We start from the raw sequence: 138,207 nt of genomic DNA on the forward strand, positions 1-138,207 counted from the left end.
GTGCAGGCATGAACACAGAGAGGAAGAAAGGGACTCCAAGAGGCAAAGGGGAAGGAAAAGGGAATGCCCGCCAGGCAGGGGCAACCGTGTAGGCAAAGATCCAGAAGCAAGAAACGAGGTCAGGTGTGGGAAACAGCCAGTGGCCAGTCTAGCTGAGCAGGAATGATCTGGGCTGCAGCCGGGTTAATTTTGCCCTATAGGAAATACAAACACGCCAAGTTTCTGGTATCAGGGAAGTGAGGGAGTCGGGCCTGTGTTCCAGGTGTGCTAATTTGGCAGCTGTTTGGAGGGTAGGTGATTGAGACACTGGGAGGGGAGAGACCAATTAGGAAGGCCAGAACAAGGGTCCTGTGAATGGGGGAGACAAGTGGGGTATGTGGTGGAGCTCTGTTCAATGAGACCTGGCAACTGGATGGCCGTGCGTAAGGGGAGGGAGGAGCCAAGAATGACTTTGAGTTTGTGTATCTAAGTACCCGGGAGCAGGAAAGAAACAAGGAAGTCAGGAGGAGAACATAATGAGTGCCTCTGGGGACACAGTGAGTTGGAGATAAATGACCATAGAACATCCAGGAAGAAGAGCCAATGGGCATTTGGCCACGTGAGACTGGAGCTCAGGGGAGAGACGTGGGCTGGATACATAGATTAAAGGGATAACTTAACCCACAGAAGCTGTGAAATCAAGAGAAGGCAAATTGAGAGAGAAGAAGACAGGAGCTACCATGACTACAGAACAGGACGGGGATGATGAACCAGCAAAGGAGAGTGAGCTAGAGCCATCACAGAGATAGGAGAATCAGAAAAGCACAGTTACCACAAAATTCCAGGGAGCAGAGTGCATCCGCAAGAGCAGGGAAGAGTCAAGTGTCAAAAGCATCAAAAAAACCTTTAAAAGAAAAGAAAAATTAAGTGATGGAAGTGGACAAGCAAGGAGGAATGGAATGATTAGAGATCACAATAAGCAAGGCAGATGAGGAGGAGCACAAAAGGTTGGGGTCTGCGAAGAACTGTGGAGTTCTGGACAATGGAGATGGAAGAATCATGGATGAGCTCGGGGAATGGCCATCCCTCTGAGTTTAGCTAACATATAATATGATGACAATAATAACATAGAGTGAATGTGCAGGTCTTGGGAGCTGAGGAAGATGATGAACTGGGAGGCCAGGATGGGACAGCGAGACTCAGCATGGGCAGAAACTGGCCAAGAAAGCTAAGGGAAATGGGACTTTTTGTCGGTGTTTTAGGTGGTTTTGGGGAATTGTTTCGTTTTAGTTACATTTAAGAGAAAGAAATCCAGAAAGGGGTAGCAGGATTGATGTCTGCAGTGAATGAGACTGATGGTAACTAAGGGAGGACTGATCAGTTTTTTTGTTGTGCTTTTGTAATTTCTGCCAAGGTGAATGACCCGAGAACAGGAAACAAGAGAAGAGAAATCAATGATAGGGAGTAGTTAGCAGAGATGAGTAAGGAGACAAGAAAAGATGGCTTAGCTGCCCTGGATGAGGTCAAGCCTCTCGGGCTCAGGCGAGCACCATCCCAGAGGCTGGTCAGACAATGACATTGGAGAGATCGAGGAGGACAGGAGAGGAGCCCTAAGACGAGCGATGGGCACATATCAAGAAAGGGAAGAGGATATGTCTGCACACTCCAGGCCACTGAGCTGGCAAAAATATGGAGTGGATTATTAAAGAAAGGGTGACTATGAAGAGGGGAAGCAACGATCCCAGAGTGGGCATGGCTTCATCAAGAACAGGCCACATCACACTAACCTTCTTCCCCTTTTTCACAGGGTTATTAGCCTGGTGGGCCAGGGGAAATGTTCTACAGGTTTTATCGAAACAATCCATGAAAGCATCTCATACTGTTCTTATGGAAAAGACCTGAAGATGTGGGCTAGACGATAATACAATCAGACAGAGTCAGAACTGGTTGGACGGTCAGCTTTGAAGAAGAGTTATATTAAATGTCTGACGTCAACCTGGAAGGAGGCTTTCAGTGGACAGCCCTAGGAATCTACACGTGCCTGGGGCTGTTTAACATTTTTGTCAATGAGCACAGATAATACGCTCATCAAACTTGTAGAAGATACAAAGCCTGAGGGACAGTTAACACATTCGATGACAATCAGGATTCAAAAGAGATCCTGACATGCTAGAACACTGGCTAATCTAGTAGATTAATCTAATGAAATGGAATTTAATAGGGATAAATGTAAATTCTTACACTTTGGTTCAAAAGATGGACTTTACAAATACAAGATGGGGAGAGGAGACAGACAACAATTCATTTGAAAAGGATCTGAAAGTCTCATAAACTGCAAACTCAATGAAAACCAGCCCAAGCACTATGGCAGCCAAAAAAATCATGTGACACTGGACAGCAGAAAGGCAGGAGGCCCAGGTTCTAGGAAGAGGGAGGCCATCATCTCATTGTACTCTTGCCCAGGTCAGACTATCTCTGGAGCCCTGGATGCAGCTCTGGGCACCACATTTTATTTTATTTTATTATTTTTATTGATTTATTTTGATTTAATCAACAATCACTTCCATAACCTTTTGAGTTTTAAATTTTTCTCCCCCTCCCTCCCCAAGATGACACGCAATCTGATATAGGTTATACATATACATTCCTATTAAACATATTTTCACATTAGTGATGTTGTAAAGAAGAATTAGAACCAACAGGAGGAACCACCAGAAAAAGAAAACAAAACAGAAGAAAAAATAGCAAATAGTATGCTTCAATCAGCATTCAAACTCCATAGTTCTTTCTTTGGATGTGGATAGCGTTTTCCATCATAATACCTTTGGAGATGTCTTAGATCCTTGCATTGCTGAGAAGGGCTAAGTCTGTCAAAGTTAGTCATCATACTATGTGGCTGTTACCGTGTACAACGTTCTCCTGATTCTGCTCACTTCACTTAACATCAGACCATACAAGTCTTTCCAGGTTTTTCTGAAGTCTACCTGCTCATCATTTCTTATAGCACAATAGTATTCCATTAAATTCATATACCACAACTTGCTCAGCCCAAATGAGGGCATCCCCTCAATTTCTAATTCTTTGCCACCACAAAAAGAGCTGCCATAAATATTTTTGTACATGTGGGTCCTTCTCCCATTTGTACGATCCCTTTGGGATACAGCCCTAGAAGTGCTGTCTGGGTCAAGGGGTATGCACATTTTTATATGGGCACCACATTTTAGAAGAGACACTGATGAGTCAGAGACATCAAAAGGAGAGCAGCTGGGACCGTGAAAGGGCTTGAGATCCATGGCATTTAAGCTGAAGGACAGGACTGAGGGCATTCAGCTAAGGGAAGACTCGGGCTCACAGGAGTTGCATCCAAACATGTAAAGGTCTGTCAAGTGGAAGAGGGATTTAACCTTGTTCAATTTTGCCCCACAGGGCAAAGCAGGAGCAAAGAGAGGAAGCTGCCAAGAGTCAGATTTAGGCCTTTGTTGTTCATTCAAGCCCGACTCTTCCTGACCCCATTTGGGGTTTTCTTGGCAGAGATACTGGAGTGGTTTGCCCTTTCCTTCTCCAGCTCATTTTACAGATGAGGAAACCGAGACAAACAGGGTTAAGTGACTTGCCCAGGGTCACACCCCTAGTCAGTGTTTCAGGTCTTCCTGATTCCAAGCCCCATGCTCTATCCACACTGCCACCTAGCTGCCTAATGTCAGGAAAAACTTCCTAAAAATTATACTCATCTAAAAGTGGAATGGGCTCCCTTATTTGAGGGCTTAGGAAGATGCTAGATGATCATTCGGGGGTGATGTTGTAAAGGTGATTCTTTATGACAGATGGGTTGGACCAGATGGCTGTTGAGAGCCTTTCCAACTTTAAATTCTGAGAGCAGACCAACCTACTCATTTTATAGATGAGGAAACTGAGGCCATGAGGCTGACACAGAGAGCCTGAGAATCCAGGGATCCTGAGTCTTATCCAATTGCCTTTCCGAATAAACTCATGGCTAACTGATCACTAGATTGACGGTGCCGAGCTAATGTTCTGAGCCCTGACTGCTCTTCAGCAGAGCTCACAGGTAAAGACACATCTGATGGGCTTAACAAGGTCAAAACCTCCTTGGGGGAGAGACATTTATGTGCCTCCTCCAGAGTACCTAGAACAGGGTTGGCCCACCTCTGACACAGAGGGGCCAACTAAAAAAAAAAAAAAACTGCTAAACTGAATTTAGTTAAGGACTTACAAGGAAACAACAGTGAAGTTACTTCAGTCCTTGGGTATGGTTATCAAAGCAAAGATGAGGCACAAGCTTAGTTACTGGGGAAACTTCTTATATGTAAAATCAATTTTTAACATTCTTTTTTAAAATTTTGAGTTCCAAATTCTCTTCTTCCCTCCCCCTCCCTGAGATGGTAAGCAATTTGATATAGGTTATATATGTGCAGTCATGCAAAACATATTTACATTAGCCACGTTGTGAAAGAAAACACACACAAAAAAGAAAGTAAAAAAAAAAACAAAACAGGCTCCAATCTGCATTCAGATTCCATCAATTCTTTCTCTAGAGGTGGATAGCATTTTTCATCTTAAGTCCTTGGGAATTATTTTGGATCATCGTATTGCTAAGAATAGCTAAGTCATTTACAGTTGATCATCTTACAACATTGCTGTTACTGTGCACATCAGGGGTGGGGAACCTACGGCCCTGAGACCACGTGTGGCCCTCCAAGTCCTCAAGTGCAGCCCTTTGACTGAATCCAAACTTCACAGAACAAATCCCCTTAATAAAAAGATTTGTTCTGTAAAACTTGAACTCAGTCAAAAGACTGCACCCAAGGACCTAGAAGGCCACGTGTGGCCTCGAGGCCGCAGGTTCTCAACCCCTGGTGTATGCTGTTCTAGTTTTGCTCATTTCATTTTGCATCAGTTCATTTAAGTCTTCGCAGGTTTTTCTGAAAGCACTCTGCCAGGATTTTTCTGACCTTCATTATCAGAAAATCAAAACCATTCTCCCACCTCCCTCCTTCAGACCTTGTTCCAATATCTTGACATCTGATTTCAATATCTTGATATCCAACACTATCATCTTTGAAATTCAATTGTCTGATCACATCCACCTATCCTTCCTCTTCTCCATCCACAACCATTCATGTTTTCACCTGATGTTTAATAATATATGAGCCAAACATATTCTTCCAACCTCAATCCATCTTCCCTACTCTGACAGCACTTGCCCCCACTCATGAGGCATCATGGGGATGGGATAGCAGTGGTGGAGGAGGAGCAGGTACTCACCGTGTGGTCATGACAATCACCAGAACTCTCTGCTCCCAGACCATGAGCCAAAAGTCATGGTAGGTGTTCTCCAAGGGACCTAAAGTGATAGAAGAGGAGACGGTATGTGATACAAGAAAACATTTCTTGGGGCAGGTAGGTGGCACAGTGGATAGAGCACTGGCCCTGAAGTCAGGAAGACCTGAGTTCAAATCCGATCTCAGACACATAACACTCACTAGCTGTGTGACCCTGGGCAAGTCACTTAACCCCAATTGCCTAACCAAAAAAATAAATAGATAAATAAATAAGAAAACATTTCTTTCCTTCTCTCCTCTTTCTTCTTCCATGCCCTAACTAACTATGGGATCTATATTAGCCTTCTGCTCTTTGGTCACCAGGTTCTTCTTCCTGAAGAATTCATCCATGGTTATAGTTCCAATGATCACTCCTATGATGATTTACCAATCCACTTGGCCGGTCCTTCCCTCTCAGCTAAGCCCCAGTCCCACATAACCATCCTGGATGACTTAGCATCATCTCAAACTCAAAAACAGAACTAATTCTTCTCCCTGCCTCTCTTCCTTCCCTGTCCCTCCCACGCAGACAGCCCTCTCCAGATCTTCATGACAATCTCCTGACCACCTCCCCAGACAGAAATGTTGATTCTTTCTCCTCCCTTTCATCTTTCCTTCCCTCCAATAGCCAGGCAGTTAACAAATCCTGTCAACTTCTTTGAAAAGAAGTTTCTCTCCTTCCCTTTACATATCCTCTACTACCAATCTAATTCAGGTTCTCTTCTCATCTGCCTCCTGGTTGACCTCTGATTGCAGTCTCTCTCCAATCCACCCCACACACCACCCAGAAGTAGCAGTGGCAGTGGAAAGAGAAATGGATTTATCGTTAGAGAACCTGGGTTCAAATCCAACTTCTGCCAAGTCCTCCTTGTGGGAACACCTTTCTGGGCCTCAGTTTCTACATCTATAAAAGAAGTGGGGGGAGAGGGGTGGCAGACCCGATGCCCTCTGAGGTCCCTTCTAGCTCCAAATCTATGTTTCAAGGATAAATGGTTATAATGTTCCTAAAGCAATGCACCTGTCCTGCCATTTTCTTGCTAAAAATCATGACTGGCTCTCTCTGTTCTGTGTCAAATCTGCTCTCTTCTGCCTGGCTTTACAGGCCCTCCATCATGTAATCTGAGCCCACCCATCTTATTTCCCCAGACTCCCTGAGATGTACACTGCGCTTACGTTGGGCTGATTCCTCAGTGTCGCACAAATATGCTGTCCTCAGACTCAATCTCCCCCTCATCTTTGCTTAGATCTTTTCCCCTACGTTGAATGTCTTCCCTTCTTCCCTCTACCTGTACATCTCCAGGCCACATTTTCTTCTTGCCTATCAGCCTGCTCAAGAAGCCAGTCCATACAGAGATTCTCTGCATCCAAGAAAACGATGTGATGTCTTCTTTTGAAGGCCACACATCTGTTTATAACACTACTGTTGTTGTCACCCAATGACCCACAGATGACCAACTCAACTCTGTGACATTAGCACCTGATTCATGGTCCTTACGGCTCTTCCTCTGTGCCCTCTTGTCATCCTCAGGGCCCTTCAATACTTATGTTGATGCCCCTCTGACAACCTGACCCCACAATAATTTCCTCCATGTTCAATTCCAATGACCATCTTCTGTCTCTTCACTTTAGTCACAACACACTAGAAAGGCCATACCTTACATCTTAATCTCTGCTTTCTATCTGCAGTTTCAGGAATAAGATGCCCCTCTTAGGATAAGCTGATCATTATAAACCCCATCACCATGCTGCTGACTCAGCCTTGGATACTCAACACCTTCCCACCTCCCCCAGCCTCCTCTCCCCTCTGATTGGAGGGCTGGAGGGTAGAGCACTCAAGTTCTCCCAAAGCTTTCCTTTGTAGAGGGCTGGACTCTAGTTGACCACCCTCTTTCCATCTGTAGCTGTTTGGTTTCAACGTCACAGAACAAGATGGTGTTCCTCTGGTGTCCCCCATCCCCCTTTCCATCTTCCCCCTATTAGACTGTAAACTCCTGACAGCAAGGACAGTCTTTCTTTTTATTATTTATACCCCAATGTTTAGTATAGTGACTGGTACACATTAGGCACTTAATAAATGCTTAGTGAATTGAATTCTCATTAGGCACTTAATAAATGCTTAGTGAATTGAACATGCTATTTTCTGACCAAACCACCTGTCCTTCCACTTCTCTCCCCTGCCATCCACATTTTCACCCTCTATGTAATAATACATGACCTAGACTTCTCACAATCTCAGTCCATTTCTCCTACTCAGTTATCACGTGCCTCCACACCCACATTGGACACCAAGGCTGCCACTTTATTAGTGTTTCACCAACGACTACCCTGTAAGTCCTTGCCTCCTCATCCTTGACCCCTGAACTGTCCCCATCCACTGTTCCCAACCTGGGAAGCCTTGTCCTCAGTTCTGGGTGAGCCTTGTCATATAATTTCAATGCCTACTAAGCATCACAAGACACAGCAAAGCAACAGAACTCATTCTACCTGCCACAAACTTATGATTACTTAACCTCGGAGCTGACCCTTCACTGCTAACCATGCTCTTCTACCCTTATCAACCTCCTCATCTCACGTCTCACAGCAACTGCCCTAAATCTAAACTGCGGACCTCATTGAAAGGGGAATAGTTAGAGGAAGTAATTTAATGGAGAGGAGTTGGTCTTGAATGGATACTTTCATCAAGAGTACACCAGCATTAAAATTACTATTTTTCTATTGGCAAAAAATAATAATGATAGTAACAATAACCTAAACTTGAACTTGTATTTGTTTTACTTTGCTATGTAATTTATGGATTAATCTGTACATTGTCCCTAATGGATCCTAGCCAAAACACAGAGCGTAAGGATTGTTTTCTCCCACACTCTCTACCTGTGCCCCCTTTGTTTCCTTATCTTTTCCCCTGACCCCTTAATGTCACAGGTGTCCCCAAGGGTCTGCCATTAGCCATCTTGTCACATTTCTCTAAAATTCCTCCCTTGGCAATCTCTTTCACTCTCATGGCTTCAACTATCACTTTTTGAAAATTAATTTACTTTTTTAAAAATTCTGAACTTAACACACCAAAAACACGGGCATTTCTCCAATGCCAAATAAGGCATAAAAAGAGGACTGTATAAAATCATGAATCTCTTTCTATTCCATTATCACTTACTTCATTTTAAGTATATAATAAATTTCTCATGTTAGCTTTCAAATTCAGCTATCAGCATTATGCAAATGACTTTCAAATCAATATATTTAGTCCTGACATCTCTAATTACCTTCAGCAATATATCCAAAATTGAGTTTATTACCCTTAGACCAGCTTCTCTTCTGATTCTCTTAGGTATATCTGTCTGTGACAATGCCCCTCAATTTGTTTCCCATGTTCGAAGTTTTAGCATTAGCTTTACCCCTTCCCTCCCTCTCACCTCTCCTGTTCATTCCACCTTTGTATTTGTTTGTTGTTGTTTTTTTTTTTAATTTGGCTAGGCAATGGGGTTAAGTGACTTGCCCAGGGTCACACAGCTAGTAAGTGTTATGTGTCTGAGGCCGTATTTGAACTCAGCTCCTCCTGAATTGAGGACCAGTGCTCTATCCACTGTACCACCTAGCTGCCCCCATTCCACCTTTGTAACATGCACTCATCCCTCACATGTTGCCACCACTTCAGTCCAGGCTTCCATTACTAGCCACCTGAACTACTGAAATATCCTTACTTGGGCCATCCAATGACTTCCTAATCACTAAAGTTAATGGCCTTTTTTGCCCACCTGACTTTTCTGTAGCTTCTGTCACTGATGACCACCCTCTCTAACTGTATACTTTATTGGCCTTTGGCATCAGAGAAACTTCTCCTACAGAATCAAAGAGAAGTACATAGCACTAAGTCTTAAGGTGTGTTACAAGACATTAAGAAATAATATTGTTACAGTGTCCTGGTCTCACTTTAATTGAAGAGCTAGATAGTCCCTCTAGAATAGAAGACTTAAGCTAGGTTGGAGCCATATCCTGGAGGGCCTTCAATGCTAGGATATGGAGTTTTTCCCTTTCCCTCATAGTCAATAGGGAGCCATGGGACGTATCCAGGCAGAGAAGTCAGTTGATCAGTCTAAAGCATCAGAAAGATTTCCTGGGCAACTGAGTTAAAGATGAGTTGAAGAAGAAAAGGAACTAGAGTGAAGAAAACCAGTTAGAATGCAATTATAATAGAAGCAATGAGCACCTTAATTAAGATGGTATCATTCAGAGTAGAAAGAAGGAAAGGAATGCAATAGACAATAGAGAGGCAAAGTCAATGGAACAAGGCATATTCGAAGTAGGTGAAATAAAGGAAAGAGGTTAAAAGAGTTAAAGATGATGAGACAGAGATGTGGGGCTAGACAAGGTATAATTAGATAAATACAAAACAGGGTGAATGGTCGTACTCAGATATCAGTCACTAACGATCCCATGTGAACTCAAAAGGAGCTCACCAGGGAAGTGCTCCAGGGACTTGTGTTTGGTCCTATGGCGTTTAATATTTTTATCAATGACATCAATGGACTCAGAGAGAGACTTTGTGGCTGGGGGGACATAGAAAGGCCATGATGGCTCTCTTCCAGTATCTGAATGGCACTGATGGATAAGAAAAATTGATTAGACTTGTTTTGTTTGGCTCCGGGACATAACTAGGAGTAATGGGTAGAAGGCAAAAGAGGTCAATTTAGCTTTGACATCAGGAAAAACGTCCTAAGACAAGACCAACTCAAACATAAGACAAGTCACCTCAGGAGAGGGTGGGCTCCCCTCATTGAAGATCTTCAAGTGAAAGCTAAGTGACCACTTTGGGGCTAAAGAGAATTCTTTCTGGGTAGGAGTCAGAGGTCTCTTCCAACTCTGAAATTCTGTGATTGCTGTGACTCCAAGACCTCAAAGCGGGGTGACAACAGTATAATGCCATCAACAGGAAAAAAAAGTGGGGGGGGATCTAGAGATGAGGAGTTCTGTTTTGGACATACTAAGTTTGAAACATTGGCAAAGCATACACCAGCACAGAACTAAATCTCAGGTGAGGGAGGTTAGTGGTAGAGAAAAAAAGTCATCCACAAAGAGGGAGCAAAAGAAGCCATAGCACTAGATATATATCTAAAGAACAAGGCTGGAGCTCTGGGAATACCCACACTAAAGGTGGGGGGAAAAGAGCACAAGACATCAAAGAAGACCAGGAAGGAGGGTTAAGGCAGACAAGAGTACAATCAGTCATGGAAACCAGAGAAGAGAACCTCAAGAAGCATGGGGTGGTCAATGGTATCAAACGCAGCACAAAATTCAGGAAGGAGCAAGCCTAAAAACAAGATGGTGGCTTTGGCAATTAGAAGGCTCCAAAATCATGGAGCTAGGGCTGGAGTTGGATATTGGTAGAGATCTAGTCCAACCCCCTCAGTCTAGAGATGAAGAAACTGAGGCCTAGAGAGGTGATGTAACAAAGAGACATACAGCAGCAAAGCCAGGATTTTCTGACTCGAATCCCAATAACCAGATGATCCTGTTTATGTCTTGTTTGTACACAGTTGTGTGTATGTTGTCTCCTCCATTAGAGCATGGGCTCTTTGAGGGCAAGAACTCTTTCTTGCCTTTCTTTGTTTCCCCGCACTTAGCCTGGTGTCTGGAACACAGCAGGCGCTTAATAAATGCTTGCTGACCCGACTCTACACGGCTTCAGTTAGTGACATTGGGGAGAACAGTTTCAGTAGGGGCAGAAAAGAGATTTTTAAGGGGATGAATGTGTGTGGTGAAAAAGTGGAGGGAGTAAATGGAGACTACTTGGGTTTTGTTTTTTTTTTAGAAGTTTAGTAGTGAAAAAGAGGAGAAAAACAGGGCAATGACTTGAAGTGGAAAGAGGATTAGGGAAAGGTATGGTTTGGTGTTATTTTGAACACCTGGACCTGAGCAGGTTTATAAACAGAGGGGAAAGAGCCAGGAGGGAGAGAGAAATTGAAGATGAAAGAAAAGGAGGGATGATTAATGTAGCCCTACCACAGGAGATACCTGAAGGGTGAGATTGAGGTGAGAAGATTTGCTTTGGAAAGGAGGAAGAAGATACATTCCTCTGAGAAAGGAGGAGAGGAGAGGACATAAAAGTAATTAAAAGTAATTAAGGAGGGAGTCACTGATATTGTTAATGGAATATACTACAGACCACCTGTACAGAAAGAGGAAATAGATGAGGAACTCAGAAATGGATGGCAAGCCTGGCACAGAACCATGAAAGCCCATGATGGGGGCCTCCAATTTTCAGGATATCTGCTGAAACTCTGCCCCCCCCCCCAAAAAAGAGCAGCTAATACTTTATTGACATACTTCTATGACAGTTTTATCTTTCAAAAAGTAGAAGATTCAACAAAGGAAAATTTTATTCTAAGCCTGATTCTCACCAACAGTGAATACCAAAGTTAGAATTGCAGTGAAGGTATTAAGAACCTTGGGAAGAAAGTGACCATGCCATCTTAGAATTTGTGATGGAGTAGAGGGAAAGTCCAGAATGGTTTGACATAAACCCTAAATTATGGGAGGGCAGATTTCAAAAGTTGCAGAGAAAGGATAGATTGGATCCCATGAGCTAAAAATCTAGAGGCAAAGTCAACTTATAAGAGGCAGAAAGTTCTCATAAAAAAGAACCATAAGGGGGCAGCTAGGTGGAACAGTGGGTAGAGCACCGGCCCTGGAGTCAGGAGGACCTGAGTTCAAATCTGGACTGAGACACGGACACTTACTGGGGTGTGACCCTGGGCAAGTCACTTAATCCCATTACCTAACAAAAAACCAAACCAAACTAAACAAAACAAAGAACTTAAAGGCATGAAAAAGAACTGCAGTGAGTCAAAGCAATGGCATCGAACTCAAACATAAAGGAGGCCACTCAACCAAACTTAAGGATCCAGGGAGGGTCACATATTGACTTAAAAAAAAAAACCAATAACACAAATTAACATTATCTATATCTTATCACATTTTCATTTTTTAAAAAATATTTCCCAATTACATTTTAATCTGACTCAGTTGCACTAGTCCTGGCAAGGGACCAATGTGGCTGTACAGGGAACTTAGGAGCTGAGATTTTTAAAATGACAAGTATGGAAGATAGAACCAAGTACAAAGAAGAGAAGAATGGTATGATCTTATAAGATTTGGGTCAGTGCTAAAGCTCCAAATAAACTGAGGCCGGCAAAGAAAGTTACAGACTTTAAAAAGAAACGATTGTCATTGTTTTGTTTTGTTTTGTTTTTTAAGCTCTACGAGAGAAGAGAGGAGGCCCAAAGAAGGCTCTCATGTTTGGGGCAGACTGGATAATAACTGAAGGAAAGAAGGCAGAGCTGCTCAGCTCTTGGGCTGCCCTTTTCTCTGCTGAGGAAAACTATCTTTGGACTGGAAAACAGAACAAAAATGGCGATAGGGAGAGATGATAACCAGTGTGAATAAGGTGACAGTGAGAGCACCTGCTACCCCAGAGCAATTCAAATCACCAGGCTTGGGGAATTACATCCTAGGATGCTAAAATAAAAGCTGGGATTGTTTCATTCTTGGTTTCCATACCTCCCTGTACCCAGCACAGTGCCTGGCTGCCCATATATGTGAGCACTTGATAAAATTTGAATGACTGACTGCTAAGTCAGTAATCTTTATAAAGTTGAGGATAACCAGAAGATTAGAAAAGGGCAAATGGCCTGATTTTTTTTTAAGGAAGACAATGTAGGCAGCAAACTCTAGGCCAGGGAGCCTGCCTCCAATTCCTGACAAAATTCTAGAAGCTGATGATTAAAGAGGTTAGCAAACACCACCTCGAAAAGGAAGTGCCTTCCTGAGGGACTGCTCATACAGAAGTGTCCGCACGATGACTCACATCCCACAAACAAAAACATGAAAAAACGGCTGATGGGCCAGAACCACCTATCTTGGCCCCAGAAGAGAAGATGAAGCCAATTCCCCAATCTCTCCCCTCGCCCCCGGACCTCTCCTCCATAGAGGCAGGGTGCTACAGGCCCTGCCTGTGGCTTACAACCAAAGGGAGCTCTGCTTTGCTGGTTTTCTTTGTGACAAAGGAGGATTCGGTGATGGGGAGCCCAGAGGATGTCAGACGGTGCAATATGACAGTGTATAACCATGTCAAGCCAGCCCTTTTTTTCCTCTTCAATAGGGTGAGTAGCATGGTGGATGAGGGCACGCTGAAGACAGTTTACTGAGATTTTCCCTGAGGTGACAGAGTATCTTGTCCTACTCTTGTGAAAGAGATGGTGATGTCAGGCTGGAGGGCTCACCCCAGAGGACAGTCATTAAGGTGTGGGCCTGATTTGCAAGGAGGCCCACCCTCAGCCCCAGGGATCTCAGCGTCACTCATCAATGCATTTGCTTTGACACAAAGTTGGGAGGAATAGTTAACACCCTACATGAAGTTAGAATCCAAAAAGATGTTGGTGAAATTGGACAAATACAGCAAATTGAGTAAGCCAATCACAGCCCTCATTTATGTTTATGTGCTTAGTTATAGTTATACTCATATGCTTGATGGTGTGCTCACACCTTATCTCTCTCACATGTTCCTCACAACCCTGGGAGGCAGGTGCTATCAAGCCCATTTTAGGGAGTGAGAAGCTGAGGGTCCAAGGGGTTAAGATGAAGTCACAGATGTCAGGATTTGAACACTGACCCTCCTAACTGAAAGTCGGGAGCTCTCAGGAGACTGAAGCTAAAAATGTAATGGGTAAAAACGTGGAGTTTCACATTGAGGTTGTAAAAGCTGATTTCAAAAGTACAAGATGGGGGCAATGTGATCAGGAGGCAGCTTGCAGGAAAAGCTCCTTCACAAAATGTAGATGACACCAGAGCCCATCACGAGGGTGGCCCTGCAGCCGTGGACCACATCAAGGTAAGCAGCATGTCCAGGAGAGGGGGAGGCTCACCATCCCAGCGAGGACAACTGGGCTCAGGGCACAGAGCTGCCTTTGGGAAGGACCCCGAAAAGGAAAAGGCAGGGAGGGTCTCAAGTTCATTCCATTCACCTCAGACACAGCGATGTTCCTATCCTCCAGCATCCCAAGGGGTACTGTACTTGGACTTGAGACCAGGAAAAACTTGCTAACGGTGAAAAGCCGTCCAAAAGACAGCTTGGGAGAAAGCTCCTTTCACAGTACGCCTTCAAGCAAAGGCTGCCTGAATGTCTTTGGAGATGTTCTTGGTCAGACCAGAGCTGGACTGGCTGGTGTCCAAGGTCCTTTCCTGCTCAGATTCAGAGCAGAAGAGAGACCTCTGTCTTCTCAGGAATGCAGGTGATGTTAGGGTTAGAGTAAATCGGAATTAGAGAGGTGGAGTCTTCTGGTGAGAAAGAGGAGGAAAGGGAAAGGAACTGGGGAGCGGAGGGGACCGCAAACGATCGTGCTGGCAGATCCTCCCACCTTCATGACTAGCCTCTGTCTCCTCTACATAATCTCCAACTCTATCACGGGTGATGACCTCGAAAATCCCACCCTCTTGGTCCCTCAAACTCAGCTCTCAGGACTTCAATCTCTCGTCTACCTAAACAACCCATCGGGATAATTCTACCCTTGGACGTTACCGTCTCTCCAAACTGTTTCATCTACAATCCTGAACTCTGGAATTCCCCTGACCACAAACATCCGGTCCTCCTACGTCCTCATTCTAAAACCTCTGGTCCCGCCATCCTTCCTTGTGTTTTCCCAGAATCCTTGCTGCAGATTCTCCCCTCCCAATCTCAAGCCAGTCATTAGCTTTGTCCACATACAGTTAACTCTCGAATCTTTCAGCCCACTTTTTCATGCCTTGCTAATAACTGCCACCCTTGGATAACTCCTACCACCTGCCTTCTCTGCTTCTCTGCTTGCGTTACTGAACATGACTGGAACAAAACTCTGAGCTTATTCACTGGGTCCACCACAAGTCCATGGGTCCTCAGAGATGCACGTGGCAATTTTTTCACTCATTCTAATCAGCTCCCTGTTGAGCCATCTTCAGTCGTCCTGAACTATATCTGGCCACTGGACCCAGATGGCTCCATAAGCGAAGGTGAGGCTGGTGACTCTGTACAGCCCTCCCTCACTTAAATCCAATTTACTTGCATGTCACAGCATCACCTTCCTGACATCGAGGTCCTCTTCAAGAATGAAGAGCAAACAACAACAACAACAAACTCCCTGTTATGCTGCTTGCAACAACCAGATTGACAACTAGAATCACAGACTTGGAACTGGAAGGGGCTTAGAGGTCACTGAGTTTAACCCCCTCATTATATAAATAAGGAAACTGAGGCCAAGAGAGTATAAAGTGACTTGTTCAGCATCACAAAGCTATCAAGGGTCAGAAGCAGGAGTCAAACCCGTCTTCCTGACTCCAAGCCCAGTGCTCCATACTTTGTGGTTCAGAATCTGAATTCCATTTAATTCAATTCAATCCAGTAAGCATTTATTAAGTTCCTGTTGTGTCAGGTGCTATGCTCATTTCACCAGTGTGGGGGAACTTCTGGGGCAGAAATTCCCTTTCCTGAGGTGGATCAGGAGCTTAGTCTGGGACCCAGAAGAGGAGAGTTCAGGGCTGAAGGCCCTGAGAGGTCACACAGAGCCAGTACACTGGGAGGGGCAGGGCTGGAACGCCCACCCTCCTGTCTACAAAGGCAGCCCTCCATCCACCATGCCACGCCGAGGGACTGTTCAGATGTCTGAGGTCCGAGGCAGCAGGAAAGTAGGTTCTACTTTTCCATGGCAAGTCGCCTTCTCCAGTTCCACCAGAGAACTCTCAACAGAGGCCCAACTCTGGACTGTTAAGTCCTCTCTTGAGGGGACTATGTCAATAGAGCAGTACTTGGGCCTGCACACAGTGGGTCCCATAGACACCACTGAGCATCCGGGCAGGGGTTCTTGGCCTCGATGATGACACAGACTCCTCTGGCAGTCTAGTGAAGTCAACATCACCAACAAATCCATTAAACGCTTAGGCAGTGAAGGAAACAGAAGAGTCTATGTATGTGCGTATACACACTACACATACACGCGTCTACGTATGTGTATGCATATATGTGCACACATCTTATATGTGTGTGCATGCACATTTATGCATGCGTGACACACGCATGCATATATGTTTACTGCATGTATGTGCACACAAGGGTGTAATTAGGTTTCTGCGCTGGAGAAACTTACAATTTGGTGGATCAGAAGGAGCTGAAGGATAGGTGTCTGTACCAAGAGTGAACATTCAAAGTCACATGCTTTTTCTACAGAGCTTCTTCTAAGGGTTTGGCCCAGGTTCAATGGGCCAGTACCTTACAGATCCCTCCCTAGAGTGAACAGTTCATGATGACATGTTTGCCACTCACTTTGTCTCTGACATTAGTCCGTTAGAGAAATCAAATGCCAAAACTGTTCATGAGAAAAGTATAGATGAATACTGATTTAATTTGCTTTTTAGGGATTATTAAAAGAATCATACCAAAATTTGGTCACTTAATCTCTGCTAATGTTGAGGCTTTCTCTCAGAATATTTTTAAACGTGTCAATTAAAGCACACAGGATTACAAAGGCGACCAATTATATTTAGTCTGTTGTCTTCCCCCACTGGACTGTAAGCTTCTTGAGGGCAGGGACTGTCTAGCACAGTGCCTGGCACATAGCAGGAGCTTAATAAATGTTTTACTGACAGACACATATGATTATCAAGAATATTTTTAAAACAAGCTCACAGTCCTCAAGTTAAGAAGCCCGGCTCTAGACGGAAACAGGATTCCACATCGAGACACTAGTGCTATCAACTGTCACTGTCCGAGACGTGCCGGTCCTATTACTGGACGGAGACTGAGAGGGTGTCCGAGTTCTCCAGGATCACTGTGCTCCTCTCTGGCTTGGACACAGGAGCAGAGCCAAAATGAAGGAGATCAGTCAGGTTCCAGGCCTCATCTCTGATCTCCCACGGCCATCCCTGCCTCCACGACAGAGAGCACTGAGCCTGCCCTGCAGAATTCGGATGCACTGCCCTCCAACTTGCAATGCAAACCTAAGACTTCCAGGGGCGGTGCTTTACTTCCAGGTTAATCTAGCATGCCCAAGTACCAGCTTCCTAATTTGACAAAGCACAGAAATCGCCACTCCCTGTCCTTCCTGCCTTCCCCTCTGAATATTCCCGACCCTACAAAGAAGCCATAACCTTGATCTCCCACCACGGCTTATGCACAGCTGCCTCCTTCCTTGGAGTGGCAGCTATGGATGGCGTAAAGCAGGTGGCTGTCCAAGAAATCATAGAGAGCTCCCAAAGCTGACTGAAAGCCAGGCATACATTACAGATCACAGCTTACCTTGTGTGCCGATATAAGCGTTCTTCTGCTTATATCCATCCATGAAACTGGCATTGATGTAGTCTGTCTGGAAAAGAAAGAATGAAAAAGAAAGAAAGCTCACTCATTCTTGCTGTGGTGGAGAAAGAAACAGACTGAACAAACACAGGGCAGGCCCAATTCGTAGAATGGGAGAAGCTCAAGGCTGGGCCTCAGGTGCATCTAGTCTGAGCTCGCATGGAATGAACTAAGTCATCTCCTCCACGTAACCCTGTCACTCCCTGAATCCTCTCTTCACTAAAAGGGGGGCCAACTTAAAGCTGCCCAACCCTAGTGACTGATTTCGTGGCTCTACCTCTCTTCCAGGATCTAGGGTCTACTGAGTCTGAGCAAGGGCAATAGTAGGCCCTCCATCTTAATATTCACAAATACAGAATGGGCACATGGCAAAGAACGCCCATCCACCAAGAGACACATCCAACCGTGCCAAATGTACAAAATATCAAAACCGGGAAAAAGAAGGGAAAGGAGGAGCAGGAAGAAACTGAACCAGGGACTTCGAGCGTATTCAGCCACCAAAAAAGAAAGTGCAGTGAGCAAAGGAGAGAGTCTAAGACGCTCATCTCTGCCCATCGCCAGGCAAAATCCTAAGCTGATTCTAAAACCCAGACAAAAGCCAAGGGGTGCTACCCAAGGTCCTTCTACCACGTGTGTTTCTGATGAAGCCCACTTATCCCAACATTGTCGTCCTTACTTCTACACAATTCCTGACTATGTCCTCTCATACCGTTTACTCCAAAAGGGGAGGGTCCCTAAGGCCACAATGCTTAGGGACTTTGTATCCACCAGTCATGGAGGGCAGAAAGAGGAAGAGGATGGAGAAGGATGGCATTACTACGTAAGTACCATTTCAGTAATTCTAAACCAGGAAAAACCTGGCTTCTGCTGCATGCTGTGGAGTTTAGGCTCCTCCCCCCTCCCCTGTCCCTACAATACATTCAAGGGCCACCGCCCTCTAGGGATGGCAAAATGACCAGCTACGGTCATCGGTACCCTCCTCATCAACCCAATGATTACTCAGAGACTAGGCAGCTAGTCACCGCCTTGTCAGAAGAGCCTGCTAATCTAGCCAAAGAGTCCCTATTCATCCCACTCCCCTCAGGACACACCCTCCCTCAACCCAAGAAAGTCTTGAGCTGTCCAAATAATTCTTTTTTTTCTTTTTGGCAATTGAGGTTGAGTGACTTGCCTAGGGTCACACAGCTAGTAAGTGTCAAGTGTTTGGTCTGAGGCCGGATTTAAACTCAGGTTCTCCTGACTTCGGGGCCGGCACTCTATCCACTGGGCCACCTAGCTGCCCCTGAGCTGTCCAAATTCTGCCTGGCCTCTGACCCACCACGTGGAGAAGGGAGACCATAAACCTACCACACTACAGCCAGGACAACAAAAAGGAGGGCAGATGTATGCATCACCTCTGCCTCAGCTACCCTCCCTAACACACACACCCATTCTCCTCCCATGGACAGCCTATCCATTACACCAGCACCAGCCTGGCATTCTTGAAGTATACATCTCTTCGGGGCACAAACGAATAGTCAGGTTGACAATCAGGTCAGCCAGCAAAGAGGGGAGCCACGCGAGCACACAGCCGTCAGCTCCACTGTGTACACAAGATTGAAGAAATAATCTAGAAGTTTTCATATTGCAAGAAGAGACTCCACTTAGCAACCCTGACTTTTATATTATGCCTCTGATCTAAGCAGGCCATGTGTGGAATCTGGTGCCCTTGCGTTCTTTGATAGCTGAGAGCCCCTGGAAATCGGAAATGTTAACTGAGGAAGATTTTAGAATTGGTGTACAACAGGACACAGACAAGAGTCAAATATTCCACCTAACACTGGCCAGACCTGACAGAAACTTTGACTAACAGACTGAGATTCTAGGAGCAAAACTTGGGGGTCAGAGGGCAAGACTTCATGGGACAGAGTGAAACTACACCCTCTGCTCATATTCCCTGCAATCAGAAGGACCAAATTCAGGAAACAATCTTCAGGTAAATAGCCAGAGGATAAGAGAAGGGCAAAGAGGCAGAGCGTTGAACAAATCTAGAGAAGGCAGAGACAAGCTCCAGAGCTCCCCGCTGATGGCACTGGACGGCAGGCAGGTGGCTCGCTCAGCAAAGCTTCACATGCTCGGGCTGCTCTGAGTCACCAACTCCAGAGGAGCTGCACATTTCAAATCACAGCTCTGAATCACAGACACGGAATCAGCTCAATGCCATCCTCTGGAGATGAAGGTGATGTTAGTGGCCTACTTCTTTTCTGAGAAAAGTGACGAATTTGGACCAGGCGAAGCATGCTCTCATCCAGTCCGTCTGGTGAAGAAGGGCACCCATTTACAAGTCAGATGGACGGAGATGGGGGAAACATTTGCGGCTATGGCACAGAGCGCATCAGTCCACACCGATGAGCTCATGTAATTACCACCCCGCATTCTGGCTGTCCTCTAAGCTCTATTCTTCCTTTCTGGGAATCTTCAGCTTCCTTCAGAGAAGCAAAGTGTAAGAGGGGACAAGAGCGCTGGACTTGGAGAACAGAAAACCTAAGTTCTAATTCTGCCTCAGACATTTACTAACCATGTGACTGCAGGCTCATTCCCTTACCCTCTTATCAGCCTCAGGGTCCTCATCTGTAAAATGGGGACAATAATAGCGCTTGTTGCTTACTAGCTGTGTGACCTGGGCAAGTCACTTAACCCCGAGGCCTAGCCAAAATAAATAAATAAATAATGGCACCTGTCGCACAGGGGCAGGGTGAGGATCAAATGAGATTACATATGTATTTCTTGTTGTTCGGTCAGTCTGTCATGTCCACCTGACCTTGTGGATTGTGTCCATGGGGTTTTCTTGGCAAGGATATTGGAGCGGTCTGACATTTTCTCCTCCAGTGTGTCCCCATTTTACAGATGGAGAAGTTAAGGCAAATAGGGGTTGAATGACTTGCCCAGGGTAACACAGCTAGCAAATGTCTACGGCCAGATTCGAACTCAGGACTCCCTGACTCCAGGGCTGGCACTCTATCCACTATGCCTCCTAGCCACCCTCAACATATGTACAGCACTTTGCAAACCTTACAATGTTATAGAAACACTAGCTATGATTATTATTAACTGTGATGAGGCCTTTCCTATACCCTACCCCACCCTCGATTGTTGGGGCTCACTGAGCGTGGCCCCTCGTGACTGGACATCTCTGGATCCAGCTGAGGGGGAACCCGTGAATCCCCTGATTCGGTGTCCAAACTCACATGACCTGAAGTTAGAATTAAAAGAACACATGCTCAAGGGAGCACTGACAGGGACATGGCTATCTTCATTTTACAGACCATTTTGTATTGGTTTCACCTCAGCAGAGCAGAAGCTCCCTGAGGGCAGGACATGTTATTTCTGTCTTTGTATTCCTGACATTGAGAGCAGCCTGGCTCAAAGAAGATGAACTCTGTGCTAACCCAATCAGTCACAAGCGCTGCAGAGTAAAAGGGGAATTTAGAGAACCATGAGCAGTCATTTATACAGTACCTACTGTGTGCCAGGCACTACGCTAAACGTTTTACCAATATCCTCTTATTTGATCCTCACAACAGCCCTCAGAGGGAGGTGCTATTATGATCTCCACTTTACAGATGAGGAAATGAAGGGAGGCAGAGGTTAAATAAAGTTAGACTGGAACGTGGGACCCAGCACTCTCTCCACTGGATCCCTTTGCTGCTGTCCAAGCTGGAAGGGTTATTTAAGATTTATGATTCAATCCACTTGTTGTTTGTCCTTCATTTCCAAGAGGACCGATGATATCAGCGGGGAGCTGTTTTGACTTGAGCATGAATTGGACTTAAGCGAGGCAGTGTTGTACAAAGTCATCAGTTTCATTCTTTCTTCCAGGGTCATTAAAATCCAGCGGCACAACAAAAGTCAGGATGACAGCGATGGGCTGGGATTCAGCGGATGACCTTGGCGCCTTCGATGTCCAACCAAGCTCCAAGCACTTCACAAAAGAACAAAAGTTCTCATCTGCCCATTCTACTATGGGAAGTCTTCACATGATTGGGGTGGACTCTCCCATCAGCTACCCTCAGCCTGGTTTAGCCCATCTGCTGAACATTTTATCAGGGTGTGGCCGCTGTGCACGCTACCGCTCCTTGGAGCCACAGGTGAGAGCTGAGTGAAGGTAGACGCCAAAGGTGGACGAGCAGCCCTGAAAAGGGCTCGGCAAGCCCTCACACCAGAGGTGCTGGGCCTCCTGAACACCCCCGTACCCTTTTTTTGATTATCTGATAGATGAAGCAGATGATGTCGAGAGAAGGAAACACTTGCTAATGGTCAAATGTTTAAGAGCACAGTCCAGCCTAGAACCCAGGCTTTCCAATTAAGTGCTCTCTGACTATGCTTCACTTTGGAGTTACGTAGTCTTTGCCCCATCGTTTCTGAAAGCTAAGCCTTTATATGTTGTTTACCTGGGTGATACCACTCCCTTTGGTCAACTTCACTCGGGTTTGGTCCAGGCACGGCACGTCGCCATATCGGTTTTTCTCCAAGTTACCTGGTGACCTGGAGGAGAATAGACAAACAAAAGCCAAAGTAAGGGGACTCAAAGACTATAAAAAGCCACCTGTCAACAAACATTTCTTACTAACACAATCTCAAAGAGAATTCAGGTTCTTAGTCATTTAGAATTTACTCCCCCACCTATTTCCAGAAGGAATTTTAGGGAGTTTACAAAATTAAACAAACATGAAATGAGATAATTAAAGACAAAAACAGAAAACCAGTTGAAAGGACCAAATAAAAAGATGTTACCAGGTGCTTCTTACAACCGTACACAAGCCCCAGGCAAGAGTAAAGCCCTGCTGTCTATCCCATAAGCTCCAATGATTGAAAGGTTCCACCTTGTAAGAAAACCCCTGGATCCCTTCATGTGGGACAGAGATTGAAGGCTGTAAAGAGTCTGTGTTCATGTAGCTCAAAAGTGAGGGTCATGTGAGTGCCTCCCTAATAAAGGAGGCATGGAGGAATGTTGATAAAATATTGGATGAGTTGTCTAGATGTGGATTCAGCTAATACCAAGCAATACTGCCTCCTGGCATCTTCCTGACCAAGGAAAAAGACAAGGCAGAGGGACCTTTTAACAGAGGACAACTGCAGAGTCACCCCGCATAGGTAGAGCTCTCTGTGTCAGCAAAGGCCACGTCCTTTCCTATCAGCAAGCATGCCGCTCTCAGTCATGGGAGAGCCCCTGACAAAGAACTAGGAGCAGGTGCACATTTGGGCCTGACAGGGGCTGCTCCTGTGACAAGGAGCAGCACCTTGGTAGTGATTTCTGGGAGGCCTGGCCATCGCCCACTCACATGGAACAGTGGAAGGTGCCAACAGGGTTCTCTCGGCGAATGTCCTCGTACTCTTCGTAAATCCCCCTCTTCTGCCGGTGGCTGAAGTGTTCCAGCAGCTCCAAGATGGTCATGGCATGGGGGCCCGGGATGTGCACTGAGTCGCTCTCCTCAGAGGGAGTGAGGGACAATAAGATAATTTCATCCAGAGGGTCCAGGTGGCCGTTCACTTGAGGCAGAAACTGGAAGTTCCAGCTGGTGAGGTCCAACTTTATATATCCCCCCAGGCTTTCAGGAAGGCACTCCCGGGGCAAATGCTGGGTCAGCTCACTTGTCCTCATTATCTGAATCTGGATGGGCAGAAGCATGAGTAAGTAAGATAGACAGACAAATAAGGAATAAAGGAAGAATTCTACTCACAAGGGAACTGGGAAACAAAACGAGATTTACCTAAAATACAGGGAACACTAGAAAAGGAAACAGGGTGGGAGTCATCTATCCTGGGCTAAAACCCTGTGATATTTCCAGCCATGAGATCTGGCATGTTCATCACTTGTGCAATGTTGGGATAGGAGGGCAGCATTTCACCTCTTAAAGAAAGTCCTAAAAAGGGTCCCTCATCTCCCCAGTTTGCCCAGGCTGCCCATAACAGTGCCCGCCTATCAGCTGCACACAATGTGCAATAGTATATTTAGCATTTTTAAGTTAAGAAGCGTTTTGATTCATCGATCAGTTCTCTATAGGTGAGTGTCACAGGCACTATTATCCTCATTTTAGAGGCAAGTTGGCTGCCCAGGGTTGTATGCAGTTAGGAAGTACTGGGGTCATTTCTGTCTCCTTTAAAAAAAAAGTAGCCTTTGAGGGGCAAGGTGATGCAGAAGGAACACTGGACTGAGAAGCAGAAGGCTTCAGTTTATTTCTGAGCTCTGCCAGCGCCCTCCTATACAACTTTGGTCTTGACCCAATTTTTTTCCTTGTATTTCAGTATGATGGGCTATAAAATTGGAAGCGAATACTGCTCCTGCTTGTCCCTCGTCTAGTACACCACGTCAAAAGTGAAGGAGGCCAGGTCTCAAAAGCCTTCTGAATCCCTCTCTGAGTTGCTGGGTCTCAAAGCACTCTGAGGGAAACCTCTGCTCACTAATTCTGGTACACTTGATCATCTCCTAAGGCATCAGCCCACCTCTGTGCAGACCTGAAGCTTAAAAGTAGGATTACTGGACCTGGAGAGAAACATATTAAATGGCTACCAGAGACAGAAAATAGAGTTTCCTGTTTCCATGATCATTTCTCTTCATTTAAATAATTTTCATTAGATTTGGCTCGACACTCAAGGAGTGCAGATCAGGGAATGAAAAGTTGGGGCAAGTGACCTGCCCTAGGTCACCCTCTCATCCCCACCAGACTTTTCTTTCCTTAGTTTCCAGTTGAAGGGGCTCCACCCTCCCACAAGGGTTCAGTGAGCCCTCCTTACCCTTTCACGGACTTTGTCCTTCAGCAGGATACTGATGATGGAATAGGGCACTCGGAACCACATGGGCGCCCCTACGATCAACACCTTCTTCAATCGAGCTGGGAAGGCTCCCTATGGGCGGCACACACATGAAGCATTTGGAAATGCAAATCACTACAATGAACAGGTAGAATGAAGCTCTGAACAATTTAAGGCCAGGATTCGGGCTTCTAGCTCCACTCTGGCTTCTTACCAGTAGTAATCAAGAAAGCAAACAAACAAGCATTTATTAAGCATCTACTGTGTGATGGACACTGTACTAGGCACTGGGGATGCAAAGATAAAGTGAAACAGGCACTGTGCTCAAAGAGCTCACTTTCTCAAAGGACATCAAGATACACTCAAAACACTTGTGAAGCAGATGCAACGTGACCTTAGAGAAGAAGGCACTACCAGCTGGAGGGATCCCAAGAGGCTGAGGTCAAGCAGTACGGAGAGCAGCCAATACAAAGGTGGACCATGGATAGAGGAGGCGCTAGTATAAGGAAGCCGGAAAGGCAGGAGGTGGCCAGATTGTGAAGCCAAACAGAGCATTTTATATTTTATCCTAAAGGCAACAGGGAACCACTAGTTGATTTGGGACCTAGAAAAAAACAACAACAGCAGTTTTGTGCAGGATGGATTGGAACATGGAGAGAGACTTGAGGCCAGCTGGGAGGCTAGGGCACTAGAACAGGTAAGAAACAATGAAGTCACGATCTAGACTGTGGCCATTTAAGGTGTGAGAAAGGGTCAGCTGCAGAGGACAAGAAAGCATTCGGCACAGACTGGATATATGAGGTTTGTGAGAGGGAGGAGCTGAGGAAGACACTGAGGGGCCAGACGTGGGTGCCTGGAAGGAGGCGGATGCCCTCCACAGTAATAGGGACGATCAGAAGGAAGGCAGGTGTGTGAGGAAAAGAGGATGAATTCTGACTTGGACATTACTGAGTCTGAGATGCAAACAGAAGTCACCTGTAGAGAGATAATAACTGAGGCCAGGGAGCTGATGAGGCTACCAAGGGAGGGAGCACAGCGAGAAAAGAGGAGAGGACTTAGGACAGAGCTTTGGGGGGGCTCCCACAGTCAGTGGGTGGGAGAAGTTTACAGCTTAAGTTTCACTAGTACTAAAGAGAAGGTACCTGCAAGGGAATTAGAAATTGTAAATTGGTTTATTTTAAAGAGGTAATTGTACATTCCTAGTGCCTAGTTTCCTAGGTTCTAGGAATAGGGAAAAAAAAAGAATTCGAGGGTTCTTAATGTTTCTAGGTAGTTTACTGATCAACACTGGTTCTGATGTTCTTCACCAGCAGTTAGCCAGCCTACAACATGAACAAGTTTGTGCCTTAGAAGATTTCTCTGCTCATCAACTGTCTCTTTATTCCTATTATAGTAGGGTTAAAATTAGATTTAGAGCCAGTGTGGCTGACACTGGACACTAAATTTTAAAACATTTTTCCCCTTAAAAACTGAAAGAAAAAAAAACCTTCATAATGTTAGACTTTTCATATAATGAACATAACAAGGAGCATCCACTTCAACAATTCAAAAAACATGTGCTAGGTTCTGCGGACACAAAAATGAAAAACTACATGCTCCCTGTCCGAGGGGACTTTACAATCAAACTGGAGGGTGGAGGGTGGTGGGAGGGGTTATTAAATAGACACAGATATGTATGCTAGAAGGCAAAGGAGAGGTCTAGAAGGAGGGCCACAGCAGCTGGAGGAAAGCGCCACCCCTGTCAGCTGGTGGGCAGTGCGAGGGTGGAAGGTCACAGAGGACATGGAAGCATTTTCCATAGGAGGGGATGTGGAAGAAGGGTGTGTGTGCAAAGACACAGGACGGAGTGGGGGGAAGAGAGTGGGCCAAGCTGGCGGGAATATGGAGCATGGGATAAAGGACAGCCTTGAGAAAAAGGCCTGAAACAGGGCCACAGAGATAGGCTGAAGAACACTTCTGGGTCTTGGTTCATGCCCCTCCTTTCCTTCTTTGCTTCGAATCCCTCCCCATCCTTTAAACCCAACTCAAATACCACTTTCTGTCTTAACCCCTGAATCATAAACAATTCTCCCTCTTCAGACTTCACCTGGCATTTGTTTTGCAGTTCTCTACCCCATTTACCATGTATGTTTCCTCTCCTCTCCACACCCTCCCCCATAATATATGCTTAAAAAGTATCTGGGGGTGTTAGTAGAGCCAGCCAGGAAAGGACTTTAAATACCAGACTAGGTGGTTTATATTTTTTCCTCTAGGTCAGTGGTCTCCAAAGTCCGCAGGTGGCATGATCCCGGGGTGTGTGATGCACCAACCAGAGGGTGGGAAGATGAAGCATATCCCACTCTCCTTGCGGCAGCCAAACCAGGGTCTTGTGTCCAACACCATTACACCTCTTCTTTACCCATTCTACAGCAGTGCCCCCTGTGCCCCTCCCACAGCATGCAGCCTTCCACGGCTGAGTGAATTCCCAATCTCTCATCTCCACCAGCCACTGGCCCTCCAACACCGTTATATCCTCCTAAGGACCTGAACAGGGGATCTATACGGCCCCTTCTTCTCTGCACCCATGCAGTCAACACCATAGTTCAGACCCTTATGAACTCTAGCCTACTCTATTGTAACAGCCTCTTAAGTGGCTGGGAATAAGCAGGGGCAGGAGGGCTTCAAAGGTAGAGTACATTGTTTAAATGACCGACAGAAGGGTCAAGAGCCTGGATGGAGAGAAACAAAGCCAGAACAAGAGTGATGGGATGGGAGAACAGGGAGAGATGGAGAGACCAGGGATTTTTAGAGACCAAAGAGCAGGAAGAAAGGCAGCTGGGCAGGGAACTGAAGAGAGGCAACTTCTAAAGCTCAGACACAATGCGGGAGCTGGAGGTCACAGTGCAGTGGTCACAAGTCCAGAAGAGGCTTAAAGGGAGGCCTCCTGATTGGGGTAACTAGTTATCTCGGTCTACATCAATCAAGCCACTGCAGGCTTGTTGTTGCTGTTACTTTTAACAAAACAAAGTGTTTGTTTCCAGTTTTTCAATACTTTAACCCTTCACATGAAGAAGTTATGATATGTAACTTCAGTATTCTTGATGAGCGAGTTTTTTCTTTCCCCCACAGCAAGAAATGTGGCTGAAAATCTCCCATCATTAAAATAAATGTGTCTTCTCCAACTGATAAATGGTCAAAGGATGTGAACTGGCAGTTTTTCGATGAAGAAATCAAAACTATATATAGCCAAAGGAAAGATACTCTAAATCATTATCGATTAGAGAAATGCAAATTAAATCAACTTTGAGATATCATCTTACACCTATCAGATTAGCTAAAATGATACATGCCCTTCAATTGGGGAATGGCTAAGAAAGTTGCGGTATATGATTGTGATGGAATACTGCTGTGATATAAGAAATATGCCAGTTGATTTTAGAAAAACATGAACCTCTGAAGGAAGATGCTATCCACCTCTAAAGAAGGAACTGACAAATAAAAATACATATAGTATGGTCTCACATATGTGTGTGTGTGTGTATATATATATATATATGTATGTGTGTGTGTGTATATGCATATATACATAGATCTATGTTGATATAGATATGTGTGTGTGTGTGTGTATATTTGTGTTTAATTGTAGCCTTCTCTAGGACAGAGTGCAGAGGGAGGGAGAAAAAAAATAAAAAGTGCACAGCAGAGAACAAAATAAAACTTAGAAGGAAGCACAGAAAAACAGGGTAGCTTTGAAAATAATGTATAGTATTTATGATATAGTTTTTTTTTAAATAAAGAGTCTGAAATGGAAATTTCTGTTTTTATATTGAATCCTCTCTTTATGTTCTGCTGTGTAGATGGAAATATTCTTTTTTCTCCTAGTTTTGTATTTAAGTTGAAAATGAATAAAAAAAATTTTTAAAAATAAGTATATCTAGCATAAAATAACTAGGAGTTAAACTACTACTCAGGCCCATAAATGCAACTACTCAATACTTTTTTTTTACATAAACACAAGAAGCCATAAATAGCTGGAGAAAGCTATTCATTGCTCTTGGTTTGATAATGCTAATACAACAAAAATTACAACAGTACTGAAATCAACATACAGACTCCATGCTGTACCAACTGAACTAACAAGGAGATGCTTTACAGAACTAGACAAGGTCACAAAATTCATCTGGAGAAACAAAAGAATCTCGAGGGAAGTGAAAAAAGTAAGAATGAAAGAACAGTGAGAATTACCAAATTTCAAATCGCACAATAAAACATTAACCACCAAAATAATCTGATATCAGTTAAAAAACAGAAAAACAGGATCATGGAACAGACTAAATAAACAAACCCCAGAAACAATGGAACATGGCAGCCCTCTGTTCAACAAAGCCAAGAAAGCAAACTACTGGGAGAAGGGTTCCCTAATCAACAAAAATCATTAGGAAAAACAGAAAGCAGTTTGAATCGCAAAAGAGTATGTGGCCTAAATACAAAGGTCAGATCATAAAAACATTAGAGAACACAAGGAAGAACTTTTCACAACCATGGCAAGAGAAAACTTCATAATCCAACAAGGGGCAGAAACAATCACAAAAGATGAGATCATTTTGAATGCATAAAATAAAAAAGCTTCGGCGTTAACAAAGTCCCAAGAGCTAGAATAGAAACTGTTGCTGGGGAGATGGAAAAAAAAAAACCTTTGCATCAAATGTGTCTGATATTAACATAAAAATGTAAGACCAAGAGTTATAGCCCAAAAGGATAAGGTCAAAGGAGACGAACAGTTTTCAAAAGGATGATTTAAAACTGTGAGCAACCTTATGGCACTAGCAAGAACAATGCAAAAATTTTTTAAAATTCTGAGCTTTTATCAGTCACCCAACAAACTGGCAAAGATGACAAAATAATAGAACGTCAGCGTTGGAGGGGCTATGGGAAAACTGGCACACTAATTCAATACTGGTGGAGCTGTAGCTTAGTCTAATTGTTGTGGAAAATATTTGGAATTAGGTGAGAAAAATGACTAAATTGTTGATACCCTTTGAGCCAGTAATCCCATAATTGGGAACATACGCTGAAAGGTCAGGGTTTGAAGGAAAGTCCCCATATAGACTAAAATATTCATAGGAAACTTTTTTTGTGGTAGGAAAGAACTAAAATTCAAATGGGAACCATCCATTCAAGAATGGCTGAAAAAGTGGGGCACTGGGTGTAACAGAATATTGTTGGGCAGTAAAATGACAAACATGAAAAATTCAAAGAAACATGGGAAGACTCGTAGAAATTGATCAGTATGAAGTGAGCAGAACCGGGAGAACCATATACACAAATGCTTACAATAATATAAATGTACATAACACTAAGAAGACTCTGAGTAATCTTAATGGCCAGTCTTCGTCCTGGAGAAGAAATAGAGAAATATGTCACCCTCTTCTTGGTAAAAAGGGGAAGAGGGATTACAAGTACAGAATCTTGCATACACGAGTGGTTCAACATGTTCACCACATGAGTTGGTTTTGTTCAACCTTTCTTGGTTTCAAAAGAGATTCAACGCAGAGAGCTGGAGAGGCTCCATATTTGGAAATGACAAGCCAATATGTGGAAAAGGCATCTTTTTCCAAAGAAAATAGCTTAGCACAGTGCCTGGCTCACAGGAGGTGTTAGATAAATGCTTGTTTCCTTTTCCTTCTTTCCTTCCATCATATCCTAGCAAGTTTCTCTTTGCATTTTCCAAAGACCTGTGGATAGTTTACCACATGTTTTCCTTGCCGTTATTTAGTTCCACTCCTCTTCCCTCAAAAATCAACTTCTCTTGGCATTATTACTTTGTATTACCTTAAACTCCCTTGAATCAGCTTCTACTATAGGTATAATATAATATAATATAGGTATACCCAAATATAATATAACACAGGTATAATAAAATATAATACAATATAATAGATACACCCAAAGAATTTTTCATTCTCAGGACCTCTTCAGCAGAGCCATTCAGGGAGTCTCTTACCTCCCCAGTCTATATACTGCATTTCTTTATGGCTACCATAACAAAAGTCTCACCTCAGAAAATATAATTACTTGCTCACTAAGGAGAAATTCAACTCTTTGCTAAGTCTGCTAGGTGGAAGGCCCTGAACTAGGGGTAGGAAAGGAAAGTCAGTTTGCCTGTTCCTCTAAAGCAAAAGGCTGCAAAACTATGCCTGGCTCTTTTAAAAGCTATTCGTGTAAGGAAAGTCATAGTCCATTGGGCTAGTTCTAAATGGCTCACTCTTAATAATGCTTAAATCTTGTTTCTGTGTAGTGGCAACTGTAATCATGAAGCTTATGTTATATTTTAGATAGAAAACTAGAAATCTGAGAGATTCACTATTAAAACTTGAAGTCTACCTTTGTTTAGAAATGCAAAGTTTTAGGTCCTTATCCTAAAGTTGAAAATCTCCCTATCTTTATCATATTATGTGTTAAAAATCACAGTAATTTAAATCAAACAGAAAACTGGAGCTAGGGATGTGTGAATAGCCTGTGCATGTAATTTTTTTTCTTTCCCAACAACAGAGGAACTCTGGTGTTAACAAGATATAAAGTTGAAGGTGAGAAAACCATATTTCAAAATATATGGCCTCAAATTCATGCATTTCAAGTAAATCTAGCCCAAATACTCAACTCTCCCGTGAAATCTTAGAAATCTTGACTCTTATAACATCTTAAAGGTATCTTTTGGGACAAGGGGACAGTCACCTTGCTCATCTCTTCACCTTCACCCATCTACTTTGTCATAAAAGTTGTTTAGGGAAGGGATATCCACCCCACTCCTTGGTAATCCATAACAAAATGGAGAAGACGAGAGCCCACCTGCATTCTTAAGAGTTCCTTACCTTCAGAAGGTTTAGGACTTTCTTGCCAAGGTCTAGCTCGAAGTTGTTATAATTGGAACCCCCCATGTCGTAGATAAACACTAGTCCATTCCTTTGAGTTTCAAAACTGAAAGCCAACAAACAAACAAACAAAACACTGTTTATACATGAGAAGATGGATGGGGCGAAGCAAAGACACACACAGAAATGTGTGTCCAAAGATGGATGACCAAAGAGAGGTCCTGAAGTAGAATGGGCTGCCCCACTCAGAACGTCCCCTTCACTCAGTCTTCCCAGGAGGGTTGGCTGGCCGTTTGTTAGGGGTGATATAGAAGGGATTCCTGTCCAGGTTCAGCTTGGATCAGACCAGAGTACGGGACAGATCTTGAACCAAAATGATCATTTTCTTAGAGAGGATCATCACCAAGATTTACCTTTGGAATGCACTGTAATTGTGAGCTCAAGTCTGCCCAACTGCCTCTGGAGATCACCAAATCATAGATCTAAAATGAGAAGTGACCTCAGAGGGTGCTCAGTCCTCACTCTGCAAATGAAGATAAGGAGGCCTAAGGAGCTAAAGTGCTTTGCCAAGGCTACATACACAGGAAGCATTAGAGAAGGGATCCTGACCCCGGTGCTCTTGTTCAGAGCCAACGCCCTTGTCACTCTATGTCCATCACAAGGCATTCAAGTAGTGCAACAAATAAAAAGTCAACCACGCTGGCAGTTGGAGATCCACCCTGGGGGACTTTTCATTTGTACGATGCATGGGAGGATCCTAATTCTAGTTACTAACTTTGAAACAGAAGGCTAGGTTTCTTCCTGATCACCTACATGGGTTTTCATCTTCTGATATCCAAATGGAAAGGGGGCAAATACACCAACTGTCTACAGACAGCACTCTAAAGTATATGAAGAAATGGAAGAGGCTTGTGAAAGGGACAGATATCAGCAGAAAGCTGAGATCTGCCACTTTTAGTTCTGGGAGAACGCTAACCAATAATGGTCCTTCAGTCCCTCCCACATATGCAGCATTGACTGTCCAACCCCAACAGATCGACTACTAGGTTGGATCTAGGCTGGACCCCCTCTCCTGCACACCTGAGCCACATCCAGAATTCCAACCTCAAAAGGAAGGCAGAAAGACCACTTTATTGGGAACCGGAGATAAGCAAGTCACATCCTCTGGAACCTGTTTCCTCATTTACAAAATGAGGAGCTGAGGCTAAAGTCCTTTCCTGCTCTGACATTCTCTGATTTGTTAAGGGGTCCCCTGAACTTGTCTTTGCAAGTTGCCATATTTCCAGAGTCTAGGAATATGTTTTGCTTTATAGGTGTTCTCCAAAGTCATGCCAAGAGTCTGTATCTACTTACGTTGAAAAAAAAAAAACCCAAATGTCTAATGTCAGAGACCTCAGGGTCATTTTGCTTCATGAAAGTCATGTTCCCTTAACTGCTTTAATATAATCCTAGAGAGAAACACACACAGCACAAATAGCACTTGAAAAATCTCCAATTCTATAAGTACCTACGGTACAAGTTTCTCTAAATAGTTTGGTGTCAAACTAGAGTTCTTGAGAAGTCTAACTGAGCCTGGGTACTTGTCATTTGTCTATAAGCTCATACAGTTCCAAATTCAAAGGAACAGGAGTCTCCCTTTCAGTAAAACATCCTGGAATATAACAGGGAGGATGGAAACACACACAGGACTGGGAGAAAAGCAGAAAGTATAAAATCTAAGCAAAGGTCTGTACTGCTCAAGCTAAACATCCTAGATCCACCACAGCTGAGCTCCGTATAGAAAGATTAAATAAATACAAATCCAATAGAATTTGACACTTTCCATCTGGATGCTTTCCATTCCCAGTAGAATAAACAATGATGTGACTTATAGTCTCTTAGTTACAAGGCATGGAATTAGTAGTGGAAAGATGACCCTTCTCACTCTTCATTCACTCATTCATTCACTCAACCATCTAACATATTGAGCCTTTCCTATCCTCATAGCCCTAGGTTAGACATTGAGGCCAATACAAAGACCCATAAAAAAAGGGAATTTATGACTTAGTTGGGGAAACCAAGCAGAGATAAGAGATTAAATAATATTACAAAGAAATGTACGGCCAATTGAATGGTATATGCTTGTAGGCTTTATAGATGTGGATAAATTTGAACTAGACCTTGAAGGGAGGATGGGATTTGGATTAAAGTAAAAAGAGGAACCTTAAGTGAAGACAGGAAGTAAAAATGTGTATGCCATGTTTGGGGGTGGCAGTGCACAAGCCCCACAGGTTGGAAGGGAAGGGTTCATGAGGAGCTAAAGTTAAGTTGGACAAACCGAAGTCAAATGAAAAAAGTCCCTGGATTCCAGGCAAAAGAATATTAACTTTATCCTATAGGTAATGGGTAGTCAGGGAAAGTTTTAAAGCAGAGAAATGACATAATGAAAACAGTATTTTAGAAAGACAAACAGGGTACGGGGGAAAAGCATGGGAATTGAGAAGGGGGGGGAAAGAGGCCCTGATTAGCTGGGTGACTTCTCTGGGTCTCAGTTACCTAGCTGACCTGTAAATTCCACGATTCTATTAAATCAGTGAGATCATTAATATCCATCTGGAAAATGAAGCTCTGGGTCATTACACAAAGGACCCCAACCCCCTGTGACAACTGTCATAAAAGTCTCTGGTACATCTATGGGAAGAAGGGCAAAGTGCCACTTCTGGGAGAGAAGTGTAGAGCTGAAGCCCTTCAAAAGAAACATACATTTTAAGAGCCTGCTTAGAAACTATTCGGTGAAGAAGAGCTGGGAAATTCCTACTTTGAGAAAGAGAGTCTGGAAGTACAATGCCAACCCACTAGCGACTTTTCAGGGGGGAATACTGTACTTGCAGTCCAAACCTCTACCAATTAGAGAGAAGCATTACCCTCCAAAGAAGCTATGAAAATCACCAGCAGGAAGGAAACAAGCACTTACTAAGTACCTACTGTGCACCAACCACCAGGCACTGTGCTAAGGACTTTACAGACAGGATCTCACTGGCACAGCAAAAACCCAGGTGTCTCCCTCATGCCCCCAGTAAATCACCCCCACCCCTCTACTGGCCTCTCCAAGGTCACCAATGGCCATTAATGGCCAACCACAGTGGGGCTGCATCCAGTGCTCCTCCACTTCAGCAGTATTTAAGACACGCTCCTCCCTCAAAGTCAGTAACGCTACTCTTTTCTGGTTCCCTGTGGCTACTTCTCAGCCTCCTCTTCTCACCCTCTCAGTGTTTTCTACCTGATCCTCCCGATAATCTTATCTACCCCCATGACTTTAACCAGAAAGTGGATCTCTATGTCTCAGCCTTCACCCTCTCAGATCCTCATTTCCAGCTGTACTTCAAACTCAACATATCCCAAACTAAAGTAACCACCTGACGATCCCCCAAACCTGTCCCTCCTCCAACTTCCCCATTTTTGTCCCTGACAATCATTCTCCAAGTGATCCAGACCCTAGCTCTCAAGGTCCTGTCCTGTCCTGTCCTCTTCTCTCTCTGTCTCTCTCTTTTCCCACTCCCCATATCTGGTGTCACTAACAAGTGCCCATCAATCCTGGGCACGCACCTTGTCTTTGGCACCCTGTTCTACTACCATCACTTTAGTTCAGGCTCTCATTGGTTCTCAACCGGAGCAATATTACAGCCTCTGAAATGATCTTTTCATCTTTTGTTTTAACATGTGCCAATCTATACTTCCCACTGATACCAGAACTACTTTCCTGATAAACAGCTCTGATACCATCCCCCCAAAAAAACTTTTAATGGTGCTCACTATCTGCTAACTTAACTAAATTCCCAGCTCCTTAGGCTGGCATTCAAGACCCTCCAAGATCTGGGCCTGATGGACTTGTGGCCTCATTCCCAACACTTCCCTTCATGAACCTTATCCTCCAACCAAAGAGGACCCAAATATGTCACCCTTTGCTTTGCCACGTCCATCCCTTTGCTCACACTGTTCCTCTCACCTGAAAATGTAACATTCTTAAAACCATCAAAATCCAACCCATCCTTTAAGGTCCTACTCAAATAACAACTCTTCCATCAAACCTTCCCTTATGTCTCCCTACCCCTACTCCAGTCAGAAGTGATCTGATTTTTCCCTCCTCTGAATGCCTATTGAATTTTATTTGTACCTCTAATGAAACTGATTTCATTCTAGGCTGTAGTTGAGAAAGGCCATGCTTGTCTTCTTGACTATATACTTGGAGGTCCTTGAAGGCACATACAGTGAGTGGGAAAGGGAGAAGCAAAGACTAGACCATGACTCAAACCTACACAGTCCTCAGCATCTCTGAACTTGACCGTGTCTCAGCCCACTCAGCCACTTTGGACAGAAAGGGCCATGGGACACTGTTAACTGTTAACTGTTAAGCAATCACAAATGTACATTGAAGATCTTGTACATACACATGCAAACATGTGGCATTCCCATCTCCTTTCTCCAACTACGAATTGCTTCTGAGTGGCTTTTTAATTTTCTCCCCAGTGCCAAGCACAGTGCCTGGCCCAATAGGGGGATCTAACGCTAAACAGAACGGAATTTTTGAAATAGTCCCAAGAGACAAGCAACAGAAATGTGAAGACCTGGAATTTGCATCATCATAATTTAATGAACAGGGTGTTGAACTGGCTAACAAGGAAGACAGAAAATATGACCTAGCTGAAAAAAGAGACCTGTATCCTCACGCTAATTCAATCACTGAATCCTCCACTAAGTTACCTCACCCATCTCTGAGCCTCAAAATGTTATTATGAAGGTCAATGAGAAAACACTTTGGAAAAAAAAATTTAAGTACTGTACAAATGCAAGGTAGTATCAATGTCATTCAATCAATGAGGATATTTGACCTTCTGGCTAGTTCTCCTAAAGCAGAGTGTTTACCCACGGTTAACGTTGCCAAGGTGATGCCTGTCCATAGTAGAGAAAGGGTGAACTGTATGGAGGGCTGCCCAAGGTACATGATGGGCAGAATCCTCTTTCTCTGTATAAACACCTCTGAATAAACAGAGGGAAACCAACACCTGTCTGTGTCTCCTTTCCCTGTATTTAGAGCCTAAGAGGACCAGGAAATTATCTAGGGGAGGGGTTCTTAACCTAAGGTTTGTGAACTTGGTTTTTGGGGTTTGTTTTTATCATTCTGATAACTGTATTTCAACATAATTAGTGTTCTCAGTATTCCTATGCATTTTACTCTGTGGTTTAAAGAACATGATTCTGAGAAGGGGCCCACAGGCTTCCTTCTCTAGGCTGCTGTCAAAGGGGCTTGTGACACAATCAAGGTTTTAAGAATGCTTAAAATAGGAAGGAACTGAGGCCCAGGAGTGACCTAAGGCAAGCTGGAAGTAAAATCTAGATTTCTTCAATCTTCATCTAGCGCCCTCCCTACCAAAGAATGCTGTCATAGGACCAGTTGATAATTAGAACTTTCAACAGAACCTGGAGAATAAAGACATAGAATCCACCCACATCAGTGGGGCCTAAGTTAAGACTTTGAGCAACTCTGAGAAGAGACTGCACACTATCTTTCACAGTTCTGAGTACAAGACTGGACAGATAGAATGAAATCATCTCAAGGGTTAAAAGGGACCTCAGAGACCACACATGAACAGGTAGCCCCTCCACAAGAACCCCAAAGACTCCAGTGCTGGGACTCCCTGCTTCCCCAGACAGGCCTGCCCACTTCTGGACAGCTCTAATGTAACTTAGCAGTAAAGAGGGCAATGGAGGCTCCAGAGGGATCCCGTGTGTTCTGGAAGGAAATGAGAAAGCTTTCCTTCAGTTGAGCTAAAATATGCCTCTCTGCATCCTCCATTCACTGCTGAGAGTTCTAACTTCTCTGTCCAACAAATCAAGTCGAGCCTTTCGGATGTCTGACGACAGCTACTGTGGGCCCTTCAATCTTTCCTCAGTTCCTCTGACAAATCCTCAGATGCCATGGTGGTGAGTCTCCTTCATCACTCACACTGGGCAGACTCCTAGGTTTTTCTCCAGAATCTAATTCAATAATCCAGAAGTACTGTGACAAGGACAGAGTAAGAAGGGTCTAGAATCTCCTTGGCTCTGGATACTACTCTTCTATTATGGCACCTAAGGTTATATGAGCTTTTATTGCTAACCCATCAAATTACTGACCCATGCTTGGTTTTCAGTTCTCAGAGATGTCTTCCTTGCCCACCATGATGTCTTTCACACAAACTATTGCTTAGTTATGTCTCTCCCATCTTGTACCTCTGCAGGTGATATTATTTACCCCAATTATAGGATTTTAAATTTACCCTTATTAATTAACATCTTAGATTCAGCCCACTGTTCCATTCCAGGTGCATTACAGTTCCTAGTAAAGACTGAGAAAGAAATTAAATTAAGGACTTGCCAGCAATTAGCAGCAGTCAGTAGATATGGACAGATTTCCCCAAGGGCTCACCTATCCATTGCTCTGTCCAGCAGGTAGAACAGAGCCTGGAGCACCACATGCTGGGAGGACTTGTGAGGATGATGTAACTTAGCAGTAAAGAGGGCAATGGAGGCTCCAGAGGGATCCCGTGTGTTCTGGAAGGAAATGAGAAGAAATGCTAAAGAATCCAATCAGGGCACCACCAAAGTCATTATGAGGGCTCATTCTGAGAGATTCAGGCCAAATGCCCTGCCTTGACCCGTGTCAACTATTTCAGGTGTCTGTTCTGCTCTGCTCACCTGACAGATGGTCCAGATGCCAGGGCTACCACACCACATTTTTTTCTGCCCATTTGCTTCTGCCTTTGACAGTGGTCACAGATCTGCTCTCACTAAGTCTCTTTCCCCCCCATAGAACAGGAAAGAAAGGGCAATATGGTAGAATCACACAGCAGGACCCCACAGATTTGTATCAAGTTTGAGAGCCCTCTCCCTGAGCTGGAAGACATCTCTTCCCAGAGGGGCAGGGCATGGCTAGCATAAGCTGCCTTAGAAATACCGCCATTTGGTTTCATGGGAAAGCAGTGGCCCTAACAAGTAGCCAGTTCGAGTGGAGGGAAGAGAAGTGACTCACTTTGGCAGACACTCCACCCCCCGGAGTTCAGCCAGCAGCCTGAACGGCTCCATTGTTCTCTCTCACGTCTCCAGGTCAGGGCACCCTCAATGAACCGCATTCCCATTTGTTAGAAAAAGAAGCCCATGTCTGACTGCATGGCAGCCTCACGGCAGCTTCTGCCTCCACTGCTAACTCTAGACTTCGGACAAAAACTCAAGGCCCCAAACCAAGAGGGCAGAGGCAGCTAGTGAGTCAGACACCAGTGACCCCAGCACTCACTAGGATAGTGAACTTCCCACTGAGGATTTCTGAACGGAGAGGGTCCTCATGAGGCCTCAGCTTGACGATTCCTTCTTTCCGTCGCATTTCCTAAAGAGGAAGCACAATTCACTGAGCACATCCAATAGTTAAATGTATTCAGAAGTATTTCCCTAGTAAGTTGCTTGCTAAATTCCCTTCCTGCTAGGCAAGATTGAAGAGTGGCCCAATTCCCTGAGATGAAGAGGCTTTGGCCAAACCAGCGAGAACCCTAGCACTCCACATTCTAAGGTAGGTAAATCCAAGGCCACGGAAGGTTGGCAGAACCCTTTTTGCACTAATCTGTCCAATAGACGATCGGAGGTGCTCTGGACCTCCCATGCCCAGAAATCTTTGGTCTCTATTACTAAGGCAACAGGCTGACCAGTGAATCAGTATACGTGCTCCTATGCCTCACACCAATTCTATGGCAAAAAATCCCCTTGAATTCAGCAAACATTTTGGGCACCTCGCCAGAATGGTTTTCTAACCCCAAAGTGACAGTCTCTATGTTTCCCTGAAGGGAATTTCCTTTGGAATTTTTTTTTTTTTTTTGTGAGTTGAGAAACCAGACCTGGGAAGGGGAGACTTTGCAAGAATGAAATAAAATTCCCTTTTTTTTTTTTCCGTAAATGGGATGGATCTATCAGCATCCCAGGGGCAAGGTCAGCATCTTCTAAAAACGGAGAGCAGTTAACTAAGACGCTGATGGAGTGGTAGTCTTTTCAAAGTCAAGTTCGGGCAGTGCCAAGGCAAAGAATTGGACTAGAGCAGCTGTTCTCTCCTGGGGCAAGAGTGCCTCCTTCTGATTCCCCATTAAGATCGGCTATTAACCTGACGGATGGCAGGTTTCTGAAAGGCCCCACTGCTAGAAGAGCTCCTAACAAGTCATGCAGGCAGAGGGTAGGTGAGCCCACGCAAAAACAGTTAGCAGGGAATGGCAGAACCCAAACTCAGAAGGGCAGCCATCTGCCAGAAGAGTGGAGACTTAGAGATGGTGCTGTTCAACCTCCTTGGTCCAAAACAGAGGCACCATCTTCCTACACCCTCATTTTCCAAGCCAGCTGATCATTCAGGCAAAACAACCAAATGGCACAATCCCCTCTCCATAAAAGATACTCAGCACTCCCCAGGAGGATGGGGGCATGGCTAAGCCATATCCACCCCACACCCAGTTCTGGAACAGCCCAGCTCACTGGGTTCAAGTTAAAACCATAAGCACATACCCTGTAGGCGTGGAACAATTCAATAGCCCGGAGGACATCAAACTTTCTGGCCATGAGGAACCTGACAGCCAGGTTCCAAGAGAGCGGAGACACATTGTACTGAACTGTCCACTTGTTAATCTCCTCCAGAAACTGCTTGGTGGCCTGTTTGACAGAGAAAGAGAACAAAGGACAAGTGGGAAAAAGGGAACATGTACATTAAAAAAAAAGGAAAAAACAAACTCTAGTCTTCCTCTGTCCCAATCAGATAAGGAAGTGAGGAATTCAAGCCCCAAGACCTCTGTTAGGAGATGGAGAAATCACAAGGATTGCAGCTGTCTGCTACCCACAAAAGAGGTAAAACTCAGGGCTGTTCAGGAGGCCAGAAGCCAGGACCAGGTTCACGGGCCAAGGTGGGGCCAATGGTATATGGGGAAAGAATAAAGCCGGAGACCAATGAGATGCAAATTACAGACGACTGGACCCTGAGGAGCCAGGATGTGGGCACATTCCAACAGTCTCAGCTTCTCCTTTGGCCCTGGCAGCCAATGAGAAATGAGCCCCTGCTCTGAGCGTCACTGAGAATAACAGGGCAGCCTCAAAGGCTAGTCCCTTCCCTCCCCTTCCTCACTGACCCAGTGAGACCTCGCTGTTGGGAAATCCACCGGCAATGTGTCACACTCTCTCTCTCTCACACACACACACACACACACACACACACCCGATGCCAAGAAGATGAGGAACCAACCACCAATAGCACTGTGGCTGACTGGGGTTGAGGGGCGAGTCCATCTTGGGGGAGGATTATAAGGTTCCATTTTCAGGCCTTCATTCCAATTGAACAGTAAACTTCTGAAGTGTCTACTATGTACACAAGGTAATCAGTTTACATGTGTCTAGAACTCTTCCTACGACTCAGTACAAAGTGCTTTTCTCATAGTATCCAGAGGAGGCAGAAAATACAAGTATCACCCCCACACACATCACCTTTGCAGTGGGGTGTATAAAAAGGGATGAGGCAGTTTCTCATTTGGAAAATATGGGGGGAAGGGGATCTTGAGGGCAAAGCCAGTACTCTTCTTTCTGGATCACAGATTTAGAGCTGGAAGGAGCCTACTCTTCGGTCAGAGGACGAAGCTGAGGCAGGCAAAGGTTAAATTGATTTTCCCAGGGCCACACAGCCAGGAGGTATTTGAGGCAGGACCTGGACTGAGGTCTTACTGACTCCAAGTCCAGCGCTCTGTCCACTGCGCCACCTTGCTGCCTATAATGAGTGCCATCTAAGACCTGAATTGGAGAAGCCATGGGTTCCCCCTCACTGGAGGTCTGGAAGTGAAGGTTCAGCAACCTTGTCGGGGAACAAGCATTTATTAAGAGCCTACTATGTGCCAGGCATTATGCTAAACTATTTACAGATATTGTCTCATTTGAACCTCACAACAACCCTGGTAGCCAGATGCTATAATTATCTCCATTTTATAACTGAGGAAACTGAGGCAGATGGAGATTAAGTGGCTTGCTTACATGTTTGAGATTAGATTTGAACTCAGGTCTTGCTTAACTCCAGGCCTAGTGCTCTGAGCACTGTGGTGCCCACTAGCGGCATGATGTGTGGTTGAGTAGATTCTTTTTTAGGTATGAGTTGGACTAATAGAGTCTTTCCATTCTGGGACAGTTAGTATTTTAAAAACTTTTCCCCTATTTTCTGTACACCCACCAGTGCCCCCTCCCACTTGGTGATGCCCTACAGTTTACTCAAGGTCCTCAAGGGTGGGTTCTGTGCCATCTTCTGTCTTTGAACATCCAGATCCTAGCACAGGGCCTTGCCCAGAGGACCTCACTGCACATTTCTTTTTTTTTTTCTTTTAAATAGTTTGAAACTTTTAAAAAAAATTTTTATAAATGTATTTATTTTTAGTTTTCAACATTCACTTCCATAAGATTTTGAGTTCCAAATTTTCTCCCCATCTCTCCCCTCCCCCACCCCAAGACAACGTGCAGTTTGATATAAGCTCCATATATACATACATATTAAACCCATTTTTCCATTAGTCATGTTGTAAAGAAGAATTAGAACCAATGGGAGAAACCACATCACTGCACATTTCTTAAGCCACATTCAGGTTGTGCCCCTTCTTCTCAGAAGGCAGCCCATTCCCTGCCAGCCAGCTGGCTGGGCACGTGGGACCCTGGTGTCAGGTGAGTCTGTTTGGTCCCCAGGCTCTGGGCCCCTCGGCAGACAGGCGGCTTCATTCCTGATTGTCGGCACCCTTGTGGATGAGGGAGAGATGAGGAAGGCTGCACAAGGAAGTCCTAACCCAAGTGGATGAGCTAAGGTGCCGACAGAGCCCACAGCTGCCAAGTGTCTGCCTGTCTCTCCAACTGCTGCTGAAGGGGAGGGTAAAGAGGCACGTGATGGGACGGCAATGACTTTGAGTACCGAAAAGCTTTACTACCAGGGCAACTGAAGGGGTTCAGTGATATTAAAGTAAGAGTAATGAACTTCTGTTGACACCAAAGGTGGTTTTCTCCTCACAACCCTGCAAGAGAGGCAGGGTAAGGACTCTTGCTCCTCTCTAAAAGATGAGGACACTGAGGTTCAGGTGACCTGGCTGCCTGGGAGTCAGGCTTCCACGCCAAAGGGCCATGACCTTTCCACCACACTCTGCCTCAAGCATGCACTCAAAGCCAACTGGATTCACAGGAGAGCCGGATTGTAAAACACTTAAGTGTTCCTGACTGCTCTGTCCTGTCACCCTGGGGATGACTGCCGAGCAGCAATCTGGGAGGCTCTCAACAGGAATGGAGGAGAAGAACCTCCAAGAGGCCAGCACAATGAATTGGGCCAAAAAGCAGAGAGAGCCAAGAAAGAAAAGCCATCAGGAAAAGCTTTCAGACCCATCATTGGGCTGAGGACCAGCTAAGTCCAAAGAAGAGAAATGGACCTCAGAAAAGACATCAGGGCTAAACCTTAGACATTCCTGGAGAAAATCATGTCCACCATAAGCATCAGAGGGAGGGCATATGGTAAGGTGAGAAAAGCCTTGGTAGCAGCAGAAAGAAATGAAATCCTGGCTGGGCCTGAAGCCCCCTCCTTGAAATTCTTCACTTATCTAACAAAAACCTCATTCTGGGTGGGACCTTTTCTAGGGTTCTTGGAAGCTACTGAAGAGTAAGAAAGATCAGAGCAGGATCACAGGGTGCCACAAGGGCCATGGTGAGCCCTTTCAGCCCTGTGGGGCTAGGATTGGGCAAATTCCAAAAAATCACAAATAAATATGTTGATGCATACGCAGAAGGGGGTCCCACCCTTTAGTCTTCCTCCAAAGTGAGCTGGGCCTGCCATCTTTTCCAAGTCGATTCTTCCTGGGGTCAGCACGTCTTGTGGCTCCACAGTGCGAGGGCCTCAAGCTGACCTCTGTCCCCCTGCTGGCCAGGATGTTATTCTTGGCTTTGAGCACGGGAACAATTCCTTCTGGTTTGGCCTGCCCGCCCACCCAAGCCCCCAGAGTCTGTTTTGTATTGTAAACAGCAGTGGGATATTTACAAGTACACAGACACCACCTGCTCTGATCCAGCCTGGCAACGGAAGGAACCTCAGGTTCTCCCTTGTGCTCCCCCTTCCATATTCTCTTTCCCCTGGGGAGCACCCAGGAAAAAGTCTGAGCTCTGGGAAGAGACCAAGGCCAGTTACATCATTATTAACAGGCACAGCTTCATGGCATTGTAGAAAGTGTTGGCCCCAAAGCCAGGAAGACCTGAGTTCAGATCCACACTTATCAGCTGTGAGATCCCAGGCAAGTCACTTAACAACTCCCTCGGCCTCAGTTTCCTCATCTATAAAGCAGAGAGAATAATAGCACTTACTCCCAGTCTTGTTGTAAGGATCAAATGAGAAAATATTTGTAAAGCACTTTGCAAAAAAACCTTAAAGTGCTTTATGTAAATGCTAGCTATTAACACCCCAGTAAGATAGGTGCTATTATTATCCTCATTTTACAGATGAAGAAACTGAGGCAAACAGGTAAAGTGACCTATCCAGGGTCACATATCTAGTAAGTGTCTGAGGGGGAGGGTGTATTCCTGACTGGCAGTGCAACCCTAAATGTGCACCTTCATTATTCCTTGTGTCCTCTCACCAAAGACGAACCAATCCCATTGAATATACCTGATTCCCAGCCCTACAGCCTCACTGGGCCCCCAGAAAGACCTGTCCCAGCACTCAGCCTCTGACTTCTGAGGATTAGCCAGTTCTCTGGAGGGGATCACTGGGATTCCTGCAGCTAATGGCTACTGTGTTTCCTAGGGAGAGGCTTTTCCCCCAGGGCAGTGGCTTATATCTAGTCCAGGCTTCTCAGTAATTCATTACCAGATGCTAACTGGGATACAATTCTTGGCAGCCATTCTTATAAATGCAGGAACTATCCAGCCTGAAACACTTACTGAATATCAGAGGATAGACACAGAGCTGAAAGGGAAGCCTCAGGTCAGACAGTCCAACTCCTTGACTTTATAAATAAGGAAACTGAGTCCCCCAAAGTCAAGAGACTTGCCCAAGGTCATGCCAGCTGGGAGTAGCAGAGACAAGATTTGAACTCAGCCATCGGACTCCCAATTGGGTATCATTTTTTACCACACGATGCTGCTCTATCACCTGTACAAAGCAGAATGACACGTCAAAGCTGCTTGGCTACCTCACCAGTAGAATGCCTCTAGGGCCCTGCTATAAGATGTCTAGCTACTACAGAGACCAAAGTCAAGATAACGTAGAGAGACCCCATGCAAAGGGATTAATGGAAGTACCAGAGACATTTCGTGACAGCACAGTTCTACTAATGTATGCATATGGTGATTTGCCAGTGGGCCAGGGAACTTGGGCCGGCTCTCAGGCTTGGGGGGGGACCCACTAATGTGGGTCTCTTGAGCTCCCCAAAATAGAGGTGATAGGTCTTTCTGTAGGGAACCTACTCTCCAGCTAATAAGATAATTCCACCTTCCAGTCTGTCAATCACTTAGGTTTTCATCTGCAATCAATTCACACTAAAAATAGACATTTTTCAACCATCTCACAGTTGGTGGTATAATTTGGCCTTGTTTTACCTCCATCAGACACTCAAGCCTGTTGAACAACATAAACTTAAGTTCTGTCCTCCTAGGTCCCCATCTATGTGTGCTTATTTGCAAAATAAAACAATATCCTTTCTGCTATTAGTTTGAGAATAGACGAGCAGGTCCAGAAAAGAAACACTCTCTTCCTGACACCAGGCATTTCCCCCAGCAGCATGAAATTAACTAAAGGCCACATGGCAATAAGACAGTATACAAACTCAGATAAAACTCACAATTTACAAAATCAAAGAAGTGACCTGATACATCATAGCTGAAATTAGCACTGGCAGAACTGCCAGGTGGCCTTGGCTGGCTCTGTATTTCAGCAATTACACACTTCCCCACACATTTACTTTTTGCATGTCTGCCTGTTTGTTTCTTAATTTTCAATTTGGCTGAGCTTCGGTACAAATCAACCTGTTGATTTTTTTTTTTTTAGTCAATTGGGGTTAAGTGACTTTCCCAGGGTCATACAGCTAGTAAGTGTCAAGTGTCTGGTCTGAGGCTGGATTTGAACTCAGGTCCTCCTGACTTCAGGGCTGGTGCTCTATGCACTGTGCCACCTAGCTTCCCCAACCTGCTGATTTCTAAAGGCAACAGTGTCTACAAAGAGTAAAGATGACCTGAGCAAAAAGAAGTAAACAAGTGAGCTGTAAAAACAAGGGAGAGGGGGGCAGCTAGGTGGCGCAGTGGATAGAGCACCAGCCTTGGAGTCAGGAAGACCTGAGTTCAAATGTGACCTCACACACATACCACTCACTAGCTGTGTGACCCTGGGCAAGTCACTTAACCCCACTGCCTAGCCAAAAAAAAAACTAGGGAGAAGAGGAGGACTACACAAGTGTAAGAAAGAAGGAAGGAAATCAAGCTTACTTTTTCTTTTATATATATATATTTTTTCCAATTACATGTAAAAAATCACTAACATTCATTCTAAAAAATTTTTGAGTTCCAAATTCTCCCTCCCACCCTCCATTCCTCCTCCCCTCCCCAAGAAGTCAAGCAATTTGATATGAATTATACGTGTGGGTAAAACATTTCCATAATCTCCATGTTGTAAAAGAAAAACACAGACCAAAAAAAAAAGCAAGTAAATTTTTAAAAAAGTATACTTTGATGTGCATTCAGACTCCATCCAGTCTTTCTGGGGAACTGGATAGCATTTTTCATTGAAGGTCCTTTAGAATTATCTTGGATCATTGTATTACAGAGTCATTCACAGACAATCACTGTACAATATTGCTGTTACTAGGTACAATGTTCTCCTAGTTCTGCTTATCTCACTCTGCATCAGGTCAAATAAGTCCTCCCACGTTTTTCTGAAATCATCCTGCTGGTCATTTCTTATAGCACAATAATATTCCATCACAATCATATACCACAACTTGTTTAGCCATTCCCCAATTGATGAACATCTCCACAATTTTCAGTTCTTTGCCTCCACAAAAAGAGCTAATACATACATATATATATATATAATATATATATATATGTCCTTTTATTTTTTCTTTAGTCTCTTTGGAATACAGACCTAGTAGAGGTATTTCTAGGTCAAAAGGTATGTATAGTTTTATAGTCCATTGGGCATAATTCCAAACTGCTCTCCAGAAATGGTTGGATCAATTCACAACTTCACTAACAGTCGAGTTTGCTTTCTCTTAAGTGTGGCGCACTGCATGAGAGGAATATAGAAACACAGAGGTAGGGGTGGGAGGAGTGGTCATCAGATGAACCCTCTCTCTCATTTGAAACAGGCGAAGGAGGGTGGAACACAAACAAAAACACAGAGTTTGGTATAGAAATGTGTACATCTAACTAAACAAGGGGGTGATTGGGCTGAGAGGGATGGTAACACCAAGGAGAGCTCCTGATCAGGAAGGGGGGAAGCAGAAAGGTGGTGGGGAGAAGGAAGAAGAAAACTATAATCTTAGACAACAGGCTAAACAAATTGTGGTGTGTCGATGTGATGAACCCAATGAAAGAAACTATTTCAGGGACTCCTGGGTAGCAGACACAGAAGGAGGGCAGAACCATTAAGAACAATTTATACAAGGACAACAACACTATAAAGAAAAACAGTTTTGAAGGGCTTAAGAACTCTGATAAAAGCAATCATCAACCACGACATCCCTCCCTCTCTGAAGGATCTTTGGTGAAAAATATCACCCACCTCCTAAGAGACAAAGGGTGGACAGAAGGTGCAAAAAGAAACACCCATTCTATGTGAGTGGTTTTGCTTTGACTATGCTCATCTGTTACAAGGGTTTTTTCTTTCTTTCTTGCAGTTAATTGGGTACGGGTAAGGGTTAGCAAAAGTGATGTTTCCCCCAAAGAGGACCATTTTAAAAATGCATAGAACTGTTCAGAAAAAAACACAGACAAGCAGTAGTTTTGAAAGTAAAGTGCAGATCAGATTTCTTGCTATCTTGGGGATGGGGGAGGGGAGGGAGAAAAATCTGGAACTCAAAATTTTATAAAAAATGAATGTTGAAAACTAATTTACATGTAATTGGAAAAATAAAATACTATTTACAATAAAAAAAGAAAATAAAGTGTAGAATCTATTATATTCTTTTTTTTAATTGAAACGGAGATTCAGTTTCACATAGAATCTTCTTTTTGTATGCTGGTATGTCTATCGGAATGCTTTCTTTTCTGGTGTTTAAGTTCAGAATGAAAAAAAGTAAAAAGATAAACTAGGAAGAAGTTTAACAGACTTTTCATTTTGCTATATTAAGATGTGACATTTTTCTACTAGACCTTTGAACCATTATGGAAAAGATAAAAATAACCATACTCTGCATTCATATTTTGTCATTTATTTTTAGTCGGAGTTTATTTTAAAAAATTTTTTCAGTTATATGTGATTTTTTATTTCAAAAATTTGCTGGGTTTGTTAAGTGCTTCCATTATGCCTAGGAGCCAAGTTGCTTACACACTTACACACACACACACTGGAAGGAGGGAAAAGAAACGGGAAAGGATATTCAGTTATGCTCTGGAAATAATTTGCTCTCTGGCAATTTGCCATAATTATTAGCAGCATAAATCCCTTTCAAAGCAACTAAAGAGATGTGTGAACAGTGCTTAACTCCTCCACTTACTTTCAACACACAAGATTTAATTAAATAGCTCTACCTCTTCAATTGCTCTCACCAAGCCTTCAGTGAAAAGAGTTCAAGACATGCTGACATCTATAAGCCAAGAAGGGAGAAATTATGGAAGAAAAACATCAATGTTCCTTTTTTCAAAACTGGAAAGAGAGAAAAAGAAATATGTATGTTGTAGGCTGCAAGGCATCAAACACCACACGGGGCCCACAATAGTCCCGAGGACAGCCTAGACAATGTGTTAACAAGAAAAGAAATACAGAAATGTGTGGTTTTCTAAATCAACGTATGACCTACAGGGATCCTTAGACACTGTTTGGTGGTACCTGATTCTCTTTGAGTTTTGTATCAATGGTCAGATAGAGAAGACCCAAGTTTGAATCCTGCCTCAGACACTTAATAGCTGTGTGACCTTGGGCAAGTCACTTAACTGCTCTATGCCACAGTTTCCTCATCTGTAAAATGGGGATGAAAATAATAGCACCTACCTCAGGGAGTTGAATCAAATGAGTTACCATACAGAGTATACATTGTACAGAATTCTGCTTGGACAACTTTTCAGGAATTGTTCCCTTGAGAGTGATACACAAGGAATAAAGTTTTTCCCTAAAGCTGCCAAGGATTATTCAGAAATTACAGGGTCCCTCTTATTACTATTCTATTCACTGTCCTCATGCCCCTTCTCTGCCTTGAAACTTTCTATCAGGATACAGAGAAGCAGAAAAATTAGGAGAAAACCCATGCATTTTGTCAAGAATAGCCAAGTCTTTCCAACTTGGACCTTATTTTTAGGTAAGGTAGAGCACACTACCAACCTTGCCTCTGCAACACTACCACGGATAGCTATGAATGGGAAGGAATTCAGCATCACCACAACAAGATTCAGTCCAGATTCTAAGACTCCAAAAGCTAGCCTTTGCCCTAGTGTGCCTGGACATGCAAGGATACCTCAAAGCTTCCACAGGAGGAGGAAGAGGAAGAGGAAGAGGAAGAGGAAGAGGAAGAGGAAGAAGAAAAAGAAGAAGGCGTCTTTATTTAAGGTTTGCAAAGTACTTGACACACACTTTCACCTTTGGTTCCTGCAAACCGCCCTAAGAGGAAGGTTCCTGGAGTATTATTAACCCAATTTAAGTGACTTGCCATACAGGTAGTACAAGTCCATGTCAAGATTCTCATTTTGTAATTCTTGACTCATCCTCATCACTCAGGCCGCAATGTTAAGTGGAAAACTTTCCAAATCAAAGTTCACATTTCTATAACCCAGGGCAAGGCAGTAACATCTCTTAGCCTCAGTTTCCTCATCTATAAAATAGGGATATTAATAACACCTACTTCATAGGGTTGTTGTGAGAATCACACATGCAGTGCTTTGCAAACTGTAAAGCACATAAATGTTAGTTATTATTAACATGCTTTACAAATAAACAAAAAACTGCACTAGTATCATCCTAAGTGATAGTAATATAAAACAGAATTTTTAACAAATCTTTTTTCCTGTCCTTCCTATTTTCTTATAGAAAAAAAACTAAAAAAAGATATACATATGCATTCTAAATTAAATATGAAATTTTGAGTTCTAGCTAAACTTTGCATTTATTGAAACTATTATTATAACTACCATTTTCAGCTACTGTAGACTTTCTAAAAGCTTTTTTAAAAATAGAATACCAAGACTAAGCATGGACATTTTTATACTAAAAGGCTAATTTCTGGAAAATTTTGGCTAAATCTATCTGGCCATTTCAGAAGCTAAGCCAGATTTGAAAAGTAATCATAGATCCTGACCCCTTCCACCCCCTCCCCACCCCACTGGGAAAAAAAAAATGAGATTTACTTTTGGAATGAGGATAACTCAAAGAAAAGTTGGAAAAGATTTGCTACATTTTCCATAGAACTACAATAATTCCATAGCTCACCTGAGCCACATAGAATAACCTCGATTATCTAACCAATAACTGTTAAATCTCAGTGATCACTTGTCTATATTCCTAGTTCATTTTCCACCATGGTCCATGCATCAACCATAACCAAATGCTCTTAACTCTGAAACATAAATTTAGGAAGGCTGTGAATGATGCCTGAGAAAATGACTTTCTCATCATCATAAATAAAAACAAGTATTACACAGTCCTACTGAGTTCATTTCACTCGGGTCCAACTGATTCCTATCAAATTTTCCTGTTAGGGGGGTGTCCCTGTTCATGATTTATTTGTTTTATTTACTACAACAAAAGACAAGCCAGTTTTACTTGACTTCTATCAGAATTCTATTCTCTTTTACTTTCTGATTGTTTCACACACACACACACACACACACACACATACACACACCCAAGAAAACCGTAGAGGCAATGAAAATATTTTGATTTCTCCTTGGTTTATTTTGGGGACCTCTGTGACAAATATCCACACAGTATTTACTCAACTCATAAATTCACATGGCCCAGTCGGCAAACATACCAGCTTTCTAGCGACCCAGACATTCTCGACCTTTCTCCTCCTATATGCTAAATGTCTGTTCAGCCCTTTTCTAGACAATAAACCAACTGAAATTTGTTTTCCAAGTGATAATTAACAAACATAATGCCCCATATTAGCCTTAAAAATATGGGAAAGCACTATCAATAGCTGAAAATTCACCCAGAATAGACCCTTTATGAAACCAGAACTTTATAAATCATTGTTGACTTGATTTGAAAACAATAATGGCCATTATTGTTTATAAATAAGTATTTATAAATGAAACAAGAATACTACTACACTTCCATATTTTAGCAACATATTTAGCAAGTAGGGAATGAGGAAGGACAGTCAGAGAGGAAAACACCCTCCACTCCTCAAACTCTGAGCCCACAGCCCAGTCCTCATAAAACCCCATCAGAAGGCAAGGACACTTCAAACCTGAAGCCCTTAAAAATTCCCATCAGGAACCTTCTGGCCAGATAACCACTAAGAAAAGGTGAACGAATAACCAAACAGCAACAGTTTTGAAATTAAGGAATTTTCCATCTATTGCAGCTAAGCATTGGGAAAGCGATAAAGATGATGCTAAAGACGAGAGGGGAAAAAAAAAAGCTAACCTCTAGTAAGGGATTAAAATCCCACTGGGAACCGGAAGAATTGGGAGTACAAAGCAAAGGCTGCCCAAGTGGGCCAGCTCAGCAGAGTCCAAAAGCCTGCCGCCCTAGAGAAGGGCCAGAGTTAATTGAGCTATTCAGCTGGGAAAGCTCCTCGGTGTTAATGACTTCCTACAGGAGGAAGTGAAGGACTGAGTTTATCAGCACTCCACCAGCCATGTGGGACTGGCCCAGCCAGGGAAAAGCACGTCTGCACAGCCTGACGTCATCCCTCCGTGAGGGACCACCGCTAACAAGGAGAAGATGAGGGCAGAAACGGTTCTCTTCCTGGCAAAACTAGCAGACACTCCCTTCGCCCAGGGCCAGCCCCACACACCCCAAGGACAGCATTCCCATGATGGCTGCATGTGGAAGGAATGTTTTGCTCTTCAGGATGCCCAGGACCTCAAAACACATTGAAGATACAAATGTTTCTATGCTTTTGCAACAGAAGCAATTAGGGGGCAGATTTCTGAACAATGACCTACAAATTATACAATGTATTTTTAAATACTTAACAAAACTGTAAAAAGCTCCTCCCTAACCCTTGGCCCTCCAGAATCTAACTACGTCTGTCTGTCTGTTTGTCTCTCAGGTCTGCAACCTGCCTGTAGATTCCACAACTGGAAAGTGCAAAAAGCAGCCTCGGGCTTTTGTCTGCTCCAGACCAAATGGATAAGTTTCTCTTTTCAGGAATACCGATCTTCTTATAAACCACATAAACCACCCCACCCCCACCCCTTGCCCCACCCCCTCCGGAAGGGAAAGGACTGGATCTAACCATGCACATTCCTTGTTAACAAGTTCTTCAACTATTTAAAATCCACAAAAGACCATTTGCTAACCTATAAAGGGTTGGAATCTTGGCCCCTTTAAAGCTTCATGACCCTTCTTCAATCACTGCAGTGCCCCAGTTTTCAGTTCCAGTTAAGCAGCACCAAGTGCTTCCTGGTGATGGAGACAATAAACTCTAGCTGCTCCTAAGCCCACCCTGGCGTGGTGTAAGCATTCTTTAAGCAGAGCTCAGGCAACTTCTGCAGAAATGGGAGCCTCCCAGGAGACATGCCTTGTCGATACACGGACAGCTTCCTGTCAGAATCAGCACAGCTTGCGTCGAATTCCACTCAATCTTCCCTCCGAGGATAGGCAGTCTCTCTGGTCTGCAGTGGGCATCTTGAAAAATGTGCACCATCTCTTTTTTCTTTCTTTTTTGCTGAGGCTATCAGGGTTAAGTGACTTGCCCAAGGTCACACAGCTAGAAAGTGTTAAGTGTCTGTGGCTGCATTTGAACTCAGGTCCTCCGGATTCCAAGGCCAGAGCTCTATTCACTGCGCCATCTAACTGCCCCTGCACTATCTCTTAAAGGCCAGATCTAATGGTCTTTTTACTGTCTTCATCCTTCCTGACCTCTCTGCCTTGGGCATTTCGGAGCTCCTCTTTCTCCCTGGATATTCTTTTCTGAGTTTTCTAACAGCTCCTTTTCTGCCTCCGTTGCTGGCTCGCCAGGCACATCACACCCTCCAACTGGATGTACCCATGGCTCTGTCCTGGGCCCTCTTCCCTTCCTACACTTTCTCTCTCTGTGACCTCATCAGTTCTCAAGGGTTTAATCATCATCACTGTGTAAATGACTCACAAATCCAGCCTTTAGTCTCTCCTTTGAGCTTAGATCTTGCATTCCCAACCAACCACCCACTGAACATTTTAAATGAGATGTCCTGGAGACATTTCAAAAGCAACATGTACAAAACATAACTCACAATCCCCATCCCAAAACCCACCTCTCATCCAAACTCCCTACTTTCTTTATTAAAAGCATGAGTTGTTCTCTTTCTCTCTCTCCACCATTTCCCCAGTTTCTACAGTTGATGTCCTGGCCATTATCCTTGACCCCTTCCCTCTCCCTTACCACCCATAACCCAGTCCGTGTTAATCTTGCCCTTTCACCCTTCCCCACATCTCTCTTCTCTGACCCCTCCTCTCCACTCACATATCCACCACAGTTCAGGCCCTCCTCACCTCTCACATCAGCCTAACTGTTCTCTCCCCACTCCAGTGCCTATTTACCAAAATGATTTTCCTCAATGGTAGATCTGTCCCTGTCACTACTAAACTCAATAAATTCTTATGGCTCCCAGTTGCTTCTGGGATCAAATATAAACTCTTCCATTTTGTTTTGAAAGCCCTTCAAAACCAGGCCCTAACCTATCTTTCCAGCCTCACTGTACATGACTTCCCCTTGCTGCACAGCAATCCAGCCAAAATGGCCTTCTCTGACACTTCCTTCCAGGGCAGCCCAAGCAGCACCTTCTACATGAAGTCTTCCCTGATGACTCCCCCACCCCCAACTACACTCCCTCCCTTCCTATTTGATATTTATTTATATTTATTCTCTTCATATTGATTTGTATGTACTTCTATGTGTAACTTGTGGTCTTCTCCATTAAAATATAAGTTCCTCAAGAGTAGAGGTCACTTAATTATTTGAATCCCCAGCTCCAAGCACAGGGCTGACAACACATAGTAGGCATTTAAAAATGCTTGTGAATTGACCGAAGGCCAAAGACAGTAGCCCAGCTAAGAAAAGAGCTGATATTTTGGAAAAGCTAAAGAAAATATGACTTTTTAAAAATTTTTTCTAGGTGTTTATGGAACACACACAACCCTACAGAAATGTTGTCCTTTGCTACCTAGATAGACAGCGATGGTAAGAAAACCAGCTCCTTGAAAACTTTCAGACTTGGAGGCTGGCCAGAAGACATTTGCTTTATAAACAGAGCAAAGGCTGTTGGAAATTCCCATGCCCTTCAATCACGTACATTAATTTCTGTGCCCACCTGAGCAAACTCAATAGTTCTACTTCCTCGCCGGGCTCAAGATCATGTGGGTTCAGTTTGTTGTGGACTCAGAGCCTTCTGGGGAAGGTGAATGGAAGTTACCAGAAATATTTCTGAAAGATCATATAACATTTATGAGACCTCAGGCCTTTCTCTGGGTGAAGTCTATTCAACACCATTTTCCTTAAACAATTTCCCCTCTGACTCAAGTTTCAAGACTTGGCAGAGATTAGAAAGGGCTTCCAAGCTCAGACAAAAACGTGCTTAAAATAAAGTGGGTCCTGCAGAGACTAGACCGGAAGAAAACGGCGATCTCACTGAAATCATTAGGAGGCAGATTCATCATCTAACCAGCCCCTACTTTTTGTCAGGAATCTGAAATATTAAGATTAAAGAGTGACTGCTGGGAAGGGGCCGGACTAAAGGATGAGCAAAGTTCCTTTTAGCTCTAGATTCTCTTGAAGTAGAAAATGTTTTCTTTATTATAAACATGAGTTGTTTTTTCTCTCTCTCTTTTTTTTTTCAGGTAGAGATTGTGATTGAATGTTGGGGTAGAAAGGAATGCTGCAAGGCAACTTCTTTTGCATGAATGGCTATTGAATTTTAAAGAGTCTGTAAATAAATTGCATTTTTTAGTTCTGTACGGAAACCCAAGCAAAAACTTTGAAAAAGGCCTTCTTTCCCTTTTGGTCACTGTAGAATAAACATCTTTCTAGGGGAGAATGGGCCTTCTTCTTTGGTGGGTAGCCCTAAAGCTGAGGAATTACTTGGAGGTGTTATTTACATGCCTAGAGAACTTTCTATCAGATGATATTTGAAGGAGCTAAGTAAGGGGTATACAACTGTCACCTTACAACTAGGTGGCGTGGTGGATAGAGTGCAGGACTTGGAGTCCAGAAGACATGAATTCAAATCCTACCTCAGACATACTATGTGATCCTGGGCAGGTCACTTAACTTCTGTTTGCCTCAGTTCTCTTATCTGTAAAATGAGGATAAGAACAGTACCTCCCTCACAGGGTTTTTGTGAGGATTAAATGAGAGATTTGTAAAGCCCACTAGGCATATAAATGCTCGCTATTATTATCATATTATTATCATCCACAGGTGAGTATAGGTACATATATTAATCAGTTGGAATGAAAGAGCAAAGATAATAAAAATAATAATTCATGCTATTATTACCACATAGAATGTAGAAGAAGGTCTGAAAACGAAACTTCTAGACCAAGTAAAATTTTAAATCATTACAGACACACAGTGAAATCCTTCCTTTTTTTTTCTTTTCTGAAATATATTTCTCGTGGCAGCACAATTCTAAATCATGATTCTCATTATTTACTGTAATAAAAAAGAAACAGAGGAAGGCCTCCAAAGTGTTGTTGGGTAGCTGGTTTTTTTTATGGATAATTTATGGCAAGACGGGGACCAGATTTACACAGGATGGGAAGGCATTACAATGTAACGCTGGCAAAAATCTCCAATCTCCAACTGGTGAGATCACTGATCCATGAGAAGTCCTGAATTAAGTATTGTAATTACAAGGGGTTTTAGTGATTTGGCTTAAATTATTCCTTCTAACAGCCTATTAGGAAACAAATGAGCCCAGAGGCTTAGAGAAGTCGAGACAGAAATGTCCACAGCCCTAGGGGAAGTCAGCAATTCCTATGATGTACCCACTGACTCATCACTACCATTTCCCACAAGACCCTGCGCCTCCCATGGAAATGGTCCTTTTAAGAGTAAACACACAGGATTTCCACTGTCTTTGGCACCTCAACAGAGATCTTGGCACAAGGTGATCTATTTCTATTTAACATTATAATATGTAGTCTGAAGCACTCTTTTCAATCTACCTCATCATAATAGCTCACACTTATATAGTACTTTCCTCACAACCCAGGAAAGTCAGTAGTATAAGAATTGTTATTTTCAACTGCTTACTCTAAATCAAGACCTGCTAAGGCCTGTATTAGCATAATACTTCAAGAAACAAGCTATATTCTCAGCTAAACACAAACAAGGCTGGCTTCACAGTGCTACAATAAGGCAGGTTTAGTCTATGACAATTTTGCTGGAGAAAAAGTTAAAAAAAAAAAAAGGAGTGTCTTTCTGTGAGTTTAATAAAAGAGAGGGGCCTGATTTGTATCACCAGTACTGACAACAAAGACTTTCCTGGAAAGGAGCTAAATGAGTCATTTTAGGAACTCACCTGTATGTCATTCTTTCATTCAGGCTCACTTATCTTGAGCCTTGGACCTAAGAAATCTCCAATCCCTAATGAATAAAAAATCCTTACCATGAACAATGCTTCCCTAATCCCCAGGAACCTTGGATATCTCCCAAGATCTACTGGGAAGTGCTGCCATCTCACGCCGATTCCAGTTTAAGATAGTGAGTATGGGCCTTAAAAGCTAGGTCAAATAACACAGAGCTTACAGACCACACTAACCTATGAATGAACTGCTCAGTTCATCCCTGATTACTTTCTGATTAGGAAGGACAGAAAGTTGGTGGATTTCAATGAACAGGACAGCGACAGAGAGAATTTTCAATATAAATGCAGAACAGCACAGGGGAGAGGTGGTGCCATTCTTATAAAGTGCCTACTAAGCACAGGGCATTGTGTTAGGCGCTGAGGATCCACATGAAAAAAAAAACGATACAGCGCCCCCCCCCAAATTAAAATCCTGGGGGGAGTAAGACAGGTAAACCAGGTACACAAATAATTAATAACACTTTAAAATGTGACTAAGGCAGAGAGGAGGAGGAACATGAGGGAATGAGAGATTTAGGGCAGCCTCCCTTCTAGCTAGGAGAATTAAGAAAGGTGGCCAGAACAGGAAGGGTACATTGTAGAAATACACAGCCAAAATCCAGGTCTCTGAATTCAACTATTGACAGCAGACTGACTTCCACTTCCTCTGTAAAAAGAGGTCCATTCCAGGTGCTTTAAAAATCTGAAGGGTCCAATATTACTATGCCCATTCCAAAACAATGTAGCCACATTTCCCATTTTCTTTTTAGAAAGAATAATTAAGGGCAGCTAGGTGGCGCAGTGGATAGAGCACCAGCCCTGAAGTCAGGAGGACGTGAGTTCAAATCCAGCCTCAGACCAAACACTTGACACTAGCTGTGTGACCCTGGGCAAGTCACTTAATCCCAATTGCCTAAAGGAAAAAAAAAATGGAAAAAAAAAAGAAAGAATAATTAAACTTTATGGGCTAAGGGGCACAGTGGATCAAATGCCAGGCCTGGAATCAGGAAGACTCATTTTTCTGAGTTCAAATCTGGCCTCAGACATTGACTATCTGTGTGACCCTAGGCAAGTCATTTAACCCTATTTGCCTCAGTTTCCTCATCTGTAAAATGAGCTGGAAAAGGAAATGGCAAACCATTCTAGTATCTTTGCCAAGAAAACCCCACATGGCATCACAAAGAGTCAGACACAACTAAACAATAACAAATTAAATCTTTACCTTCCCCACTTTTAAACACATCAGTGCCTTTCTAAGATTCGATGTTGCTATATCAATTACACATACCAGTGTCCTGGTGTGTATAATATTTACAAACATTTGTAAACAACAGAATTCTAGCTTCCAAAAGGGATTTTATCTGTAGTTCTAACTACTAACAGTGACATTAATGAGAATTCTTAACATTTCTCCCTCTTCCCTCTCTGGATGATCCCAGCACAAATGGTTTTGTGCCTACAACAAAGCCTAGGGTAATGGGGTAACAGTACAAGACGTGTGAAGCTGTGGGAAAAGTGCCAAAGAGTTCATGTCCACACAGGGCAAGTTAAGCCTTTAGAAGTTTCAACTGGAAGAACATAAACCACAACATGGAACTATAACAGCATCCTGGAAGCAAACCCCATAAAGTTTCAAGACAAACTTCATCATAACTCTATTTTCACTTAGTCATATATGACACTTCACACTGAGCATCTATCCAAAGGTAATTTTTTTTAAGGGGAGTTGAGGAAGATTTGAGCTAACTTGGCTTAGGAATTTCACACTATACAAGGAAAAGAAATAGAACTTTCAAATAAAAATTTTCTTCGGAGCCTTTAAACATAAATTAAAACTGATTTTATCAGAGACAACTTGAAAATTAAAAACAATTAAAACATTAAACTTTTTTTTTTACAGATTTTTTTCCCTGAGGCATAAAATACGTATTGGTTATAAAAAGTAGTCTAAATCTTTGGTTTCAAATATTAGTTTTGCATATGAATAGTAATAAGAATGTAATTATGTACTGGTATTCTACTAATTATAGTAGGATCTTGGCATGTTTACAAGGTTTCAGGCAGCTAAAATTATCAGAGCTCCCTACAGATGCAAATCTCTTCAGAATACTAGTTAAACTTCACTGGTTCAATGGTTTATTTCACTAGGGTAATTTTTTTGAAATGAAAAGAGGGTGATATTTTGGAATAAAAGGATCTCAGTTCAAATCCAAGCTCTGCTATTTATGACCTTAGGCAATTCAATTAATGTCTCCTAGCCTCATTTTCCTCATCCTAGAAGACCCCTCTAAGACACCTTCCAACTCTAACAATCGCTGGGTTCTAAGGCCTCTCACAGCCCATGTGCAAAGGAATAATGACAGAACCTAGGAAACGAGCCCTACATATAATATTGATTTGGGCTCCCGGTGCATTAAACAGAGAAAAGAAGCCCAAACTTGGGTGGTCAAGTTCACATTTAATCCTTGTCAATTTAATAGTTCTAAATTTTGAGTAAATATCCCAAGATAAGGTTATGGATTTTAGTTGACTGCAGAAAAGTAGAATTTAAGACTTAAATGTTCTCATGAGAATGGAGGTTAGTGTTGGTAAGCAGACTTCCAGATTTGCCTGCATTGTTTAAATTTGCAACTCTGTCCTACAAGTTACAGGTTTCTGTATTTATATACAAATTCAACAGGGTCAGCTAGGTGGCACAGTGCACAGAGCACCAGCCCTGAAGTCAGGAGGACCTAAGTTCCAAAATAGCCTTAGATACTTACTAGCTGTGTGACTGTGGTCAAGTCACTTCACCCCAATTGCCTCAGAAATATATCTATATATGTATATATATAGATATACCTATATATATCTATATATGTATATATATAGATATATCTATATATAGCTATATATGTATATATATAGATATATCTATATATATCTATACACACACACACACACACATATAAATCCAACAGAATGGGGCTACATTGGAGCTAGTTACCTCTGTCTTTTTATTATTATTATTATTATTATTATTGTTCATTGTGTTCTTTATATTTGGTTTCAGATCAGTCACTTCTTTTACTATTTATTCATCTTCATGGTATCTCTTCATGCCTTGGTGATTAGACTGAGTGCCACTTTTTTTTAATCTTTTTTATCCCAGTGTCCAGCAGCACCTTCAGCTCATTAAATGTTTGTCAAATTGAACTGACTTAAATTGACATTTCAAAAAAAAAAAATCCAAAGCAAAGTACTTGTAATGAGACCGAGATAAGGAGAGCTAAAGAGGATAGGGTCTTGAAGAAAACCTCTTTCTAATAACAATTTCATTGCTATTTCTTGCATAGACCACACACAGCATTTCTGCTAGAAATATATGGGATTTCTAAAAGTTCCATCTGTTCCTCCAGGCCTACGATACACTCCCTCCCCACCTTTACCTCTCAGAATTTCTAGCTTCCTTCCAACCTCCATCCAACAGCCACCTACATGAGGTCTTTTCTGATCTCTCCCAGTTGCTGGTGCCTTCTCCTCACATTTGCTTGTATTTATTTTGCAAATTAATACGTGTAAATTACTGGAGGCCAAGAGTTAGTTCACTTTTGGTTTTGTATCTCTGGTGCCTGGTATACACAAAGTAGGTGCTTAATAAATGCTTGTTAATTGAGTGATTATTATGTGGTTTTTCAAATTCTTATTTTCAGTATAAAAAAATTAGAACCCCACCCCCCCCAAACAACACACACACTCCTGATAATCCCATACCAAAGCTTCGAAGTTACATGCTCTATCCCTATTTGGGAATATGATTATGTATTGTCTTACATTGTTTCCTATTTTACAAATATTTCTTCTTTTCGCCCATCCACTGGGAAATGGCTGAAGAAGTGACAGTATATCAACGTAATGGAACATTATTCCACCACTAAGAAATTATGAAAAGGAAAGATTCAGAGAAAATTGAGAAGACTTGTGTGGACTGATGCTGAGAGAAGTGAGCATGGCCAGGAAGATGTAAGAACTCTGATCCATCCAATGATCAACTACTACTCTGGAAAACCAATGCAGCGTACTTTCCACCACTTGGCAGAAGCTTTAGGTACAGAATGAAACAAACATTTTCAGACACAACCAATGTATAAACGCATTTGCTTGATTACTCTTATTTATTTGGGGGGGGGGGCTTTTATGGGTTGTTCCAAACAGCTTTAATAGCTTAAAACTGCACTAAGGTTTTTAGAACAAACTATATTTTAGGAAGAGTTAGAGATGATGAGGGATAGTATCCATGACACAAAAAAGGAGAAAAGAAAGAAAAGATCTTCAATTAAACATTTAAAAACACACAGAGGAAAACAGAAGGAAGTTCAGAAGGAAACATTAGATAAGCAGGGTAATGTAGATACGATTCTGTTAAATTTGCTACCTGTGGTGGGGTGTTTTTTTTTTAATTGTAAATAACAGAAATTCACTATGTCACATGCAAATCTTTTTTCTGTTCTGTGTCTGTGGAAATGTTCACATTTGGCATTATTTCCCAAGTTTGTCATTTAGTAAGGGAAAAAATTTTGAATAAACCAATTTTTATTTCCATAAGATTATAGGTTCATAACACATACTTTTGTATTCAGCATTATAAATCCTCAAAATTTTGTTAAATTGAACTGAAAAGGCCCCAAAACATTAACATTACACATGAGATTGGTTATTATAACTTGCAAAGGATGTGTTCAATACCACAATGTAAAGCCTGTTATAAATTGAGACTATATTGCATTCTTTTTTTTTTAGTGTTTTAAAATAACCATACGAGAACTGATACATATAAATGATCGTAGCTGCCAGTGCTAAAAAGTCATTTTCTTTTTTCAGAATTTTGCCTTTAGGTGTTAGCTAACAAACTCCAAGATTTAGTCTTATTGCTTGGGCTCCCTGGTCTGGACTGCCATCAAAAGGTTGGTTGTGGCTGTTGGGAAAACTCAAACCCACCCACTAAGTCTAATGGTTTATACTGCCCTTGTTGAGGACACTCAAAAGACTGTACCATCAGTTTTCAAGGCAATTTCAAATACCATTTGAGCAACTTAACAGCTCCAGGTATTAAGTTCCTTCCAAGGTGCTTACTTTGAAAGGGACAGCACCTAGATAGGAGGTAAGTGCTGGCTCACATGGCTGGTTGCTAAGAAACCAGGCATCTTACTTTATAGTCACACCTTCTAGATAAGCAGAGATGGCAAACCAATGTTATTATAAAACCTTAACATCCATCTCACGCACAAAAACAGAACAAATGCTGATGCTACTTTCCAAGAATGTTTCTATTCCCTAGCTTTTAAGTCTTAGAGTAAACACACACTTCAAACCCAGAAAAGATATGGGAGGAAAAAAAACAGCTATCTGTCCTCTTTGGAATATAACTAACATCTACAAACTACAGGGGACTCCCTATGATGATCCTGGCATCCCTGGAGGCCTGGCTTGTACTAGGTCCTGACTCTCATCATGCTGAGACAGAACAGTACTGGACAGGATGCTACCAAAGATTTTGCAGGGCAGAGTTCTCTTTTTCAAGGTATTGAAAGAAATGGCCACATTCTAAGGCCAGATATGAAACCAGTCATCTCAATAAACGAGAAGAAATTGAGGTGCATGTTTATCACGACACAAACAAGGCCATACACCAATTATTAGTTTGTGAGTCTGTTACCTACCACGAAGGGCCGAAAGTGTGGAAATCAGTTTCATTTGTGGTTCATCTCTTTCCATCTGGATTTTCAACATGCAACTCAACTTAGGACGGTATCTGAGCAGGGCTGTGACTAGAAGTACTCAGCCTTAGGGCCAAATGTTCTCCAAGCTTCCAGGAGATAGCCAGTCAACAAGCATTTTTATCAAGCTCCTACTACGTGCCAGGCACGGGGCTGAGCACTGGTTTCATATCCTCCTCAGAGGCAGTGGGAAGGGGCAAAAAGTTCCCTAAAATGGGAACAAGGGGTAGTGAGGGCTCTAAAGGCAGGCCAAGTTCATAGCATTTTGATACCCCAAAAAATGATACAGCGAGTCACTTCCTTCTCTGGACTGAAGGTCACAAGCTTTTAAGGGACAATGGAGTTCAGTGTGAGCAGGAAGATGAGGATAGTCAGATGAGAATGGGAGGGGCAGTAAGAGAGGGAGAGCCTGGTGGGGGGCTGGGAGGAAACATCAGTGGGGCAGATGAATAGGGCACAAGGGAGGACCGTGTCCTAGGACAGGATAATGGGAGGGCCTAGCTTTGAGAACACAGGCCCAATCCCTCCAACTAAAGTCATTAACTAGTTAGTGAAATCATGATGTCCAGTGAAGGGCACGATATAGACTTTCCATAAAGGATGATGGGTTTGCCTGCTGATGGTGAGACTTAGCTGTAATGCATGCATTCATGATGCTATTCAAATCAGGTTAGTAACCTTAGCAGGGCAGGCCTGTCCCTGGCTCTTCCAGGTTCTCCTTTCAGGTCAGGGTTGCTAAATAACTTCAGTGGCTAGTCTGAATCAGACAGAGAACTGAGGGCTAGAGATGGAGGTGCAAGGAAGAGGGAATAACCTGGCTTACGACACTCTAACCAAGAAAGGTAAGCCAGGTATCCCTGAATGAAGGTCTTAGGGAGGGGGATCCATTTATCAGTCTGGGACTGCATCCCACCCTTAGAAAACAAAAACTTTCAGTAAAAGAATAAAAGCATAAACAAGAGGATTTTTTAGTAGGGGCAGGGAAGTTCCTGGGGGACATGACATGAGGTGACAAGAGATACTGAGGGACCAACCACCAGGTCTTTCTTCCCAGAGCAAAAAAAGAAACCCTCTCCTGGGGTGAGGAACTTGGGGTGGCAATGGTACCTTAAGCAGGAAAAAGGGAGGGAGCTGAGCCTATGGCAGGTGAGTTAGGGGAGCTAAAATGGAGGTGGGTGATTAGAGATGGGTGGTGATGCTGTGAGTGAAAGAAAGTAAAGGATAGGAGAAAGGGGACAAGCACTGTGGGAGGAGCGGAAGGACAACAGAGAGCAACCCATTTCTCTGGATGAGGGAATAAGAGAAGCTGGTGTTCTATAAATCGAGGGAAAGAGTGTGGGACCCAGGCCCTATAGTGTAGGGACAAGGGACCTAGAGGGAAGATCACTGTCAGTTGGGTGGACTGGAGCAACAAAGGAGGCCTAAATGGGTTGGAGGGAGGTGCAAAGGGGCTAGGGTCTGTTAATAAGGCGTGTGAGAGGCTGGGACACTGAGAGAGTGTGAAGGGCTGGGGTATTATAACCAGAGGAGTAAGGGACCATGAGGTGTGATAAAAGGTGTGTGTGTGTGTGTGAAGGGGGGATGGTCGCTGCATCTAGGGTGTATGAGGGGCCAGGGTCACTGTAAATAGAAGGGCTACTCTGGAAGCAACAGGTGTGAGACGGCAGGGTTGTTCGGGGACTGAAATCCTGTGGGGAACAGGTAAGGGATGAAAGCCCGAGTTGCAGTAACTGGAAGTGGGTCAGAGGCCAGGGGGAATGGCAACAGGAGCCGCAGAGAGACTGAGGGGGCAGGGGCATGGGGGAGAGGTGGGGCACTGAGGGGAAAAGGGGAAGTTGAGCCACCCAGGAGCCTCCCCAGGAATGGGGAGGGATGGAGGGAAAGGCAGGTGTCACGGGGATAGGGAAGCAGGGACCATTTGATTACAGGAGTCCAGGAGAAACGGATCTGTGATGGGGAGGGCTCCAGGGGCAGGGGAGCATTGACAGAGGTCGAAGAGCTGGGGTGCTGGAAGGGAAGGGTTTTTTGATGGGGATGGGTCCTGGAACAGGGACAATGTAATGGGGGAGAGGATAAGGCGCAAAGGCACTGTGATAAAGGGCAGGGTCACTGTGATAGCAGAGACTTCTAGATACGGGGTCTTTTGTGATGAGGGAGGGGTCCAGGGGTGCTGTGATGCTCCAAGGGCAGGGTCTCTGTGATGTTGTGAGGAGAGCACAGGGCTGCTCTGAGGAAGGAGGGATTTAAGTGCAGGGGGCTCTGTAATGGGGAGGCAGGGGTTTCGTGGATGTAGGGGAGACAGGAGCTGCTGTGAGAAGGGAGGGGTCCAGAAGCAGGGGCTCTTGAAGTGGGGATGCGGGCGCTCAGGGGTGCTGCGATGGTCTAGGGGCAAAGGCTCCTGATGGGGGCAGGTCAGGGACACTGTGACGATCCAAGGGCAGGAGTACCTGATGGGGGGGGCGCAGGGGTACTGTGACGGTCCAGGGGCAGGGCCTCCAGATGGGGGGGGCGGGGGGGGGCGCTGTGAGGCGGCGGGGGCGGGGGTTGTGGGGGGGGCGGCGCGGGGGCGCTGTGATGTTGGGGGGCCTGGCTGGGCGCGGTCCCCGCTATCGCGCCGCTGGGCGCTGCGGGCCTAGGCCTCGGACGGAGGCCGGCCCCGCTCCCCCCCTTCCCCACCCCCCCGCGCCCGTCGGGGCGGACACACCCACCTCCCCGCAGGCCCGGCCTCTTACCAGCTCCTCGTCGTGGGTCAGCTCCGGCGCCATGTCGAGCCAGGGCCCCGGCCCCGGCTGCGGCCCCGCCTCGGTCCCCGGCTCCATCGCGGAGAGCGGCGGCGGCGGCGGCGGCGGCGGCGGCTCGGGCCGCCAGCCCAACCCCCGCCCGGCCTGGCCTGGCCCGGGCCGGCGCTGCCCGGCCCTAGTCGGCCTCCGCCTCCTGCGCCCTCGCCGCCCCCGCCCCCGTCCCCCGCCGCGGCCAGATGTGGCCGCGCGCCCCCGGCCCCAGGTGTGCCCGGGCCGGCGCTCTCCAAGGGCACTGCGGGCCGGCCAGTCAAAAGCAAAACAAAACAAAAATCAGAGCCGAGGGGAAAACAATCGGATTGGAAAAGGTAAAGGGGGGCGGGGGAGACCTCCCTCTTTCCCCCGCGCCTTTTCCTAAGCCTCGAACCCCCTCGCCCCTTCCCCCTTCCTCGCTATTTACTTCTGCTTCTCGGCCCCTCGACTCCCCCCACGCCCCCAGCCATAGGCAGGCAGCCACGCATGGTCCTGCCTTTCTCCCAGGCTCACTAGAGGGGGTGATGAGGAATCCTCTAACTCTCCTCTTGCCTCATCCCTCTGCAACCCCCCCCCAAAAAAAAAACAACAACAGAGGAAGCGAGTATTGTACGAGAAAAAAAGAAAACCTTCAATGAAAAAAAAAATAAACTTTTTCAAGCCGTGACCTAGAGGTTAGCGCTTGAAATCCCCCTGAAACAGACGAAAATACCCTGTGCTTGCCACCTCCCCGCTCCTCTAGTCCGACCTTCCAGAATACTCCTCCTCTAAGCCTGTAGATCCCCTCCGTGTTTGACCTGCCCGGAGAGAATCCAGACCCTACCCCGCCACCTCCGTCTCTGCCTCCCCAAGACCTTATTCCTCAAAAGCAGCCACGGAGAAAGAGAGAAAAGAGGAAGGAAGGCTAAGACATCCCCCTCCCCTTCTCACGGCCAATGCTGCCGCCCCTGATCATCAGCCCGAACCCCCAGCAGCTCCATTCAGAAACTGCCTCATTCACAAACAGCGGGAGAGGAGGAAGCAGGCAGAGAAGAGGGTCTCTCCAAGAGAGGGAGACAGAGAGGAATCCGGGAAGGGAGGGAGGAGAGGAAGAGAGGAACTGGGTGGGGGAGGGGGATGGCAGAATAGGGCTTTGGGGGAGGGAGAGATCTCCCTGGGGGTTGAAGGAGCAAAGCGGAAAAAGAGACTGTCTGTGGGAGGAAGATAAAGGGAGAAAGGAGTATGTGTTTTCAAAAGAGACTCGATGCTCCGTAGTGGAGGAAGGGAATATATTACAAGTCTGAGAAGTCTCCACTGAGATGAATTTTAACTTGGATTAACTTTCAGCTACCACCCAAATGTTTGAAACCCACAAGCCTCTTTCACTGCCGATGCCAATTCCAGGCTGAATGAGACCCTTAAAGAGGTTGCCAAACAGGGCAAGCACACTTTGGGTCCAAGCAACCAGCCTGTTTGATCACTGTACCATCTCTCTATTTTGTTGCTGGCTGTATCCTGTAATCCATCATCGACTTGACTATTTTTAGTTCTCCCAAAAGAAAACATCCTTCTCCAAACCTTTGCCTCATTCAGGAATCTCTGTGCTTTCGAAAGTCTTTGAGTGTCATTCAGATTTCACATAGCTAAAAGAGCTATGTTACTGGGTTGCCAGTTTAGGGTGACAGAGGAGGTTAATGCTATGCTCCCCCACCCCCATGGTTGTGGATCACGCCACAACTGAGAATTAGGGAATTATCACCTCTACAATCAAACATTTTTTTAAAAATACCTACTATGTGCCAGGCATACAAACACAGATGTGAAAAGTCCCAGCCCTTTAAGTAGGAAGTTGGGAAGGGGGAGAACAACGGAGAGGTATAAGTATATGCAAAATAAATACAAGGTCACTTTTTCAAGCAAAAGCACTGGCATTTGGACTGCTTTGGGAGGAAGGTGGTGCTTGAGCTGGAGGATCTAGAGGATTCTGAGAGATGGAGGTAAGGAGGGAGTCCATCACTGGAAAAGGGGACAGTGAACAAAGGCGCTCAGGAGGGACGTGGAGCCTCATGTCTGAGGAAGAACAGTAAGAAAGCCAGTTGGGCTGGCCTCTAGAGTTCAGGGAAAGGACTAGAGCTAGCTAATATTTAGATTTTGTTTTTTTAACATCAGATTTTAGAGATCTTTCATGAGGGATCCATGATTAAGCCAATGCTTAAGCAGCTAAACTAGTAACCCAGACCATTAGCAACTCAGGCCTTGATCCAGACACCCTATAGTTTCAGATCCTAGAAACCCTTTAGGTCACAGAGCAGTAAGACTTTTGACTGAAAGACAAAGACAGGGCTAAGCAGCTATGGAAAAACTCAGTCTTCGTTCTAATCCCATTTAGATATCTGTTTTGAGAAAGTTACCTAGCCTTGCCTGAGTTTCCTCATCTGGATTTTGGGTATACTGTCTAACCTCCATGCTGGCAACTTCAATATTTTATTTGACTCTATCCCTCTTCCCCATCTCGAATTTCCATCTAATCAATTACTAAGTTCTGGCAATTCTCCCCCTCCAATATTGTCTTGAATTCATCACCACTTTTCTACTGCCACTGCTGTAACCCTGCTGCAAGCTCATTACACCAGCCTGCACTACTGCCACACCTCCTAATTTGTCTTCCTACCTCCATTCTCTTCCTAGTCAAATCCCATTTGCCGCTGACAATTATGCTTATACAGATCTGACAAATGTCACTCCTCTCTGTTCAGCACCCTCCCATCGCTCCCTATGGCCTGTTGAGCAATCTGGGTTTCAAGGCCCTTTATAATGACACTGTTCCTGCTTCTTCCCTGAGGCAGCCAAACATTTGCCATGGTCAAGCATTTTGCACCTTTGCTGATGCCCCCTGTGGTTCTCCAGCTGTCTCAGACTTTCTTCATCTCAACCCAGATTTCAAGGCTCAGCTCAAATGCTTCCTCTTCCAGGATAACATTTTGCCTCTCCTTTGTAGAACTCTAGTTATTATAGAGCATTGCAGATTTGTACATGTTTCCTAGTGCCTAGGACAGTGCATTGCACATCGTAAGCATTTAATCAATGGTTGCTGAATGAATGAATGGACGAATGAAGCAATTTGGGGACATTTGGTGCTTGGTAATGAAAGATTAGGCCCGTTGCCATTTTGTGGGATATGTATTTTATTCTGTGTAAGCATTACAGAACTAGGACAGTTACAAAATCGGTACAAGATTGACTCTTCCTGAGGGCAGGCTCTGTTATTTAATTTGTTTGTGGGCTGTTGGAGAAATCAGACATGGTCTGTGGCCTCAAGGCTCACAAATCCAAACAACACAATTCATACCAAGCCTGAAGTAGGGTAGTGGTTAAATCTCTTGGTGGGACTTTCTTTTCTGAAGCACTGGGAACCCAGGCTTCACAGAAGCAGCCAATGTTCTAGAGGGATTTGGAGGAGGCTGGGGACACACTGGAAGCTAGCTAGGGAGACAAGAGGGAGGCTGTTTGGGGGATGGGGGCAGGGTAAGCCACAGGCACTGAGCCAAGTGGGAAAAGGCGATAAAAGGGCACAGCAAGTCTCAGACAGAGCATAGTAATAATTAATAATAACTTGGATACTCTTTCAAAGAACTCAGAGGATCAGGTGGGACCCAGAGAGGTAGTATGACAAAGCACTGAATGTGATGATAAGCTAGACTGGTTTTAGAGAATGAAAAGGCAACTTGATGAAAGAAGGGAAAAAATCCTAACCAGAAGAGGGATGAATTTGAGAGAGGATAAGAGGGAAGGAGACAGCTTAGTCTGGTCATCTAGTCCCACCCCTTCATTTCAAAAACATGTGTTTAATATGATTGTACATGTATAATCTAGATTGGAGAGGGAGGGAGAAAAAACTTGAAACTCAAAATCTTGTAAAAGTGAATGTTGGAAACTATCTTTACATGTAATTGGGAAAAATAAAATGCTGTTAAGTGGGGGGGAGGGAGGAGGGGGAAGCCATATATACAGAACTGATTAAACATGACCAGATTAACAACATGTAGTAAGTAGAGCACAGTTAGGTCCTGGGGAGTTAACAAGAGTCAGCAGTCCCAACAGCTTCCTGAAACAACCAGAATTGGAGCCAGTCTATGAGATCTAATCTGAGAGCATACTCTGTCCTGACATCATCACAACAATGGGAACTATCTACAGACTTCCGTCTAGAAGCATCATAGACTCTGAGTTGGGAGGAACCTTGAAGGTTGCCTAGTCTCACCCTGTCTTTTTAGAATTAAGCATCTGTAAATCAGGGACTACCTGTATTTCAAGCCAAGCACTTACTAAGCACCTACTGTGTGTATTAGGTGCAGGGGACTGCCAGCCCTATTTTACAGATAGATGAGCAGAAACCCTGAAAGGTGAGTGGACCTGCCTATGATGGAAGGCATTGGGAGCTGAGATTTAGATCCAGCTGTGGTTTCAAGGGCTGGCGTGGGTGGGTGACCTCTGGGTGTTTGGGAAAACGGGGTAGCAACAGGCAACAAGGAACGAGGAGGGTGGATTGCAAAGGGGATGGAGGGAAGACCTGGCTTCCTGCTTCTGATTTCAGAAGTATTACCAGCTGCTATCTTTCGAGTTGGAGTGTATGCCAGTGGCCCCTGATGGAGGGACCTAGTAAGGATGGGTTGTATTTAATTAAGTCATAATCAGCTAACCAGCCCAATGGGAAAGGCTATCTGGAGTGGAAGGTCAAAAGCCACAGCAAACCTCAGTCACTGACACTCCGTGGCTTAACCCAGAATGCTCTTTTGTCATTGTTGTTCAGTCTCGTCCAACACTCTGTGAAAACCACATTTGGAGTTTTCTTGGCAAAGATATTGGAGTGGTTTGCCATTTCCTTCTCCAGGTCATTTTACAGATGAGGAACTGAAGCAAACAGGGTTAAGTGACTTGCCCAGGGTCACACAGCTAGTAGTGTCTGAGGCCAGATTTCAACAAAGGAAGTTGAGTCTTCCTGACTTCAGGCCTGCACTCTGTGCCCTATGGCACCACCTAGCTGCCCCCAGAATGCTCTATTTTTCCTTAAATTGTGTAGCTACATGTAGTCCTGGAAATGAAATCTTTGAGAATCAATGGCCTGATTTAAGATTAAAGGTGGATGGTGGCCAAGCCACTATGGCAAATAGATAGACTGATGATGGGCTCTAGCTGGAACATGTTGGTCAACACGTAGGTCATGTTGGAAACCTGGTGAGTCTCTGGCCGTGCTTAGTGGAGCTGAACTGGGTTGCCCCTTCTTTCCACTGGGCACCTCCATGCTTACCTGCTTCTTCCTAGCCATAGGCTCTCACAGCTCCTAAGTGGAAAATGACTGAAGATTGTTCTTTCCTGGGAGCTGCCATTTCTGACTTCATAAGTCAATGCATGCACACCTTTGAGCCCTTCCCAAAAGCTTTTCTCTAGAAATTCAGTCCTGCAGAGTCATTTTTGAAGACAGTCTACTGGACTTGAGACCTCTATCTCATATTATCTTCTTTTTATTAATCTACATAAACCAAGGTTATAAAAAATGACATTTTCAGTGCCATTATTTTGGCTTAGTGCCTTCTCCTCAAACATACCCTCACTCGCCAAATCCAGAACCCCTTTTAAGCATCTGAGCTGACACTGAGCTGTTTGTATGATCAGATAATTAGTCATCAAACTGCAAAGTAGTCTTTCTACGCTCTCGATTTTAAATCTATTTTTATTACATATTGAATCTACTTCTACCAACACCTGTTTTTATTCAGTTTTACATACAGCATAATAAATCTCTACTCTAAATAAAGAGTCCTTCTGACTTTCACAGTCAATGGAGCTTCATTATTGGGGACGTGCCTTGGATTGATGTAGCTCATTCACTTCTACACCTTGTTGATACTCTCTGAGAGCTGCCTCCATGAACTGATTTTGGCTGATCCCCCCAAAGAAAGGCCAAAGTTGGGGTCTTTCAAGCATAATCAGGTCCATCAGAGCTTGCAAAAGCCTTTGAGAACTCAAGGTCATTCCCATATTTATTAGAGGACATTAGTAGAGAAAGGTACACATTGACTTTATATATCCTACAATACAAAATACATATACATATGTGTATGCATGCATGTATGTAGGTGTGTATGTATGTATGTATATATGTGTGTGAATGTATATATACACACACATATATATATAATATGCTGTATGGCTGTAAATATTTTAGAATAAAAATATATTTGACCCTAGAATTCTTAACCAAACAAGGCATGGAGGCAAAAACAAATGAAATAATGGATAACCTTGATTATGTGAAACTGAAAAGTTTTTGCATGAATAAAATCAATGCAAGGGAAGCTGTAAATTTTTTGGGGGGATGCATTAAAAATCTGAGAAGAGTTGATATCAGGAACTAATATGAATATATGAATAAGCCATTAAGTGGTCAGAAGAGGTTCTCAAGAGAATTACAAATTATTTTCATAAGATTCTCCCAATCATCAATAATTACATTAATAACAAAAACAACTCTTAGACTTTACCTTACAGCAAACAAATTGACAAAGTTTTTTTTAAAGATGGAAACAGCCAATGTTGGAGGGGCTGTGGGGAGATAGGCCCTAAATACACTATTGTAAATTGGTCTAACCATTCCAAAAAGCAATTTGAAGTTATGCTAAAAAAAAAAAAAGGTGGGGCAGGGAGAGGGATAAAGGTAGAAGTGGACTAAACTGCCCATATACTTTGACCTAGAGATCCCAGTGCTAGGTCTTGACCATCCTCACCCCCAAAAGGAGGCTAACGATGGAAACACCCTATTCTCTATACCAAAATATTCATAGCAACACTTTTCATAGGAGAAAAAGACTAAAAACAAAGTAGATGTTCACTGATTTAGGGAACAGGTGAACAAATTGTAGTACATAAATGTTATAGAATATTAATGTGCTATTAGAAATGGTGGATATGAAGAGTTCAGAGAAGTATTGAGGGGCAAAAGGGAGGTCATATGAACACTAAAATAATGTTAAGAACCAAAACTGACTGTTACAAGCATAATGTTCAAGAAATTTGATGAGTTAAACAAAATGCACCTCTCCCCCTTCTTTGCAGTGGTGGGAATCTGGGGATGGGGGTGAGGGCCTGGAATATGGAATATGGCACATGGACACTGTCAGGCTTGGTTGATGTGTTAGCTGGTTTTGCAGAATTGCTTTCCGCATTCTTTATTCTTTGTCACAAAGGAGGGTTTATTAGATAGGGGATGGTAGAGGACTGTATTCAGAAGTGAAGGTGATGTAAAAACCAGCAATATCAACAAGACAATTCTTAGCATACTTTTTCTCATGTCACAGAAGCACTAAGGCTCTGCCCCATGTCACCTATCAGATTGCTGACAGATGAAGCCAGAGAAAGAATGCTGATTTTTCTTTCTTGTTGACAAATCTATATGAAATCAAGAGTACAGGATGTGATTCCAGAGATAAAATTTCGTTTTAGATCTGCGCTCCTTCCTGTCTAGTGGAAACAGCACGCGTAGCCAGCTGTCCCATTTCGTGGGACTCGCCACCAGCATTTATGGGAGATTGGAGACTTGGGATGATTCTTGAATCACACTGTTGCCAGGCACTCACCATCATTTTTAAACAGGTGAGAACAAGTTAAAAATGAAACCAAGGCCCAGGTGAGGAATATTGCATGTCGGATTTACACACACACACACACACACACACACACACACACACACACACACACACGTTGATTGGTTTTGAGTTTTTCTTCTTTTTAAAAAAAGATTCTGTTATAAGGAATGGCTCTCTGGGAGGGTGAGTTTTGTAGGGACAGCAATATAGAATACTAGACCTAAAGGCACAAGCCCGGGGCTCACATCCCAGCAGACAACTAACCATGGGACCTTGGACAAGTCATTGGCCATCTCTGATTCTGTTTCATCTCTTGCAGAATTACTCATACCTCCAGGACTTAAACCTTGCAGGGCTGTTCTGAAGCTCCAAAGAGATACTGTACAGACTCTGCTTTGCCAGTGTTAAAGCCCCCTATAAATGCCAGTGGTTGTTACTATTTTTAACCTGTCACTCATCAGGTCAGGCCTATTCTGGGGCCAGGAGTGGTTGGTTGATCTAAATGCCCTTTTTTTCTTGCTTGGGAGAATGGTCACTATATTCAAGATATGAGATGTTATACAAACACAGCCAACTTTTACTTATCTGAATTAATGGAGAATAAGAGCAAGATGGACACATGAAGTACACAGACATGACACATCCTTTGGCCACAGTTTCAACTTTCCCTTTTAAGAAATATTTTATCGTTTTAAAAATGAATGTTAAAATTGTTTTTTACGTGTAACTGGGGGAAAACAAAATACTAAATAAAAAAAAATCTTTTATCAAAGCTACTAAAAAATTTCCTCAGCCAACTTGATAGCCAGTGGTAATATTTAGGTGATGAGAGAAACTACTTGAAGAAGGAAGTGGCCTGAGAAAAGTCACCACCAGCCTTAGAGGTCTTTGGGTTTACTAAATGCAAAAGATTTTGTTAAGGAACTCCTGGTTACCCCATCTGTTTCCAATGTGTCTCTGTAGGCTTTAAAAAGCTAGGGGATCATAGGATTTAGTGCTCATTCACTCAATCCAACCCTCTAGGTTTACAGATGAGGAGACCGAGGTTGAGAGGTGACTGGTCCAGCGTCACATAATGAGCAGAGTGAAGAAACAGACTTAGGATTTGAACCTGGGTCTTTTGATTTCAAAGCCAATGCCCTTTCCATTACATCACAATTCTGCTTTGTTCCTTCTCTGAAAAGGAGAAAGCCTACTAGCAAGAGCTGTCACATGGCAAAAATGAGGTGCTCTGCCCCTTTTGATCATGTGTACTGCTCGGCCTCCTTTCCCCCTCACTCTGGCCTTTGTGCTGACCCTTGGCTTCAGAGGGCCTGAATGGAGTTCCCATCCAGGGTCATCATCCATCTTTCTTCCTCCCCCGATGCCCATTTCTTCTTCAGTTGAGCTGCAACTCAAAAAAGAATCTGAAATACGTCCACACTAATGTATTAAAAACAACTGCTTTGCTTCCAGTCTGCACTTTAATCTGAGACAACTCTTGGAACAACAATCTAGGGCAGCCATTATCGGGCCTAGGTAGGATCTCCTTTTGGGCAGGACACTGCCAACATGGTGCCTCCTGTTAACTCAAGCCCTTTTTCTTTCTGTGCTTCAGAGGGAACAAAGGTCTTCCCGAGTCACTGTTAAAGGCCTGAGTCACAATTAGAGGCCAGCCTCCTTTTCACATCATTGGGTATTCCACAGACTGGGCTGCTCCCACCACACCCCAAAACCAGGTTGTAACAAGTGATTCCCCTTCTAAGTGTTTTCTCATTCTGTTTTTCATCCTTGGTCATTTGATGGTAGGACCACTGGGCAAATGAGCCTAAATGCAATCCAGTACCCTCATCTGTTGTTAGAACCCGTATGGAAACGAAATGATTAATGAAACCTTGGTCTTCAATGACGTAAGGAAAAAGGGTGCCCAAGGAAGTTGTCAGTCTTGCTTGGCTGGGATAAAATCTCAATTTTTTTGTCTGTTTTGCCAATTTGTTCCTCCTTTGTATATAAAAGAAGTTGAAACAAAAGAACATATTTGCTTTAAAAGATTCCTTTTTTTTAGGATTTCTCTTTTTTAGTGGCTCTGTGTTCTTATATACCTGAGGAGGGTTCTTTCTTCCCCTCCCCCCAAGGTTTGATATACAGAGAAAAGTATTTTTAGGTTATTTCTCTTAATTGCTTTCACAGTGCTAAAAATAACAGTGGTTCCTAGAAGGCTGCAGCAAACACAAGCCAACTCGACAGGGCCACTCCCTGACCACAAAGGATGACCAGAACCCCACAAGCAGAGTTTCTAGTTCAGCTGATGAGAGCTGGTCTGTCCCCTACATTAGATCACAGATTTAAGAACCAGAAAACACTTAAGAAATCATCTCAAGCCTCTTCATTTTACAGATGAACGAACTGAGGCTCAAGGAGAAGTGATCTCCCAATGTCACATCAAAGTGAGATTTTGAACCCATACCCAGAACCCATGCAGGCTTCTTTTTGTGCCTTTTAAAATGCTCCCTGGCAGTTTTCAGAAGAATCAAAACTTTCTGTAGTCTTATGAAAAAGTGCTCTAAATCACCAATGATTAGAGAAATGCAAATTAAAACAACTCTGAGGTACCACTTGACATCTATCAGATTGAAAGAAAAGGAAAATATCAAATGTTGGAGAGAACATGGGAAAACTGAGACACTGATACACTGTTGGTGGAGTTGTGAACCGGTCCAACCACTGTGAAGAACAATTTGGAACTATGCCCAAAGGGCTATAAAACTCTGCATACCTGTGACCCAGCAATACCATTACTAGGTCTGTATCTCAGAGATTTGGAAAAAAAAAAAAAAGGAAAAGGACCTATATGTGCAAAAATATTTATAGTAGCTCTCTTTGTGGTGGCAAAGAATTAGAAATTGAGAGGATGCCCATCAACTGGGAAATGGCTGAACAAGTTGTGCTATATGATTGTGATGGAATACTACTTACTGTGCTGTATGAAATGACCAGCAGGACAATTTCAGAAAAATCTGTTATGATTTATACAAACTGATGCAAAGTGAAGTGAGCAGAACCAGGAGAACATTGTACACAATAATAGTAATACTGTATGATGATCAACTACAAATGACTTGGCTATTTTCAAAAATACAATGATCTAAGACAATTTGAAGAACTTATGATGAAAAATGCTATCCACTTCTAGAGAAAGAACTGATGGAGTCTGAATGCAGATTGGAACATATTTTTATTTTCTTTATTATTCTTGATTTTTTTGGTCTATGTTTTCTTTTGAAACATGGCTAATATAGAAATATTTTCCATGACTGCACGTGTGAAATCTATATCAAACCGTTTGCCTTCTCAACAAGGGGCAAGGAGACAGAGAATTTGGAACTCAAAATTTTAAAAATCAAATGTTAAAATTTTAATTGAGAAATTGTTTTTAAAAAATAAAAACGAAGTGATAAAATGTTTTTTAAAAAATGCTGCCTGGGCCTTAGTCTTTGGATGGAGAGCAGAGTACTCAGCCATTTCTGGATAGGTGCTACTCATCCACATGACTTGTATTTTTTTTATTTTTCAATGAAATTTATCCAGGTCAGATATTAAATACCACCAAGAAAAAACATGTCAGTTGGAGCAGTTCTTATGCTCAAAAGGATGTTTGAGATTAAGTAGATTAACATACTGACTTTATTTCTGGGGGGCTCTGTTTTTGCAGAGCTTGGACATGAATTTGTCTTCTCTCATTTGGTCTCAAACAAGACAAATGGGAGCTGTAAACTTATCCAAACCTTGTTTATTGTCAGTTAAAAGTACTTTGAGACCTGAAATTTTGGATGGATTCACAGAGATGAATAGAAAACCAAAGCATCTGAAAAAACAACAAAAATTACTGTCATAGAGTAATTTTAGAATTCAAAAGAAAATCAAACTAAAACTCTTGACTCTCCAGTCAGTAGCCCAATTGAAAGTATCCTTCTCAGGTTTTACAGAGTCAGCTCCAGCGGATATCTAAGTGCCAGTCACCACGGCTCCTTTCAGCGGATATGCTGAATGGGTGTAATCGCGCTCCACTGAGCTCCCACTTCTGCCCCATTCTCATTCCCAGTTTACACAATAAAATGTGGTGGCAGCTCCATGTCTTAAAAGAGACAAGGTCTGACCTGTGTCCCTTGAAGAATTACTAGTGCTGTTTCTCAACAGTATGATGGGAAATGGAAGCATGCATCCTCCTAGGAGAAACAAGGCACAAGTTTCACTCTACTATAGTAAGGAAAAGTTGAGGAGACAAGAACAAGAAGGCCCAAGGGGGGCACATTCTCACCAACACAAATAAGAGGCCATTTGGTCAGTTTCATAAACTTTCATCAGTTAAAAGGAAATTTTATCTTACAGTAATGTCCAAAGGGATGAAAATCATTCTTTCCTTCTCAGAAGGTAGAGCTAACGCAGAGACCAAGAACCCTGGCCTCATAAAAATTTTCTACATCTCCTAGCTGCAGAAACGCGAGTTCTCAAATGCAGCTGTTTAAGACCTAGTGTGATAATGCCATCCCTGAGAAAACAAGGCACAACCCTTCAGGGCAAATGGCTGACCCAAGCACCCCTGATTAGGGTGGGGAGGTCCACAGCTATACTGAGGCACAAAAATCACAAACGACTCAGTTCTTAGAAATTCCATACGTTTACACAGCATGTCTGAGATACACTTTTAGTGGTTAAAATTGCTCAACTCAACCTGAACACCGTCTGCTTGGGGAAATCGCCATAAGGTCTTGCCAGGCAGCACTCTCCATCCTGGGAACATCTCTCTCCTTGCCAGGGAATGGGGGGGGGGGGGGTCTCAGCTCAGGCTTTCGATGCTCGAGTGTGTCTGACAGAATGGGGCGGTCTCGGGTCTTGTCTCCAGGCCTCAGGCTCATCCCTTCAGGTGAGCAACAAGTGATGGTGGGAAGAGTTCACAGAGGGATGAGGGCATGTGGTTCCTCTTGGTCCCTTGGACAAAGGAGCTCATCAGTTCTCCATGAGGCTCGTGGCTTCATTCTGGCTTCTGGGAGCATCTGCCAGCTTTGGGGTGGACAGGTACTCCAGTTCATAGCGTCCATTCTCAGAAGCCTCATCAAGATTCGTTTCATTGGCTTCCTTTTTACTCTTCTTGTGTTCGATGATCTGCTGGAGCTGATGGACAGCATAGTCGGGCTTGGTGGTCAGAGGGCCAGCTGGTACTGTCATGCCGAGGACATCAGACACCATGTACGGGCGAAGCCAGCCAACCAACGGAGTGCTGCCTGGGCTATAATGCGTCTGCTTGTGATAGAAAAGGAGCCCATCTACCTACAAAGTGGGAAATCAGTGACAAGTCAATTCTAGACTCCACAACATGCACAGTTCTGAGACTAGGAGGCTTCAGAAATAGTTTGTACATGTGGGGACAGCTAGTTACAAGGCTGATCACTAGACACACCCCTTTTCCTTTCTCAAAGCCTACATCTGAGAAAGGATTTAGAGTCCTGAGTTCCAGCAAATGGGATTCCTCTAAGTTAGACTAGAAATGGAAAATTTTAAACTAAATGCCAACCTTACAGAAAAGAAATAAGGGAATATAATAAATATGCAGAGATGCTAGCATGCAAGATAAACACTGTAAATCGATGCCCAGGTAGAAAAGCAGTTACAGAAATCATGATCCACAAGTCCTTTTGTGCTGCTTGGCCTCCCAGTGCTTTCAGAGTAATGGGTTATGGGAATGCTAACTCAGATTGCTGAATAAGCCGCTGCGGAGGGGTGGCATCTCAGCTACGTCTAAATCTGCCTCACCTAAAGGATTTCCTATAACCCTATATTCTGTTTTTTATACTTTAGTGACTCATCTTTGAAATTCATTGTCATGTAGCACACAAGCTCCATAAATAAGGGTGGTGTTCTTACTACCTCTCTTAATTGACTTCCTGGGATGAGCAAACACTTGGCATTTCCTCATTCTGCAGGCTATGATCCTTTTAATAAAATCATCTTCCATTCAAACTGATATTGGCCGATGACTGGGCATAATTTAAAATGGTGGGGAGGATGGGCAAAGGAAGGTTTGTTTTATGACCCTACAGTGAGATTGTTTACAGGTTGCTGAGGACACTATTGTTAGACTAGAAACACTGTAAAGGTCGCCTAGTCTATGTCCTCATTTTACAGAAGGGGAAACTAAGGCTCAGAGAGGCGTCTCACATCAAACAAGTGGCAGAGCGCAAATCAGACGCTAGTCTTCCTGACTCCCAAATCCAGGGTTCTTTCCAATAATAACGTAATGATAGGGAACCAGGGGTTTTCACACCGTCAGTACCGTCCCTATCTGTGGACCAGCTGATATGCGATACTGGGGCAACATACCCTCCCAAGAAACAGCTGGGTCTAAGCCCAGGAGACCAGGGCACTGGGCAGCAGCCAGTGGCAGCTCCTCCTCCTGCCCCCACCTCCTCGGCTTCCTATGACGTAAAAGAGGAGGCTGGACGACATGTCCTCAAAGGGCTTCACTAGTAGATCCTTGAGGAACATCGTACCCTAGTGGCCAGAAGGTGACAGCACACCCCGAAAGCTCATCCGTCTGTGTCTCCTTCCCAACCCAAAGGTGTGAGTCACTTAAGGCAAAGTAGCCCACTCTTTGCAGACACATGGAATACCACTCTACCAATCCGGGGATGTAGCTTCTCAGGTAAGTTTACCTTCGACTCAAACATCTTTTAAGGACCTTTCCAAGAAAAGTCAGAAATAGTCCTGGGGCTCCAGTGTAAGGAAACATCTCGTCCCCAGTTGCTTCAGGATGGAAAGTGGTGGGATTTCTTACCTCAAAAGGGAAGTCAGTAGATAAGACCTTGCATAGGCTCTCTGGGGTACATGGGAAATTCTTTAGGCCTACAAATTTAAACTAGAAGAAAATAAAAACACAGAAAGTCAAAACAGTGAGATTTGAAGCATTTCCTCTTTATTTCTGCCATTTAGAGAGTAACCCCAAAGCCAGCACTCTTAGCATAAGGTCAGGCATTCTTGGTCAAGTTTAATTTTATTCTCCCTAAACCTACCTCTAAGTAACTGTGCCCCATCCCAGCCCTTTCTAGCTTTGAAAATCCTATCAAGTTAAGAGATCTGGGGCATTCTTAGAGCTCTAACAGAGTTTCTAATAAAGGTCTGGAGGGCTTTTCTTTACACCAATAACAACATTCACGCCCAAGAATCCCATGGTGGGAGGACAACTCCTGCTTCCCCAGCCTCCAAGGCCAGGTTCTTGCCCAACCCCAGCAATGAGAGGACTGAAAGGGCTGACCCACTCCTTACCTACTTCTTTCTAGTCATCTTCAAACCCGGATGATCTTGCAAAGATTAATCATTAATAAGTATTAATAATAACTAATTAACTAATAGAATGACCTAAAAACCATGATCTCCATCTTAGATCAAAGCCCCCGAGGAGGAAGCAGGGCCTCGGGTTCTTGTGCAGACTCTACCACTAGTTTGAGGTACTACTCTTGGGTTCACTTTGGCCCACTGGACCCCAAGTCCTCGATCTGTAAAATGAAGGGGGGACTGGACTAGATGACCTCAAAGGTTTTTGCCAGTCCAGAATAGCTATGATTCTAAAAAGGAATATTAGGACCATGAAAGCAAGATAAAGCCAGTGGATTAATTATACTCAAATGAAGATGATTTGATTTTTTTTTAATATTTAAGCACCTACATGCAAGGAATTATATTAGCCATGGAGGATACAAAGATGAAAAAGACCTCCAGTGTCTAATCTCAAGAAGTTTATAGTTTAGTATTTGTTATAACAAATAGATAAATAAACCAACTAACTCCCAGTAAGAAATCTTTTAAATCTCAATATGAAAGACTTACTGGATTAAGCCTGGTTTTCTCTCCAAGTCCTTGCTCTTCTGGTAACTTTGAATGCATCCAGTAGAATCTAAAATCAGTCTAGAAAAGGGAGGGAGGTAGCGGAAGAAGGGAAGACGAGACAGAGGAAGAGATGAAAATCCTCATCAGCTAAAACTCTAATATGGAAAATGAGCATCCTGGTAGGGTCACACGCAAAGACCCTTTATTTGGACGTCTCCTCTTTCCTCCAACATTCCTATGGGGTCAAGGTCAAGGAAGCAAGCATTTACTAAGCACTCTGCCAAGCACTGGAGACAGAGGCAAACATGAAATTGTCCCTGATTTCAAGAAGCTTCCAATCTATTGAGGAAACAACATGCACACACATATACATACCCACAGTAAATATGAGGTCATTTTCAGAGGGAAGGTCTAGCACTTGAGAGGGGAGGGCTGCACCAAAGCTGAGCTTTCTACAGAGAGCTGAGGATTCTCGAGGCAGACAGGAGGAGGGGTACATATCAGACATGGGGGTAGGGCAGTCTGTGCTAATGGATGAAATGAACTTTGTGTCTGGCACAACAACAAGAAAGCCATTTTGGGTCAGACCAGCCTGAATCAATAGGAGTAATATATGATAAGCCATATAAAGGTAGCTTTCAATGGCAAACCAAGGAGTCTGGCTTTGATCCTGAAGACCAGGGGCTCTTAACCTGGCACCCAGGAATTCCAAAGGAGTCCATGGATAGATTGTAGGAGTTCAGTGAACTCAGATGGGGAAAAAAAAAAATTTTTCATTTTCACTAACTTCGAACTGAAATTTAACATTTTCCTCCATGATGAATGTAGGCAACAAAGCACAGCAGGGATGAGGCTTCACCAGACCACTAGTAAGCAGGTTAAGACCCAGAGGAGGAACCATGGGTGCCTTTGGAACAGGTGGCTGCCATGGTCAGGGCTGGGCTTTAGGAAAGCCACGCTGGCAGCTGCGTCGAGGAAGGAGCATCAAGGGGAGGGACCGGAGGAGGGAGAGATGTTTGAGCAGGTGCTTTCTTGGCCTTGCTTGGGCCCCACTTTCAGGATATGCAGAAGTCAACCACACCTGCCCCTAACTACATTTTCTCCCCTAGGTCAGACTAACGCTCAGGTGGAAGGGAGAGCGAATATTTGTGAAACTGGAACTTCAAGTGCCAGCCTATTCGTGTGCTCCTTTTCTCACCTCCCCTGAAGCCTCCCTAAATTTTCTTTTTTCCATTTAGCACCATTAAAAACATCATTTCAAGGAAGCTGAAGATACATTAGATACACCACAGCCCTTAGACATTGAGGGCCAAAGGCACTACTCCCATACAACGACTGAGATAATCAGAGGCCAGGAACAGAAGAGGAGGCACCCCAAGCACTGGACACATACCTGGCAGTCATAGACAGGGTGTCCCCTCCAGCACATCACATCTAGAACATAGTAGGTCTGGTTCGGTTCACTGTAGATGCAATCCAGGATTGTGTAGTCTGGGGACCAAACACAGCAAGTCAGAAAGGCTGCCTCAAAACCCCAGGGTTCAAAGCTCTGGCAGTGTGTGCCACTGCCCCTGCCCAGCACCAGCGGGAAGGGGGGGAGTGTTCAACCAGCATTCCACCCCACGCTCGAGTGATGCCATCAGGCTGGCTCCCTTCTGAACGGGGAGGGGAGGTGGGGGGAGAGGGAACAGAAACAGCAAGGAATGTGTCTTTCTTTGGGGCAATGTCAGAAAGAGATGGCCCATCTTCAAGGAGAACAGGCAAAGTTAGTTCAGGTATCTCTAATTCTAAGTAAATGTGATGGAAGTAATTTTTTAGCATACAAATTGATAGACACAAATTAGTTTTCTAATCTATCTTTAAGCAACCTATAAAGAAACCCAACCCAAAGCCAGAGAATCAACTTATTATGTACTACTAAAACTCCAAATTAAAATAACATTCCATTGTTATCAATCAATCAATAAGCCCTAGTAGATTTAAAAAGCATCAGATGTAGATCCTGTCCTCAGTGAGCTTCTATTCTGTAGCTGGAGAAATAAAATTAAGTCACATGAAGCACTTAAAGAATAATTAAGTATTACTTGATAGTGAAAGGCAGTATGGGGTAGTGGAAAGGGCACTGGGCTTGGGTCACTCTAATCCTGACACTTACCAGGCAAATCACCTTAGTTTCAATTTTTCCATCTGTAAAATGGGAATGTTAGCTGTAGTATCTCGCTCATAGGATTGTTGTGAGATCATGCACATGAAGTACTTGGTAAAATTTGAAGTGCTATATCAATGTAAACTATTATTATTACTGAGTCTACAGTACGGATCTGAGGAGAGATCACTATAGGTTACAGTAGTATGATTCTGATAGGCAGATGGGAGAAAGGGCATTTCAAGAAGAAGGAAGAGCATGAGCAAAGACACAAAGACAGAAAGAAGCCTCCCTCACGGGCTGTGTGGACAAAGGGGAAAGCAGCTTCACAAAGCAGAGGGTGCCCATTAGGAAGTAAGGGAGGCCCAGCCTGGGCAGGGAAAACAGAGGCCCATTATGGCACACTTCTGGGAAAAAGAAAACTCTGTAGTTGATTTAAGGAGGTAATGGGGAATGACCCAGGCTCTTGAGCAGCGGAGTAACATGACAGAAATGGTGTTTTATGGAAACAAAGCAAGACAATCAACAACACTGGTTAAAAAAAAAGGAGGGAAATGCTTGTGAGCCTATGTCTTTTGGATCAAAACAATATGTATCAACATTTTTTTAAAAGAAAAATGTTTTTTAAGAAGGCAGTCTCAGTCTCAGTTTTCTAAGAAAGACAGATCAGGTGGAGAGTCAGAGATGGAGAAGACAAGGGAATTCTAAGATTCTTTTGTAGAAGTGACTAAGACCCCACCCCCCACACCCAACTCTTCCTCTTTTAGAAATCCTGAGAAAGCATGTTCCTCAATATCCTACTCTGAAGCCTTTGGACTAATGTGAAAGAGAAAACTTTATGTTACTATCAATTCTGAATCAAAGCTCAGCACTTTACCAAAAGCCTGATCACTACTTTGAAGAAAGTGGGGAAAGTTCAGGGAAGAACTCTGTTCTCTTGGAGGATGGATTTGGGGCCATGCCAGGACTGGGGCACCAGAACTGCACTGCTTAAGAGAGTGGTATCCTCTTTCCTTATGCCTTGGCCAGAACACGGCAATGACCAGACTCAGTGAAGGAAGAAGCCTTTGATGACTTGAGGCAGAGGAAGTATCTCTGGAGTTCACCTTTGGACAGGTGCAAAGGGGAATCCTGGAAGGGAGTGACTGAGGAAGGACTGAATGAATTCTGGAAAATGATTCTCCCAAGACTGTGCCCAAGTGACTCTTTGTCTATTTGATGGAACCAAGCGTAAGCTGAACTGTCAGCTAAACTCTGAACCTTTGCTCAATTTTGATTGTGGAATTTTGACCACTGTGTGGAAGAGCTACAGATTTTAATTCCAAAATGGCTTTTGTTAAGAGTTTCAGAGGTCTTGGGTGACTGTCCATCTTTGGGTCTAAGAAGAAATGTTTAGAATTAGAATCAATCTAAAATTAATAAAATTGTTTCTGGTAGGCTTGTGCCTACAATGCAGAGTATGAGTATAGAATATTTTTTGACACTTTTGAGGGGAGAAATAATGAGGCTTAAAGGAAACCTGTTGACAGACTGAATACAGAAGAGTCTTAAAAAGGATGAATCAAAGATAACCAAATTTCTAACCCAGAAGTCTAGTAAAACGATGGTGGCACTACTCTGGAGGAGAAGATAAGGAGTTTGTTTTGACATGCTGAGCTTGGTTCAGACAGCCAAGTAAAAATGTCGAGCAGGCAGTCAGACCTGGGAGACTTAAATATGCTGAGAAAGCCAGGGCTAGAGACAAAAAATTTGGGAATCATTCTGAGAAGGGATTGTGCCTGAAGAGTGAATGAGAAAAACAGAGATTTAGAGTTGAAAAGGCCCTCAGAGGGATTCTGGTCCAACTCCTCATCTTACAGGAGAGACAACTGAGGCCCAGAAAGGTTACATGCTGACGGAGGAAATGAGGGGCAGAATCATGACTCAAACCCATGAAGTCTAGGCACCAAATCCAGCACGACTTTTTATTCACAATAAATGTAAGTATATTAAGGGTCAGAACCCTAAGGGTCAAGGAGAGAAGCTAGAAAATATTCATAGTGAAGGAGCTGGAGGAGAGCCAGGGAATAAGACAGAGAGAGAATGGCAAAGAAGTATTAAGAGAATCAGGAAATGGGTGTTTGGGAAGCTATGAAAGGAAAGTTCTTCAAGAAGGAGGGAGTGGTCAACAGCAGCAAGAACAGAGATGCTGGCAAGACTAAAGAGGGAAAACTCTGGCCACTGTATTTGGCAGTAAGAAACTAGCTATATACAAAGCTGATCGAAAGAATGACCAACCATGACTCCAGAATACTGATGATGAAGAGTGCTGCCCACTTCTGGAGAGTCAATGAACTCAGTATGCAATGCACATGCATTTTTGGACATGGCCAGTGTGAGAACTGACCTTCCTTGACCATGGACGTTTTTTTTTTTTCCTTTTTGGTGAGGTGATCAGGGTTCAGTGACTTGCCCAGGGTCACACTGCTACTAAGTATCAAGTGTCTGAGGCCGCATTTGAACTCAGGTCCTCCTGACTTCAAGACTGGAGCTCGATCCACTGTGCCTGGCCCCTACAATGGGCATTTCTTTCTTTGGTGTTAAGCTTTTCTTTTTCTTCAGCTGGGAAGAGGTAGGACGGAAAGGAAATGCATGCTTGTTAAGTGAAATAGCAAATATCTGGGAACCTTGGAGAGAACAGACCCAGCAGAGTGGTAGAAGGAGGAATCCAGATTGCAGAGCAATGAATGCTTCCTGACTGAATGAAGGGGATGGGTGGAGAGGAATAGAGGTAGCCAGATACACTAGAATACAAACATTCCCCACCTAATGAGTTTTGTGAAAATATGACTTCTAGAGAAATCCAATGTGTCTACGGTCCCTAAAGCAACTGCCAAGGAAAAAGATGGAAAAAAAGGAAGGAGAAGCTCACCAGGCCAACCTTATTTTGACAATGTAAGTCAGCAGATAGTTGATAAACATTTATGAAATGTCCACCACACTCCAGGCCCTGTGTCTGATAAGCTCCCTGAGGAACAGGATGTTTGTCATTTTTGTCTTTGGGTCCTTAGGACAGAGTGCAGGCTTGCACACAACAGGTGCTTAATAAATGCTTGTTGGATTAGAATGACTTGGGAAGAGGCTCCAGGTGAGGAGGAAAGAGTGCTATTGGAAAAGTGTTCACAGGCTACCTTTCCCCGTGGATGAGGTGCGCTTGTTGCCTCCAGGAAGCAGGGAAGGAAACCTGTTGACACAGTATCCGCTCTTGGTGTAGGCCGTAGTGAAACCCTGGGAAAGGAAGTTAAAATCCTCACTGGATGAGCTGCTTTCTTCTCCTCGTCCTCCCATCCTCCCTGTGCAGTCATGTTAGCTAACCAGGCGCTCCCAAATGAGCACCATGAGCCAGAGGGACCAAAGTCCCCTCTCCCGACGGGGAACCCCTTCCTGGTCACTCACCTTGGAGGCCACAACAAGAGCTCTTTTCCCCACGGGACACACCACCACAATCCACTCCTGCCCCAGATCTGAAGGGACGTCAATCAGCCACTCGGACAGCATCAACTAGGAGACAAAGACAGCAAGTGACCACATCTGACCCTCTGAAGCCTGGGGCACCGAAAGCATGAGCTCACCTCACCCAAGGTGCCCAGAGTCTGAGACAGCCCAAGGTCACCCAGGAAGCACAAGGGCCCAAAGCCACATCCCCTCACTTCACACTCTGCCTTCTTTCTACTGAGTCAGACTCTCTCCCTTCAATAGTGGCAGGCCATACTTGGTTACAGGAAACCCCAATACAATTAATTAGTAAGAACAAGGGCATGACCACAGAGCCTTAGAGACCCTCTACTCCAACCACACCCCAAGCAAGAATCCCCCTCTACAGCATCCTGAACTACCCAACTTCCACTCGAGGTCCAATGATGGAGAATTCACGTCCTCCTGAGATAACCCATATCACTGTCGGATAGCTCTAATCTTCAGGAAGGTTTTTCTTAAATTAAGCTTCAATCTGCCTCTAACTTTAACCCAAAAGAGGTATTCATATATTTTGTTTTCATATCACCTTCATTTCTGAATAAATCCTTCACTCACCCACAACTAACAAGTCACTTCCTATAACAAATTATTTAAAGAGAGGAGGATTAAAAAAGCAGCCCAATAAAACCAATCAACACCTCAACTGAGTCTAACAATATATGCGATGTTCAACACCACAGTCAACTTGCCTCTGTCTACAAAGGAAGGAAGGAGGTGCATTTTCTCATCTCTTCTCCCAGGCCAACCTCGGTCGTTCCAATTACAGAGCGCTCAGGGTTTGGTTTTGTTTTTAAATCGTTCTTTCCATTGAAATGGTTGCAGTTATTGTTGCATATTGCTCCCGTGGTTCTGCTTAGTGAAGTATTCTGAATCAGCTCATAGAACTCTTCCCTTGCTACTCTGAAATCTTGTTTTTTAATATTCCGTCACATTCATGTACTACACCTGTTTAACTATTTTCTAATCAATAGGTATCTACTTTGTTTCTGGTTCTTTGCTACCACAAAAAGTCCTGCTATGATTATTCTGGTGTGTGTGGGACCTTTCCTTCTGTTTTTTAATGTTTGGTTTTTTTAAAAATATGTGTGCCTAGCAGTGGAATGACCATTTTAGCCTTTTTAAGCATAATTCCAAACTTCTTTCCAGAATGGCTGGCTAATTCACATTTACAATGTATTAGTGCTACTATCTTTCCACATTATCTCTGACGCTGACGAGGTTCCATCTTTTGTCATCTTTGCCAGTTTATCAGAATGAAACCTCAAAGTTGTTTCGATTTTAATTTCTTTTATTATTCATGATACAGAGCCATTTATGATGTTTGTTTATAGTTTGCAATTCCTCTTTTAAGAACCATTTCTTCATATCCTCTGACCACTCGCTGTGTCCACTGGGGAATGTCTCTTGGTCTTGTAAAATTATGTTAATTTCCTTTATATCTTGGCTATTAGACCATTATCAGACATTCCACAGAAAAATTCCACCCCCATTCCACTTAAAGGCCTCCTTCTGGTCCTGGTTGCATTGATTTTGTTTGTGTGAAAGCTTTCAATGTTATGGACTGAAATAATCGAGCCTGTTCTACTCACCTACTTTTCTCTTTTTTAACCAATACCAAAGAGTTTTGATGATTACTGCTTTATAAGAAATTCTGAATCATGGAACAACTATTATCCCTTCATTCGTTCCTCATTCCCCAACTCCCATCCCTTAAAGGAGTTGGTGGCACCACAGTACATGGAGTGTTGGGCCTGGAATCAGGAAGATCTGAGTTCAAATCCAGCCACAGACCCTTACTAGCTGTGTGACCCTAAGCAAGTCACTGAACCTGTTTTGCCTCACATTCCTCATCCTCCCAGGGTTGTTGTGAAGATCAAATGACTTAATATTAGTAAAGCCCTTAGCACAGAGCCTGGCAGAGTAGGTGCCTAATAAGTGCTTATTTCCTTCTTTGTCCCCTCCATCATTTCCCTTGAGATTCTAAACCTTTCCTTCAAATGAATTTTATAATTGTCTGTCTAACTTTTTCCTAACAATTTACAGCCCCACCAACACTGAACAATACTATTGTTATTTTTGCCAATTTGGTGGGTATAAAGTAGTGCATAAAGTTGTTTTAATTTGTATTTAATCTGTAATTTGTACTTTAATTTGTTTTAATTGTACTTCATTAGACTATGAGTTCCTTGAGAGCAAGTACTCCCCTGTCTCTTTTTGTATCCCCAGTGCCTGACACATAGTAGGCATTTGATAAATGTTAATTCATTGACTGATTACTAGAGAATCTAACAAACTTTTCAAGTGGTTCTTAAAAGTGTTTTCCCCTTTAAAAATTATCTGTTCACTTGCATATACTGTCAACATTTGGTTGATGTGGTGATTTAATTTTAAGTAACTGCTTTTTTTCCTTCTTTTGAAAATTCTGGTTACAAGGAATACTTCATTTCTGTTGACCATTTCTCTACTGGGAAATGGGTATTACTCTTAAAAGATACGCAACAGTACCTTATAAATTTGAGATATCAGATATATTTACCACAAAAAATTTTTCCCAGTCTTTTTCTTTAATAATTTTTTTGAAACACTGCTTATTTTCTGTGTAATCAAATCTATCACCTTTGTCTCTAGAATTTCTTCCATTTGTTTAAAAGATTTTCCCTCCTCCCTACAAATGTGATCAATACCTTACTTTACTCTTCCAACTTAAACTATATATAAATGTGTGCATATATTTAGACCAGAGATCTAGTTGGAGTTTACCATATCATAAGTTTGAGATGTGGATCTGAATTCACTTTTTACCCCATTGCTATCCAATTTTGCCAACAATTTTACTTTTATTTATTCCTTTAACTTTAAAATCTTTGGTTGTAAAGCATTAATCTTTTTTATAAACTACTTCTGGAGTCTCTATTCTACTCCAACAATATATCTTTCTGGTTTGTTTTTTTTTTTTTAAGAGGATAATTTCATCAATTTTTTCATAGTTCCTTATATCCTCAATCATCTGTATTTCTTTTAAGAATTTTATCATATTTTGGTATGTGTGGGTACTTTCTTATAAATAATGTGCTTGGGTTATCAGCCTAGTAGTGGAATCTCTGGGTAAAAGGGCATGGACATTTTAGTCACTTTATTTGCATCATTCCAAATTGATTTCTAGAATGCTTCCACTGATTCACAGCTCTACCAACAATGTACTAGTGTGTCCAATTTTCCACAACCCCTCCAACAATGGCCATTTACATCTTTGGTCATCTTTGATAATTTCCACAACATGAGGTTAAACCTTGAGATTGTTTTGATTTGCACATCTGTTACTATGCCTAATTCCAAACTTCCCAGCACTTTTTATCAAATAAGGTTCTTCCTTAAAAAAATTTGTTTTTTGGCTTACTGAGCGCTAGGTTATTACATTCTACTGCCTAATTCTCCCTCGTCTAGTTTGTTCCATTGAACTGCTTCTCCATTTCTTAACCAAAACCAAAGGCTTTGATGCCAGCCTTAGAACAGAATCTGAGGTAAGCAAGTACTATTCAGCCTTCATCTTTTTTTTTTCTCATTACTTCCCTTAGTGTTCTACATCTTTTGTTTCTCCAAATGAATTCTGGTATTACTTTGTCAGTTCTGTAAAGTATCCCTTGTAGAGTCCGATTGGTATAGCACTAAAGCTGTAAATTCCTTCGGCAGGACTGCCCCAGCTGTGAGTCCTGAATATTCCTCCAGCTATTCTCTGTCTCTGTAAGGAGCGCTTTGTAAGTGGATCTTCAGAAATCTTTTGTGTACCCATTTTGTATTTATTTTCAATGCCATATCCCTTCCTATTATGCCTCTTGTCATTATATAGAAAACTGCTGATTTTGAGGGTCTGTTCTGTAGCTTACAATTTTGCTGACGCTATTAATCCTCTAAATTACTATCTTTGCTGATTCCCTAGGTTTTTCTAAGTAAGCCATCATTCCATCAGCAAATAGGGATAATTTTATCTCCTTTTTTTACCTACCTTTACATCTTTAATTTCTTTCTCTTGTCTTACTGCTACTGGTAGCATTTCTAGAACTCTATCAAATAACAGTAAGGATAGTGGCCATCCTTGATTTACTCCTATATTTATTATGAAAGCTTCTAGTGTATTCCTTTTGCATTTGGTACCTGCTGTTGGGTAGATATGTTTTGTGATTTTAAAAAAGGTCCCTCTATATCTATGCTTTGTAGAATTTTTAACACATATGAGCATGTACTTTATTAAAGACTTTTTCTGCCATCTATTGAGATAAACGTGTGCTTTTTTGTTTTTGTTTTTAATATGATGAATAATGTTAACTGTTTTCCAAAACTTGCTCAAAATAAATGATTTTGAATTGCTGCAATCTACTTAAAATATTTCAAATTCATTAATGATACTGGTCTATGTTCCTCCTTCTATGTTCCTTCATGGCTTATGTATAAAAACAATATTTGTCTCATGAAAGAAATATGGTAGAGTGCTTTCTTTCTCAATTTTGTGTAGTACTAGTACTAACTATTCTTTAAAATTTTGATAGTAGCACTTTGGTTATAGCAAAGAATTGGATACAAAGTAGACGTCCATCTATTAGGGAATGGCTAAAGAAATCATTGTACATGAATGTAATGGAATAGTATTGTTATCAAAAATGATATACATGAATACTGAGAAATGTAGAAAGATTTACATGAACTGATGCAGAATGAAGTAGAGCCAAGAAAACAATATACCAATTTAACTAATATACCAACTTACCAAGAGGTAAATGGATACCAAGTTTACCAAAAGGCAAAAGGATCACAAGACAATCCAGTGAAAGTTGTACGTACAGCATAACAGCAATACTGTTAATGATGATCTACTGTGAAAGATTTAGTTACTCTGATCAAGACAATGATCCATGAAGGTTCCAAAGGACCCATGATAAAAAAATGCTATCCACCTCCAGAAAGAGAACTGATGAACTCTTAGTGCAGACTGAAGCATATTGTTTTTCCACTATATTTTTCTTGCTTTTCTTTCCTGCAGCATGGCTAAGGTGGAAAAATGTTTTGCGTAACTTCTTATGTATAAAGAGTATCATATTTCTTGCTTTCCCAATGGGTGGGGTAGGGAGTGGAGGAAGAGAGAAAATTTGGAACTGAAAATATATTTTTAAAAAATTTTAAGTGATTGTTGCAAAATTACAAAGATAAACATGGCTCCAAAAAAGAGAAGTGAGAAGACACCCCTACCTTGCTCCTTTGCAGAGGTGAGAGGTATACTTTTCAGACTTTTTTTTATCATTTCTTTTCTATTTTTTTTTTCAATATTCCATTTTATATGGGATGGCTCTCTGAAGGGTTGAAGTGTAAGGGACAGTGGGAGAAATTTTAGGAATACAAAAAACCTAAAGATATTAATAAAAATTTCTTTTTAACAAAAGGATTTTGTCACAGACCTGTCTAAACTTATGGGTCTTAGTTTTTATGCTGTAGGACAAATAAAACAATTTTTCATCCATATGACAGCCCATCAAATAGTTTAAAACAGCAATCATGTCTCTTCTAAATCTTTTCCTTTCTAAGCCAAACACTCCTAGTTCTTTCAACCAGTTCTTACAAGTTCTTACAAGGCCCCCTAACCAGCCTTCTTTAGAGCTGTTCAGGCTTGTGAATTTCCTTCCTAAAATATCCAGAAAGAACTCAAAACTCCAGCTATGCTCTGATAGAGGAGAGTGCAGGACTCTCACCTCCATCATTCTGGACACTGCATTTACGGAATAATTCTGTGGTCACGAAGCACTGAGATGTAACAATGTTACAGATAATTCAGGTATTATTAATGAACTACCAGCTTTTATTTAGTAATTGAATTATTAGTTAAATTGGCATTTAAGATTAGAGTGATCTGGAGCCCAAAACTATAAAGAAAGGCTCTTCCCACAGGACCATGTGTTCCCAAACTTGGAATGCATGTGCAAAGCCCCAGGGCTCATAGAAGCATGACCCACCCAGGACAGCCTTAACTATATTACTATGAAAGGGTTCAACTGGGCTCCAGAAGCAAGCGTTCTCCTGGGGAGCTGTCACCTCTCCTCTCCTCTCCTCCACAGGAAAAGGAGTAACAAACTTGAGTTACATGCTAACCTGAGACCCCACTGAAGAGAGGCTGCCATCCATCACCTGGAGAATGGCTGAACAAATGATGGGATGTATACGGAAGGGAATGCAATTATCCTATAAGAATGAAAAGAGGTTTCAGAGAAATCTGGCAAGACTGAGAGCAAAGTGAGCTGAATCAGGAGAAGGCTTTCTACATAATACAGCAACACTGTAAAAACGAAAAATTCTGAAAGAAACCAAAACTATGATCAATGACTGGCCATGATTCAAGGACTGAAGAAAAACACAACCCAGCACCCGAGAGCGGTGCAGAATGGGAGATGTCACGGGTCATGGTCAGCGGGAGAATTATTTTATCTGACCACACACATTTGTTCCTAGGGCCCTGTTTTTCTTTCTTCTTTTCCCACAGAGGGGATGGGGAAGGGGCAAGGGGAGTAGAGGGGAAGGAATAAGCATTTCTACAGCACTTACTATGGCCCAGACACGGCACTAAGAGCTTTACAAACCTTAACTCATCTGATCCTTACCACAACCCTGGGAGACAGGCGCTGTTATTATCCCCATTTTACAGGTGAGGAAACTGGAGCAATTAGGGACTAGGTGACTTGCCCAGGGTCACACGGCTAGCAAGTGTCTAAAGCCAGAGTTGAACTCAGGTCTTCCTGGCTCTACCGCGAGGAGGGAGGCAAAGCTTACCAATCCCTGCCGTAACTTTTCTAGATTGGCCTAGTTCATGCCAAAAAGTTGGACAACCAATATCAAATAAACGGCGAGCAAGCAGGTCGGGATCATCTGAGTCAGCTGCTCAGGGACTTTCTCTGGCAGGGCTAAAGCCTTTAGGAAGTGGCGCTCCTGGATCTCGGTTCCTAAATCTTCCCCACCATCAAGCCCCCTCATACCTAAGCTCTGCTCCCTCCCCTGCCCACCAAACAAATGGTTTCCACTCCGTGCACCCACGGCCAGGGCACTCTCCCTGCCAAGGCTCCCCCGCTCGCCCTTCGGTCAGCCTGTGGATGACCTCCACGTCTGTTGGCACCACACGGTCGTGTCGTCCATTCCACTTCCTCCGCTCTTTTCTCAAGACCAGGGATCCCTTTGCTTGCTGGCTCCCAACTTTCATTCTCTGAATCCCATACTCAGCTGAACTGGTTTTAAGGTGCCCTCCGGATTACAACATTCTCCAAAGGGGGCGACTTTCAATTTAGTTCTATTCAGCATCTACCAGTCTGGGCTTTCTCTACGATCATTTTCTAGACTGCTCTTCTGAGAGGTCAGGAATCTTCCCTTGAAAGGTGAGGAGTCAGTAAGGATTCACTCAAGTTATTCTATTCCGCCTTTGACACAGCCAGGACAAGACTCAAGCGTGCGTCTGATTCCAAGCCTGGGATTTAGACACCAATTCACACTGCCCTGCAAATGGATCTTTTCAGAGACGTGGGGAAGAATAACCAGGACATAACTATGACAGACTTTCAAAATTTGCAGCTCTCTGTAAATGCTCATAAATGATTCCTAAATATGCGTACATTCGTCCTTTGGGCACCATCACAAACTTGGCACCTTGGGATAAGGCACTTTGCTCCTGAAAGATGTGATCTTTTCCTTTACAGGAAGGTCATTCTAAGGATGGCAGCATCTGAGGTCTCCGAGTATTATAAAAGCCTTTTTTTTAGGGGGCGGAAGGAGGGGTGGGTAGGGGCCTGCACTGAGCCGGCTGTATAACGGCATTTGACATGCTGCTGCTCTTGCTTCTCTGGACAAAGTCACCCCTTGAAAACACTGACAAAGCAATTCCTGGCCCAGCCACCAGAAGCACACGAACACAGACCAATCTGCATCTCTGTGCCCCTAAGGAATACGACACCAGGGCTAAACTCTCATGCTGTACCTTCAACAGCTTACCGCCCTGCATAAGAAATCTTGATTTCATTTCCAAAAATGATTAATAGTACAATAATTCTCCACTTACCCAAATAGCACAATTACAGCACCTAGGTCCAAAAGACCTCTGAGGGGCAAAAACAACCATCACAAAGCCCATGCACATTCTTTCTAAGAAAAGCCAAGGCCGTTTCTATGTTGTCACCTGAGAAATGCTATGTAAAACAAAGCAGCAGACCTGCTAGGTCACCAGACGTGACTGCTACAGAAGAGGGAAAAGACAGAAGACCAAGAAGCCAACAATACCCCTACAGCAGGGGTGGGAACGTGGCCTCGAGGCCTCGTGTGGCCCTAAGGCCACAGGTTCCCACTCCTGCCCCAGAGGCATCCCTGTTCTTCAGCACAGACTAGCAAGGATACTCAGAAGGATGTATGGGTCATGAAAGAAAAGTTAAACTACATGAGACAGAGATGGTTAAGGAAGGAGGCAAAGATGTAAAACAAACGAGAGGCTTAAAATGAGTTTTTTAGTAGCAAATATTTCAAGCACTGGGAAGTTCATCCGTGGACCCTCATGCCACAATAATGCTAGATGAGTACGATGTTACTTGAATAAACCTTCCTTAAATTTTCTTCTACATGCTCAAGAAGGCCTATATTTTTTATATATATTTTTACATGCCATAACATATAAAAAACACAGAAGGTAGTGTGGTATGGCAGAAAGAAATGGACTGAAGAATCAAGATTCTAGTCCTGGCTTCACCCCTAAGAAGTTCTGGGACTTTAGGTAAGTCCTTCACTGTTTCTGGACCTCAGTTTCCAATCTTGTAAAATGAGAAAGTTGACCAGGACAACCTCTCGGGTCCCCTACAACTCTGAAATTCTGCCCTTTCCCACAAATGCATGTAAAAATGGGTTAGCTTCCTTTCATCTGCGCCACGCTGACATACCCCCATGCCTTGGCTACACCCTGCCCAATGCCAACTCCTAAGGAACACCATCACCCGTACATATTTCTTGGAACTGTGTCACCAGCCTCAGAGGGGCGTGAGAGACCCCAGCAGACGGCTCACCTGGTTAGCATAGCGCCTTGGCAGCTTCTTGCCAGTGTCAACATCCATCCCTTCCTCTTCTTTATCGTCTTCATTATCCATCCCCGTCCAGTCATCCTCGGCCAATCTCCTGGCATGATTCACATAGTCTAGTCGCTTGCTTTAAAAAAAAAAAAAAAGAGGCACAAGGCATTTTCTTCAAAGTCTGTAACCTCATGCTAACAAGGAAGAGGCTTCAAATGCTGGCACAGCAGAAGGGATGTTTGGGAAGCAGAGAAGGGGGTGACATGGGGATTCAGCCAGAAAGCAGCAGAGCGATCACTTTCTCAGTAACTTAACAAGGGATGAGTTTTCTAAATAAGTCCAGACATTTGAACATGAATTTTCCAAGCAGGATTCAGGAATGCCCTTTGCTTGGTTCATCTGTCAAGTAGAAAGGCTGGGCTCTTCAATTCGGAGCTGCGGCTGTGAATCTGCAGACGCTCCATTTCAGATTAACGAGGACCAGGAAGAACAAAAACCTCGGGGAAAAGGAAGACAGAGCGAGACACGCTAGGGACATTTAGCTTGGTGTTTCCCTCAGGCTTTCCGGGGAGAAGGCAAGCCTTTTACCAGTCCCTTTGGGACTTTCAAAAAAGTAACATTCAGGTAACTTTTTAAAGATGGATTTTTTAAAATGGGTTTTAAAAACTTGACAGAAACAAACTACGAGCAATTAAAGATTAATCAGATACCTCCAAATTCCCTTTCAAACTTTAAAAGAAAGAGCTGGGATCCGTGTGTCCATACTATTTTTGTTTTCTGAACATTATTCATTCATTTACTTATTCATGCAAACATATATTAACCACTGGTTATATACAACATGCTGTGCTAGGCACAGGAAAATACAAACAGCCACCTTCAAGCACTTTTAATGCATTCTAGGGGGGAGACACTCAGAGTACTATTAGGATTCACTCTTCCAAGCACACAACATGATTTTAAATACCTACGTCCATGCCCTGACACCCAAGGGACACCCAAGTCGTTCTTCCTTCTTCTAAGATCAGACTCAGTGCTATTTATCACGTGGAGATGCCCACAGTGCCCTTTGCATAAAATTACAGGCCCCTGCCCTAGGGGCACCTCCTTGTCACATGACCCTATCCTGCATCCTCTCTACTAGCGTGCTTTGCTCATCATGGCATTTTGGATTAAGCGTATGGAAGACATTTCCTCTGGCTCACTGTGGAATTACTTTTCTTTAACTCCCCTGTGCCTAGCGGAAACATTCAAGTGGAAGGAGAACAGGAAATATGCAGCAAAGCCAAACTTCCCAGGGCAATAGAATCCACATGTCAGCCGCATGAGGGGGTGGGAACCCAGAGGGAACAGAGTAATGAAGTTTCAATGATCTAATCAAGCTCTGTACCTCGTCCTCCAAGATAAAGCAGAATCTAAACAAATAGTTAAGCTGGGACTTTTCAAACAGATGGCTCTGGCTTATAGAAGAGCTGGAATAGCATGTCCCTCATCTTTTCCTAAGCCCCGGCCTGAAAAGCCTCCCACCACTGCCAGACAGGAAGAAAAAGGATCTTCGGACTGGAGTACATAGCTAACAGTGAAAGGGGCAGCGTGTCTACAGAGCTGAAAGTGCTAAAGAGATAAATGACGGGTTCACATACGACTTCTGAAGCTCCAGGAGTTTCCGGCGCCTTTCACCCTGTTCCAAGGAGCTGTACTTGGACTTGTACTGTGACAGGCGAGGGTGAGGTGCCGAGGGGCTGTTCAGGTCTTGGGAGACTGAAAAACTGCTTGCTAGGGCTTGACTCAGCTCCTCCATGTTTCCTGCAAGAAACAAAGGACGAGTATCAACAAGGGCAGGCCCAGGAGAACAGAGAATTCCTGGAGTGGGTGGGCCCAAAAGCAGCCTAGAGAGAGGCAGAGTTTGGCTAAGGAGAGATGAGGGAGAAGATCACCCCATAGGTGGGATGGGAAAAACTGAGAGAGCTCAGCTAGGGGGCAGGCAGCAGGAGGGCTCAGGTTGGGAGGAGACACGTAGCCAAGTGTAGCTCCTCCCCACATCCTCTCCCCTCAGTCGGTACCACTGAGCACTGGGGCCAGGGCTGCCATACCAGCCCAGCTCCTCTCCACGTCCTCCCTGGGGGGCCATCCAGCCACCCGTGAGCACACAGGCCACGGCTGCTAGCTCAATCACCTCCTACTACAGGCCCATCTCTGGGACATGACCTGTTCTATTGTTTCTCAATAGGCTGTCACTGGAGATACACCACAGGCTGCTCGTACCCGAAAGAGCTAACATTCATATAATCACCAAGGGTGTTAAGTACACTATCTGATTTGAGCTTGCCTCAGAACTCAGCAAGGAAGGTATTATCATCCCCATTTTACAGATGAGGGCACTGTGGCTTAGCAAGGTTAACAGACTTTCTCTGGTCACAATGCTTGTAAGCATCCTAACTCTACTCCCAATTATTCCAATCGCCTCCATACCTCGATACTCCTTTGAAAGACCTATGACTTAATTTGACGGCTACAGACCGGCCTCCAAAGCTACAACTGGGTACATATGACTCATAGCTATATAGCATCAGAACCAGGAATACATTTTTGGACATGGCCGATGTGGGAATCTGTTTTGCTTGATCACATATATTTGTCAGAGGCAGCAAGGTGATGTGGTAAACAGGGTAATGGGCCTGGAGTCAGGAAGACCCAAGTTTGAATCTGGCCTCTGACACTTACTAGCTACGACCCTGGGAAAGTCATTTAACCTGCCTGCTTCAGTTTTCTCATCTGCAAAATGAGGGTGACAATAGCACCTATCTCCCAGGGTTGTTGTAAGGATCAAATGAAATAACATTTGCAAGGCACTTCACAAACATTAAAAGTGCTATCTAAATGCTAGCCATTATTTGACACAAGGGTTTTTTTTTCTTTCTTCTAATTGGAAAAGAAAAAATGCTTATTAACCGAATTAAAAAAAAAGACTCAGTATAGAAAAAAATGTTTTTTAAATAGCTCTATATCATCATTGGATGACTACTGGTATTAAAAAGATGAGTAGGGGCAGCTATGTGGCGCAGTGGATAGAGCACTTGCCCTGGAGTCAGGAGGACCTGAGTCCAAATCCAGCCTCAGACACATAACATTCACTAGCTGTGTGACTCTGGACAAGTTACTTAACCTCAATTGCCTCAAACAAAAAAAAAAAAAAAAAAAAAGATGAGCCTTAGTTTCAAGGAGAAGCTTGGGGTCATTAACAGCACTGCACAATTCCCAAGGGCAAGCTAGCCTGTTCTTCTCTATGGGTTTTCCTTCCAACTGTATATCAGATTCAAATCAATCAACAACTATTTATTAAGCAATTATCACGTGCTAGGCACTGGGGATGCAAGTAGCAAGGGGGACACAGGTAACAATACTGAGACAATCCTCCCTGGTACTGAGCTCATGTTCTAATGGGGGAGTACCTATAATAGCAGCTAAGATTTATATAGTGCCTACTGTGTGCCAGGCACTGCTGAGTGCTCTATCCATGGTGCCAAGCTGTCCAAGCTGTGGAACAGGCCTCCATGCAATTATTCCTCACTCATGAAACTCCCTTTCCCCCCCTTTGCCTTTGTATTGGCTGGCCTCCATGCCTGGAATGGACTCTCTGAACTTCAGATCATAGAGGCCCTCTCTTCCTTTATGATACCCCTCAAGCACCATCTTCTTCATGAAGCCTCTCCTGAGTCCCCCAGCTGGTGGTGTCTTCTCCACAAATACTTGTATTAACTACTCTCTTGACATTTGTACCGTACATATTTTTCTAGGGAGAGCATCAGCAGGATAAGAGAGTATGGGATTGGAGGTAACACTCTACGAGGCTGGAAAGACACACTGGGGCCAGGCTAGGCAGGACTGCTGGGAGAGTAAGAAAGACTTTGGCAGGAGAGTGAAGGCTGACCCATAATGGTTAGAGACTCAAGGAAGGGAGACCCACTAGGAGACTAATAAGGGCCTGAAGTAAGGTGGAAGCTGTGAGAGAAGGTGTCAGATGTGAACCATGTTCTGAAGGCAGAAACTGCTCAGCCAGGGCAGGCGAGGGAAAGTGAAGAAACCAGGATGATGCCAAGAACATGAACCTGGAACCAGGAAGGATATTTGTCAATATTAGCAACTCACTGAAACAGCAGAGGAGAGAACTGTCTCAACAGTAAGCCATCTCTCCTAATTTTTTATTTTTATTGTTTCCTCTAATTTGCTGTCGACTTTTTTGTCCTAAGAAGGTGATGGGGGCAGCTAAGTGGCACAGTGGCTAGACCTGGAGTCAGAAAGACCTCAGTTCAAATCTGGCTTCAGACACTTACTAGCTGCATGGTCCCGGGCAAGTCACTTAACCATGTCTGCCTCAGTTTCTCATCTGTAAAATGAGCTGGAGAAGGAAATGGCAAACCACCCCAGTATCTTTGCCAAGAAAACTCCAAATGGGCTCATGAAAAGTCAGACAGAATTGAAAACGACTCAACAAAAGAAGGTGATGGGATGACCAGGTACACAGAAATATTTTCTCTAGTTCTCCTAACCCAGCCCTCCTTTGCATTAGTCACTAAGTACTCGAGGCTGTGTTGGTTTGCTTTTTAAGATCTTATAATTTCTTCCAAGAATTTGTCACAGATCTTGAGACATCAGCTACAGGTCTCTGACAGCTGGTCTACAAGTGAAGATGCCCTAGGTATGCCACAACATGTTTTTATTTTTACCTCTGTACTCAGTTGGGTCAGTTGCCTGACAATTGACATCATCTGTGGCTAGGAATCTACTTAAAGCCTTTCCGTGTAGTTGAAGGAGCCAGCCTTCAAGAACCCAGGGTCACCTCCAGGCCACAAAAAGGACTCAGGCATGTTATTATGATGTTACTGTATACAAGTATCATTATCCCAATTCTACAAACAAATGGAGGGTTTTTCCACCATCACATAGCTCACCAGAAGTGTCATAACTATAATTCCATCCCAAGTCTCCTGACTCCCCCCCCACAAAGTCTAGAGGATCCACCACCCCATGCTTGACCAAGCTGATCCAAAAGATCCCTTCCAACTCCAAAAAAGTCTTTTAAAATGAGAAAAACAAAAGGCTTAGAGAAGGAACTTTGGGTAAGGACTCCTGTAGCAGAGAACCCAGACACTCTGATTTAAAACTCTCTTTCTACAAGCGCTCTTTCTACCTTAGGGAGAGGGCAGATGGAAGAGGGGCCATGGTCAGAAGCTGCGGGGCCTGCGAGGGATCAAGGCAAAGGCAGGAGAGGAGAGCCAAAATGGGATGAGGATGATGGAGAAAAGGGATGGATAGGATCCCATCCATCACAAGGTCAGAAAGAAAGGGTGAGGAAGTGGGCATCTAACAGAAGGGCTAGGCAATGGGGTAAGGAGGTTGGGGAAGAGACATTTAGGGGAGAGTCAAGAGTCAATACCCACCTATTAAGCGCCTACTGTATGTGGGGCACTGTGGTTGAGGAACACAGGGAGGATTAACAGAAAGGGAAGGTGATGAGTGGGTAAGAGGAAAGGGTTTGGGGGGCAGAGACAGAGAAAGAGGGGGATGGGACAGGGATTCATGGGGTCACAGAGAGAAGACTGGGCACAGGGAGGGAGGACAAGGGGACGGAGAGTTCGGGGGATCGCAGGGAGGAAATATGAGCTCAGGGTCCCCCAGAAGATGGGGGCAGAGACTGGAGGTGATGGGTAAAGGGGCCGCTGGGAGAGAGATCATGCGGCTGTGGTCATAGGGGCGGGAGAAGATGGGGGGAGGGTCTCCTGGATGGGAGAGTCACAAGAGAGGAGAAGATGGGGTGGGAGATTTAAGGGTGGAAGTGATGGGAGAGGAGTCTCAGAGGGAAGAGGATGGGGAGGGGCATTTGGGGGGAGGAGGGGATCGTGGGGACGGGTCTCAGATTTGAGGGTCACCGAGGGGAGTTCACAGAGAAGGGTCACTGGGGTGATAATGAGATCACGGGGAGGGGATTTTGGGGAGGGGTCTCAGAAACGAGTCACCCAAATCACAGGGGTGGGGGAGATCCCAGGGAGGAGTCTGGGGGCCAATTATGGGGAGGGGTCTCAGAGATGAGGGTCACCGAGGGGAGTTCACAGAGAAGGGTCTCTGAGGAGAAAAGGAGATCACGGGGAGGGGATTTTGGGGAGGGGTCTCAGAGGCGAGGGTCACCGAGGGGAGACCACGGCGAGGGGATCATGGGGAGGGGTCTCAGAAATGAGAGTCACCGAAATCACGGGGAGGGGTCGCAGAGGCGAGTCACGGCGGGCAGGGGTCCCTGGGAAGAGGGTGGGGGTCCCGGCGTGCACACGTACGTGGTGGCGGCGGCGGCCGAGCTGCGCCGGGCGCGCTCCGGGGCAGGGGCCCGCAGACCAGGCGCCCAGGACGAGGCTCGCGCGCAGCCGCTTCCGTCAGCGGACCAGCCCCCGGGGTGGGGGAGGGGGCGCCCAGCCGCGTGCTCGCGGAGCCCCACCCTCCCCTCGCCCGCCGTCGCAGTGCGCGGTCAGGCCCAGCAGCCGCACGCCCCGTGGGGGCCTCGGCGCCACCTCCTCCCTCCTCCCCACCAGCCCAACCGGCAGTCACCTGCGCATGCGCCCCGGCTGCCAGGCGTGGCTCCCGAACAGTCCCGCGGCGCCAACAGTCGGCTTCTCTCGGAGTCTTCCCAGGCCTAGCCCGAGTTCCACCGGCCTTGGGCTGAGGGCCGGAAGTGCCCTTGTGGGTGGAGCCTGAGGGGGCCGGGCTTAACTCTGGAGGCCAGCATGGCGCTGCCCCCTAGGGGCCATGGGCACTTACACCTCTGTCTCCACCTCCGTAGAGTAGCCAGGGCTTCCAGAGTCGGGAAGACCCCAGTTCCAGTGTGGCCTCACACTGGGCGAGTCTCCTGACTTTTGCCTGCCTCGGTTTCCTCATCTGTAAAATGGGCACAATAACAGCACCTACCTCCCAGGGTTGTTGTGAGGCTCAAATGAGATGATGTTTATAAAGCACTTAGCACAGAACCTGGGACATAGTAGGTTTCATTCCCTTCACCACCCTTCCCTTTACAGATGAAAAAAAGGGCCCAGGGAGAGGAGGCAGGACTCGAACCCGGATCTGACTCCAAATCCCAGGCCTTTTCCTCTGTACCAGGTCTGGTCTGGACCAGCATCCGCCAGAGAGGTTAACTGAGGGACTCTGGAGCCTTCAGTTCAGTAATAAGCATTTACTAAGTGCCTCCTCTATGCTAGCTGATGGTTATCTACACCCACCCCCACCCCACAATGACAAGAGCAAGAAGAGGCTTTCCCTCAGGATGCTTCCATTCTGCTGGTGGACCCAAGACAGCGCCCCCTCTGGGCAGGAAGCAGCAAAGCCTTTGGGAAGGAAGTTGTGCCCGGTCAAGATTGCAAGATGCTGGCCTGGGTGAGGAGGCAGAGCGTGCTCCAGGCCTGGGCAAAGACCCCAGGGACTCAAGAAGTGAAGTGGTGTCTTGGGGCAAAGCTAGCAGTGCAGCCTGTTAACCAAAACAAGTCCAGGAGACACTGCCTTGCAACAGCCCTTAACATTCCTTAGCAAGTCATGCAATGGAAGGAGAGCTTTGCCTCAGATGGTTGTTTATGGTTCTTGTTGTTGAGGTGCTTCAGTCGTGTCTGACTCTTCCTGAGTCCATTTGGGGTTTTCTTGGCAGAGATACTGTAGTGGTTGGCCGTTTCCTTCTCCAGCTCATTTTACAGCTGAGGAAACTGAGGCAAACAGGGTGAAGTGACTTGCCCAGGGTCACACAGCTAGTGAGTGCCTGAGGTTGGATTTGAACTCAGGTCCTTCTGACTACAGACCCACCACTCTATCCATTGTGCCACCTAGCTGCCCCTGTTGCAAAGGGGTTCAAATGCCAGGCTGAGGAGTTGGTGTTTATCCCCCCAAAGGCAGGAGGGCAGCCTCTAAGACTTATGAAGTGGTGATTGACATGGATAGACTTCTGTCTTAGGAATGCCAATTTTAAAATATTTTTTTCTTGTGAATCCTAAAAAGTATAGGCATAGAGAAGCGTTTAAAAAAAAATAGCATCTACCTTGAACCCAGCAAAACCATTTCCAGGTCTGTATCCCAAAAAGATCATAAAAACAGGAAAAGGACCCACATGTACAAAAAATACTTATAGCGGCTCTTTTTCTGGTGACAAAGAATTGGAAATTGAGGGGATACCCATCAATAGGGGAATGACTGAACAAGTTGTGGTATATGAATGTAATGGAATACTATTGTGGTATAAGAAATGAAGAGCAGGGGGACTTCAGAAAAACCTGGAAAGACTTGTATGGACTGATGCAGAGTGAAGTAAGCAGAACCAGAATACTGTACACAGTAACAGCTATGTTGTGCAATGACTGACTTTGATAGACTTAGCCCTTCTCAGCAATACAAGAATCTAAGACAACTCCAAAAGACTCATGATGGAAAATGCTGTCCACATCCAAAGAAAGAACTATGGAGTTTGAATGCAGATTGAAGCATACTATTTGCTCTCTTTTTCTTCTGTTGTTTTGTTTTGTCTCTTCTTTCTTGTGGTTCCTCCCATTAGTTCTAATTCTTCTTTACATCATGACTAATGTGAAAATATGTTTAATATGAATGCATAAATAGAGCCTATATCGGATTGCATGCTGTCTTGGGGAGGGGGAAGGAGAGGGAAGGGGAGAAAATTTTATACTCAAAATCTTATGGAAGTGAATGTTGAAAACTAAAAGTAAATACATAAATATATGCATCTACCCAAAACCAAAAGCAAGCATCGTATGCAATGGGGATACACTAGAACCTTTTCCAATAAATATGGGAGTAAAGCAAGGTTGCCCACTCCCCCACCTCTCCCCACCCCCCATAGTTCTGGAAATGCTAGCAACAGCAATAAGAGAAAGTAATTAAAAGCACAAAGATAGGTAGAGAGAAGATGAAACTATCCCCATTTACTGATGATATGATAGTATACTTGGGAAACCCTAAGGAACAATCAAAGATGCTCATTGAGGTGCTAGATTAGGCAAAGTTACAGTCTACAAAATACAACTTCAAAAAATCAATTTCTATATAAAAATAAAATCCAACAAGCAATAATAGAAAGGGAAACTCCATTCCAATAATTGCAGAATATATAAAATATCTGAAGATCAACTCCACTAGAGCACACAAAAGACTTGTAGAGACTGTATCACAAAGTGCACCTTAAATAAAGAACACCACAGTTTTATGACCCTTTGCACATAGTTCCAAATTGTTCTCCAGAATGATTGAACCAGTTCACAACTTCACCGACAGTGTATTAGCATCCCTGCTTTTCCACATCCCCTCCAACATTTGTCAGTTTCCTTTTCTGTCATCTTAGTCAGTCTGATAAGTATGAGGTGGCATCCTAGATGTGTTTTAATTTGCATTTCTCTAATTATTAGCGATTTAGAGCATTTTTTCATATGACTATTGATAGTTTTGATTTCTTCTTCTGAAAACTGCCTGTTCATATCCTTTGACCATTTATCAATTGGGGAATGACTCTTGTTTTTATAAATTTAGCTCAGTTCACTATATATATGAGAAATGAGGCCTTTATTAGAGAAACTTCCTGTAAAAAAAAATTCCCATTATTTCCTACTTTCCTTCTAATTTTGGCTATATTTGACTTTGTTTATATAGAAGCTTTTTAATTTCATGTAATCAAGATTATCCATTTTACCTCTAGTGAGCCTCTCTATCTCATTTGGTCATAATCTCTTTCTCTATCCATAGATTTGACAGGTAATTTTTCCCTTGCTTTCCTAATTTGCTCATGGTATCACCCTTTATATCTAATTTATGTACTCCTTTTGAACTTATCTTTGTATATGATGTAAGATGTTGATCCAAGCCTACTTTTTTCCAGATTGTTTTACAACTTTCCCAGAAGTTTGTGTTGAATAGTGAGTTCTCAAAGAGCAAAAATAGAGAAAGAAAATCATAGTTCAGTTTCATTAATGAATAAAATCCTAAATAAAATATTAGCAGGAAACTGCAACAATATATCACAAAGATTATTCGTTGTGACCAAGCAAGATTCACACCAGGAATGCAAGGATAGTTTAACATAAAGAAAACTATTAACATAATTGATATAATTAATAACAAAAACATCAAAAATCATATGACTACCTCAATATATGCAGAAAAAGTCTTTGACAAAATACAGCACTCATTTCTATTAAAAACACTTGAAAGCATAGCTATAAATGGATTTGTCCTTAAATTGATAAAAAGCATCTACCTAAAACCATCAGCAAGCATTATTTCTAATGGGGATAAACTAGAAGCCTTCCCAATAAGATCAGGAAGGAAACAAGGATGCCCATCACCAATATCATTCAATATGGTGTTGGAAATGCTAGCAATAAGAGAAGAAAAAGAAATTGAAGGAATCAGAATGAGTAATGAGGAAATAAAACTCTTTTTGCAGATGATATGATGATATACTTGGAAAATCCTAGAGATTCAATTAAAAAGTTAGTTGAAACAATAATTTTAGCAAAGTAGTAGGATATAAAAGAAACCCATATAAATCATTAACATTTCTATATATATTACCAACAAAGTTCTGCAAGAAGAAATAGTAAGAGATACCTCATTTAAAATAACTATAGACAATATAAAATACCTGCCAAGACAAACCCAGGAACTACATGAACATAATTATAAACTAAAGTCAGATTTAAATAATTAGAGAAATAAAATTTGTTCATGGGTAGGTAGAGCCAATATAATAAAAATGACAATTCTACCTAAACTAATCTACTTATTCAATACTGTCTCAATTAAATTATCCCCCAAAATTTTATTGAGCTAGAAAAAATAATAACAAAATTCATTGGAAAAATAAAAGGTCAAGAATATCAAAGGAATGAATGAAAAAAATGTAAAGGAAAGAGGTTTAGCAGTACCAGATCTTAAAGTGTATTATAAGGTAATAATTATGAAAATATCTGGTACTGGCTAAGAAATAGAAAGGTGTAACAGAATAGACATACAATACACAGTAGTAAATAATAATAGTAACTGTCTGTTTGACAAATGTAAGGATTTAAGATTTTGGGATAAGAATTCACTATTTGGTAAAAAATTGTTGGGAAAACTGGAAAGCAGTCTGGCAGAAATTGGGTATAGACCAATATCTTATACCATTTGAGAAAATAAGGTCAAAATGGATGCATGACCTAGATATAAAGGGAGATATAAGAAAAATAGAAAAACATGAAACATATTACCCTATCAGACATGGATAGGAGAAGAATTTATGAATAAACGAGACAGAGAACATTGTGAGATATAAAATGGTTAACTTTGATTACATTGAATTTAAAAGGTTTTGTACAAATAAAACCAATGTAGCCAAGACTAGAAGGAAAGCAGAAAATTGGAAGAAAATCTTTATAGACAGTTTCTCAGATAAAGGTCTCATATCTCAAATATATAAAGAACCCTGTCAAATGTATAAGAATATGAGTCATTCTCCAACTGATAAATGATCAAAGGATATGAACAAGTATTTTTTCAATGAAGAAATCAAACTATAGGTAGTCATGGGGCAGCTAGGTGGCACAGTGAATAGAGCTCCAGCCTTGGAGTCAGGAGGACCTCAGTTCAAATGCGACCTTAGACACTTGACATTTACTAGCTGTGTGACCCTGAGCAAGTCACCTAACCCCAACTGCCTCAGCAAAAAAGGAAAAAAACAAGGACTACATGTAGTCATATGAAAAAATTCTCTCAATCATTATTCATTAGAGAAGTGCAAATTAAGACAACTTTAAGATATCATCTCATACCTATCAGATGGGTTAAAATGATAGAAGGAGAAAATGACAAATGTTGGAGGGAATGTGGAAAAATTGGGACACTAATACATTGTTGGTGGAACTGTGAACTGATCTAACCATTTTGGAGAACAATCTGAAATCATGCCCAAAGAGTTACAAAAATGTGTATGTCCCTTGACCTAGCAATACCACTATTAAGTCTGTTTCTCAAGGTGATCAGGGAAAAAGGAAAAGAATTTATATGTTCTAAAATATTTCTAGCAACTCTATAATACTAATAATATACTATACTACTGTAATAGCAACATTTGCAACATTTCACATCTTAGTAAAGCATGAAGTAAGAGGAGGAGTGCTGGATTTGGAACCAAAGGACTTGGGTTCTGTCTCTGCTACTTCTTGAGTGAGCTTAGGTAAGTCACTCAACATATTTGGCCTCAGTTTTCTCATCTGTAAAACAAAAGTGTTAAACAAGAGGCCTTTAAGTTCCTTTGCATTTCTAAATCTTAATCCTGTGATCTAGGATTGCATCTAATCGGAGTTCAACTGCCTTTTAATGTTCTCATTTACTTTGTTGTAGTCAATATGTATATTCTCTTGGTTCTGCTTTCATCACTGTGCATCAGTTCATATAAGTCTTCCCATGCTTTTCTGAATTCCTTGGCACTTTGGCACCATTTTGAACTCTAGCACCATAATATTCCATTTATATATCATAGTTTGTTCAGCTATTCCCCCAATGGAAAAAGACCTATTTACTTCCTTTTTTTTTTGTTCTAACAGGGATGTCTTTTCAATTTGTTAAACTTAGTAGGGTTTAATCTGAACGGTTCTTACCTCAGGGCCCCACATAAGCAAAGCCCTGTGAGATCCACAGAGGAGGGAGGTAGTTGGGTCCTGGTCCTAAACTCTTCTGCTGTTGGCTCTCAGCTGCTTTTGACTATTTTGATAGAAAGGCATTTGATCCTCCAGTGCTAAAGAACCTATGTTGCCTAAAACTGCTTAACCTTCCAGTGGACAGGAGTCAGTTGTGTGAGAATTCTGATGGGATGTGTGACCTCACGGGAGGTTTTTGTGATATCATATCACTATAGAGATTTTCAAGTTGGAATCCTAACCATAACTCGAAGAGGATCAAAACTGCTGCCTGTTTGCTCCTGTAAACTTCTTCCCCAAAATTCTCTAGCTCAGTTGCTCTGTGATCTCATCAGAGTGATTACCCCATTACTGCAGATCCAAACCCTTTCTCACTTTGTGCAATCCTTACCCACCTCTAAGTAAATTCTCCATGGAAGATTCCTGCCGACCTTCATGCACTTAAGTCTTTTCTCCGGTTTATTTCATATCTTAGGGGTACCGATGGGGTCCTTGGGCTATTCTTGTGTTCTCTTTGGTTCTTGAGAGCTGTATTAATCCCCTCCTTATGGTCATCTTCATTGAATCATAGCATCTAGATCTGGAAAGGATATTAGGGATCACCCAATCTATTTATTTTATATATAAAGTGTTGATAGGGAAACCTCTATCTACAGAAGCACTTTCATGACATAGATATTGAAGTGGAAAAGCAGGTGTGTAAAGGGTAGGCAAAGCCTTCCAGGTTTTTCTGTTAGTGCCCTAGCCCAGATTCATTCTAGACCCTTCTAAAGGCATGAATTTTCCTAATGCTATTACATGATTTCCTAGACTTGTGTTTACCCCTGTGCCATTGAGATTCTAATCTTCTCCCTAATTTCCCATGACCCAAACGGATCATTGATTCATATTGGGGTCCAATGGACTCTTTACTATAGAGAAAATGAAATAATGTTAACTTTGATTCACTGTAGCCTTTGACCCTATCTGTCACCTTTTACTAGACACTTCTCTCTAGGTTCTGACTCTGCTTCTATCTGAGTACTCCTTTCCAGTCTCCTTTGCTGGACCTTCATCCATGTAACTAACCATGAGTGTTCCCCAAAGCCCTGACCTGGGACCTCTTTCTCTTTTCCCTCTCTTCTATCCCATTTGGTTACCTCATCGTCAAAAGCTCTGATGGGTTCCACTATCATCTCCATGCAGATGATCTCTAGGTATGTGTGTGTGTGAGTGTGTATAAAATGTATGTGTGTATATTTATATGTCTAGTCTATCTATCTATTTATCTATCTATCTATCCATCTATCTATCTGTCTGTCTGTCTAGATTAGACCCAATCTCTCTCATGAGCTCCAGGCGGTTGGTGGCACAGTGGATACAGTGGTTTCAGGACACCTGAAGTCTTTAAATATGGCCTCAGATAACTTAGTAGCTCTGTGACCCTGAGCAACTCACTTAATCTCAGTATGCCTCAGTTTCCTCAACTGTAAAACAGGGATAATAATAACACCTACCTCACAAGGTTACTGCGATGATCAAATGAGATAATAATTATGAAAGTGCTTAGCCCAGTGCCTGGCACATAGTAGGCACTATAAATGCTCATTCCCCTCTTCCTCCCCACCCACCTCGTCCTTCATCACCTTTTGAACATCCGGAACTAGATGTCTCGTAGACACCTCAACCTCAATGTCCAAACAGAACTCATTGTCTTTTCCCCAAATCCTCCCTTCTTCCCAGCTTCCCACCATTCTCACAGTCACCCCGGCATCATCCTCCACTCCTTACTTGCACTTAGCACACGGATCCAATCTGTGGTCAGATCTTATTTCTCTCTTCACAACATCTCTTATATCTGACCCTTTTTCTCCACTCACAGAGAGTACCTTAGTACCCTTGTCACTTCTCATGGGAACTATTGTAAGAGCCTCCTAATTGATGTCCCTGCCTCAAATCTCTCCCCACTCCAATTTATCCTTCACTTACATGCCAAAGTGACTTTCCTTGGTCTGACCATGTAATTCCCCTCTCCAACCCCAATGCCCCCCCACACACAAATTTAACAAACCCTGGGGCTTCCCTATTGAATTTTCTGTTAGGCATTTGAAAGCCTTTTACAACTTATCTTTCTTTATAATTTTCTCATCTTTCTAGTCCTTTTTTTTTTCTTTTTTTGGTGAGGTAATCAGAGTTAAGTGATTTGCCCAGGGTCACACAGCTAATAAGCGTCAAGTGTCTGTGCTGGATTTGAACTCAGGTCCTCCTGACTCTAAGGCCGGAGCCCTATCCACTGAGCCACCTAGCTGCCCCTTCTTTCTAGTCTTTTTAAATGTTACTCCTCAACACAAACCATATGGCTTATATTGGCTTACTTCCTGTTCCTCACACATGAAGCTACATCTCTTGATTCTGTTGCTTTTCATTAGCTCTCCCCCATGCCAGAAACCTTTCCCTTCTCATTTTTAACTCTTAGCTTCTCTGGCTTCCATACGCTCTCTGTCTCTCTGTCTCTGTCTCTCTCTATGTCTCTGTGTCTCTGTCTCTGTCTCCCTCCTCTTTCTCTCCTTCTCTCCCTCTCCTTTTCTCTCTCTCTCTCTGTCTCTTTCTCTCACACACATACATACATACACACACACACACATACCTTTCCTTCTGAGATTACTCTCCATTTTATAGTGAATATATTGTGTACCTATGTGGTTATTGCATTTTGTCTCCATCATTAGAGTATGAGCTTCTTGAGGACAGGAACCTTGTTTTTCCCCCTTTTTTTTTATATAAACAGTGTTTAGGCCAGTGCCTGGTACATAAGTGCAGAATAAATTTTTATTGACTGGTTGACCAAAAAAACCCTCAAATTCTGCTTTGAGTAAGGTCTGAAATCTGCACCTCCTTACATACAGTCCTCTTCCATTATCTGAATGCCTTTTTAGGGGAAGTTCTCTCTAGCATTCCAACTTCTGGGGTCACATAGAGAATGGAGGAAATCATCAAGTCCAAACTTTTGACTGATGTTTAAAGGCCTTCCACATTCTGACACCAACCGACCTTTCCAGTTTTGGCTCCCACTACTCACCTGCTTCTGAGCTAAAGAACCTCAGGCTTTCCCATCTTCTTTCCTACATGTGTATTAAGTGGAAAGATGTTCAATCCGGGCTCTGCCACTTCCCAGCTACGGGGCTCGTGTGCCCCCCACTACGTAAAATGAGGGGGTAAGACTGGAGAATGTCTAAGGATGCTTCCAGCTCTGACATTTCTTGGGTGTTTGTTGGTAAATGAATCTGTAAATACAAACTGTTTTCCCATTTTCCATCAGGAGAGAGGAAATGAAAGGGTTGAGCTGTAGGAGGCAGCCCTGCCCAGTGGAAGGAGCGCTGGGGACACACCTGCCTCTTAGCTACCTAGTGACCCTGGGGAACTCACTCAGCCTGCCTGGCCCTGGCTTCCCTCCCAGCTTTTTTAAATGAGGAGCATTGTACCAGGGACTTGTCCCTTACTGCTTTCTGTCCTATAACTTCACCAGAGGATCAAAAGTTACCAGACTTGATGGAAGAAATGATGCAAAACACACTTTCTTCCTTTCCTCGGCGACATGGGTGTCTGAGGGTTTGGATCCTGGCTTTGATGGCTTTTCTTTGTCACAGGGGAAGGCTAACTGGGTGGGTGGAAGGTATAGGATGTATCCAGAAATGACTGTAATATAAAAATGATTCTCCTCCCCTGAAAAAAAAAAAAACCCTAGAAAAAACAGACTGCAGGAACCTTGCAGACTCTGCTGAGACCAGGTCTCAAGTCACCAGGGACTTCCTTCCCAGTGTTTTCAAGACCCAGCTTAATTGATTTGTTGATCATTCTTAGACTGCTTTCTTGGAGTAGCCTTGCTCCTTGGCCCCAAGGATCACCACATTGATGTCCTTTAGGAAAAGACCTGGAGGGCAGCTAGGTGGCACGATGGACAGAGCACTGGCCCTGGAATCAGGAGGACCTGAGTTCAAATCCAACCTCATATATTTGCTAGATGTGTGGTCTGGGCAAGTCACTTAACCCCATTGCCTCCAAAAAAATCCCCAAAAAACAAAACAGGGAAAGACCTTGGCTGTGAATTAAACTATGCCCCTGGGTGTCCCACCCACTGAATGCGACCCATATCCGGTGTTACACAGATGAAAGAGCCCTACATTTGAAGTTAGAAGATCCATGCTTGAATCTTGTCCTCAATCTTCCGTGTGACTGGAGGCAAGTCATGACCCCTCAGTGGGCCTCCCACTTTCTTATTTGTAAAATGGGGTTAGGGGATTGCCAAGTTCTATTCTGTTTCTAAAACCTATGACAAGCTGGTGCCAGATCGCATCCTGGCCCCTAACATAAGAAAAGAGAGAACCTGATTGATGAGAGCTGGTTAGTGTAGCAGGTAGAGCTGAATCATCCAAGGAAGAAGCAGTTCCCCGTTATCCCTGGAACAAAAAGGTGCATCCATGGCCCCTAGCATTACTTTAGGTAGAATCAGAACATGGTGCATTAATGCAGACCTGCAGGGAGTTCCCTTGTGGAGTGCCCTCCCAATTCTGGTCTCAAATGTTTTGTTCAACATTTTCATCAGTTGCTTGGATCAAGGCATAGATAGCACACTTACCAAATTCTGAAATGACATGGGAGGGATAGCTAATACCATACATGATAGGACCAGTATTCAAAAAGGAATGAGAAAGCATTTATTAGCCTGTTGCTATGTACTAAGAACAAACAGAAAAAAAAAAAAAGTAAGTTAGGCCCTGCTCTTAACGAGCTCACTCTCTAATTGGGAGAGACAACACATAAAAGAAGATTCAGCAGCGAGGCAGCTGGAACGCCCCAGACATCCTTACGGTGCAGAGGTGGGTTGGATGGCAAGGCTCAAGAACTGTTAGGTTACATAAATAGGTAAGATAACATTGCTGGGGACTACAGAGAGGAGATGAAGGGCAGATGGTCAGGCCTGGGCAGGGGGACTATCTTTCATTTCATTGGAGGGAAGAGAGCTGTTTGACTCCCATCTCATCCAAGCCATGTGAGTGGTTTAGCAGACAGGTGGAAGAGGAACTGGGGGAAGGCAAGATGAAAGTGTGTGTCCCCAGTAGGGGTTTTGGGACAGCCGAGGAGCCAGGCGAGGGGACAAGTAGGGGAGGCAAGAGGCTGGAACAATGAAATATAGCAAGGATATTAAAGTTTAAAAAAAAAAACCAGTTACAAGTACAAGATTGGTGGAAGGGCAGGGAATGGCCAGACAACAGTTGGTGTGGAAAAAGATCTGGGGGTTTTTGTGAATTGTGAGCTCTAGATAAATCAACTATGTGATGTGATGGCCAAAAAATGCTAATGTGCTCTTCAGGACTTCAAAGTATCTGTGATCTGAACAATGGTTCTCCCTCCAGTGGTGCAGAACATAATGCACCCATGCAAAACCATTGGGCTGGATGCTGCATTAATAGAGACAGAGCCCAAAGCTCCGGATGGACCCCACATGCAGGTCTACGTTCAGCTCTAGGCACCACACTTCAGAAAGGACACTGAGAAGAAAGTGGAGCGTGTTCAAAGAGAGGGGACCACAATGGTGAGAGTTCTATAAGCATCACTGAAAAGATGTTCAGCCTAGAAAAGAGAAGAAGTGGCAGGGAGGCTGGACATCAAAACTGACGTCACCCACTTGAAGGTCTATTGTGTGGGACGGCCACTGAACTTGTTCAGCCTGGCCCCAGGGAGCATCACTGGGAGTAATGAATAGAAGTTACAGGAAAACAGGTTTTGACTGAACAGGAAGAAGAATTTTCTATTATCCTCACCCAACAATCCCACCTGGTCCTTGAAGTCTTCCTTTATCAACATAGCCAAGAGGATCGCTCTTTCTTCCTCACTCCTCTGGTCTTCTGCATAGTTCTTTCAGTATCACTCAATGCCTTTTATCACAATTATTCATCCATCAATCAACAAGCATTTATTAAGCATTTGCATTACTATGCTAAACTCCTGTATGCAAAACAGTCCCTACCCTCCTGGAGCTGCCATTCTCCTAGGGAGACGCCTATACCTACTAAAATAAATGAGACATTCAGAGCAGATAGAAGGTAATCTTGGGTGGGATGGCCATAGTTACTGGGAAGACCAGGAAAGGCCTCCTACAGAAGGTGACATTTGAGCTCATTCTTGAAAGAAATCAGAGATGCCAAAAGGCAGAGGTGTGGAGGGAGAACATCTCAACTGTGGGGGGATGACCAGTACAAAGACATGGAAACCAGAAGATGGAGCATCTTGTGTGAGAAACAAGAAGGAGGCCAGTAGAGTTCAGCCACAGAGTATGCAGAGAGGAGCAATGTGTAGGAAGACTGGAGAGGCAGAAAGGAAGGGGGTTCTAGAAGAATTTAATTTATCTATTTTTAGTTTTCAACATTCACTTCCAAAAGAGTTTGAGTTCCAAATTTTCTCCCCATCTCATCCCTCCCCCCACCCCAAGATGGCATTCATTCTGAATACCCCTTCTTTTAATCTGCCCTCCCTTCTATCTCTCCCCCTTCTCTTATCCCCTTCCCCTTCTATTTTCCTATAGGGCAGGATAGATTTCTATACCTGTTTGCCTGTATATCTTATTTTTTGGAAGAATGTAAACATCAAACAGAGAAGTTTATTAATTTGATCCTAGAAGTATTAGGAAGCCACCGGAGTTTGCTCATTACAAGCATACCTAAGGCAGGATTTGAACTCAGACTGACTCCAAAGCTGGTACTCTATCCACTGCCTCACCTAGATGCCCTACTTATTAAGCACAAAGGCATAAATGACATGGCCAATTCATGTTGAGCCTACCTCGGCAATCTCTCTAGACTCCATCCCCGCTTCTCCATTCATGTTTCCAACATTCCAAGTTGATGTTTGTGTTGCCTCTTGGTAACTGGGTTACCATAATGTCTTCCCATCTGGTCTGGCTCCTTCTAATTTCTCTATCCTCTCCTCTAATCTGTCACATAGCTGCCAATGTAACTTTCCTCTGGCACAAATCTGACCTGTGCCACTCCTAGGCTCAAAACCTTCATTGGTTCCTCAGAATTAAAAAACAAAAAAACAAAAAAAAATCTCCTAATTCTGACATTCAAGGCTTCCAACAATCTTTCTAGTCTTATAGTACCTCTTTTTATGCATCATGGTTTCATTAGACTAGGCCATTCATTGTTCCCCAATCCCCAATCTTGTCCTTTCCAGCAAAAAAGCAACAAAATAAATAACAACACAAATTTCAAAAGTCCTCAGAGTTGTTCCACCCCCAGATCCTGAGGCCGGAGAATTGTCCTAGTGACCATTCCTTCCCCTGTTGACCATTTAAAATTGATTCCTTATGCCTGAATCTTAAGCACTTTCAAATTCCCCAGAGTCTCTTTTAAAGTCAGATACTTCACATTGCATGACCTGGGAGAGATCCTGACTTCACTGCCTGTTTGTTTGTCTTTGGTGAAAAAATACTGGAGCCTTCACGTTAAGATAGGAAGTAGTTCACTGTGCTCAGTGAAGACGGACAAAACCAGCCACTTACACTGCTCACATTGAAATAAGACCAAATAGAAATGAGTTTCAGTTCACTGGACCTTTTGTTCCAGACCTCTCTCTGAGGGTTCCAGAAAAAAAGGGGGAAGGGGGGTGGAGAGAGAGAGAGAAAGTGTGTGTGTGTGTGTGTGTGTGTGTGTGTGTGAAAGAGAGAGAAACAGATGGGGGAGGAAGGGAAGAGAGAGAGAAGGGGGAAGAGAGGGAAGAAGGGAGACAGAATCAATTTAGCTATAATTAATTGTATCTTCATTAATGAGACTATTTAAATGACTTTCTTTTGCCTCTCTATTTATTGACATTTGCTTTTTTCCAGACAATAAACCTTTTCCTAACTTGGCCCTTGATTCTGCCTCCTACAGCAGATAAATTTAGATCACACAATTTGTATAATACCTAGGGTTTTTTTAAAGTCCAGATCCCCCCCCCCTTTTGTAATCAATGTTTAGACCAATTCTTCATCCTTGAGAAAATTCTTCCTCCCTCCTCCCCAAAAAAGGTCACAGATCAAAGTGAATGGTACCCAGTTGATCACAAAAATTAAATGAAATTTATTTACATTTCCTTCCACATCTAGACAAAGAGTGAGATTCAAAACTAAGGACATATGGGGAACAAGGAACCTACATGAACTGGTGTTTTCTTCAACTTGGAGCTATTAGAAGTTAAAATTTAAAGAGGTTTTTTTTAATTTTTATTTAAAAAATTAATTATTTATTTTTAGTTTTCAACATTCACTTCCATAAGATTTTGAGTTCTAAATTTTCTCTCCCTCCTTCCCCAAGAAGTTGTGCAATTTGAGATAGGTAAAGAGATTTTTGAAGAATAATAACCCTAAATGGGGTCACATTTCTGTGGCACTTTAAATATTTGCAAAGCACTTTTCTCACAACAACCCTGTAAGAGAAATAGTGCATATTATAATTGGTATTAATAGTATTATGCATATTTTACAGATGAAGAAACTGAGACTGAGAAAGGTGGTGATTTACAAATTCTTTCTGACAACCTCAGAGGTCATAAAGAGACCGAGGCCCAGAAAATGGAAGCAGCTGACCCACAGTCTAATAGGTATTTGGCAGCAAAATAGTGACTCAAGCCCAGCTTCTCTGATGCCAGTCAGCAAGCTTTCCCATGAATGACACATGCCAGACTCTGGTCTCATTCGTGATAGATTTTTATTTTTATTATTTTAAAATTTTTTTATTCATTTTAAACTTAAATACAAAATGAGAAAAGAAAAAAAAAACATTGGCATATACACAGCAGAATTTAAGAGAGAACTGATATGAAACAATAAATTTCTGTTTCAAGAAACCTATATAGTAAGTACTACACATTGTTTTCAAAGTTGCCCAGCTTTTCTTTCCTTCTTTCTAGGTTTTCTTTTGTTCTCTGCTGTGCACTTTTAACTTTATTTTTTCCCCTCACCCCCCAAGAAGACTACAATTAAACACACACATGTATGTTTGTATACATATATACAGATACATCTATAAACATACACATGTGTGTTTATATACATATATCTGTATATGTGTATGTTTATAGACATATATACATATATATCTATAAACATATACATATATACACATATACACTCATACACATACATGTAAGACCACATTATGTATATTTCCACTTGTCTTCTCTTTCTCTGAAGGTAGATAGCATCTTCCCTCCTAGGTCCAAGTCTTTCCATGTTTTTCTAAATCAACCAGCTCATTATTTCCTACATCACAACAATATTCCAACTCAATCACATCCAAATCTAAGAGATTGTCTATGAAAATTTTCCCCAATTTTTTTGCATTCCTTAATTCTTGGTTACATTGGTTTTATTTATACAAGAAAATTTTAATTTAGAATAATCAAAATTATCCATTTTACACTTCAACAACACTCTCATCTTATAATACAGTTTAAGGTCTGATACTGCTAAATCTCCTTACTTTACATCTTTTCCCCCTAGTTTCTTTGAAGTTCCTGATCTTTTGTTCTTCCAAATGAACTGTGTTATTATTTTTTCTAACTCAGTAAGATTATTTTTTAGTAATTTAATTGGGATGGCATTGAATAAATAGATTAGTTAGGTAAAATTGTCATTTAAAAAATTATATTGGCTTTACCTACCCATGAACTAATAAATTACTCCAATTATGCAGACTTGACCTTGTTTGTATAAAAAGTGTTCTATGTATAAGTTCATATAGTCCCTGTCTGTTTTGACAGGTAAACTCTCAGGTATTTTATGTACTGTCTCATGATAGATTTTTAAACTTGCCAGAGCACTCTACTGCCTATTATGTCCTGCCCTTTCCAGTAATTTTCATAGGCTCAAGGATTCAGATCTAAAAGGACCCCAGAGCTCCGCTAGTACAACCCACACAGTTTATAGAGGAGGAAACTGAAGCCCTTGCCCAAGGTGACCCAGGGAGTGTCAAAGCCAAGATTCAAACTCAGATCGTCTCCTCCAGAGTATTCAATGTTCTTTTTCACTGTATCTCGCTGTCTTTTCTTATCTTTTTTCAAGGCTCACTGAAGTTGCCAGCTCCTCCAAGAAATCTCCCCCATGCTCCCAGTTGGAGCCATCTCCCTCCTTAATTATCTTACATTTTCTTCTCTGTATACTTTCCATATTCCCAAAGGAGACTATAAGTTCCTTAAAAACAGGGACTGCATTTGTCCTTGGATTCCCATCGCCCTGCACAATGCCTTGCAGAAAGCAGGCGCTAAAAGACATTTATTGTTGAATTGGCATGAGGAAAAGATGGGAGGATCTTAAAGCTGGAAGACTTTTTGGAGGTGACCTAATCTAGCCCTCTCTGTCCCTCACTGCATGCCAGAGAGATGAAGCCATTGCCCAGGGTCACACACTAGAGGCAATCAGTGGCAAAGGCAGGGCTAGAATCCAGGCCTCCAGCTGTCCTATTACATATTTTGGCTTTCCCTCCTTAAAAAACAAAACAAACAGAGCCTACCCAAAGCAGTATTCTGGATTATCACCTACTAAAGAGCCCCAGTTAAACAATTTCATAAAAGTCTGATGCCAAAGACAAGAAAAGCAGTGAGATGTTTCTCCTCCCGGAATTAACTTTTGACTTTTTATAAATAAAAAAAGTTTTCTTGGATAAGAGAAAGATCAGTCGTTGATGATAAATCTTTTCTCTCCTTTTGAAACCTGAAGGGTTCGTTGTAGAAAAATCTGCTTATTTTGCCAATAAAAATCAGAGCAAACAGTTCAATATGACACATTTTTGGTAACTGGGGCTAAGTAGCAACCACCCCTCAATATTAAATGTTAGAAGGCACAAAGGTTTCAATGTTGCTCTTACAGCCATACAGTTCCCTACATGACTGAATTCAGACTGACTGGATATGATGAAAATGAGGGAAGAGTTAAGAATAACTATGGGTTTTGAACTGGTTGACTGAAGGATTGTAGGGCCCTCAATGGAAAAAGATAAGTTAGGAAAAGATTTGGGAGGAGGGGGAGGATGAGTTCACTAGACTACAGTGTTCAGCAGGTCCTTCCAGGCTGGAGAGGTGAACTGTCAATACTGATCTACCAGCAAGCATTTCTTAAGCACCTTCTTGGTTTCAAGGCCTTTGCTAAGCCCAGGAGTTAGAGACATAAGTGAGAGAGCCTGCCTTCAAGGAGCTTACATCCTACCAGAGGAGAAAATGCTTCCAAATGTTAAGTATATGCAGAATAATATCCAGGTACATACAAAGCAACTATAAAATGAACACAAGGCAACATGGAATGAGGGCTCTAGCAGTTGTGGAGGAGTCTGGAGGAGACCAGGGATTCCCAGAGGTGGAGGGGAGAGTACATTTCAAGGATGAAGAAAAGATGGAGACAGGAGATGGGGTATGGATTGTTGAGTGGGCTAAGTGTAAGACTGGAATTGACAAAAATAATTCGGAACTGGGCTGTGTAGTGCTTTAGATGCTAGAGTGGATATTTGATCCTAGATGTCATAGGAAGCCCCTTGGGATTGAAGAGGTGAAGAGGGTGGGGAGAGGTGATCAGTACTTTGGGAAAGTCTCTGGTGGTGTTTTTGGCAGATGGATTGGAAAGGGAAGGGAATTGAGCTAAGGAGATCAAATTCAAGGCAATTACCCGGCAGCTAAGTGGCACAGTGGTTAGAGCACTAGTGCTGGAGTCAGAAGTTTTAATCTGACCTCTGACACTTAACTGGCTGTATGACCCTGGGTAACTCACTTAAGCCCATTGCTTAGCCAAAAAAAAAAAAGAAAGGGGGGGGTGGCAATTATTGCACTAGTTCAGTCATTAGCATTACTCTCTGAAGACAGTGACCTTGCTTCCCAGGGAAGAAAACATCCCCAGTCTTTCCTGCTGTGGAAGTTTGCTGATCAGCAAATGCCGGTGTTGGGGGAATTTCTCACTGAATAGGCAAACCTAAAACAGATTCACATTTTCACAGAATCACAGAATGTTAGCATCTCAAGAGATTATCTAGAATGTCATCACAGGGTAAGACCAGATTCTTCCTTCTGACTGGACAGTTCTACCTCTGACTGCATGGTCCTGAATAAGTCACTTAACCTTAGTGTCCCAGCACTACCACCACAAACGGTAAAGCTGAGGCTGGACAGCACTGGCAAGAGAGAACTTCCCCCCTGGGAACTCCTCACACAAATCTAGGCCTCAGCCTTCCCAAAACAACAAATCCCATTTTTCTGTCTAGGACAGAGGTTCAAGTTAGTTCAGAAGCTCTAAGATTACAGCTCATAATGCTACAGCCAGGACTCAAACCCAGGTGTTCTGAACCCAAGCTCCTCACAGGAATGTCCTCCAGTTATTATGCTTTTGACTAATATTTTATTTTACTGACTCCTATCTCAAGTTAATATATTTAAAATTTTTGGTGTATATCACAGATGTGGCTAAGATCAGGGGGCAAATATAAATGTATGGTAACTGTAACAAAGTCCAAGCCTGCTTCTAATTATTTATCATAGGATGGCATACCACTGAAGGAAATAAAGTATTTCTTGTTCCCTTCCTGCCCATGGGAAGTCCTTTGGAAAACTCCATTAACAAAACTTGTCCTGCAGAAAGGATTTGTAAATGAAAGTTGGGTCGGTTTTGTGAGGCCAAAGCAAACGGGCTCACGGTGCGAGCCTGACAAAATTTCCCACATGTCAATTCAACCCATCTCTCCTAGTTTAAGTAAGACTACAGCTGAGATGCATTTTTCAAAAATTGGGACTCCAGGGGAAAAAAAAAATTTGGCCTCTTTCTTCTCATTAGTTTAGAGATCAAACAGAAGGCTCTAATGAGTTGACTTACATAAAGCCTATTACCAAATTAAACATTCATATACTTACATAGTTTAAAATATTATCAAATACCATTATCAATGCTAGCTATTCTCCTTCCTTAAAAACTAACACAGATGGTGAAAAGCCTGGCACACTCGGCCATTGATGGAATAAAGACTGGGTACCCACTCAGGTCAAGGGCAGCCAGAGTGGCGGGGCTGGAGTCAGGAGGACCTGAATTCAAATTCAGCCTCAGACACTTCCCAGCTGTGTGATGCTGGGCAAGTCACTTAACCCTGTTTGCCTCAGTTTCCTCATATATAATAGGAGCTGGAGAAGGGAACGACAAACCACTCCCATATCTTTGCTAAGAGAATGCTGGTAAAGGAGGAAGCGGCTGAAATGACTCAAAAACAAAACACACTCAGGTCATTCAAGAACAAGGGCAAATGAACCCTGTTTATTAAATAAACGAAAAAAGTCCTGCTGCTGCTACTGCTGCTGCTGGCTCCTCGGGAGGCGACAACGACTGCGAGCCTTGCTTCTTCTGAAAACGCAGGGACCTCGAACAAAGTCTCTGCCCGGCCGCTTCGGCACCTGCCCGGCCGCTTCGGCACCTGCCCGGCCCCTTCGAGGATCGTCCCCAGCAGCGTCTCCCGGCCTGGCCCCTACGCGTCCAGGTCGAAGTCGTCGCGCTCGTTGCTGTAGTTGAGCACGTGCCGCTTGATCTTGGACGAGTCCACCCAGGTGATGAAGTCCTCCATGGCGCGCGTTACCAGGCAAGCGGGGTCGGTGACCACGTGCGGGCCCACGCGCACGTGGCCCTGCTCCACGAAGGCGACGGCGGCGCGCAGGTGCTGCGCCATGCGCAGCTTGACGAGCACGACGGGCAGGCGGCGGCGGCAGAAGCTCGACGCGGTGACCGTGTCGCAGAGCTGCAGCGACGACTGCGTGGGCACGAGCCCCATGGAGTACAGCTTGCCCAGCAGCGCGGCCGAGGCGCTCACGCGGAACGGGTCGCGCTCGGGCAGGTCGCGCAGGCGGCGCGCCAGGTCGCGCACGGCGCGGCTCAGCCGGTTGTAGCGCGTGTAGTCCTCGCGCCGCTGCACGTGATAGCGCCGCAGCACGCGCAGCTCGTGCAGGTTGTGGTCCATGGCCTCCCAGTTCAGGAAGTCCACCTTCTTCAGGAGCTTCTGCTCGTGGAACTTGAGCTTGCGCACCATGATGGCGGTGGCGGCTGAGGCTGAGGCTGCTGCGGAGGAACAAGAAGAGCGAGCGAGCGAGAGAGAGAGGTACAGAGAGGCAGACCTGCAGACCCGCTTGCTCTCCGCAGAAGCGAAAGCACTTCCGAGTCAGGTCGGGAGGCGGGCCCGCGGCCGGCTCCCTCCTAGCCATTGGCCGACGGGCGGCGCGGGCCACGCCCCCAGCTCTTACTGGCCGAGAGAAAGCCACGCTCGCCAGTCCTTTTGCTTCCAAATAAACAGCCTGCATCCTGGTCCTTTAACGCGCCTGCGCCTTGGGCTGCATCGGAGACGTGTGAGGCTGTACCCTGGGCCCTGCTTGGCTGACTCGGCGTTGGCCTTGGCCTTGTTTCTCTTACTGTCTCTTGGTCCCTCTCTTTAACTTGAAGCAGTCCAAGTCAAAAGAGCACAGATTAAAGGCCTGCCGTGTACAGGCATCGTGCCGAGCCCTGAGGGTGCAAAGAAGCAAAAGACAACCAGTTTAATGTGTATTTTTAATATTCATGCTTGATGTACACGTGTATGTATATACACAGGGGCCAGGTGACGCAGCGGATAGAGCGCCCAGCTGGGAGTCAGGAGCACCTGAGTTCAAATCCAGCCTCAGACACTTAACTAGCTGTGTGACCCTGGGCAAGTCACTTCACCCAGATTGCCTCAGTTTCCTCATCTGTAAAATGAGCTGGAGGAGGAAATAGCAAACCACTCTAGTATTTCTGCCAAGAAAACCCCGGATCGGGTTAGGATGAGTCTGAGGCAACTGAACAACAGCAATAAATACACATGTAACTTTAATGTTTGCAGACGATGTAGGTATATGTGTGCATATCTCTCTAGACCTATATGTAACTCGATGTGTTTATTTTGCTTTTATCCCGTGTATACTTGCTTGTCTCCTCTGGCAGAGTGTAAGCCCCTTGAGGGCAGGAACTCTTTGATTTTGTTTTTATGCCTCCAGTGCCCAGCACAGTGACAAGTGCTTCATAAATGCATCTTTTTTTTTTTTTTAAGGCAATTGGGGTTAAGTGACTTGCCCAGGGTCACACAACTAGTAAGTGTCAAGTGTTTGGTCTGAGGCCGGGTTTGAACTGAGGTTCTCCTGACTTCAGGGCCGGTGCTCCATCCACTGCGCCACCTAGCTGCCCCCATAAATGCATCTTGATGGATTGTTTTGTATGCGTTTTATTTGCATTATCTCATTTGAATCTCTCAGTGCTCCTCCGCGGTAGGGATTGCAATCTCTCTTCTACAAAAGAGGGACTTGGAGCTAGAGAAAGGGAGCCCTGTGCTCACGGTCACGGTCACGTAGCTAGTGAATGTCTGGAGCTGGGGTGTGAGCCCGGGGCTTCCTTGATCAAGTCTAGCCCTCCAACCATGACGTCACGCTGCATATCCAGTGGTAGAAGAGGATCCGAAGGTGGTAGGCTGGTCATGTAGGGAAAACAGAGGACACATGGACCGCTCCCGTGTTCTGTTGCTATCTATGAAATGGTAAAAGACCTTGAGTCCACTTACTTGTCTGACTTTTGGTCTTAAGATCTTTTTACAATCTTAAAAAATATTGAGGACCTTCCCCCCAAAAGCATTTGTTTATGTGGGCTATATCTATCGATATTCACTGTATTAGAAATGAAAACTTTTTAGTTTTATTATGAAAATAATTTTAGATCTCAGGGACCCTCAAGGGTTCACCGAGGACACAGAGAACCATTGACCTAGAGTAGACCCATCAGTACAGCTACTGATCAGAGAGTGAATCATTTCTAATTAGTTGAAATAACATGGTTACTGTTGTTTTTTCTGTGCCTGGCTTGGTGACTCTGTGGACCGTAGCATGCCAATTCTGCCCGTGGAATTTTCTTGGCAATGCTATTGGAGTGGTTTGCCATTTCCTTCTCCAGTGGATTAAGGCAAACAGAGTTAAGTGTCTTGCCCGGGGTCACACAGCTAGTAAGTGTCTAAGGCTAGATTTGAACTCGGGGCTTTCTCAGTCCAGACCCAACCCTCTGTCCACCGAGCCACCTGGCTGCCTCCAACTTTGTTACTACTAGACTATAAATTTCATGATGCCTTATCTAAGCTTAGGTTATCTCTATTCTCCCTCCTCCCCATTTGAAGAAACTGAGGCACAGAGCATTTATGGATGTGTGTCAGTCTACCCACACTGATGAGATCACAGGTCCAAGAACGCGTACCATATTTCTAAAGGTATTTCTAAAACATATTGTGCTGGCTGGCTCACATATACCCTGGCCTGGCCTCTTGTCTCACCACTCTCCCTCCCACTTTGCTTCTCCCTGAGCACATTCCTCTGCTGTTTCTCCCTCCACCCAATGATGCAATCCATAAAAACAGAAAGGAGGAAAATGACCAAAAGTTAGCGGAGTGGGGAAGGTCAACAAATATTTATTAAACACTAGGCGTTGGCGGCCAGTTCGGGGTGGGGTGGGTGAGGAGTGGAGAAATCCTAAACTTAATTATGATGTGTATAATCTGGTGCCAACAAAGTTAGTTGAATTAATTAGAAAGGATTCACTTTCTGATCAGTGGCTTAGTAATTAGCGAGTCAGAGGCAGTATATGGTGTGATGGAAGGACATGGAGCCCAGAGACCCAGGTTCAAAAGTTGACCTCTGACACCGGGCGGGTGGCCCCAGAAAAATCTGAGTCTCAACTTCCTTTTGGGGAAGATAGGTATTAATAATACTTCTAGTAAGTGAGTACTTACAGGGTTGTTGTAAGAGTCAAATGAGTTAGTTTATATAAGTGCTCTCTAATCTTTAAAGCGCTACATGTAAAGATCCAGTATTATCATTATTTTTATTATTAAGGCAAATATTGTGCAGAAATAGGTGTAAGGATAGCACAAAATAGTACATGATAAGAACGTAAAAAGGGGGCAAAGTATTTTGGGAAGTCTGGTGAGGGAGAAGGTCGTTATTAGTAATGGTTATCAGGGGAGGCTTCCTGTAGGAGGTGGGATGTAAGTTGGACTTTACTGGTGAGTAGAAATTCACCTAGTGTATGGGAGTTGGGGGAGGGGAGGCTGTGACTATTCCAGGTACTGGAAATAACTTGAGTAGAGCAAGGAGAGGGAATTATGTGCCTGAACATCACTAGAGCTTCTTTGGGGGGAGGGGGAGAGGGGATCAGATGAGGCATCAGAGTGGCAGAAAAGGGCTCGTGTCTTTGGTCTCTGTTTTTGGTTGAGGTGCGATGTAGGACTGCAGAGCCCCCCTAGGGCTGCTGACATTGGCTTTTTAGTGGGGGCGGGGAGGTTTCCTATGGAGCCTGGAAGGGCAGGTGTTGGTCTGGGGTGGGGGGGCAGGGGGAGCAAGTACTGAAGACAAAGGTTCCCTCCTTCACCGTTATGCCTACTTCCCCCGTGTGCCCGATCATTATGGGAAAATATATTTCTAGGAGATATGTAGAATCCTCAGTAAATATATTAGTAATAGCAACAGCTGGCATTTATATAGAGTTTAAGGTCTGTAGAGCACTTTGTAAATATTGTCTTATTTTTATCCTCACAACAACCTTGAGAGGTAGGTGCAGTTATTATCCCCATTTTATAGTTGGAGAAACTAAGGCACAGAGCATTTCATTGACTTAGCCAGGATCACACAGATTTGAATTCAGGTCTTCCTGATTGCCTCCAGGTCCAATGTTCTAACCACTGTGCAGACCTATAGAAGGTCAGAACTGAAAGAAACCTAGAAGACAATTCAGACCAATTTTACAAAGTAAGAAATTGAGGTTTGAAATGGGGAGAGGATTCCACCTCCACACCACCTTTTCCATCATTCCCTTCTCTCCACTCGCAGAAGCCACCACCCTGGTGCAGCACATTTTTCAGTCGTTTTTCAGTTATGTCTGAGTCTTTGTGACCCCATTTGGAGTTTTCTTGGCAAAAATGCTGGAGTGGTTTGCCATTTCCTTCTCCAGCTCATTTTACAGGTGAGGAAACTGAGGCAAACAGGCTTAAGTGACTTGCTTAGGGTCACCCAGCTAGAATGTGTCTGAGGCCAGATTTGAACTCAGGGAGATAAATCTTCTTGATTCCAAGGCTGGCACTCTGTGCACTATGGCACCCCTTAGCAGCTCCTCAGTACATAGTCTTAATAAATGCTTGTTGAATTGAACTGAATTGAATTTACGTCCTCATATACCTGTCTGCTACAACAGTCCCTTAATGGACGTCCAGGTTCCAGCCTCTCCCCTCTCTAATCTATCCTATACAAAGCTACCAGTATTTCTTTTCATTTCTTTTTTTTTTTTCCAGTTTACTTATTTTTGGCAAGGCAATTGGGGTTAAGTGACTTGCCCAGGGTCACACAGCTAGTACCTGTCAAGTGTCTGGTCTGAGGCTGGATTTGAACTCAGGTCCTCCTGACTCCAGGGTTGGTGCTCTGCACCACCTAGCTGCCCCTACCAGTATAACCAGTGGCTCCCTATTGCCTCAAGGATAAAATACGAACTCCTCAGCCTGGCATTTAAAGCCCTGAACAATCTGACTTCACGGACTACCTTCCTAGATGCATTGTGGACTGCTCCCCTTTGCCTACTCTACATTCTAACTGAACTGGCTTACCAGCTGTTATTTGAATTCAGTATTTCATCTCCCACCTCCAAGTCTTTGCACAGGTGTCCTCCCATGCCTGGAATGTACTCTCTCATCACCTCTGAATGAATGAATGAAAAAGCATTTATTAAATGCTCTGGAGATACAAATGCAAAGTAAAATAGTCTCTGTCCTCAGAGTTTAGATGCTAATGGGTGGAAAAACACTACCTATATGGGAGTGGTAGTCAGGGAAAGAAGTACCTGGCAGCTACTAAGGAAGCTGATCCATAGGGCAGTCAGGTGACATGTCCTTTCTAGGAATAATAGCAGGATGGCAAGAAGTGAAAAGGGGGTGTGGGTCTTAAGGTACCAGTGGGCTTGTTGATGGCCCCATGGCAGGAGCACCTGCAAAATGTGATATGAAACATGGTCTGGTCTGCTAGTCTGGGACAAGCGGTCACAATGGGCTAGATCAAGACAGCTTGCCGGGTGACTGGAGTTCCAAAGCTGAGTGAATTAAGTCCCTCAGGTGCTGGGTCATTTTGTTTTGGTAGATTTGTCTAGATGCTCTGTGGAGGGGTGACAAGATGGCAGGTGGATGGCGAGATGGCCTTGTTGGACATCGGGATGTGAAAGGAATCATGGTCTGGCCTAGAGGCCAGGGATCACTTAGATGAAGTGGGCTATCTCTGAGAATCCCTAGATTTTTGATTCAGAGATCCCATTGCTGGACGTAACCCTTTTTGGCAAAGATAGTAAGATAGTTCCCATATATACCAACTATTCATTAAATCACTTTTTCTGTGTGTTTGTGTGGGGGTAGCAAAAAACTACAAAAAGGTGGAAAACATTGCCAGCGAAATGGCTCAACAAACCACGGTCTATGAATGTAATGGCATATTTCTGAATTAAGAGAATCATGGGAAACGTTATGTGAAGGTATTCCAGATTGAGTTCAGTAAGCAAAACCAGGCAAACAATACCCAATGATGACCAGGATGGAAATGAAAAGCACACAAATGAAGCTGGACACTGTATAACCCTGATCAGCCTTGGCCCAGGAATAGGGATGAGGAAATGTGCCCCCTTTAGCTGGAGAGATGTGGGTGTGAGTGTATGTAGCAGCTACTGTCAGATGTGGCCACTATGTCAACCTAACCTTTTCTTCGGTACAAGAGAAAGCTCACTGGAATAAAAGGTGGAAATAAAACTTAAAAATTATGAATTACAAATTTTTAATTAAAAATTAATTTAGGGGCAGCTAGGTGGCACAGTGGATAGAGCTCTGGCCTTGGAGTCAGGAGGACCTGAGTTCAAATTCGACCTCAGATACATGACACTTACTAGCTGTGTAACTCTGGGCAAGTCACTTAACCCCAATTGCTTCTCCAAAAAAAAAAAAAAAAAGAGAGAGACAAAAATTAATTTAAAAGAATTGATTTAATTATTAAAAAGAATTAATTGAAAAAAATTAATTTTAATAGAAAAGCATTATTTTTTAAAATATTAGAGAGAGAAAAGAATCTCTGGCTTTCTTGAAGGCCTTAGTTCATACAAGCCTTTCCTGGTCTTTCACATTTGCCAGTTTTTTTCCGCTCAGATAATCATGTATCTGCATCTCTCTTTATGTGCTGTATCTCCCTAGAGTAGAAGGTTAAGTCCCTCAGGTCAAAGGCTGCTTTTCTTTATGTCTGTATCCCTGGGCCCAGCACAGTGCCTTACATATTATAGATACTTAAGAAATGCTTGTTGGATTTGATTGGAATTAGGTTTAGTAATTTGTCCAAGACCCCACTACTAGTAAATGCAGAGCCAGGATGAAGAACTAAGTCTCCTGACACCCAATCCAGAGCCCTGTGTATAACACTGCACACATACCTTCTAACTCTCATGATGGAGAACCAGGAGAAAAAGGTACATATTAACAATGAAATGTAAAAAAAACCAAACAATGTTGAAAGGTTTGAGACCGCTGACCAATACAATCATGATCCCTGAGGATGGATGAAGAAGAATGCTACCCACTTCCTGCCAGAATAGTGATTGACTCAAGATGCAGAACAAGACATACGTTTTTGGACACAGCCAATGTGGGAATTTGATTTGCATGACTATTCATATTTGTTATATGGGGGTTTTTCTTTTTTTTTTTTTTTCCAGTAGGTGGAGGAGGTAGGAGAGAAACAAGAAATGCTTGTTAATTGAAAAAAAAATTTAATTAAAAAGATAACTCTGCTGCTGGGATTATAGGTTGGTGATTATAGGAGAGTGAAGCTCATTCAGCTCATTCCATGCCCTGCACAAAAAAACCCAAAATGGCATCACAAAGACCCAGACACAACTGAAATGACTGAACAATAAAAAAAAGATATGTAACTCAGACAGGAGCAAATGCTTTTATGTCCATTCCTGAGTATGACATCAACTGGTGGCCTTCCCTTCCTTGTTAGCATTCATAGTGGACACCATCTTGATTTTCCAAGTACTTCTTGCATAGGTAAGTAACTTCAAGCTGTCATTGGTGGAGGAAGGTTCACTGGTTGCGTCCACTTGCCAATGTAGATTCCTGCAACTTCAACTCAAATATTTATTAAATACTTTGTGTAGAGCATGGTGCTAGCTAGTGGGGGGAAGCAACCGTTTAGAGGAGACAGACCTTGCCCTCACAGAGCTTAAGGTCTAAAAGGATGAATAACAAGAAAACAAAACATCAACTATGTAAGAAAGATGCAAACTGACTGCTTTTCAAAGATTAAGCTAAGGCTGAAGTCGTTATTGACTAGGGTGATTGAGGAAACTTCCTGAACCAAGTGATATTTGAGACAGTCTCAAAGGAAGGAGAGAAGGGAAATGGCGACTATTTCAGTGGCAGGGACTGGACTTGCACCGGCTAAGGTTTGGAAGATGGCAGCACCATAGGTCTATAGGCAATCAGAAGTAATATAAGATTATAGACTTAGAGGGCATCTAGACCAACTCCCTCATTTTATAAATGAAGAAACTAAAGCTTGAGGGGGCAGCTAGGTGGTGGAGCAGATAGAGTACCAGTCCTGAAGTCAGGAGGACCTGAGTTCAAATCTGGCCTCAGACACTTACTAGCTGTGTGACCCTGGGCAAATCACTTAACCCTGTTTGCCTCGGTTTCCTCATCTGTAAAATGGCAAACCACTCCAGTATCTTTACCAAGAAAACCCCAAAAAGAGGAACAACAACAATAACAAAAACTTCAGAGCTTAAATTATTTGCCCAAAGTCTCACAAATAGGGTCACACGTGTAGAGCTGGGAGGGAACCTTAAAGGTCATCTAGTCCAGTGCTATCATTTGATAGATGGGGAAACTGAGGCCCAGAGAAGTTAAATGATTTTTCCAAGGTCTCACTGGTAGCGAGTGGCAGAACTACAATTTTAACCTAGGCCCCTTCCCTTCAAATCCAGCACTCCCCAGCAGGCCACACTGCCTCCCAAGCTGAAGCAGGAAAAGTAAGGGAAGGGCCAAATTGTAGAGGCCTTTCATGGAGTCTGGTGATGGAGAGCTTGTGCAGAGAACTGGGATGGGGTGAGCAGATCTATGTCTAAGACAGTCTAGTCTGCTAGTTGTATAAAGAATGGATTCAGGGGTAGCTAGGTGGTGCAGTGGATAGAGCACTGGCCCTGGAGTCAGGAGGACCTGAGTTCCTCACACATTTACTAGCTATGTAACCCTGGGCAAGTCGCTTAACCCTGATTGCCTCCAAAAAAAAAAAAGGATTCAAGTTGGGTGAGAGGAGAGGGAGGGATGCTCTTCAGGCAGGTGGTAGTACTATGAGGTGGGGCTACTGTGAAGTTGCTGTGGGAATGTTAAGGGACAGTTTGGAAGATTCCATAGAACTTCCACCACACTGATGCAGCTTTGGGCCAAAACTGTTGAATTTTGCTGACAATGAGTTTGCTCCAAACTCTGAAAAATGTAGCCGTCAGGGACTCTCCTTGTGTCTTATCGCATCAAACTGCAACTACTGTGTCGGAGGTTCTCCAAGGCCTTCCCCAATCTGTGCCCACCTTATCTCTCCATCCTCCTGTCTGACCACCCTCCTATCTATCGCTGACCCTGAGAAGCTGGGGGCCAGGCCTCCTGAGAGTACTCCCTCTGGTCTCCGCTCATGCTGCCCCGACCAAGAACACTGTATCCTCCCTGTCCCAGAGCGTTTCAGATGGAAGGGCCCTTAGGGAACATTTTGGTCCTCAGATCTAGCCTAACTGTTCATGTTACAGAAGACTGAGCATCGGAAAGATTAGATAGATGACTTATCCAAGACCCATTTTTAAGAACCCGCTGAGCCAAGATCTGGCCCCAAGTCTTTGTAATCATCGTGGTGGTGCTCCGAAGTCCTGAGCAGTTCCACCATCCTACAGCGCTGCCTACCACCATATGATCTCCTTCATGGATATGATTTGCCTAACCAGATTGAGGGCTCCATGAGGCAAGGGAGATATTTGCTTTTTTTCCTGTGTCCCTCACCTAGCTCTAGGCACACGAATGACAGTTAATAAAGGCTTGTTGATTAATTGTCCAAGCTGAATGACTCGAAGAACCACGATTGAAATGCCAAGGTTTTTCCATAGCCCTAACAAATCAATTCAACCAACATTTATTCAGTGTCTGCTATGTCCAAGGAATTGACTGTGCTAGGCATCTGGGCATAGAAAGGCAAAACATAAACTCCTTAACATCTAGAGGACTCTGGCCATTCAGGAGTTTACTTTGCACAGAAAGAAAATAACATGTAAGTACACAGATAATCAATTGGCAAGCAAACCTTTATTAAGTGCCTACTAATACAAAGCAATTTCCAGAGGGAGTGGGTATCTCACTAAGGAGTTAATTGTCACTATTATTATTATTGTTTTGTCTTTTGCTAGGCAATGCGGTTAAGTGACTTGCCCAGGGTCACACAGCTAAATTGTAACTATTATTATTTAACATAATGGAAAGTTCACAGTACTGGAAGTCAGAGAACTTGGGTTCAAATCATGCCCCTGTCACTTGCTACATTGTGACCTTGTCACTTAACCTAAATGGAGTCTCAGTTTCCTTAACTGTAAAATGAGGGGTTTGGACCAGATCGCTTCTAAGAGCTTATGATTCTAAAGGGCAGCTCCAACCATGGCACCTCCCCTCCTCCCTTACTCAGTAAACTCCAGTGGCTCCTAATCGCCTCCAAGATCAAATATAAAACCCTCTGTTTGGCATTTAAAGCCCTTTGTAGCCTGGCCCCTTCGTTCCTCTCCAATCTTCTCATACTTACTCCACTCCATATACTTTGTGATCCAGTGACCCTGGCCTTCTGGAAGGTCCTCACCTGTGACACTTCCTCTCTGGGCTCTGGCCATTTTCATTGGCTCTTCTGCAAGCCTGGAACTGGAAGCCCTCCCCCTCTGTGCTCTGCAGATTCCCTGGCTTCCTGGAAGTCTCAGCCCAAGTCCTACCTCCTTTGCAGAGCCTTGCCCGGCTCACCTTCACCTTGCCTTCCTTCTGTTGATTATTTCTTATTTATCCTATCCATTTGGCACATAGTTTGTTTGGCCCATGCAAGTTGTTTCCCCCATTTGAATGTGAGCTCCTTGAGAGCGGGGACAGGCTTTTGCCTTTCTTTGCATCTCCAGGGCTTAGCATAGGGCCTGGCACATAGTAGGTGAGCAATAATGCTTGTTGACTGACTTGAATAGATAGAAGTAGCCTAGATTTGGGCCGAGAGGAATCATATACTTGCCACTTGAGCAATCTTGGGCAAGTCACTAAGCCAATAGAGGTCTCATTTTTCTTATCTGTGAAGCAAGAGGATCAGACTGGGTGACTTCTTCAATCTATGACGTTGTCTTACAGTTTGGTGCATCTGCCAGAGGCTGCAGCCTTGGAGTTGGAGGCTTTGGGTTCAAATGCTGACTAAGGATTACTACTTTGGGCAAGTCACTTAAAATGAGGGAGATGACCTAGAAGTCATCTTCCAGCTCTAAATCTGTGATCTTATATTACATAAAAAGAGCACTGGATTTGGACTGAGAGGGAGACCGTGGGTGGAAATCCCAACTCTGCTCCTTGTGTGGACTTGGTCAAGACACCAAGCTTTTCAGTTTCTCCAACTGTAAAATGAAAGGGTTGGAGAAGATAGCCCGCCAGCTCTAAACATTGGCAGCGTAGTTCAGGGGCCATCGAAATCCCATCCGTGGGACCCTGGGCAAGGCACTTGGTCAGCGCTTAGCACAGTGCCAGGCACATAGCAAGTACTTGTTGCCTGCTATTCGTTCACCTCTTTGGGTCTCAGTTTCCTCATTTGTAAAATACAGAAGTTGGACTCGCAGGGTTCTGGGGACCTTTCCAGCTCACTTTGATTCTATCAGACATCTGTAATGCGGCTTCTTTCCTCTCTGTGGTCATTCCCCTGCCCTCCACCCCCTCCTCTGGGAAGCCTGGAGGCAGTCGCTACCCCTCACTCCCACTCCCACCCCCTCTCGCCCGCGGCTGCCTCTAGAGGGCGCCCGGAAGGCCACTTGTCAGTCTCCCTTTGCCTGCTCCAGACGCTTCGCTCCCGAGCTGAGCAAACTTTCGGAGTTTCTCCTCCTCTTGCGTCATGGAAAAGGTTGGAGGGTGACCCGGAGAGTGGGTGGCGAGGAGCCGGGTGAGCTCCCCTGGTCTAGCGGCCCAGCCCCAGGACCGGTGTGGGTGTGTGGGCTGCTATTCTGCGAGACCGTGGGGAGGCCGGGCTCGCTCTCGATCCCGGACTGGGCAGATCGGCCTAGAGAGCCCAGGCAGACGGACGGACACCTCCTCCACGCCGGCAGTGCCAGCTCGCAGGAGCTCGAGCGGCCGGCTGCCCTCCTGAGGCGCCTGCAGCTGCTGAAAGTTGCGCGGGGGCAGGGATCGGCTTCCTGCGGGGCACCCGCGGCCGGAGCGCCGGCCCCCTTTTCGCCACTCCCAGCCCTTCGGATTCCGCAGCTCCTGTTTCTCCCTCCACCTAGTAGCCTTCCTGGAGAGGGTCCCCGAATCCTCGGCCTCTACGAGGGAGAGAGTACGGGCGTGCTTGGGTGTGTATTTGGATGTATGGCTACAAGATGGAGTGAAGGGAGCCCCAGTGCCAGCCGCGCGCCCCGAGGGCTGTGAGCGCAGGTGGGCAGCTGAGTTGGGGCCACCCTGCTCCCCGGGCGCTGCGCCGAGCACTGCATCCCTCTCTCCTTCCCATCCCTCGGTCCAAACGGAAGTGCCTCTGTTTTTGCTGAACTCCTCTGGCGGCTTTTTCTCCTCCGCCCTCCCTGCGAGTCTCCCTCTCTTCGTCCATCCTTCTCTGCCCTCCTCCCTCTCCAATCAGCCCTACCCCTCTGGACACAAGAACCCGGAATCGCATTTTTTTAAAAACTAGCTTCTTGTCGTTGCGAAGTTGATTGTTGAGGTGCTTCTCGTTCCTGGGAGGTTTGCCGATCGCTGCCCAGCCGGGACTCGGAGAGAAACCAACAGGATCACGCCTCATTCCCAACTCTTCTGCCTTTTTTTGAGAAATACCGCTCTGCGTGTGTGTCTGCGTGTTTGTGAGTGTGGAATTTGTGTTTTGTTCCCCTCGGCGCGGATCTGGGGGAGAGCTCTTGTACCCACTGTCATTGGTGGTGGGTTGTGGGTTGGTTTGTGTTTTAATGATTGATTTTATCCGGTGCTTTCCTCCGCGTCCTTTGCTCTAGCCCCTAGTTCCTGGCTCTTTGCTTTGAGTCAGTTTCAGGCGGGTGGAAACTGACCAAGAATTAAGCAAACAAAAGATTCCAAAAGAATCCTGGCAGAGGGGTTCCTCCACTACCTTTTTGATTCCTCTCAGCTTCCCTCCGCAGGCAGTGAGGAAGGTTGTTTTTTGGGGTGTGGGGGGTGTGGGGAGGGAGGACAAGTGTTCAAGCCAAGGGTTCGGGGGCCCAAAGAAACTTCCCCAAGCCCCTCCTTTTTCACTGGATCCAGGTTTGCTTCATGTTCTGTTTTGAACTGAAAGTTCACGTGAATTTTCCGGAGGTCTTGTGTAAGCCTTGGATTGTTGTTGTTTTTTTTTTTTTCCCCCGGATCTTGTTGGGAAGTGGGAGGGAGGTGTCCACCCTTGGATTTATTTCAGCCTTGTTAGGTTTTCCTTTTGCCCCTCTTGGGCTTTTTGGAATTTTTTTAAACCCAGTTCCTAAGAAGAGGAAAGGAAAGAAAGCAAAATATCCTTAAGTAATCCCCCACAAGAAAACCAACCAGTGAGTAACTTTTGGAGGAAGCTAACTGTTAGTTACTTTTCATTTTAAACTATTTTTTTTTCTGGGGGCACTGTTCTCACTTAAAGTGCATTATTTGGCCTCCTGGCCCCTGTTTTACAGTGCTGGTATCTAGGTGTGATTTTTTTTTTTTTGTCTTTTTGGGAGGCTTAGGGAGGAAAGAGATGTAAAATTGCAGCCCAGAGCTGGCTGTGGGAAAACAAGAGGCCAGATGGAGACTGTGAGATGAGTACCTAATGGGTGATGTTGTCCTGGCAAGACCCCCTTCTCTGGCCTGTATTGTCACCTAGAACCAAACCAGAGCCCTACTGGAGCAGACTGTTTGAACCCCTCTCTGGGCTATGTCACTTTCCACCAAGGGGGTGAGACTGTGTGGAATGCAAGGGCCATTCTTGAACTTCTGGCCTGTGTTGAGGGTAAAGGGGCAAGATTGTTGTGAATCCTTGGCAACGGTGTGTGTGTGTTTCTGGATGTGCATGTCAGAAGGCCCTGTCTCTACTTGAGTTTACTTGGGGTCTGAGCTGCACCCTCTTCCTCCCTGCCTTTCCCCTAGACTTTCCTTCCCTATCAAAAACAAACCCAACCCCAACCATGGCATTGAAAGGCCGAGCACTTTATGACTTCCAGAGTGAAAACAAAGAGGAGATCAGCATCCAACAGGATGAGGAGCTGGTGGTCTTCACCGAGACCTCCTTGGATGGCTGGCTTCAGGGGAAGAACAGCCGGGGGGAGACTGGGCTCTTCCCTGCCTCCTACGTGGAGATCCTTCGATCTCGTTGTGATTCCAACTATACAGACTATTCAAACAGTCCAGCCAGCTCTCCCAGCAATGAGACTTCTTTCTACGTCACCCCTGTGGTCAACACAGGCATCATGTCTCACCAGGGCAGCTTTGAGGATGATGATGAGGACTGGGATGATTGGGATGATGGGGGCACCGTGGTGGAGGAGCCACGGGGTGTTGGGCTGGGTACCAACGGGCACCCCCCTCTCAACCTGTCCTATCCCGGTGCCTATCCCAACCAACATATTAGCTTCCGGCCCAAGCCACCCCTAGAGCGCCAGGACAGCACTGCCTCTGGCAAGCGGGGTAGCGTGGTGGGGCGCAATCTGAACCGCTTCTCCTGTTTCGTCCGCTCTGGTGTGGAGGCCTTCATCCTGGGCGACGTGCCCATGATGGCCAAGATTGCTGAGGCCTACTACATTGAAATGGGTCCCAAAGGCCCTCAGTGGAAGGCCAGCCCCCACCCCTTCGCCTGCTCTGTGGAAGACCCCACCAAGCAGACCAAATTCAAGGGGATCAAAAGCTACATCTCCTATAAACTCACGCCCAGCCACGTGGGCTCGCCCGTCTACCGGCGCTACAAGCACTTCGACTGGCTCTACAACCGGCTGCTGCACAAGTTCACGGTGATCTCGGTGCCGCACCTGCCCGAGAAGCAGGCCACGGGCCGCTTCGAGGAGGACTTCATCGAGAAGCGCAAGCGCAGGCTGATCCTGTGGATGGACCATATGACCAGCCACCCCGTGCTGTCCCAGTACGAGGGCTTCCAGCACTTTCTCAGCTGCCTGGACGACAAGCAGTGGAAGATGGGCAAGCGGCGGGCCGAGAAGGACGAGATGGTGGGGGCCAGCTTCCTCCTGACCTTCCAGATCCCCACCGAGCACCAGGACCTCCAGGACGTGGAGGACCGCGTGGACGCCTTCAAGGCCTTCAGCAAGAAGATGGACGACAGCGTGCTGCAGCTGGCCAACGTGGCCTCGGAGCTGGTGCGCAAGCACATCGGGGGCTTCCGGAAGGAGTTCCAGAAGCTGGGCAGCGCCTTCCAGGCCATCAGCTACTCCTTCCAGCTGGACCCCCCCTACAGCTCGGACGCCCTCAACAACGCCATCTCCCACACGGGCAAGACCTACGAGACCGTGGGGGAGATGTTTGCCGAGCAACCCAAGAACGACCTCTTCCAAATGCTGGACCGCCTCTCGCTCTACCAGGGCCTGCTCTCCAATTTTCCTGACATTATCCACCTGCAGAAAGGTAAGGACTGGACTGGGGCTGGCCCTGACGAGGGGCTCAGGGAAGGACGGAGGACAGGGGAGCCCCTTTTCCTTCTAATACCAGTATCCCACACCTTCTGTCTGGCCAGAACTCTGTTCTTTTCAAGACTCTTCTGTTGGATATCTTCATTTCATTCTTACAGCATCCCTGTGAGATAAGGGACCATTATCCCCATTTGACAGATAAGGAAACTGAGATCTAGATTGGAAAAAGGACAAAAGCAGAACCAAGACTAGGACCCAAGGTTCCTAACTCCCACACCAGGCTTCTTTCCACTTCCTATGGGGCTGCCAGTCCAGAGTGAATCCCTGTGATCAAGAACCCTGGCTGCTATTTTTAGAGCTAAAAGGGAAACTGAAAAATCACTTGGTCCTCATTTTACAGATAGGAAACTGAAGCCTAGAGAGTATTAAGTGACTTGCCCCAACTACTAAGTGACGGAGTAGGGTTTGAACCCGGGTCTTCTGCTACATCACAGTGCTTTAAAACAACAACAACAACAACAACAACAAAACCATTCTTTTTACCAGGGTCAGTTCCCAAAGAGTAAGTGAAGGTGTAGACAAGGAACAGAGAAAGGAAGTGATTCACCCCAGGTTACACAGTGGAGCCCAGGGCGGTCAGGGGAAATGAAGTCCTGACTCACCTGGGAGCCCTTTTCATCCTGTAACCATCCAGTCTCCTCCTTCCCTCTTGTCTTTCTTCTCTTGACCCTTCACCTCTCCCTTGTCCTTTTCTTCCTCACCCTGGGTGAGTCACCAGCTGGACTAGGCAGGTCCCTGGTGCCTGGGCATTGAGCCATACTGTCAGGAACCCTGGCATGGGTCCATCACGGAGCCTCCCTGCCCGGTGCCTCCCAGTTCATCATCTCGGGGTGAGGGGACACCAAGGGACGAGCTTGACCAAGCCCAAGAGAGTGAGACTTTCCTGCTTCTTCCTGGGGCTGAGAGGGGTTACTAAGGAAATAAAGGAAGGAGGATGCTGGGCTAAGGGAGGTGCAGCCATACCCACAGGCTGGAGCTGGCCCTCAGTCAGCTTTGGAACTCAGAAAGGGTGCCTGGAGGGGGTTGGGCTGGGCCGGCAGGAAGGGACAGGGGCTCTCTGAGTCTGGACTTCCCCTTTGCTCTAACATCCTTGCCTTTCCTCTCCTCCTCTCTCCTTACCTCACTCTTCTTCTGGTTAAATTATCTGCTTCATTTCCTTTCAAGCCTTCCTCCTCCTGGGAAGATGGAACAAAGAACAGGTTGGAATGAGGGCTGGGGCCTCCAGAGATGTGGAGTGGATCTGAGTCCTGTGAAAGGGGAATAAATGTTTATTGAATTAAATTGAGGGGAACCTGAGTGGGCCAAGTTGGCAGGGCAGGATGGAGGGCCCCAGCCTCCGTGTCCTGGAAGCTGGGGTTTAGGGTGGAAGGCCCCAGCCTCCGTGTCCTGGAAGCTGGGGGTTAGGATGGAGGGCCCCAGCCTCCGTGTCCTGGAAGCTGGGGGTTAGGGTGGA

General features: G+C 44.0%; 4 protein-coding genes across 6 annotated transcripts in view; 1 reads left to right on the plus strand and 3 right to left on the minus strand.

Moving 5' to 3' along the window:
* Window positions 1–5,258: 5,258 nt before the first annotated feature.
* Window positions 5,259–64,902, minus strand: PTPN9 (protein tyrosine phosphatase, non-receptor type 9). The gene is made up of 10 exons (XM_027860062.1): window positions 64,786–64,902; window positions 39,891–40,034; window positions 38,647–38,736; window positions 37,783–37,907; window positions 31,338–31,443; window positions 24,469–24,579; window positions 23,016–23,344; window positions 22,125–22,218; window positions 17,638–17,704; window positions 5,259–5,341 (listed from the first exon to the last, which is right to left on the minus strand). The coding sequence occupies exons 1-10, from the start codon at window positions 64,870–64,872 to the stop codon at window positions 5,259–5,261; spliced, it is 1,236 nt and encodes a 411-aa protein (XP_027715863.1). The 5' UTR covers window positions 64,873–64,902.
* Window positions 64,903–76,767: 11,865 nt separating this feature from the next.
* SNUPN (snurportin 1) lies at window positions 76,768–101,724 on the minus strand. Of its 3 annotated transcripts, none has more exons than XM_027860048.1 (9): window positions 101,640–101,724; window positions 96,686–96,848; window positions 95,040–95,178; window positions 85,888–85,992; window positions 85,623–85,719; window positions 81,700–81,797; window positions 80,307–80,384; window positions 79,258–79,338; window positions 76,768–77,753 (listed from the first exon to the last, which is right to left on the minus strand). In XM_027860048.1, exons 2-9 carry the CDS (start codon window positions 96,841–96,843, stop codon window positions 77,433–77,435), a joined length of 1,077 nt encoding a protein of 358 aa, XP_027715849.1. In that variant the 5' UTR covers window positions 96,844–96,848; window positions 101,640–101,724; the 3' UTR covers window positions 76,768–77,432. The 3 variants fall into 3 exon arrangements, with proteins under 3 accessions (XP_027715849.1, XP_027715839.1, XP_027715831.1); XM_027860038.1 differs by lacking the exon at window positions 101,640–101,724 and adding an exon at window positions 101,372–101,409; XM_027860030.1 differs by lacking the exon at window positions 101,640–101,724 and adding an exon at window positions 101,285–101,374.
* A 19,450-nt stretch (window positions 101,725–121,174) lies between these two features.
* IMP3 (IMP U3 small nucleolar ribonucleoprotein 3) lies at window positions 121,175–121,910 on the minus strand. Its single transcript, XM_027860750.1, has one exon. It carries the CDS (start codon window positions 121,810–121,812, stop codon window positions 121,258–121,260), a length of 555 nt encoding a protein of 184 aa, XP_027716551.1. The 5' UTR covers window positions 121,813–121,910; the 3' UTR covers window positions 121,175–121,257.
* Window positions 121,911–134,051: 12,141 nt separating this feature from the next.
* SNX33 (sorting nexin 33) overlaps window positions 134,052–138,207 on the plus strand; it is a 19,189-nt gene continuing 15,033 nt past the window's right edge. The window contains exon 1 of the mRNA XM_027858336.1: window positions 134,052–136,689. Within this exon, the coding sequence (XP_027714137.1) occupies window positions 135,246–136,689 (1,444 nt within the window). The 5' untranslated portion in view covers window positions 134,052–135,245. The remainder of the gene's footprint in view (window positions 136,690–138,207) is intronic.

The sequence above is a fragment of the Vombatus ursinus genome, unplaced genomic scaffold (assembly GCF_900497805.2).
Source record: "Vombatus ursinus unplaced genomic scaffold, bare-nosed wombat genome assembly UNPS02000749.1, whole genome shotgun sequence".
Lineage (NCBI taxonomy): Eukaryota > Metazoa > Chordata > Mammalia > Diprotodontia > Vombatidae > Vombatus > Vombatus ursinus.

What these genes read in the sequence shown, in the direction of transcription:
- PTPN9 (XM_027860062.1), bottom strand. Translation starts at nt 64,872, where the DNA reads ATGGAGCCGGGGACCGAGGCGGGGCCGCAGCCGGGGCCGGGGCCCTGG. An exon ending in AGGACAAAGTCCGTGAAAGG is followed by an intron (nt 23,345 to 24,468) that starts GTAAGGAGGGCT and finishes CTGCCCATCCAG; the next exon opens with ATTCAGATAATGAGGACAAG. An exon ending in AAGGGAGTGGTATCACCCAG is followed by an intron (nt 17,705 to 22,124) that starts GTAAACAACATA and finishes TTTCTTTTCCAG; the next exon opens with ACAGACTACATCAATGCCAG.
- IMP3 (XM_027860750.1), bottom strand. Translation starts at nt 121,812, where the DNA reads ATGGTGCGCAAGCTCAAGTTCCACGAGCAGAAGCTCCTGAAGAAGGTG.
- SNUPN (XM_027860048.1), bottom strand. Translation starts at nt 96,843, where the DNA reads ATGGAGGAGCTGAGTCAAGCCCTAGCAAGCAGTTTTTCAGTCTCCCAA. An exon ending in CTCCTGGAGCTTCAGAAGTC is followed by an intron (nt 95,179 to 96,685) that starts GTATGTGAACCC and finishes TTTTTTTTAAAG; the next exon opens with CAAGCGACTAGACTATGTGA. An exon ending in CTCTTGTTGTGGCCTCCAAG is followed by an intron (nt 85,720 to 85,887) that starts GTGAGTGACCAG and finishes TTCCTTTCCCAG; the next exon opens with GGTTTCACTACGGCCTACAC.